At 50.1% G+C, this 129,411-nt stretch overlaps 1 protein-coding gene across 1 annotated transcript; it reads left to right on the forward strand.

Annotated features, from left to right (window-relative positions):
• The first annotated feature begins 24,239 nt into the window (after positions 1-24,239).
• FA2H (fatty acid 2-hydroxylase) lies at positions 24,240-99,269 on the forward strand. The gene is made up of 7 exons (XM_073307081.2): positions 24,240-24,563; positions 61,771-61,863; positions 84,836-84,978; positions 86,091-86,197; positions 89,984-90,156; positions 91,301-91,553; positions 95,789-99,269. The coding sequence occupies exons 1-7, from the start codon at positions 24,297-24,299 to the stop codon at positions 95,866-95,868; spliced, it is 1,116 nt and encodes a 371-aa protein (XP_073163182.1). The 5' UTR covers positions 24,240-24,296; the 3' UTR covers positions 95,869-99,269.
• The last annotated feature ends 30,142 nt before the right edge of the window (positions 99,270-129,411 follow it).

Here is a 129,411-nt window from a genome sequence, read left to right on the forward strand (position 1 = left end):
TCCATGTTGACTGTTCCGGATCACCTTCCTCTCCTCCAAGTGCTTCAAAATGGATTCCTTGAGGACCTGCTCCATGATTTTGCCGGGGACTGAAGTGAAGGTGACCGGTCTGTAGTTCCCCGGGTTCTCTTTCTTCCCTTTTTAAAATATGGGCACTATATTTGCCTCTTTCCAATCGTCTGGGACATCTGCTGATTGCCACGAGTTTTCAAAGATAACGGCCAATGGCTCTGCAGTCACATCAGCCAACTCCCTCAACACCCTTGGATGCATTAGATCTGGAACCATGGACTTGTGCACCTCCAACTTTTCTAAATATCCTTAACCTGTTCTTTCACCACTGAGGGCTGCTCACCTCCTCCCCATACTGTGTTGCCCAGTGCAGCAGTCTGGGAGCTGACCTTGTCTGTGAAGACCGAGGCAAAAAAAGCATTGAGTACTTCAGCTTTTTCCACATCCTCTGTTACTAGGTTGCCTCCCCCATTCATTAAGGGTCCCACACTTTCCCTGACCTTTTTCTTGTTGCTAACATACCTGTAGAAACCCTTCTATAGAAACCCTGGAAAAGGGGATGAATTAATCCCCAAAATGAAAACTAAATATTTTCTTGTTTTGCTTTCATTTGTTTTCCAAATGAATGGAACTTGGGAACCAGATTTTATTTCAATGGTACCTAATCCCAGAGCGATGACACAGTTTAGAGCAGAGTATCTGAAATCTCCTTTACGTACACTGGTATGCTGGAGCCTGGCCCATAGCACAGTGACTTCTGGGGAAAGATATAGGAAACACTATGGGACAATATTCTCTGTGGTGCTATCTCTCGCAATTTTATCACTCATCTCAAGATATTTGGTGGGGTTTTTTCTCAAAGCCCCAGATCCTGGAGTCAAGTTATTTTCTCAAACCATCAGCTTTCCTTTTTAAAGAGTGAATTTCTAGCCTGGCTGGTTGCAGAGAAAAGCTTGACAACATGAAGCTAGTGCAGAGGTCCCCAAACTGTGGGGTGCGCTCCCCTAGAGGAGGGAGAGGAGGAATCTTATGAGGGCACAGCAGGGCCCAGGCCAGCCCCCACGTGGGGTGGGGAAGGAGTGCCACCCAGCCCCTTCCCACAAAAAGCTTTGCTCCAGTTCCACCTGCAGCTGGGGCTGGGAGCAGGAGTAGAGCTGCACCTGGCTGTGGACCTGGCTGCTGGCCCCCACTGCAGCCCAGCTGCAGCTCCGCTCCTGCCCCCAGTCTTGGCCTCTGGTTGTGGCTCCAGTCCTGCTCCCAGCCCCAGCCCCACCCCCAGCTGTGGCCCCAGCCTTGGCCCCCTTACCCCCATCCGTGCCCTCTCCCCCAAAGCCCCAGCCCTGGGAGGGTGCGGGGGCAGGGGCATGGATGGGGTAAGGGGGGGCATGATCCTCAAAATTTGGGGACCACTGAGCTAGTGCAACCCCAAGGCTCAGAAACTAAAAGGCAAAGAACCAACATTTAAAAAAAAGTAATGCATTTTATGATTTATGGGGAGGAAGGGCCTGAGCCTTGATTTGTGACTGCTCGGGGTGGGCAGTACCAGAAGAGATACAGGAAATATGGTCAGGCAGGACTCAGACATTTTGTGATGTGGACACTGGCACTTCCATCCTTGGGTTCCCAGCAGCTCTTTGGCTGCAGCTTCCAATATGAAGCTCCCTGACCTGCTTCTCTGATGTCATGTGACCAGGGGTGAGAATTCATTTCCTTTCTTTCATTTTAGTCCAGAAGCCTCAACTGCCTTCAGCTCGTGTTTTGTGTGATCTGCCTTTGGCCCAGTTCAGCCCTGCCCTGCACAATGTGCTCGTTTGTGTGGGTACAACATGGTCCTGCTCCGAAGCAGTAGCTCTGTGCAGTCACAGGGCAGTGGGGCAGATGGCTGCATGAGCCAGCAGAACTGGCCCTGTTATTCTCTTCATTGGGCTCTCCGCTGTGCCCAGCTCTGTTGGGGATTGGCTGTGGCGAAGGGCTCCTTCCATGCGGGCTGTTCTGTGGGCTGGGCCAGGCTGACTTCCTCCCGCAGGTTCTTTGCCGCTTTGTGTCTTGCTGGAGTCCACTTCCAACCCATGTCATGTGACCATGGTGCAGAAACCAGGAGCAAGCCACTTTCTTCTAAAAAGAAAGGAGGACGTGTGGCACCATAGGGACTAACACATTTATTAGAGTATAAGCTTTCGTGGGCTACAGCCCACTTCACCAGATGCATTGGATGGAACGTATAATAAGATAGCTGTAGCCCACGAAAGCTCATGCTCTAATAAATGTGTTCGTCTCTATGGTGCCACACGTCCTCCTGTTTTTTTTTTTGCAAATACAGACTAACACGGCTGCTACTCTGAAATCACTTTCTTCTAACACTGAACAAGAAACTTTAATGGGACCAGGAAAGCAGAGTCCTCCCTAAAGCTACTCCACCCGTTTCTCTCTGCTTCCCTATGGCATCCCAGATCCCTCCTGTTACGGATTTAAAGCAAAAGTCCACAAAACCTCACAATTCATCCGTTCTCACCGCTGCACCCCTCAGCCATAATCTCTGACAGCAAACATGCCATAACGCTGAGTGATTATGGACAGTAGGACTTTACGTCTTCAAACGGCGTTACAAAGATAAATGAACGTATCCTCCCCATCTGAGTAAATGAACATGGTTGCCATGTAACCAATGGCAAAACTGATCTTCCCAACACTCATCTGAGTAAACAAACAGTGTCTCCAGTTAGCGGTTGGTGAAACTGAGGCAGAGGTGAAATGCCTTGGCTAAGGCAATATAGTAAGCTTGTGTCGGAGTCAGGGATTGCTGGCTGGTAGTTAGTCCCAGTCTGTACCCTCCACACAACACCACTTCTCCTCTGTGACACAGTCAACCCAATTCCATGTCCTGTGCAATTCAACACAGAGCTGTAGCCAAGTGCTACCGAGAGGCTTGCTGCAGAACTAACAAAATGTAGAATCCTACCCTGCAACCTGCAAGGTGTGTGTGTGTTGTGTGCTTGTACTTCCACATGGTTGCGTGGTGAAGGCAGCTGGGCAATAGCTGTTGGTTTGTGCACACTGGTATTCCCAGCTGCATTCCTTGGTCATGCAGGGACGAATTCTCATGTTCCTGGCACCTGGGGACAACAGGTCACTGATGGTTTCATGCCACCTCTCCACCTCCCCAAATCTGGAGGTTGTCAAGGGACCAGTGGGGCGCAGGGCTGTTGTGACTTGTACTGCCAGATAACACCCCCTAAGGGGCTGTTCGGTCACCCAGGGTCTCTGGCTTGTATTGCTGTCTTCCCCTGGCCCTCTCACCTCTGCATGCCCCCTGCAAGCACAGGTGGCCCGCAGCTGCCTGCACCAGTAGTGAAAGAGGCCTCCTGATACGGTGTCCCTCAGCCTCTATTAATTCTGCCTGAAATTTAGAACCATGTCTGGAAGTTTAAAAGAAATGACAGAGGGTGGAGCCTTTGCCCGGCGTTCAAATGCAGTGTCCTTCTTAAGAACATAACGTAAGAATGGGAGTGCTGGGTCAGACCAAAGGTCCATCTACAATCCACAGTGATTCGCAGGGCTGCCCAGAGAGTTCGCGGGGCCTGGGGCAAAGCAATTTCGGGGGGGCCCTTCCATAAAAAAAGTTAGTTATGCCACCCCAAGCGGTGAAGAAAAAAAAAAAGAAAAACCCAAGTCATGCTGCTGAAGAAAGAAGAGGACAGGAGGGCCCGCCACCAAATTGCTGCAGACTGAAGCAGAGCGATTGAGCTGCCACCGAAGTGCTGCTGATGAGGAAGAGAGGGACTGAAAAACCCGCCACAGAATTGCAGCCGAAATTACCCCCGCCCTGTCTGCGGGGCCCGGGGCAAATTGCCCCGCTTGCGGCCCCCCCTCACCCCCCCCCCGGGCAGCCCTGATGATTCCAAGATCTTTCTTGAGTGGTAATAGCTAATTTAGGCCCCATCATTATATATATATAATTTGGGATTATGTTTTCCAGTGTGCATTATTTTGCATTTATCCACATTGAATTTCATCTGCCATTTTGTTGTCCAGTCATCCAGTTTTGTGAGATCCCTTTGTAACTCTTCACAGTTTCCTTTGGACTTAACTATCTTGAGTAGTTTTGTATGATCTGCAAATTTTGCCACCTCACTGTTTACCCCTTTCTCCAGATCATTTCTGAATATGTTGAATAGGACTGGTCCCAGTACAGAGCCCTGGGGGGCACCACTATTTACCTCTCTCCATTCTGAAAACTGACCATTTATTCCTACCCTTTGTTTCCTATCTTTAAACCAGTTACCAATCCATAAGAGAACCTTCCCTCTTATCCCATGACTGCTTACTTTGCTTAAGCACCTTTGGTGAGGGACCTTGTCAAAGGCTTTCTGAAAATCTAAATACACTGTATCCACTGGATCCCCCTTGTCCACATACTTGTTGACCCCCTCAAAGAATTCTAGTAGATTGGTGAAGCATGATTTCCCTTTACCAATACCATCTTGACTATTCACCAACAAATTATGTTCATCTATGTGTCTGACCATTTTGTTCTTATACTATAGTTTCAACCAGTTTGCCTGGTACTGAAGTCAGGCTTACCAGCCTGTAATTGCCGAGTCACCTCTGGAGCCCTTTTTAAAAATTGGCATCACATTAGCTATCCTCCAGTCATCTGGTACAGAAGCTGATTTAAATGATAGGTTACAAACTAATTAGTAGTTCTGCAATTTCACATCTGAGTTCCTTCACAACCCTTGGGTGATACCATCTGGTCCTGGTGACTTATTACTGTTTAGTTTATCAATTTGTTCCAGAATCTCCTCTAATGACAGCTCAATCTGGGACAGTTCCTCAGATTTGTCACCTAAAAAGAATGGCTCAGGTTTGGGAATTTCCCTCACATCCTCAGCCATGAAAACTGATGCAAAGTATTCATTTAGTTTCTCCACAATGGCCTTATCATCCTTGAAAAGAAAAGGAGTACTTGTGGCACCTTAGAGACTAACCAATTTATTTGAGCATAAGCTTTCGTGAGCGACAGCTCAAATATGCTTATGCTCAAATAAATTGGTTAGTCTCTAAGGTGCCACAAGTACTCCTTTTCTTTTTGCGAATACAGACTAACACGGCTGTTACTCTGAAACTTATCATCCTTGAGCACTCCTTTAGCATTTTGATCATCCAGTGATCCCACTGGTTGTTTAGCAGGCTTCCAGCTTCTAAGATACTTACAAAATTTTTTTGGTATTCCTTTTTGAGTCTTTGGCTAGCTGTTCTTGAAATTCTTTTTTGGCCTTCCTAATTATATTTTTACTCTTCATTTTGCCAGAGTTTATGCTCCTTTATGTTTTCCTCACTAGGATTTAACTTCCACTTTTTAAAGGATGCCTTTTTGCCACTCAATGCTTTTCTTACTTTGTTGTTTAGCCACAGTGGCACTTTTTTGGTTCTCTTACTATGTTTTTTAATTTGGGGTGTACATTTAAGTTCAGCCTCTATTATGGTGTCTTTAACAAGTTTCCATGCAGCTTGCAGGGATTTCACTTTTGGCGCTGTACCTTTGAATTTCTGGATCTTTGTCCCAGAGCTTAAGATGGTCTTTTAGATGTCCTGGGCCCAGGCCACGGAGCACTTTGAAGATAAGGACCAAGACCTTGAGCTTGATTAGACATTCTGTGGGATGCCAGTGCAGAGAGTGAAGGAGAGGTGCAATGGGCTCATGGTGCCTGTGTTGCTGAGGAGATGCACTGCAGTGTTTTGTAGTACTTGGAGTTTCCTAAGCACTGAAAGTTTAATGGCCAGGTAGATCGCATCGCTGTCATCCAGCTCATAGGTGAAAAAGGCGTGAAGAACTGAGGCCAGGTCATTGTCCGCCAGGATGGGATTGGCGTCTCCTAGCCAACTGGAGATGGTGGAAGGGGTTACTTGCAGACACTGGTGTGTGAGAACTCACTGTTAGCAAGGAAACGAAGAGGGCACCTCAAGTACAGACTGAACTGGCCAAGTGTGAACCTTCACCATGGCTGTGAGCTCATGCCCCTGGCATACACCAGAGCCGACCAGTGGGTTGCTCTAATTTACAGCCACTTTACCCAGATTACATATGGGCCTAGCCATCACCCGGAATCTCTCATGCCATGTGCTATGGAGGTGTCCCCTCCCATTCCTGCGTGCCTCTTCCTGCCCCCTCTGCTGGGGCTTGCAAGAGCTGCAATGCTGGGCTGATCATATCAGCCCTACACTGCTTCTGCCCTGGGGGGACTCTTCCCCACCCCCTTTCAGACCCTGTCTAAGGTGGAGAGAATCCCTTCCCTGCAACCTCTCTCTGGGCCACATTTGGGGGCTCTCTGCCCTGCCCTGCTGAGGCTCAGAGCTATTTTTAAATCATATTTCTGCCCTCACAGTCCAAACCAGCTGCACTATTTTTGCTCAGAACTTGCAGAAGACTTTTTCCCTGAGGCAGAAACCAGCCCTTGGAGAGATGAGATGGGTGTGGTAACCCACAAGCTGGAAATACGAGTCCAATCGGTGTGACTGTAACCTCCCTGAGACGGGAAACTGGTTTTAACCAGCCAATTGCCCTTTCAAAAAAGAGAGAAGAAAAATGCAATTGAGCTGTGCCAGGAACTGGCCCAGTGACAATCCTCAGGCTTGGCTGGAAGACACCAGGCCCCATCCCTGGAAAACTCCCTGGGGAAGAAACAGGTTGTGGGTAGATCAAAGCCCTTAGCCCTCCGTTCCTCTGTGTTAACCCCCCCAGTGCACCAGGCATAGGTGCCAACTCCGTGAGCACCCATGGAAAAACATTAGCGCATGCTTAGCACCCACCAGCAGCCAAGCTCCCCCCTCAGTGCCTCCCGTTCGCCCCGGCCCTGCTAATCAACCCTTCCCCCTCCCTCCCAACACCTCCTCCCACCACGGATCAGCTGTTCTAAGGCATGCAGGAGGCGCTGGTAGGGGGGAGGAGGAGGAGGAGTGGGGATGGGGCGCACTCAGGGGAGAGGGTGGAATGAGGTGGGGTGGGGGCAGGAAGAGGCAGGGCAGGGGTGGAGTGGGGTGCAGGGCAGGGGCAGGGCAGGGGTGAGAAGAGCAGGGGGAGGGCTTTGGGGAAGGGGTGGAGTGAGGGCTCGAGCACCTCCCAGGTAGAGAGGAAGTCAGCGCCTATGGCACCGGGTTTTCCCCGGATGCCTTCCACCAAAATGATTGCACTCCCTAGAATTACTGAGACCTTATCTTTGGGGTTGTGAGCACCTGCAGCTCCCACTGAAGACTGGATCTTGTGAGTGCTCTGCGGACATACAGTGGGACTTGTGCTCCTAAGTACCTTAGACTCTTCAGAAAACCCCACCCGTGATACAGACACAAATAACCAGTTGCTTATCCTACCGTTCCACCATAGCTGGCCACTTCCATCCCCTCTATAATGGGTGAAAGGAAGAGGGGAGATTAAAGCCAACCTCCCGGTCCCAGGTGAACAGGAGTGTCTGGCCTGAACTACATTTAAAAAGTAAGTTAATGCAGCTACTCACACCCCAGAGCTCTGTCATCCTAACACCCAGTGTAGACACAGCTGAGTTGATGGGCAAATGCTTCCGTTGCTGTAGCTGCTGTTGCTTGGGGGAGATGGTCTTCCTACAGTGATGGCAAGAACCCTTCCACCACTATAGTGAGTACACTGCAGGGTTACGGTGGCCTAGCGACGGTGCCATAGCTGTGCTGCTATAGTGTAGTCATGGCTGGAGCCATTCTGGCTTGAAACCTGGGTACGACACACGGTTTCGCAACGAGAACTGTGTCAGCAGATTTCACCCTTCGGTGTCTTTGCTCTTTTATATGCCTCGGCAACAATTTATTTCTTAGCATCCTGGATCCATTTGATTTCCAACCCTTTGCTCCAGGAGTCCTTGACACAACTAACTATAGACACAGTGAATCAAGAGAGAGCCCAGCAGCCCATGGAACCCCACAAAACTGCCTCCTCCATCAAAACTCTTCTGTCTCACAGACAGCAGCCCCCTCCCCAAGCCAAAGCAAACAGAGAGGCCTTGCAGCACTCTCTGAGATGCAACAAACCTGGGCTACTTAGGTGAGGAGCTGGGACACCAGAAGGGGAGGGCTCTGAGTCGCTACAGGGAATTATTTCCCAGCTGTCTGGCTGGTGAGGCTTGCCCACATGCTCAGGGTCTAACTGATCACCATATTTGGGATCAGGAAAGAATTTTTCACTGGGACAGATTGGCTGAGACCCTGAGGGAGGGGGTTGCCCTCCTTTTCAGCATGGGGCACAGGTCACTTGTGCAGCATTGTATTGTATTGTTAAGTGAGTTGGGTTAAATGTCTTAATAACTGTTGTGACTTCCACCCCGCATTTAAGATAGCTGTTGGAGACCGCTAAACAGCTCCACCTAAGACAAAGGTGGAATGCAAGCCCACCAGTAATTTGGACCCCCCAGGGTGCCATAGTCAGGGAGGGGCGCCGTCTAAGTGTTGCAAGCTGGTAGGCCTTGTCTGACAGAGGATGAGTGTGGGCGAGCCCGGGACCTGATTTGTCATCAGGTTAGTACCATGAGATCCACCACCCAGATCTCTGATGCTTGAGCTGATGGAATAACTTTTAGCAGTAGTAGGTTGTCACCCTCTGTGTGGACCAGCACTAGAGGGGGATGGGGCACACATTTTGCCAGTGGTTTTCACAGGTGTTTGCTGACAGCAGGGGAAGGATGAGACTCAGGAATCCTGGGTTCTATTCCAGGTTCTGACGGGACTGTACGCTATCAGTTACAAACCCTTCTGCCCCTATCTCCCAGAAGTCTGACCCATTTTGTCCCTGCCTCCTCTAACCTGTCCTTGGCAAGTCTTCTCCCCCAACCCCATACCTCCACATAGCTCTTTGTCCCAGTCTCCCCACACACCCTGGGACTCTTGTCCCAGTCTCCCTACTCACCATTCCCACAGGCCTGGCTCCTCATTCCAGTCAGAGTGCTTCTTCTTTCTCCTCCACATGGCCTTGGAACCGGCAGGAGGCGAGGGGGAGTGTGAGCACAGAAGAGACAGTGTCAGCTCTTAGTTCCTGTGCCCAACAGCGGGGACAAGCAATTTCAGGAAAAGTCCTGCTCAGCCCCTGCATCTCAGGGCTGGAGCATGCTCAGAGTAGATGGAATCGTCAGAGAATTTAGGTGCCAGACTCTGACAAGTCTCTACGAAGCATGTGCAAAATGAGCTTTTCAGAGGCTCGTGACTTGGCCAAATTTCATTGAATATCTTGTGTTATGAGACCCTGGGACAAAGTGCTGTGGCCTAGTACTCTGATCATTGTAGCTGTCATAAATATAAAGGGAAGGGTAAACACCTTTAAATCCCTCCTGGCCAGAGGAAAAATCCTCTCACCTGTAAAGGGTTAAGAAGCTAAGATAACCTCACTGGCACCTGACCAAAATGACCAATGAGGAGACAAGATACTTTCAAAGCTGGGTGGGGGAAACAAAGGGTCTCTCTGCCTGTGTGATGTTTTTGCCGGGACCAGAGCAGGCATGCAGGTCAGAACTCCTGTAAAGGGCTAATAAGCAATCTAGTTAGATATGCATTAGATTCTGTTTTGTTTAAATGGCTGATAAAATAAGCTGTGCTGAATGGAATGTATATTCCTGTTTTTGTGTCTTTTTGTAACTTAAGGTTTTGCCTAGAGGGATTCTCTATGTTTTGAATCTGATTACCCTGTAAGGTATTTACCATCCTGATTTTACAGAGGTGATTCTTTTACTTTTTCTTTAATTAAAATTCTTCTTTTAAGAACCTGAATGCTTTTTCATTGTTCTTAAGATCCAAGGGTTTGGGTCTGTGTTCACCTATGCAAATTGGTGAGGATTTTTATCAAGCCTTCCCCAGGAAACGGGGTGTAGGGCTTGGAGGGATTTTGGGGGGAAAGACTTTTCCAAGTGGGCTCTTTCCCTGTTATTTTTGTTAGACACTTGGTGGTGGCAGCAATAAGGTCCAGGGACAAAAGGTAAAATAGTTTGTACCTTGGGGAAGTTTTAACTTAAGCTGGTAAAGATAAGCTTAGGGGATTTTTCATGGAGGTCCCCACATCTGTGCCCTAGAGTTCAGAGTGGGGAAGAAACCTTGACAGTAGCCTCATTTGTTTTCCCCAGAGATGGTTGGTTGAGGAACTAGGGAGGAATTAGCTAATCAGATGGGGAAGCTGGGTGAGGTAAGGAACAAACAGGCCCATTAGCTTGAAAAAAGGCAGGAAGGAAGTGTTAGAGGGGAGGGGGAAGAGGACAGGACAAGGCAGGGTTAGGCTAGGCTAGCTCGGCTCAGACAGAAGGAGATTCCCAAGGAAGGGAGATTTCCTCTCAGGGCTTTGATGAACAGTGGCTGAAGACAATAAAAAGGATCACTTGACGATTACTTGTTCTATTCATTCCCTCTGGGGCACCTGGCATTGGCCACAGTTGGAAGACAGTATATTGGGCTAAATGGAACTTTGGTCTGACCCAGTATGGCTGTGCTTATGCCCTAAATAGGGTCATAGATAGTAGAATTGTTGTGTTACACTGTGCAGGTGTTAGTGGAGGGGCCATGACTAAATTCTGTGGAGTGGACACTAAAAGAAGAGAGTCTGAGCAGTTTCTGTCAACCAGTTCCCCTTTATCTGCTAATTTACTGACACATTCAAAGAAATTTACAAGAATAGTGCGATGCATTTTACTTGGTAGAAACTACGCTGGTTAGACCATGTTGGATGATGATCTTCCAGGTCATAGAATCATAGAATATCAGGGTTGGAAGGGACCTCAGGAGGTCATCTAGTCCAACCCCCTGCTCAAAGCAGGACCAATCTGACCTTAAAAACTTCTAAGGAAGGTTTCAGAGTAACAGCCGTGTTAGTCTGTATTCGCAAAAAGAAAAGGAGTACTTGTGGCACCTTAGAGACTAACCAATTTATTTGAGCATAAGCTTTCGTGAGCTACAGCTCACTTCATCGGATGCATACTGTGGAAAGTGTAGCAGATCTTATTATATACACACAAATCATGAAAAAATACCTCCTCCCATCCCACGCTCCTGCTGGTAATAGCTTATCTAAAGTAATCACTCTCCTTACAATGTGTATGATAATCAAGTTGGGCCATTTCCAGCACAAATCCAGGGTTTAACAAGAACGTCTTGTGGGGGGGGGGCGGGGAGGAAACAAGGGGAAATAGGCTACCTTGCATAATGACTAAGCCACTCCCAGTCTCTATTCAAGCCTAAGTTAATTGTATCCAATTTGCAAATGAATAATGGTCTCAAGTTGCAGTGGGGGAGGTTTAGGTTGGATATTAGGAAAACCTTTTTCACTAGGAGGGTGGTGAAACACTGGAATGTGTTACCTAGGGAGGTGGTGGAATCTCCTTCTCTTGAAGTTTTTAAGATCAGGCTTGACAAAGCCCTGGCTGGGATGATTTAGTTGGGGTTGGTCCTGCTTTGAGCAGGGGGTTGGACTAGATGACCTCCTGAGATCCCTTCCAACTCTGATATTCTATGATTCTATGACTGCCCCCCTCAGAACCTGCAACCCATCAACCCCCCCCCCCGCTTCTTGTCCCCTGATCACCTCCTGAGACCCCCCACACTAACTGCCCCCCAGGACCTCACCCCCTACCCAACTTGCCCCACTCCCTGTCCCCTGACTGCCCCGACCCCATCCACCACTACCCCGACAGACCCGTGGAACTCCCTCGCCTATCCAACCCATCTCCGTTCCCCATCCCCTGACCGCCGCCCCAGAACTTCAGCCCCCTCCTACCGCTCCCTGCCCCTTATCCAACCCCTCCTCCCAGCCCCCTTACCATGCTGCTCAGGGCAGTGTGTCTGGATGTCGTGCGGCCCGCTGGAGCTCACAGCCCCACCCCCTTACCATGTCGCTCAACGTGGCAGGAGCTGCTGAGTGGCCCAGAGAGCTGGTGCCGGCAGTGTGGCACGCTGAGGCTCTGCGAGAGGGGGGAATCATAGAATCATAGAATATCAGGGTTGGAAGGGACCCCTGAAGGTCATCTAGTCCAACCCCCTGCTCGAAGCAGGACCAATTCCCAGTTAAATCATCCCAGCCAGGGCTTTGTCAAGCCTGACCTTAAAAACCTCTAAGGAAGGAGATTCTACCACCTCCCTAGGTAACGCATTCCAGTGTTTCACCACCCTCTTAGTGAAAAAGTTTTTCCTAATATCCAATCTAAACCTCCCCCACTGCAACTTGAGACCATTACTTCTCGTTCTGTCATCTGCTACCATTGAGAACAGTCTAGAGCCATCCTCTTTGGAACCCCCTTTCAGGTAGTTGAAAGCAGCTATCAAATCCCCCCTCATTCTTCTCTTCTGCAGGCTAAACAATCCCAGTTCCCTCAGCCTCTCCTCATAAGTCATGTGTTCTAGACCCCTAATCATTTTTGTTGCCCTTCGCTGGACTCTCTCCAATTTATCCACATCCTTCTTGTAGTGTGGAGCCCAAAACTGGACACAGTACTCCAGATGAGGCCTCACCAATGTCGAATAGAGGGGAACGATCATGTCCCTCGATCTGCTCGCTATGCCCCTACTTATACATCCCAAAATGCCATTGGCCTTCTTGGCAACAAGGGCACACTGCTGACTCATATCCAGCTTCTTGTCCACTGTAACCCCTAGGTCCTTTTCTGCAGAACTGCTGCCGAGCCATTCGGTCCCTAGTCTGTAGCGGTGCATTGGATTCTTCCATCCTAAGTGCAGGACCCTGCACTTATCCTTATTGAACCTCATCAGATTTCTTTTGGCCCAATCCTCCAATTTGTCTAGGTCCTTCTGTATCCTATCCCTGCCCTCCAGCGTATCTACCACTCCTCCCAGTTTAGTATCATCCGCAAACTTGCTGAGGGTGCAATCCACACCATCCTCCAGATCATTTATGAAGATATTGAACAAAACCGGCCCCAGGACCGATCCCTGGGGCACTCCACTTGACACCGGCTGCCAACTAGACATGGAGCCATTGATCACTACCCGTTGAGCCCGACAATCTAGCCAGCTTTCTACCCACCTTATAGTGCATTCATCCAGCCCATACTTCCTTAACTTGCTGACAAGAATACTGTGGGAGACCGTGTCAAAAGCTTTGCTAAAGTCAAGAAACAATACATCCACTGCTTTCCCTTCATCCACAGAACCAGTAATCTCATCATAAAAGGCGATTAGATTAGTCAGGCATGACCTTCCCTTGGTGAATCCATGCTGGCTGTTCCTGATCACTTTCCTCTCATGCAAGTGCATCAGGATTGATTCTTTGAGGACCTGCTCCATGATTTTTCCAGGGACTGAGGTGAGGCTGACTGGCCTGTAGTTCCCAGGATCCTCCTTCTTCCCTTTTTTAAAGATTGGCACTACATTAGCCTTTTTCCAGTCATCCGGGACTTCCCCCGTTCGCCACGAGTTTTCAAAGATAATGGCCAATGGCTCTGCAATCACAGCCGCCAATTCCTTCAGCACTCTCGGATGCAACTCGTCCGGCCCCATGGACTTGTGTACGTCCAGCTTTTCTAAATAGTCCCTAACCACCTCTATCTCCACCGAGGGCTGGCCATCTCTTCCCCATTTTGTGATGCCCAGCGCAGCAGTCTGGGAGCTGACCTTGTTAGTGAAAACAGAGGCAAAAAAAGCATTGAGTACATTAGGTTTTTCCACATCCTCTGTCACTAGGTTGCCTCCCTCATTCAGTAAGGGGCCCACACTTTCCTTGGCTTTCTTCTTGTTGCCAACATACCTGAAGAAACCCTTCTTGTTACTCTTAACATCTCTTGCTAGCTGCAGCTCCAGGTGCGATTTGGCCCTCCTGATATCATTCCTACATGCCCGAGCAATATTTTTATACTCTTCCCTGGTCATATGTCCAACCTTCCACTTCTTGTAAGCTTCTTTTTTATGTTTAAGATCCGCTAGGATTTCACCATTAAGCCAAGGTGGTCGCCTGCCATATTTACTATTCTTTCGACTCATCGGGATGGTTTGTCCCTGTAACCTCAACAGGGATTCCTTGAAATACAGCCAGCTCTCCTGGACTCCTTTCCCCTTCAAGTTAGTCCCCCAGGGGATCCTGGCCATCCGTTCCCTGAGGGAGTCGAAGTCTGCTTTCCTGAAGTCCAGGGTCTGTATCCTGCTGCTTACCTTTCTTCCCTGCGTCAGGATCCTGAACTCAACCAACTCATGGTCACTGCCTCCCCGGCCGGGAGCTCAGGGAGCCATAACAATTTTGAACAACCGGTTCTAAAACTGCTTCAAAATTTAACAACTGGTTCACGCGAACCGGCTCCAGCTCACCACTGGGTATCACCTGACGTGCTGAGATACCACTGAGCCAGCCTGTTATGCCAGATTGGGCACCCTCTTTACCTGTTTTGCTCAGCTAGGCTATTAAGCCTCTTCCAGCCAAACACACAGGTGGGGCCACACCCAGCTGCACAGAGAGACAGAGATCCACTCTGGAAAGATTCAGCCTTAGGGGCTTGCCCCAACATTCTGATTCCCACTCCCTTTAAGGGGTACAAACCCAAAAGTTTTATGAAATTTTCCCCCTAACCTCAGCGTGGAGGGAGATATGCGCAACTTCTTCCACCCCACCCCCAGTTAGAACTTGCATAAACTGGGTTTCATTATAAAAAAGAAATAAGTTTATTAACTACAAAAGTGAATTTTAAGTGAATATCAGAGATAACAGACAGAACAAAGCAGATTTCTGAGAAAATAAAACAAAGTACGCAAGCTAAGCTCAATATACTTAAGAAACAGGATACAAAACGCAATTTCTTACCCTAAATGTTATTTTAGGCAGCTTGCAAAGTTTCTGTGGTTCAGAGTTCCAGTTATATTTCTTTTCAGACTGGACTCCTGTCTCAGTTTGGACTCCCCCTCCCTGACCCGCTGCCTTCCCTTCAGGTGGCTTTAGCAGTCTTTCTTCTTGGGCAGACAGGCCTATGGAGAGGAGGAGGAGACCCATTGCCTTCCTCCCTGCCCTTAAATAGGATTTACATAAAGCGGGAATCCTTTGTTTCCCAAACTTGACCCCCCTGCCCTTACAGTGGAAAGTTACAAGAAGTTCCAGATAATGTTTTAGGGCATGGCTACACTGGAAACTTCAAAGCGCTGTCACGGGAACGCTCCCATGGCAGCGCTTTGAAGTGCGAGTGTGGTCGCGCACAAACGCCGGGAGAGAGCTCTCCCAGAGCTCCTGGTAATCCACCTCCGCGAGGGGATTAGCTCCCAGCACTCGGAGCCTGTCTACACTAGTGCTTTAAAGCGCTCAGACTGCTGCACCCCTGAGCCAGCAAGTTAGAGAGCTATAAAATGCAAGTGTAGCCAAGCCCTTAGTATCAGGTGACAAGACCACTTAACTCTGTAGGATCACAGCATCCATAAGCCAGTGGCAGTATGGAGCATCCGCAGGAAGGGCCGAGCTTTTCACAGTCCATTGTCCTTACTGATGGGCCTTCCGCCCTGTCTGGCTTTTCCATTGTGGCACCTGAAGTGGTAGAAGTGGGCGTCACCCAAAGTAGCATAGTTGAAATACAGATACACAGTCAATAGTCCTAACTTCAGATACAGAAATGATACCAGCATACAAATTGGATAATCACATTCAGTAAATCATAACCTTTCTAATGATACCTTACAAGACCCATCTTGCATAAAGTACACCTCAGTTATACCATATTCATATCATAAGCATATTTTTCACAAAGAATATGGAGTGAAACGTCACACCACCCCTTCCACTCAACTAAATGTGCCCTTGCTAAGATCCCCCTTCTCCTAGCAACGTCCAGTGGCCTCTCTCTTTGTCTCATCCTCTTTGCCTCTCCCCTGGCTTGCTGCCCTGAGTACAATCCCATCTGAAACCCTGGGTACGTCCTTGGGCAGCCAGGGCCTCCCACCACTTGCAGCTCCACGGCGACACTTCATGTGTAGTGCACTAGCTCGATCAGTGCTAGCACACGTACATCGGCGCAAGCTGGAAATGACACCCACAGTCGCAGTGCAGATGCGAGCTGAGGTAGCATTCTGGTGGCTCACCAGCTGCTCAGTCTCGGCACACTGAAAGCTAAGCTCCCTCTTCTGCCAAAGCTATTTCTCCTTCTCATTACTGCCAGTGGCACCCCTTTCCCTCCTGCCATCCAAGCACGCCACCCTGGTGTCCCAGTCCCGTTTTCTCTCTTCGCCCCACGTATTCCTGGTGTCACCAAATCCTGTTGCTTCTTTCTCTAAGCTCTGCTTTTGTCTCCATTGCTATAGCAATGGCCCTTGTCCATGTCCCACCTTTGCTCTTTGGCTTCCCTGATTCTGACCTCTTCCTCCTTCAGCCCATCCAGGGTGCAACTGCTGAGCTCAGTTTCCTTTCCCACTGCTTCCACCTCATCACTCCCCTATTTGAATCACTTTGCTGACTACTCATTGCCTTCTGCATCTAGTTCAGACTGCTGGTCCTCATGGCCAAGACTGTACACAACTCCATTTGTGACTCTCTGGCCTTGTCACCACTGGTGGAGGCGTGTAGGGTATATGTATCTTCATGCATCGCTGCAGTAAAAACTGACTGCAGCCATACTTTGGTGTGTAGCCACACGCTGCAGTGAAAGGCTCTGGCAGCAGGGAGGCAGCGGGACACAACACTGTGAAAAATAGCAGTGTAAATACGGGAGGCATCCCTTGGGTATGTAGAGAGCTGTGTAGGGTATCTACCCTAAGGTTCTGGGGTGTCTTTCTTCACTGAAGCCATGCCTCTCCATGTACCACTGTATTTACATCCATGCTTGGGAGGGCATGCAGTCTGTGTTCTCTGCTCGTAGCTGTAAGGCTATGTCTACGCTTGCACGTGGCCCTGGGTACTTGTCCTGTACTGATAGCACAGGCACCCCACACCCAACGCGTCCACCTGTGCTGTGCACGTACACCCACCGTGTACCCACGTACACCCACCGTGTACACCCACCGTGTACCCACGTACACCCACCGTGTACACCCACGTATACCCACCGTGTACACCCACCGTGTACCCACGTACACCCACCGTGTACACCCACCGTGTACCCACGTACACCCACCGTGTACACCCACCGTGTACCCACTGTGTACACCCACCGTGTACACCCACCGTGTACCCACTGTGTACACCCACCGTGTACCCACGTACACCCACCGTGTACCCACCGTGTACACCCACCGTGTACACCCACCGTGTACCCACCGTGTACACCCACCGTGTACACCCACCGTGTACCCACCGTGTACACCCACCGTGTACACCCACCGTGTACCCGTGTACACCCACCGTGTACACCCACCGTGTACACCCACGTACACCCACCGTGTACACCCACGTATACCCACCGTGTACACCCACCGTGTACCCACGTACACCCACTGTGTACACCCACCGTGTACACCCACCGTGTACACGTGTACACCCACCGTGTACACCCACCGTGTACCCACTGTGTACACCCACCGTGTACATGCTGCCCCTTTTTGGTATGCGATACTAATGCTACCATTTCCGGGGAAGTATCCCAGAATTCAGTGCAGCACAGGAGACACTCTTGGTTCTGCCTTGCTGTGTGTTGCTGTGTGTGTTGGTATCATAAGCCGCCCTCACACATACAGTGATGACAGATCCTGCTCCTCTCTTCCATGTGCCAAACTGGGCGGTGTCAGAGGGTTTCCGTTGATCCTCTCCCCTGGTTCTTGTCACACAGACAGAAAGCAGAAGACCAGAAGTCTGAAGTGCAGGCAATGCGATGTTTATTGGGGTTAGTTCCAAGCAAACATATTCATAGCTCTAAACACCGGCAGAGTCTATTTCCTAGTGTTCCATTCCCAGCTCTGATGCTGCAGAGCGATTACCCCGTGTCCCCCTTCCCAGCTCTGACGCCACAGAGCCTTGCCTGTGTCTCTGTTCCCCCTTCCCTATGCCCACCTCCTCCTTCTTAGCAGGCGCAAATATACCTGCAGAGCACACTCCTACTCACACCCCTTACAACTTATGGTCATGTTCCATTTTGGAGGGTTGTGAGTTGGGGTCTTTGTCCCACCTTTTTTGTACCGCATGGGAGGCGTAAGGAGTGAGGTTGTGCTCTGGCCAAGGCCAGGCCTTTCTTTGGCTTTTAGTGTTTCTTATGCCTCCCCCCATTCCCCCTTGCCCCTCCTAACTGGTTGCTTGACCTTGGCTTGAGAAAGAAGCCAGACAGCCTTTCAGTGTATGCTCATATATTACACTCCCATCAGCCATGTAACACTTTAACACTTTGCTCTATCCCTTATCTCTTCCCATTTTACTAAAAGCCCCATCTGGTTGTGGGAAATGCAACACATGGTGTCTTTGTTCATTGTTCTTCACACATATTGGTATAAGATACAAGAGTATTAAAAAGTCAAACACAAAATTGTGTATCAGGTTGACAAACAAGCCTATATACTAACAGGCGGAAGACTTGGAGCAAGTTCCTGACAATGTGGTTCTGCTCCTGCTCACAGGACAAATGTTCATGGTGCAGTACCGGATACTGGATGGAATATTTGAGACACTGAAGACGGCTGACCGAGAGGGTGAATGAAGATCCAGTGGGCTCGCATGGAACAGATGTGTTGAATACTGCTGGGATTGCAAAGGTATGTCCTTGGTGTTACCCACACACTCTAGGGCACCCACCTTTCCCTTCCGTGGGCTCAGGGTGTATCCTGGTTAATTTACACACTCCCACCCTTTCCCAGTTCTTACAGCTCTGTGCAAAAAGAATCTAACCTTACCCAGTTCCTAGGACTCAGGACATAACCTGATTAATTTAAGTATGCCACCTTACCCAGTTCCTAGGACTCAGGGCATAAGCTGGTTAATTTAATATGCCCCCTAACCCAGTTCCTAGGGCTCAGGGTGTAACCTGTTGATCATTGTAGCCGTGGAGATATGTTTGCAGGTTTTGCATCTGTTATTCTGGCAGGGTCTGGTGCAGCTTTGAGTTGGTGTGTCCTGGTCTGTGGGGATCTTGCTTCTGATGAGGAGCTTGGAGAGGCTGGGGGGTTGTCTGAAGGCGAGAAGAGGGGGTTCCGGAAAGATTTCTTCCCAGATGGAGTTCTGATTGAGTATGAGTTGTAGTTTGATGATACCCTGTGGGGTTTCCATTGTGGGGTGCTAGATGACAGATAGGGGTGTGGAAATGTTTTTGTTACATGTTAACAGCTCTGTTTAAGGGTGCTTTTTGGTGAGCACCAATCTTTGGTAAAGTACCTGAAAACAGGTCAGTAAGGTTTGGGAAGGGCTTCGCACATTCCTTCTTCCCACCCCTTTCTACCGCCAGTGCCCACAGCACTTCCAAGATTGCAAACAATGAATGCTTGTTGAGGATGGAGGAAGAGAGGCAGGGGTGACAGATTCTTCATGGCTCTTACCCTGACCTGGCTCTGGTTTCTGGCCTGACCTGAGGGTGGGGGCCGAAGACCCACAGTCAGGCCATGGGAAGAGCCGCCCAGGCAGCTGTGGGGAGCTGCAGACCTTCCACCTGTTCTGGACTGGGGTCCGGGGGGCAAGGACATGGATTGCTCTTGGTCCTCCCACCCCGGGCAGGAGGAGGGTCTGTGGCTCCCCACAGCTGCCCAGGCTCCCTGGACCAGGCTCCAGCTTCTGGCCTGGCTAAGGGGTGGGGCCTCGGAGGGAAGAGGGGGAGCAGGGGGCCAGGCCCATGGCAAAAAGTGGAGGTACGAGGCCCATCCACTTTTGAAAGTGGAAGGGGCATGGCCCCTTGGCCCCCCTGTTCCAGTGCCCCGATGAGGAGTTGTTAAAGCACAGCTCAGGGTCAGATATCTGCATTCTGCACTATACATTTTTTTACTTTTGTTTCCTTTCTCTATGTTGTCACTTGCATTGTTTACAAAGGCATGAAGACGTACATGTACATGTCACTTTTGCTCTGCATTCTGCTGCTGTGGACCGCAATAGATATTTACAAACTTAGCTCATCGTCATGAACCACGGTTTTGTTGTTGATTTTTTTTTTTAAGATTGGGAATGGCTGGGGGGTGCGGGAAGGAAAAAAGGATGTGGAAGAGAGAGAGAATTCATTGCATTTGTATGGCATCGGACAGTTACAGAAATCACTGTCATAAGCTGTAAATCCTGCCAGCCCATTCAAACCATGTGGCAAACATCCCATTGATCGCACTCACAATTTAAATGACCAGTAACTTTTATTTAAAGGGAATCATGGGGGACAGAACTAGAACAGTTCAACAGGAACTGGAAATAAACAAAAAATGAGTCAAATACCCTGTGAAATGTACAAACATTCACGTCTGTGGACCCAGCTCCTTGCCCTTCCCCTTCCCCTCGACCTGGCCGGGGGGAATGGCTGTGGAATATTGTGGGGGAGGGGGACAAGTGGGAATTGTCAGCTGCGTGGAGTTTGAGGGCCAGACACAGGCTGGGTTGCACAGGGACTGGCTTGGGCTCACTGTTCCCCTCCTGCATGCTCTGGGGGGGTCCCCTGCAAGGGTTTTCAGGAGCTGGTCAAGGATGCTGCACTGGGCATCTAGCAGGCTCCTCCCTGGCACAGAGAGCAGGGTTTGAGCCACTGGCTCAACAGCAGCATGGGCAGCAGCTGGTGCTGGAGGAGAAGGAGGAGGAGCAGCAGAAGGAGGAAAAGAAGGAGAAGGTATGTGTTCCCCGAGAGGAGCCAGGGCTATGGCGCCAGGCTGGACCTGAAAGCATTCAGCCACCAGCTGCCCTAGTGACTGCCTGAGAGCATGACTTATTCCGTTCAGTACGCAGCACTGCAGCACGTGGACATTTGTCTCAGAAGCAGGAGAAAAGCCACAGCATCATGGACTTGCTCCACATCTTCCACCCAGTTTGGCAGATGGGAGAGAGGAGTGGGACCTGCCATTGTCAAATGTGTGAAGGCAGCATGCAGTACCAGCAACACGCAGGAAGGCGATTCCTAGAGTGTCTCCCCGTGGAAATGCTAGAACTAACATCACGTACCAAGGAGGGGCAGTGTGGAGGCAGACATAAGTATGTACACAGCATGTACCAATGCCCAGCATGGCATTTTGGACTCTCTGTGCAAGTGTGAGGTACATCTGTTAGCAGTACACATAAGAATATAAACATAAGAACATAAGCACAGCCATACTGGTCCATCCAGCCCAGTGTTCTGTCTTCTGACAGTGGCTGATGCCAGGTGCCCTAGAGGGAATGAACAAAACAAAGCACTTTATTGAGTGATCCAACCTGTTTCATCCAGCCCCAGCTTCTAGCAATCAGAGGTTTGGGAACACCTAGAGCATGGGGTTATGTCCCTGACTATCTCAGCTAATAGCCATGGATGGCTCTATCCTCCATGAACTTAGCTAATTCTTTTGAAGCTAGTTACACTTTTAACGTTTACAACATCCCCTGGCAATGAGTTCCACAGCCTGACTGTGCGATGTGGGAAGAAGTTCTTCCTTATGTTTGTTCTAAACCTGCTGCCTGTTAATTTCATTGGGTGACCCCTGGTTCATGTGTGAAGTGAAGGGGTAAATAACACTTCCCTATTCACTTTCTCTTCCCCATTCATGATTTTATAGACCTCTATCATATCCCCCTTAGTCATCTCTTTTCCAACCTGAACAGTCCCAGTCTTATTAAACTCTTCTCACATGGAAGCTGATCCATCCCCCTCATCATTTTTGTTGCCCTTCTCTGTACTTTTTTCCATTATATCTTTTTTGAGACAGAGTGACCAGAACTGTACGCAGTATTCAACATATGGGCATACCAGGGATTTATATAGTGACGTGATATTTTCTGTCTAATGGTTCCTAACAGTCTGTTAGCTTTTTAGACTGCCACTGCACTTTAAGCAGATGTTTTCAGAGAATTATACATGATGACTCCAAGATCTCTTTCCTGAGTGGTAACAGTTAATTTAGACTCCATCATTTTGTACGAACAGTTGAGATGTTTTCCAATGTGCATTACTTTGCATTTGTCAACAATGAATTTCATCTGCTATTTTGTTGCTCAGTGACCCAGTTTTGTGAGATCCCTTTGTAACTCTTTGCCACTGCACTGTTGGGTTGTTGTTGTTGGCTTTTTTGGGTGCCACCTCACCTTTTTCCTGATCATTTATGAATATGTTAAACCTCATTGGTCCCAATACTGATCCCTGGGGGACCCCGCTATTTACCTTTCTCCCCTGTGAAAACTGACCATTTATTTCCTATCTTTTAAAACATGAAAGGACTTCCCCTCTTATCCCATGGTGGCTTACTTTGCTTAAAAGCCTTTGGTGGAGAACAAAAACATGAGGACATGCACAACTAGCCATAGCCCCCTATCCCCCTCTCTTCCCCATAACCTTCCTGCCTAACCACTCCTTTCCTCATCTTCTCCTCATTCCATTCCTCTGGTCTTCTCCTGTGCTGTCCCATAGGCCTGGGTCTGTCCCCCTCTCCTTGTTCACTGAGCAGCCAGTGTTTCCTTATTCTGCACATGCTAATTTTCCAATGCTAATTTTTCAGAGAAAGGTACTTCAGTCACAAAGATATTTATCAGCACAGTAAAGTAACTAATAGGAAATCTGTGTCACACAGAGTTTCATGTTCTTCTCTTTGGGGGAAAGCACAACCCCACCTCACCCGTGTCCCAGTATCCCCTTCCCTTTTTTGTGTGCCTCTGTGCTCCAAACTCTTCCTCGCACCATTATCATCTATTATCCATGCTATGGCTCTTTGTGGCTTGCCCCCACCCTATGTATTATTTCTCATACACTAGGGGAACAATGACTCCTACCTCTGACCAGCCCATGACACCAGGCTTCACTGTCCACTTGTTACATTTTCCAACAAGCACCCTTGTGCTGTGTCCCATACTGCCCCTTATGTGTGGGAGGTGCTCTCTGCAATCATCTGCCAAGCTCCCACACTGTGCTCCTTCAAATCCCTCCTTAAAACTCCCCTTGGCTGGGATGCTGCTCACAAAAAGCTTGACAAGGGTGAGGCAGCTGGTGTGCAGGCTGTGTTTGTTTGTACAGCACCTAGCACAACAGGGTCATGGTCCCTGACTGGGCTCCTGCATACTACCACAATACAAACAATTGATAATAATGAAAATGGCCCAGATCTTTGTGTCAGGCTCAGTGCAGGACCCAAGGGAGGAGAAGGTGGATTTACACTATCATTGCTTTCCCCTGATACCCCAGGCCAAGCTTACCAAGGTCCAGTTCAGCTACCATCATAAGCAGCCTCAGGGCTGCTCTAATTTATGGCTGTCTGCAACAGCCCCCATTATGGAAGCTGGGGATTGTCTGAATGCAACCTCTTCTGGCCATGCTTCATCCCCAAAACACCCCCTGTACTGGGGTCCCCTGAGCATCCTCAGCCAGATTCTCAGGCAAGGTTTCATGCTGCTTTGGGCCCCCAAAGCAGTGCAAAGGGGCCAAGGATCAGGCCCATTGTATTCTCAACCTAGCTGTAGCTAACCTGCACTTTGGGGCGGGCCCTGGGTACCTTGCCAATGTGGTTTCCTGGAAGGTGACACACACAGTTATAAACCAAGCCGCTTTTTGTGGATTGTTATGGGTTATTAGTAATAATTACCCATTACAGTTAATAATTAGCCCTATTTAGTGAATAGGGCTAATTATTAACTATAATGGGTTACTAATAACAGTCACGTGTTCCCTTTCTAGGTCTCCAAAACCTCCGCAAAGTGGCTTCACACCCTCTTCTGGGTGTCCAACCCCCCTCGCGGCAGCTCTCCTGTCCTCTGTGGGTGGGGCATCTTGTCCATAACCCAGGCGAGGGAAGCAGCGTGTGTCTCGGGAGGAGCGCGCCGGACTGGCAGGCAGGAGAGCTGGGCTTTGTGCCCTGTTCCCTGCCGGGTGACCTAGGGCAAGCCACAGCCCCCACTCCGTGCCTCAGTTTCCCCCCTGTAAAATGGGGCTACCGTTCCTGCCCACCTGTCTGACGTGCTCTGCCGGTAGAGGGGGCCGGGCGTTGTCAATAACACTCAGCTGCACCCAGCACCTGGGTCCCCCCCTTCCTCCGGCCGCCCCCGGGAGAGGCGGGTCTGGCTCTGGGCCCCGCCCGCCGCCCCAGCCACCAATCAGAGCCCCGCGCGCCTGCTGAATATCCATGAGGCGCCGCTTGGGGGCGTGGCGGCGCTCATGCCTATGCATGAGATGGAAATGAGCAGGTGCCGGGCTGGCGACTGCGGGTGGCCGAGGAGCGGAGCTGGAGCGGCCCGACCCGACCCGACCCGACCCGCCATGGCCCCGCCGCCCCGCGCCTACAGCCCGGCCGAGCTGCGGCAGCGCTGCGCCCAGGGCGCCTGCCTGGTGCTGCGGGGCCGCCGCCTCTACGACCTCAGCGGCTTCGTGCGGCTGCACCCGGGCGGCGAGCAGCTGCTGCGGGAGCGGGCGGGCGGGGACGTGAGCGCCGCGCTGGACGGGCCGCCGCACCGGCACTCCCGCAACGCGCGCCGCTGGCTGGAGCAGTACTACCTGGGCGAGCTGCGCCCGGCGCCCGCCCCGCAGGTACCGGCCCCGCAGCCTGCGCCCGTCCCTGCCCCGCAGCCTGCGCCCGTCCCTGCCCCGCAGCCTGCGCCCGTCCCGGCCCCGCAGCCTGCGCCCGTCCCGGCCCCGCAGCCTGCGCCCGTCCCGGCCCCGCAGCCTGCGCCCGTCCCGGCCCCGCAGCCTGCGCCCGTCCCTGCCCCGCAGCCTGCGCCCCCCCTGCCCCGCAGCCTGCGCCCGTCCCGGCCCCGCAGCCTGCGCCCGTCCCGGCCCGGCGCGCCCCCCCGCGCAGCCTGCGCCCGTCCTTGTCCTCTGCGCCCGGCGCGCCCCGCTCTTCTTCCCCGGCGCGCTTCCCCGTCCCTGCGCCCCCCCCCCGCCTGCACCTGTCCCTGCCCGGCGCGCCCTGTCCCTGCCCCCTGCGCCCCCCCCCCCGCCTGCGCCCGTCCCTGCCCCCCCCATCCCTGCGCCGTCTTTGTCGTCTGCGCCCGGCGCCCCCCCCCCGTAGCCTGCCCCTGTCCCTGCCCGGCACCCTCCCCCCCCCGCAGCCTGCACCTGTCCCTGCCCTCTGTACGCCCCCCCGCCTGCACCTGTCCCTGCCCCCCATCCCTGCCCCCTGCGCCCCCCCTCCGCAGCCTGCACCCGTCCTTGCCCTCTGCGCCCCCCCCCGCCGTCCTTGTCGTCTGTGCCGGGCGCACCCCGCTGTTCTTGCCCGGCGCGCCCCCCCGTCCCCTCCCCCGCAGCCTGCCCCTATCCCTGCCTGGCACCCTCCCCCCCCCCACAGCCTGCCCCTGCGCCCCCCCCCGTAGCCTGCCCCTATCCCTGCCCGGCACCCTCCCCCCCACAGCCTGCTCTCTGCGCCCCCCCCCCCCCCGCAGCCTGCACCTGTCCCTGCCCTCTGTGTCCCCCTGCCATCCTTGCCCTCTGTGCCCATCCCTGCCCAGCACGCCCTGCCCCCTGCGCCCCCCCGTCCCTGCACCCCCCCCAGCCTGCCCCCTCTCCCTGCCCGGCATGCCCCGCCCCTGCGCCCCCTGGCCGTTCTTGCCCTCTGCACCCCCCCATCCCTACACCCCCCCCAGCCTGCCCTCCCCCCAGCCTGCACCCGTCCCCACAGCTCCCCCCCATCCGGCATGCCCTGCGTCCCCCCGTAGCCCCTGCCCGCCCCGTCCCAGCATGCCTGCCCCATCCCGGCTTGCCCCCCCTCCTCCCCGCACCCCCTCCCCACGCCCCGTCCCCACCCTCTGTGCTCCCCCCGAGCCTGCTCCCATCCCTGTGCCAGTCCCTGTACCCTGTCCCTGCCCTCTGCAACCCCCCAGCTTGCACCTGTCCCTATCCCTGTCCCTGTCCTCGCCCTTTGCACTCCGGTCCCTCAGGCCCCTGTCCTCGCCCTCTGCACCCTGGGCCCTGCTCCCTTCCCTGCCCCTCTGTGCCCCATCCCTGCATTGCACACACCTCCCCAGTTTGCACCCATCCCTGTGCCCCGTTCTCACCCTCTGCACCCTGGTCCCTCAGGCCCCATCCTCACCCTCTGCACCCTGTGTCCAGCTCCCTCCCCCCCCCCCGTGCCCTGTCCTGGTCCCCCTGTCCCCGTCCCATACCTGCATTGCATGCACACCCCCAGCCTGCACCCATCCCTGTGCCCCGTCCCTGCCTCCTACACCCCAGTCCCATCTCTGCACCATGGGCCCCGCTTCCTTCCCTGCTTCTCTGTGTCCTGTCTCTGCCCCCAGTTCCACCTGTCCCCGTCCTCTGTGCCCCATCCCAGCATTGTGTACACCCCCAGCCTGCACCCATCCCTGTACCCTGTCCCTGTCCTCTACTCCCTGGTACCCTGGGCTCCACTCCCTTCCCTGCCCCTCTGTGCCCTACCCCTACAGTGCACACCCCCTACCCCTTACATCCATCCCTATCCCTGCCCTCTGCACCCTGGCTTCTCCCTGGGCTCCCTTCCCTGCCCCTTTTCCCTCTACACTCTGCATCCATCCCTGACCTCTGCACCCCGGTCCCCCAGACCCCTGTCTCTGCTGTCTGCAACCTGGCCCCTCCCTGGGCCCCCCTCCCTTTCCTATTCCTGCAGTGCATACCCCTACCCCCTGCATCTATCCCTAGGCCCCTGCCTCTGCAACCTGGCCGCTCCCTCAGTCCCCCTCCCTTCTCCTTTGCCCCCTATTCCTGCAGTGCACACCCGACCCCCTTCACCTGTCACCTACGTGCCCCCCTTTCACTTCCATGCTGGCTTATTGCTCATCTTCTGAACTTCAGCACTACCCCTCTACCCCCATCCTCTTCCCCTCTGTTCTTACTGGGATGTGGAAATATGGGGTGGGGGAGAGAGTAACAACACAAGGTTTGTGGTTCACTAGCCCCACCTTAGCTCACAGCAAATCCCTTTTGCAATCTCTGCTCAGTTCTGAAGTGTTGCGTTGGTGGGGATACTCCCAGAGGTAGAGCAGTTGTTCCTGGATGCCAGGGAAGGAAGATCAGTGGCAGGGCACAAATCCCAGCAGGAGGTGCCTAGAGGTGGGCTGCATTGTATACATCCCCCTCAAGCCTCCCCCCATCCAAACTTCAGAGAATGTCACCACTAAGAATGAAATAATTGTTTCCTTTAGGCTAAACTGAGGGTTTAAAATTTCAAAATTGTTCGCAGAAGTGGGAGGAAAAATGCTTCATTTCTTCATGCAGAGATCCTGGTTCTCAATTAATTAATTCCGTTCTCAGATAGCCTGTGTGCGGCTTTGAAAGGCTTCATTTCTGTGCACGGGCTAAAGGGGCGGAGGCGGGAGGGGTGGTTAACAGCTGATGCGAGAGCAAATGCTACACTCCCGTCACTGCATGGCACTGCCCTCCCTGCTCAATGCTACGCTGTCAATGATTGTACAGGAACAGTGAGCTAGTCTCGTGAGCTCGCACCCAGCCTCTGTCATAAAGCTGTGTACTGACGCACCAGAACTTCAGCAGTAAAAATTGGTCAGGTCTGAGAAATTACCAGACTTCCTCTGAAGGCGAAGAGCAATGTTTTTGTAAAAGTATTTTTGAAGAAAATCCATTCAACTGGTTTTGAGTAACTAGTCTCTCAAATAATTACCCTGATTTTTAAATCTTGATTCCTGTCTGTTTCCTGGTTTCTTATCCCCTCCAGAGGGAAAAGGCTGGTTACTAGAGCTAAATTCAGGTTTTCTTACAAGTACTTTATTTGCTAAAAAATACAGTTGCAGCTGACCACGAAGATCAATGACGGGGTGCTCACCAGGGGTATGACACACCAGGTTCAAACCCTTGCTCTGGAACAGAGCCAAAACAAAATCTTCTGATTTAATCACACTGAATTTTTATTTGGTTTGACTGAATTGATTTTTTTTTAAAAATTCTCTACTGGCACTGGACCAAAACATCAGCTGTTCACCAAGCTCTGTTTGTTGTTGTCCCTGCAAACTTTCCCTAAAGTTAAATCCCCTTCAATTCATGTGCCAGCTGGATTTAAAGAAAAGTTTTGCTTAATCCTCACTGTTCACAATAGTGGCAATAGATCGGGCCCAACCCTGCTGCTAATGCCAACTCTGTACTATGTGTTGCTCACTTCCATTAGCAGGCATGGGATGTGATGGGCATCTTCCCAACATGGGAGTCACTGCCCAAAAGCTTTACACTTCAAAAAGACAACAGGCAGAGATGGAGGGTAGGGGAGAGCAGGGGACCAGAGACAGGTAAGCTGGCCGGGTGATGACAGGCTACATGTTGATGAAATACAGCTTGAATGTGTAATCATGTTAAACTACATATTGGACTAGCTTAGAGCCCTGCTGTTATCCCTGTAGGAGCCGTGATAGAAATGGGTGTTCAGGAGGGGATAGTAGCTGTACCACCTGACTCAGGAAACATGTCTGGGACGTGGCGTGGTGACCTGGGCTGGAGCAGCAGAACAGAGTCACACTGAGACTGGCAGTATTGGGATCGCAGCAGGGATGGAGGTGCTAAATAGGGAAGATCGTGGCCAAGAAATGCAATTTTAGCAGTGTTTTGTATCAAGTGTTGGAGGCAACATAAAGTAGGGAGTCGGAGAAGAGTCTGCAGTAATCACAGCTGGATACTTGGGTCCTGGCTCAGAGTTCCTGCCGTGGGAATAGAAAGAAAGCTGGATCTTAGCTGTATGGCAGAAGAGGCAGCAGGGTTCAGACAGGTAGGGCAAAGGAGAGGGAGGAGTCAAAGCGCACTTGCGCCATATGCACCAGGTTGTTGGGAAGGCCTGCGTGCTGCCTGCCGTTACAGTGAAGGGGGTGCTCAAGGTGGGGGGAAGAGGTTTGGGAGAGAAGGTTAGGAGTTCTGTTGTAGCCAGGGCATGGTTGCATTGGGAGGGAAAGCAGCCACAGGGCATTGAGGTTAAAGTGTCTGGGGGGGTTGCAAAGACTGTAGATGTGGTGCCTTTAGAAGACTTACTTTGATTTCCCCCTTGTAACTTGGGGTAGTGATCCTTGTGCTTACATATTTGTAGGTTTGAGTCTCACTGGCAACTAGACTGTGCTTGAAATGAGGATTAAATGGAGGAAGTACTTGGCTTGAGATGAAAAGATCCAAAAATGGCTCCTTGAAATTTCAAGCGTTTAATACTACTAGTGTCCCTCTGTCTACACAACGAAACCACATTGTGCCACAACATTGGTGCGGTAGGTAACTTTGGAGGCTGACTCAAATGCAGGCCAGCTTTCTAGGGCAGGGATAGAAAAATGGTTAAGGAATTATCGTTATTTGAAAACTAGGCTTGGTTCACTCCCTCTGAAGCTGCTGGAGAGAGATCTTATGGCAACAGAAGATTTTCCACCATCCACCTCTGAACCAGCTAAAGAAACTTCTCAAATGTACAGTAAATGCCAGCAGCTGGTAGCAGCGCTAGTTGTAAATCAAGCCAATCAGAGAAACGTAAGGCTGGAAGGGACCGTGAGAGTTCATCTAGTCCGACCCACCCCTCCACCCCAGCTGCGGCAGGGTCAAGAATGCTTAAATGCTTATTCTCCCTTGTAAATGTGCTTGAATGTTACAGCTGGAGAAGCCGTACGTCACCACACAGCTTTGTTAGCCACCCCTTTCAGACAAGGCACAAAGCCTCTCGAGTCAAGAGCCAGGGTCTTAATGCTTGCTTACTTTGACTCTTACTTTTAGTCTCTCCTCCCCCTCCCCACGCGCCTTTGCCAATGTTGGAGTGAAGGCGGGCTGTTCTGTGCGTGCATGGTAGCTGTACAGTGAAATGGCATATCAGGCAGTGCTCCCAAGGAGTCCTCATTAGCTTGGCCAGCAATGCTCACATCTTCAATTTAAAGAGCCAGCGACCCGTCCAATGCTTGTTTAAAACTTAAACCCCAAGCAACATGCTCTCAGAAGCCAGTTGTGGGTGAGATGTGAGGGTAGTTACCCAGTGCATCTCTCACCAAACTCAAGCACTTGGAAGCAAGGCAGCAGCTACCTAAGGAGGCTATAAATAGTGTGTCCATATAACGGACATGTACAGTATTCTTATCCAGTACAAAGAGCTCCTAAGTCATGTGACAAAGTTCCTCCTCTGCCTTGGTGGGTCCTGCACTTATTGGTGGATTTGCTTGCCTCAGAGATTCATGGCAGCCCTCAGCTTGGCCACTTTTGCTAGTGGCTCAAACCTGCCGTTCATTCAGCTACCCTCATCACTGGCCAGCATGGGGAAAAAGGAAGAACAACAATCCTGCCGATCCACCATGTGGGTTGGGGAACAGCCCAGAGACCTTCCCCTCTGGGGGAACCCACAGTCCAGGTCAACTCCTCCTGTGTCTGATCAGGAGTTGAGAGGTTTGGGGGGAACCCAGGCCCACCCACTACTCTGGGTTCCAGCCCAGGGCACTGTGGATTGCAGCTGTCTAGAGTGCCTCCTGGAACAGCTGCACGGCAGTTACAACTCCCTGGGCTACTTCCCCATGGCCTCCTCCCAACCCCTTCTTTATCCTCACCACAGATCTTCCTCCTGGTGTCAGATAATGCTTGTACACCTCAGTCCTCCAGCAGTCCGCCTTCTCACACACACCACCAACTCAAGTGAGCTCCTTTTTAAACCCAGGTGCCCTGATTACCCAGTCTGCCCTAATTGATTCTAGCAGCTTCTTAATTGGCTCCAGGTGTCCTCATTAGCCTGCCTGCCTGAATTTGTTCCAGCAAGTTCCTTCTGTTTCAAAAACTGCCTGTTACCTTACCCAGGGAAAATGGACCTGCTTAATCTGGGACTAATCTATCTCAAAGGGCAGCAGCTCGGGGGCTTGCGTGTGGGTGGCCGTCCACAGATCAGTCAAAATGCAGACTCCAGTGGCTCTCCTTGCTTCCGCTGCTGTTCCAGGGCTCTGGCAAGGCTGGTTTCCATATCTGACTGAGCAGGCCTGAGACTCGGACTGTGCGGCTCTCTGGTGTTTCCCATCTGCAGCCGGCTCACCGGGCGTTCCAAACGAGCCCTAGCTCCAGGGATATTGATGCTAAGTTCGTTGGTGCGGGTGCTGCCACGGGGGTGGACTGGTTCAGGAGCAGGTTTTGGAACAGTGTTTGGCAGCTGATCATCGGCCATGCCAGGAATCCCCTCTCAAGCAGCAGCTCTTCTCCTACGCCATCCTGGGCTCTGCCCTGTCCGAGGCCATGGGACTCTTCTGTTTGATGGTGGCACTCCTCATCCTGTTTCCTCTGTGACCGCCTCTGGGCCAACCCATGGCTTCCATCACTCTGTGCCCTCTCCGGTTTGAGTCTGCCTCCTTCACCAGAGCGTTCCACATTTATACTTAGACAAAAGCTTTTCTCCTGAAAAAACTAAAACAAAACACTCTCCTGTAGCCACCTGGCCTGACCCTGTCACAGTCATCACAAGACCGATGTGGGGAGGGGGGGCCTTTAACCTCTGCAATTCCTGAGACTAGGGAGCTGGCTCCTTCCCCTAATGCCTTCACCCCAGTGGGGAAAGTAGCAGTCCAATTCACTTCCCACTGCTGGTCATGTCCATCCGTCTCCCTCCCTGGCTCCTTAACTACTCCCCTGCAGAGAGGGTGCTTGCCACTGCCATCCAGGGATGTGGAGGTGTAGAAAAGAGCCAACACAACGGGCCAAGGGAGCGGAAGATGAGGGCTCTCTCTTCTGCTCCTCCTGCAGGTCACCCAGTAGTGGTTCCACTCACTGCTGGCCTGGGGCTCTGTCCGCTTGCTGGCTGATTTCTGATCTCCTGTCTCCTGCTTTCAGATAAACAGAGGCCGGGGTTCTAATCCAAGTAGGTCATTCCAAGGGTCTTCTCTCTGGAGTGTGGAGGGGCTCCCTTGTTGTAAGCTGCCCTGTTTGGGGACACTTGCCAGAGACCCCCTTAGCACTCTGCACCCCCTTCACAGCAGCTAATATCAGCTGGAATCTTGCTGCCTACCCCTGGAAGTGATCTAGCCGGAACTGGTGGCAGGTCTTTCATAACCAAGGCTTCCTCCCTTTCCTTTGGACTGTTCTCCCTTGGGGAGGGTGCCAGAGCCAACGTTTAGTGACCTGCAGGCCATGGGGTGCAAGGTTTCTGTTTGGCTAATTTGTTTTGTTTTGTTTTTGCTTTCTTGGCTTAGTTTAGCCCTTGTGTTTCAGCATGGAGCAGCGAGGGCTGTGCACCAGCTGTCTCTCAGGGACGGCTTTGTAAATCGTCTGAATTTTGGTATCATAGGGCTCCTGTTAGCATTTTTGAAACAAAATTCTTCAGTCTTCCAAATCCTTGAAAGAGCAAATGGTCCCCAGTTCGGAGACTCTTCTCCTTTCTCCCATGCCACTCCCCTTCCAGCCCCCTCCCCCGTGCTCCCAACGAGCTAGCCAGACAAGCAAGTTCCTGTTCTGCAGCCTGTTCTGGAGGGGAATGCCGTTCAGATTTAATAATTTTATTAAGATGATGTTAAAATAAAAAAGGTACAAAGTTTAAGTGTAGAAGCTTCTGTTTATCAGGGAATAAGGTACAGATTATCAAGGGGTGCAGAATTCGGTTTAGGATCGGATGGCATAAGGAAAACATAATCTGTAATAGCCCCGATTGGGGCTAAAAGGTTAATGGGTCAAAGTACAGACATGGAGACACGAGGGTATGTTCATACAATGGCTCTGTTCAGGTGTGGAGTAGAATGAGTGATATGATGATGAGGATGGATTTACCCTCCTTTGGTGAGATTTAATATTCAGGTTTCAGAGTAACAGCCGTGTTAGTCTGTATTCGCAAAAAGAAAAGGAGGACTTGTGGCACCTTAGAGACTAACCAATTTATTTGAGCATGAGCTTTCGTGAGCTACAGCTCACTTCATCGGATGCATCGATGAAACTTATGAAGCTTATGCTCAAATAAATTGGTTGTCTCTAAGGTGCCACAAGTCCTCCTTTTCATTTAATGTTCAGTGAGTTTATGGTTCCAGTCAAGAGCCGAGGAAAGCAGACCGTGGAGGGAGATCAGACATAACCTGGCACTAGACAAACTCTCTATCTGGCATCTGCTGATTTAAGTAACAAGTGACTTGCTTGCTGCACGCATGCCCTCAGACTTGGATTTGCTTTGCCTGGGCCAGAAAGGATTTAAATCCCATTCTAATGGCACAGCAAACACTTGTCGCCCAGAGTCCCTGTTAAGAGGACATGTCCCACTTGCCTTCACTGACTGCTTGTGTGTGTGTGATGGTGGTGTAGCCGTGTGAGTCCCAGGATATTGGCAATACAAGGTGGATGAGGTAAGAGCTTTGATTGGACCAGGTAATAGCTTTTATTCTCTCACTGACAGGAGTTGAAAAGAGATTACCTCATCCACCTCCTCTCGTTTTTTCCATCTGTAAATGACCCTGTCCTTGTGCAGACACCGCAGCTGTTTGGGCTTTAGGGGAGGCTCATCTCCACCTGCGACGTGGCCTGCGGGTCGCACTCTGAGCATTTGGGGTGGGTGCACGCTGCCCATGCTGGGATGGCCGCGGCAGCGCTGTGAAGCGGGTCGTGTAGAGATGCTTTATCGCTGGGGGAGTGCTCTCCTGGCAATTTAAACCCCCACCCCGAATGAGGGGCGGTTGCCCCATTGCTGGGAGTGTAGCTCCTGGGGACAGTCTCTCTGCTGGCGCTTTTGAGCACCAAAACGTTGGTCGCTCGGGGGGTGTTTTTCACAAAAGTTTTAGCCGTGAAGGTGGCAGTGCAGACACAGCCTAAGTCTGTCTTTTTAAGGCCCCCATGACCTCATGGCGTGTCTTCAGTTTGCCCCCAAGCAGAGGCAAATCCTTCTCGCATAAGTCTGGATTCTACCGTAGACTTAGACACCAGTTCTGATCTCGGTGATGCTGGGGGGGTTACTGCTCTGCTCTGTTCTGTGAGGGAGCTTTGCTCTTGTTTCCCAAGGGTGGGAATGCCTGGTGTACTCAAAGGATGCTCAGGCAGCCCACAGCTCTGTGAAATGGGACCTGCATGATTTCCAATAAGCACCTTCCAAATGGTTCCAGTGGAAGAACAAGCCTGCAATTTAGGCTTATCTCCTATTGCCACAATCCTGTGCTAAGGACACCCTATGCAGCTAAAAGAAATTTGTCATGTCTCTGGGTGATTCAGTCTCCCCTGGATCATTGGAATGTAGGCTCTAGGTCAGCTCACTGGACGTCTAGGAGGGTTGGTGTGTATGGCTGAAGACTGGACAGGCAGGAGACACATCCTGGAGAGGGAGGATTTTGAGGAATGCTGCATAGAACTTGGATGAATCTAATGCTGGTTTCTCCAGTCTCTGTTAATGGCTTGAACCTGTTTGACCACATTCTGGCCCTGTGTTTCTTATAAAGATAAGGTCTTTGACAGCAAAGAGGCTGGAGGACTGGGTGTGCACTTGGAACTGGGGTTTGCTGCCTCTCACAGCTCTTGCAGGCAGAATTAGTTAACAGTAGTTCTGAAATGCAGGCAGAAGCCCCCTAGAATGTATGCTGATTTGTTCACTTGAACTTGCAGAGTGGCTAGCTCTGGGATTGATTCTAACGATCCCAGATAGTCATGTTATCCAGTTCTGCAATTGCCACTATATCGCATTGACTGGAGGTTAAGAGGCATTCTGCTTTTTTTCACTAGCAAGTCCTTAGAGAGTCTTTGAGTTCTGATTACCAGATGCACTGCAGGCACTTCTTGGTGAAGTGGTAGAGCCTGAACCAGGAGCCTGAACTGTATAGAAGATTCTCTAAAATCCACCGCCTGGCTGATGCAAGAACTGGAGTCCAGAGCTATAAAATAGGGCATTTATAAACAAGGCATAAAGTTGGGCCCCCATCCAACAAGTCCAAAATTTTGCACAGAAATTGAGTATGGGGATGTTAAATAGTGCTGTATTTACTCAACTTTCTTGGGCATGAATGATGTTGGAAACATAGCTTACATCACTCAGTTCTAATGGGATTTTCCAAATGGAGGTGGGTGCTCATATACCATCGAAATGCATTGGGAGTTGGGTGTCTTGGAATCTCCCTGTCTAAAGTGACTGACTTTTGTAGGCTTAAGTGGTCTAGTTCTCTCTGCCTTGTATGCGACTCAAGGGTCTCTGAGCAGCGGCCTGCGTGAATGTTGTTGTTTGGCTACTGCATGTTCTAATCAGGGTTCCCGATTCCCTAATTTTTAGTTGCTGTTTTCAGAGTTGGTGTCCCATGTGTGCCACCCTTTTGGGGTTAAAGCGTTTCCCATGTCCCAGCTTCCAGGGAGCACTTCTGGGGCTTGGGCTTCCAGGTATTTGAGTGCCTCAGGCAGGCATGTCCATTTCTGCTCATGCTTCTGTGGGTCCTGAGTATGTGTCCTCCAGACAGCCGCTCCCTGGCACATATCCTGGGATGAATCAATAAACCCAATTATCTGAAATAAAACATCACTAGTTTTGCAATCAGAACAGAAAGAAATCAAAGCTAAGTGGGATAATTATAATCTAGTCTCTAGTCTGGGTAACAGCCTTGCTAGATTGGGGGGAAGAAATCATATAATTGAGTCTCTGATTTAGGGAAAATACACTTTGATCAAGGCATCACTGGTGGTATGCTGCTGTGTCAGTAAAAAGCCCCTGTACCATCACATTCCTTGGCTTGGCATGGGTAGGGGTGAACTGCCTGCATCCTCCCTTACAAAAGAAGATCTCATGTTCAATTCAGAAGTGCTGTAAATATCATGATGCTTTTTGTTGCTGATTGAACTTATTCTTATTCTTCTTCATCTCCTCACAAAGGCACCAAATGTTTAATGACACTTCTAATTAACATATGTTGCTTTAATGTCCTGTGGCCTCCTGGACGGCTGAAGAGGACAAGAGCTTTAAGGACTCTACTAGTCTTCTGTCTTCCTTCTATCTTGTGGTGCAGGGGAAGAACCCATCTGGGGACAGGGAAGCAAGGTTCTGTTAGGGCTGGGGCCTGACATTCTCAGGGTACAAATCTCACTTATGCTCTAGTTTATCCAATCCATGATCTCTCGCAAGCACAGGTAACTAATAAAGGGTGCATTGTGATGAGGATTGGGTAGCAGCGTCCCCTTATCTTGAGTTTGGTATTTTACTTCTTGAATCCCACCCCTCAAGACTGGTTATCTTAAACCATGAGTGTCGCAAGCCAGCCACAGCTCAGCTACCTACAGAACCGGCTCCTGGGGTCGAGGGCAGGGTAGGAAGTGAAGTGAAGTGGTAGAAGCCAAGAGTGTGAATTTACTCTTATAGGGCTCCTAATATCACCAGAGGGAAACTGAAACAATGGAAAGGTTTGAGCTGCAGAGAGAGCTCTTCCTCATTAATAACAACAATAATTTCTTATATACAGTTATATTGTAGTAGTGTTGGTCCCAGGATATGAGAGAAGGTGGGTGAGGTAATAACTTTTATTGGACCAACTTCTGTTGTTGAGAGGGATGAAGGCCTGGCCTATGTTACAGAGTCAGGTTGCCATAAGTGCCTTGCATCAACCTAGATGTGGAAATTTCTTCACTTAAATTTGGCTCCCACCAACATAAATACCTCTCTACGCTAATTTAGTAACACACCTCCCCATACGGCTTAGTCACGGTCGATGTAATTAGGTCAACGCCCTGTCAGTGTAGACCCTAAACGTGAACAATGGTTCACGTTGACTGTTACTGGCTCTCGGGAGCTGTCCCACAATGCCCCACATTGACAATACAATCAATAGAAGTGCTCCTGGTGATGATGCAGACACAAGGAGCCAAGCGTGCGCGCAGAAGCAATTTAATAACTGTGCTTGGCTGTATGTCGACGTAATAGTGTAGAGATGGCCAAGTTTCTGAGTTTACAAAGCTCTTCTTCAGGTCTGGGAAACTAAGGCCATATCTACATTAGCGAACTCCCAGGGGCACAGCTGTATTGATGCTGTAAGATCGTTCGTGTAGCTGCTCTATGCAACTGAGGGGAGATCTCCCACTGACGTAATAAAACCACCTAAATGAGAGGTGATAGCTGTGCACACGAGTGCTTATGCCAGCCACAGTGACATACCTGCACCATTGCAGCTGCGCTGTGGTAGTGTGTCTGATGAAGACGCTTTAAGCCCCCCCCCCCCCCCCCGGGGGGAGGGTTCTCCTGTCGACTTAATTACTCCACCTCTGCGAGAGGCAATAGCTATGTCAGCAAGAGAAGCTCTCAGGTCAGCATAGCACTGTCCACACCAGTGCTTAGGTCAGTGTAATTTATGTCACTCGGGTGGGGATTATTCACATCCCATAGCAACGTAAATTATACCAAAGTAAGTGGTAGTGTAGACAAGCCCCGAGTTATTTTCCCAGACCTGAAGAGCTCTGTGTAAGATCTGAAGCTTGTCTCTCACCAACAGAAGTTGGTCCAGTACAAGAGATTCCCTCACCCACCTTGTCTTTCTTATGTAGCGCTTTTCATCAGTAGAGTCACAATCTTGCAATGCATTTATCCTTTGAGGTAGGGAAGCAGTGTTATTCTCATCTTAGAGATGAGAAACTGAAGCCCAGAGAGGCTAAGTGACTTGCCCAAGGTCATGTGGATGGGAATCTGGGAGGCAGTGACCATGAGTTGGTTGAGTTCAGGATCCTGACACAGGGAAGAAAGGTAAGCAGCAGGATACGGACCCTGGACTTCAGAAAAGCAGACTTCGACTCCCTCAGGGAACGGATGGCCAGGATCCCCTGGGGGACTAACTTGAAGGGGAAAGGAGTCCAGGAGAGCTGGCTGTATTTCAAGGAATCCCTGTTGAGGTTACAGGGACAAACCATCCCGATGAGTCGAAAGAATAGTAAATATGGCAGGCGACCACCTTGGCTTAATGGTGAAATCCTAGCGGATCTTAAACATAAAAAAGAAGTTTACAAGAAGTGGAAGGTTGGACAGATGACCAGGGAAGAGTATAAAAATATTGCTTGGGCATGTAGGAATGATATCAGGAGGGCCAAATCGCACCTGGAGCTGCAGCTAGCAAGAGATGTCAAGAGTAACAAGAAGGGTTTCTTCAGGTATGTTGGCAACAAGAAGAAAGCCAAGGAAAGTGTGGGCCCCTTACTGAATGAGGGAGGCAACCTAGTGACAGAGGATGTGGAAAAAGCTAATGTACTCAATGCTTTTTTTTGCCTCTGTCCTCACTAACAAGGTCAGCTCCCAGACTGCTGCGCTGGGCATCACAAAATGGGGAAGAGATGGCCAGCCCTCTGTGGAGATAGAGGTGGTTAGGGACTATTTAGAAAAGCTGGACGTGCACAAGTCCATGGGGCCGGACGAGTTGCATCCGAGAGTGCTGAAGGAATTGGCGGCTGTGATTGCAGAGCCATTGGCCATTATCTTTGAAAACTCGTGGCGAACGGGGGAAGTCCCGGATGACTGGAAAAAGGCTAATGTAGTGCCAATCTTTAAAAAAGGGAAGAAGGAGGATCCAGGGAACTACAGGCCAGTCAGCCTCACCTCAGTCCCCGGAAAAATCATGGAGCAGGTCCTCAAAGAATCAATCCTGAAGCACTTGCATGAGAGGAAAGTGATCAGGAACAGCCAGCATGGATTCACCAAGGGAAGGTCATGCCTGACTAATCTAATTGCCTTTTATGATGAGATTACTGGTTCTGTGGATGAAGGGAAAGCAGTGGATGTATTGTTTCTTGACTTTAGCAAAGCTTTTGACACAGTCTCCCACAGTATTCTTGTCAGCAAGTTAAGGAAGTATGGGCTGGATGAATGCTCTATAAGGTGGGTAGAAAGCTGGCTAGATTGTCGGGCTCAACAGGTAGTGATCAATGGCTCCATGTCTAGTTGGCAGCCGGTATCAAGTGGTGTGCCCCAAGGGTCGGTCCTGGGGCCGGTTTTGTTCAATATCTTCATAAATGATCTGGAGGATGGTGTGGATTGCACTCTCAGCAAATTTGCGGATGATACTAAACTGGGAGGAGTGGTAGATACGCTGGAGGGGAGGGATAGGATACAGAAGGACCTAGACAAATTGGAGGATTGGGCCAAAAGAAATCTGATGAGGTTCAATAAGGATAAGTGCAGGGTCCTGCACTTAGGACTGAAAAATCCAATGCACTGCTACAGACTAGGGACCGAATGGCTAGGCAGCAGTTCTGCGGAAAAGGACCTAGGGGTGACAGTGGACGAGAAGCTGGATATGAGTCCGCAGTGTGCCCTTGTTGCCAAGAAGGCCAATGGCATTTTGGGATGTATTGAGGGACGTGATCATTCCCTTCTATTCGACTTTGGTGAGGCCTCATCTGGAGTACTATGTCCAGTTTTGGGCCCCACACTACAAGAAGGATGTGGATAAATTGGAAAGAGTCCAGCGAAGGGCAACAAAAATGATTAGGGGACTGAAACACATGACTTATGAGGAGAGGCTGAGGGAACTGGGATTGTTTAGCCTGCAGAAGAGAAGAATGAGGGGGGATTTGATAGCTGCTTTCAACTACCTGAAAGGGGGTTCCAAAGAGGATGGCTCTAGACTGTTCTCAATGGTAGCAGATGACAGAACGAGGAGTAATGGTCTCAAGTTGCGGTGGGGGAGGTTTAGATTGGATATTAGGAAAAACTTTTTCACTAAGAGGGTGGTGAAACACTGGAATGCGTTACCTAGGGAGGTGGTAGAATCTCCTTCCTTAGAGGTTTTTAAGGTCAAGCTTGACAAAGCCCTGGCTGGGATGATTTAACTGGGAATTGGTCCTGCTTCGAGCAGGGGGTTGGACTAGATGACCTTCAGGGGTCCCTTCCAACCCTGATATTCTATGATTCTATGTAGGAAGTCCATGGCAGAGCAGGAAGCTGAACCTGGGTTTTCCCACCACCATTGGCCCATCCTTCTCTTCTTACGTAAGAGCTGACTACAAAACAGCTATGGCAGGACCTTACTAACAACTGGCAAACCAGCCAACAGTTATTAAATAAACCAAATAAAGCAAGGACAATGAATCAGGCTGGTTTATTTTTTGACAGCTGCAATTCAATTGGCCTGTGTGTTTGTAGGATGTTTGAGATCAGAGCCTCAGTCGTGACGTTGATGCCGTAAAATTTTACGGCATCGAGCGTACCATGCACTAATACTTCATTCTGGGAAGTTAGACAAGGCTGAGAATAATTTGAGCCCTCACTACAGCACTCTTAGAACTGAGTGGTGGGGAGATGCCCTCAGTTTGCATAAGTGAGCAGATGAGCTAGATTCTATGGTATTTGGGTCCTAACTCCACAAATAGATTTCAGGAGCTCAACTTCTTTGAAAACCAAAGCTATGTCTGTACAATTGGCCTCTGGAAGCTCCTGGCAGAGGGTGGTCTTTTCTCCCCTTTCCTCCCCCTCCCCCCCCGCCTCTTGCTTTTAAGTAGCAGAAGCTTGTCAGACATTTTGATTTGGGTTATGTTTTTTGTTTTGTTTTAATTCCAGTTCCTGATATCTCTTCTCTAAACCTTACCCTCAAAAATTTAAATAAATCAAACCAAACTAACATGATGTGTGTGAACCTTCACTCTGCTTGTGTGTGATGTTTGTTCAGATTACAAGCTCTTTGGGCCAGTGACTGTCTATCACTGCTTGTGCAGTGCCTACCCTGATCTTTATCTTGGTTGGCGTTAACATAATAAACAATGATAAATCGTGCGTAGCGATCACATTTGCTAGTGGGTGGGACTTTATCTGCGTAGTCCTGCCCTGGTCTGATTGGGACTAACCATAGGCATCATGTGAATGCAATTTATAATCCTTCAGAAAGGACTGTTCCAGGTGCAACAGGAAATGGCTCTCCCCTTGCAAGGTCTGGATGAAGACGACATTGGCTGTGTTTCCTTGTTTCAGTTTTGTGGGGTTTTCTTTTCGCAGGAACATGAGACCTCACTTGGTGGCCATGTGTGTTGTCATGATGAGGCTGGAGCAATGTTGCCTTCACTCATGCAAGTAGTGCGTGGATGTAGCTAATATGCTGGCTATGCACGTCATGAGCATGTTTATGTTGACTTTCATTATCTAATACTCCCTTGTGGGGGTCAGAGATGATAGAAAGTCTGGGGGCAAATCATAAAACTTTCCATCTACCTTAATGACTCAAATTACAGGAGGGCTGCAGTGAGCTCTAGGCCAGTGGTTCTCAACTTTTTTTCATTTGCGGACCCTTAAAAAAAAAAAAAGTCAACTGGAGGTGTGGACCTCTTTGGACATCTATTGTCTGTATATAGAGTCAAATTCTGTTCAGTTTTCAGTCTGTCTTTTGTGGATCCCTTAGTCATAAGCTGCGGACCGCCAGTGGCTGAGAACCACTGCTCTAGGACACGCATGAGCATGTGAAATCACAGCTGCGATGGAAGCTGCCTTGCACCCTTTGCTCGAGTGGGTGTTGCTGTCCATGGCCCACCATCCTCTGGCTCAGCCGGCACTCCCGAGTTTTCACTCTCTTCTCCAGTCATCTTTTTTCTGTTCTCTGCCCACCGAACCTCGAATAGGGAGAGAAAGTCACAACGTCTGCAGGTCTGATTTTTGAGTCAGCGCACTAGCACCTTTGGCCTCGGTGAAGTTGTTATTGATTTGATCAGAGCCAGCTTCCTACATCGTTCAAACAAGCTCTCTCTGGCTAAGCAAACTCGGAGAGCAGGATGCCTCCCAAACCCCTTCTTGGAGCAGATTATGATATTGATGACACGGGGCACGATGCTCATAAATCAAACATGCCTCAGATTATTTTGTGTCTTTGTCTTGAATTGCTGTTCACTTCTTGTAAAGCTTCACCTGTGTTTGTGGAGTACCAGAATAGAAATGGAATACCAGCCCCGAAGAGCTTTCAGTTTACATTAATGGAGAGGAGACGGTGACCCAGATGGGACAGGGTTATTGGAGGCTGATAAGATTGTGGTTATTGGGAAGACTTGTGGCGGTGGTCTTAAGTAACATAGAGGGCGTCTGTTTCTAAGCATGTGTTTAAGGAAATCAAAATCGGAGCTTCCATGGGGGTATTGGCGACTCATGGAAAACTAGTTCTTAAATTAGGTAGCTTTTTCACTCTGTAGTTCTCTTTTCATCATTCATTAGGGCAGTGATACTGCTGCGACTGAGACTCGTGCGCCACAAGTGGCTCTTTAATGTGTCTCCTGTGGCTCTTTGCAGCACACGATATTAAAACACTGATTTAATTTATTAACCAATCAGAAGGCTTTTACTGTGTTATTAACCAATTGTAGTTGATGAAATAATACTTGGTCAGTCATTTTGCTGAGAGAATAGTTACATACACACACACACACACACCCCTTGTATGTGTATATATACATACACACACAAAATATTTCCCTGGGCATACTATGACACTATGAATCTATAGCACTGTAGTAAATGAGACCATGAATTCACACTCCTGTAGCTCTTCTGGGTAATGTAGATTGGTAATTCAGCTCCTGAACCACTGGGGTCTGAGCATCACCCATTATTTCACAGCTCATCCACTCCTGCTGCTCTACGCAGTTGTTGAAAACCACAATCCTCCACTGAGCCTTGTTCCTGGCTGCCATGGAAATAATCATGCAATTGCGTCTGAGACGTGCAGATTCCATCTGCACCATAGCAGGGTGATGGATCCCCGTGCTGGGAAGCAGTTATATTGCCTCAGTGGCTTTATGTCACTCCACAGCTTGCTGCCTCTGTCCAGTTTCAGGTGGTGTTGGAGGGCTGGACCGGTGCTGGGGCCTCTGGGCATGAGTGCCCCAGTTAACACTGGAGCCCCCTGTGCTAGCTCCACACAGACCCATCAGGAGCTTTGAAGAATTTACAATCTGAGGGTCCAGGCCCTTGCCCCTCTTGTTTCCCTTCTCCTCTCATTCCTTCTCGCAACCTCTGGGTCCTTTCTCCTAAAAGAACCCCCTTCTCTCATTCACTGTTCCTGAAGGGAGACTTCCCTGACCCCACTTCCCCACAGGGCCTGCATGTGCTCTCTTTTCTCTCTGACTCCGCTTCCTTCTCTCCTTCAGTCTGACTTCCACCATCTTGGCACTGCTGAAACCAGTGACCTTGCCAAGGGCAATGACCAGCAATGCGTGGCCAAAGCAAAGGGTCTCCTCAGTCCCTCCTTTTGGGGGTCCCATGCCCTCTTCTAGCCCCGTCTCTCTGGATGTCCCTAAGAGTTCAGTCCTTGATCCCCTGCTCATCAATCTGTGTTCTTTCCTTCAACAGCCTCGTCATCTGTCCCCTTCTTAATTCTGCTGTATTTACGGCCCTGCCTTCTATGCTTGGAACAGCCTCCCTCTGCCCAGCCTCCAAGCACCTGCTGTCTTGGCATTCAGGATCATTCCATATTTGCCCAATCTCCCATGGCCAATAGACCAAGGAGATCTGCTACTACCACCCTCCTTCCTCAGCCTCTGAATTATCTGCATTGCATTTTTCTGTCTTTGCTGTGGCAGGTCCCTGGCCTGAGGCACTTTAGACTCTTTTGTGAGGGACTGTGCATCCCTATGATGCCAATTAGTTTAACATTAATGCTGGAGAATTAATGAACAAACTTTAGCTCTTGCCTCATATTGAGCATCTCCATGACTAATGTATTCCCCTAGCTTTGGGAGGTATGGGCAGACCATCTTAGCCTCAGACTTCTGTTCCCTTTTTATTAGAGTTGGAAAAGGGCAGAGAAAGGCAACAAAATGATGAGGGGTGTTTGGAACAGCTTCCACATGAGGAGAGCCATGTGGTGTTTAGATGTTGCTTGTAATGATTAGAATTGGGATCACTGGCTGAGAGTCTGAAAGGACAGAAAACAGGAAGGAGGGGGAGGAGTTGAGAGGTTGGGAGAAAGCTACAGCAGGTGCAGGCAGCAGAAGCTTGGTACAGAGGTTTCCACTTTGAAAATAAAGTCCTGTTGAAGCTTGTTAGTACCTTGCCTCGTTGCTACAACATTTTGGCGACGAGGGTGGGATCTTCTGCCTCTGAACCCACCTACGCCCTTTCTGCAAAGCCCAGGTGAGCCTCCAATTGCTTTTACTACCTGGATCCATATGTTTGAGACTTATCTGCTTGCAATCAGTGCTACAGAGATTTCTGAAGTAAGAAAGCGTGCTCTGGTAATCCACTGCCTTGGAGCAGAAGGACAGCGTATATTTTACACTTTTCCCCTTGCAGATGATAAATGAGACTGCACTCACTGCATTAAAGGAATTTTTTATGCCAAAAGTGAATGTAGTAGCTAATCGCTGCAGATTTTGCCAGCATGAGCAGAAACCAGGGGAAACTATAATGAAATATATTGCTTCCTTGAGGAGTCTGATTGTAATTTGTGACTTTGGGAATATGGCAGATGAGATGATTAGAGACCAGCTCATTGAGAAAACAACCATGCTTCATGTAAGAGAACACTTACTTCTAGAGCCACAATTTACACTAGAAAAAGCAATAACCATTGCTACTCAGAGTGAGTCAGCTACAGCGGAAGCCAAAACAATGAGCCTGGATACAGGAGGCATCGTCCAGGCTGTGACTCCTTTGCAGAAAAGTTCACTACCACTGCAGACATACAATTGCAAGAGGAAAACTAATGAAAAACCACTGAATCAGCAAATTCAAAATACAGTAAAAGCATGTTTTCGCTGTGGATCCCCACAACACCTTGCAAGCTACACAGGATGTCCAGCAAAAGTAGCTCACTGCAATCATTGCAAAAAGATTGGACATTTTGCTAAAGTATGCGACAGTTCAGTCAATGTAGCCAGTTCAATTAACAGGTGCATGCAGTTACAATACCAGATGTTACTGTGCTGAGCATGGACAAAATCACTACTGCACATATTCCAGAACAGATAAAGTGCACTGTAAACGTTTCCGCCGTACCCTCAGGCAAACCACACTCTATCCAGCTAATGTTGGACACTGGCTCAGTGGTATCTATACTACCTGATTCCATCTATCTGCATTACTTTAAAGATGTGCCTCTTACTGAACCCAAACTTCACTTGATGTGCTATTTGAAAAACCATATTCCAGTACATGGCTGCCTGCCGGTAATAGTTACTTTTGGTGATTGCTGTGTAACTGCAGAGTTCTACATTGTCCACAAAGGCACTCCTATCCTTGGCAGAGATTTATTGGCTGCTTTAAATCTCAGAGTAGTTAGTGGATGAATTGATCTTCCTCAGCAAAGCACTCTTGCGGTACACACACCAGTTTCAGCTGGGACCCAGCACCAGGTTGAAGAGAAACTCCACTGTGCTTATGGGTTTCCACATAAAGTTAAAATGCGGAATAATGTGATGCCTGTACGACAGAAGTTACGGCGCTTACCCTTTTCAGTCAGGGAAGCTGTTTCAGAGGAACTTAGAAAACTTCTTCAAAAGGTCATTATTGAAGAGATCGACTCCTCGGAATGGGTTTCACCTACAGTAGTGACACAGAAGAAGGGTGGAGGCATTTGCCTTTGTGTGGACTTTAAGGGAGCCAAATAAAGCTTTTGTGATTGACAGCCATCCTCTTCCTCACCTAGAAGAAGTATTTGCAGAACTCCGTGGAGCAAAGGTGTTTTTTTTCTACTCTTGATTTGCAGAGCGCAACCACCAGGTTATGTTGCATGAAGATAGCAGAGACCTCACAGCATTTATTACACATGAGGGACTATTTCATTTTAAATGTGTTCCATAGGGTCTCGCATCTGCCCCAAGTGCCTTTCAAAAAATGTCATTGATTCTGAAGAATCAACACGGAGTTCAGTGCTATCTGGATATTATCATGTTTTGAAATACTTCTAAGGAGCATGACAATAACCTGCTGTCTGTACTAAACTGCATCAGCACAACAGGCCTCCAGCTCAATAGGTCCAAATGCAAATTTAGACACACTGATCTCTCATTTCTGGGGCATACAATTTCACAGGCTGGACTAAAACCTGATCCAGATCATATCCTGGCAATTTCAAATGCTCCTCCTCCAACAGATTTGCAAACCTTACATTCCTTCTTGGGTCTTACCTCCTGGTATGCAAAATTCATTCCCATTTATGCTTCTGTCATTGAACCGTTACGGGAATTACTACGGAGAAGTTCAACCTTAGTGTGGACAACGGATCATAGGATATCAGGGTTGGAAGGGACCTCAGGAGGTCATCTAGTCCAACCCCCTGCTCAAAGCAGGACCAATCCCCAAGTTTTTTCTTAAATCCCTAAATGGCTCCCTCAAGGATTGAACTCACAACCCTGAGTTTAGCAGGCCAATGTTCAAACCACTGAGCTATCCCTCCCCCACATAAGCTAGTTTCGAAACGGTGAAATACTTGATTGTACATAGTCCAGTACTTGCACTATTCAGTCCTGCATTGCCCACAATTGTAACTACTGATGCTTCTGATTATGGACTTGGGGCTGTTCTCACACAACTGCATGAGGACAACACCGAGAGGATGGTCGCATTTGCTTCAAGGACGCTAAGTAATGCTGAGAGAATATTCTACAGTCGAAAAAAGAGCTTGTGTCTGGGCTACTGAAAAATGGAGAACTTGTGGGGGCCACACGTTCAAGTTGCGCACAGACCACAGCCCTTTGACAACGTTGCTCACCATGAAAGGACTGGGAAGAGCAGGATACCGTATTGCTAGAAGGTCTGGAAGACTACTCTCTTTCAATTATGAACTGGAATATAAGCCTGGAAACCAAAATGTGGTTGCTGATTGCCTTTCCCGCCTGCCTTTGCCTTCACCAGATGGTCCACCGGAGGATGACGTTGTCGTGGTGCACTTATTACAAGCGCTCTCACTGCAGTTACAAGGGAACAATTTCAAGCTGCTTGTTCAGCATGTCCAGTTCAACAAAAACTATGAGAATTTCTGACAAAGGTGGCCCAGTCACCCTAAAAACCTTGACCTAGTTTTGCTGCCTTATTTTAGAGTTCATCCCGAACTTTCTTTGTTTGCAAAAAGAAAAGGAGTCCTTGTGGCACCTTAGAGACTAACAAATTTATTTGGGCAAAAGCTTTCGTGAGCTACAGCTCACTACATCGGATGAAGTGGGTAACATTCTTGGTAAAGAGGTTTCCACTTTGAAAATAAAGTCCTGTTGAAGCTTGTTAGTACCTTACCTGGTTGATACAACAAGCCTGGGACTGGTCAGCTCAGAAATGAGACAACTAAGTGGGGAGCTGATAGAGGTCTCTAAAATCATGACTTGTGTGGAGACTCTGAGTAGGGAGGTGTTGTTTAGCCCTTCATGTAACACCTAACATGTAACACTAGGGGTCACCTAACAAAATTAGTAGGCAGCAGGATTAAGACAAAAGAAAGTGCCTCTTCACACAATGTATGGTCAACATGTGAAATTTGTTGCCTGGGGATGTTGTGAAGGCCAAAAGTATAACTGGGTTCAAAGAAGAACTAGGTGAGTTCGTGGAGGATAGGTCTGTCAGGGACACAACCCCGTGTTCTGGATGTCCCTGAATTTCTGACTTCCAAAAGCTAAGGCTTGGATTGTTATCGAACAGAACCCATCATCAGCCTGGATGCATGTCCCCTGGGATGGTGGTTGAAGCACCAAGGGACATGTGAATCTTTAGACATCTGGCACGTAATTATCGTGCAATGCCAGCTACAGCAGTGCCATGCAAATACCTGTTCTCGCTTTCAGATATATTTGAAAATGTAGAAACATCCAAAATAAATTTCAATTTCTATTGTTTAACAGTGCAAACTGAGTTAATCGCGTGAGTTAACTGCGATTAATTGACAGCCCTAGTTCCCTGGTCTGGATTATTGGCCAAATAGGGGCCTCAAACTTCTGGAAGAGGAAACTTAAATCTAATGCAAAAAATTTTCATTCATTCTTTAAGCACAGGGGTTGGGGAGAAAGGGATGCTTGGTCAGCAAGTGGCTAGATTCTTCTGATGCTTGATTCTAGTATTGCTCATGTGTGGAGTGAATGGGTTTTATTCTGAAGATATTTTGTATGTTCCTGTTCCTCTTCCCCACCCTCTGTCTTCTAAATAGCTGCTTCTTGGCTCCCCACGCTCCATACAGCTTGTGCTAACTACTCAAAGTCAGAGGAGTTTCTTTAATTCCGCATGGGGCCACTCTGTATTCCAAATTCTGAGCAGAGAAAGAGGACAGCAGTATGATTGCTCAGAGCTCAAGTATGAAACTGCAGAAAAACCTGAGAGTCTCTGGATTAAGTTTAAAAAAGTGCGCAAAAAGGGTGATGTCGTGGTGGGAATCTACTATAGACCACCAGACCAGGGGGATGAGGTGGACGAGGCTTTCTTCCGGCAACTCGCAGAAGTTACTAGATCGCAGGCCCTGGTTCTCATGGGAGACTTCAATCACCCTGATATCTGCTGGGAGAGCAATACAGCGGTGCACAGACAATCCAGGACGTTTTTGGAAAATGTAGGGGACAATTTCCTGGTGCAAGTGCTGGAGGAACCAACTAAGGCCAGAGCTCATCTTGACCTGCTGCTCACAAACCGGGAAGAATTAGTAGGGGAAGCAACAGTGGATGGGAACCTGAGAGGCAGTGACCATGAGATGGTCGAGTTCAGGATCCTGACACAGGGAAGAAAGGAGAGCAGCAGACTACAGACCCTGGACTTCAGGAAAGCAGACTTTGACTCCCTCAGGGAACTGATGGGCAGGATCCCCTGGGAGAATAACATGAGGGGGAAAGGAGTCCAGGAGAGCTGGCTGTATTTTAGAGAATCCTTATTGAGGTTACAGGGACAAACCATCCCGATGTGTAGAAAGAATAGTAAATATAGCAGGCGACCAGCTTGGCTTCACAGTGAAATCCTTGCTGATCTTAAATACAAAAAAGAAGCTTACAAGAAGTGGAAGATTGGACAAATGACCAGGGATGAGTATAAAAATATTGCTTGGGCTTAAAGGAGTGAAATCAGGAAGGCGATATCACACGTGGGGTTGCAGCTAGCAAGAGATGCTGTAGTGGCTGGATGAGCAGTCTACTGCAGCAGTTCCTGGGCTTGATTTGCCACTGTAACTGAATTGATTGAATTACACCAGCGCAGAACTGGATTAATGTACTGGAGCCTCAGGCCCCTTGTTTGTAACTAGAGTTTAGCTTGTTGACTGCTGGACAATGGACCAACTGAAGGCTGCCTCCTACTTTATTGCTCATTCCAACTGAAGGCGTGGGGCTGGCTTCTGGAAATACAGTCTAATCAGTCTTGGGACTGGAGTTGCCTTTGTGTTTTTTAAGATGGCGTGTTTGTGGCTGGGAGGAATTGGTGTGACCACGCCCACTAAATCTGAGCATCTGATCTGAAGCAGTGTTTGGCAGCTCTGTGTGGGCATCCATCTGGGCTTACAAATATCAGCCATGCAAGCGTGTCAGAGGAGGGAGGAATGGAGACTGCATCCGCAGGGAGGATGCCGAAGGAGAAACTAAGTGACTTTCCAGCTTCTCTATGTCAGTGTTGCACATATGAGTTTGGTTGGGTGCAAACAAACTGCAGGATGGAGAGGGGGCAGCATGGAGTTCTTGCCAGGCTGGGGGTCAGAACTCTAGGGCTCCCCTCTGGTGTGAGAAGTAGGAGTCTCTAACTCAGGGGTGGGCGAACTATGGCCCATGGGCCATATCCAGCCTGTCAGGGCTTTGCATCCGGCCTGCGGGATTGCCGCCTGTGGTCTGGCAGGCCCTGCACCGCTCTCAGAAGCGGCCGGCACCATGGCCCTGGGGCCCCGGGGGGGGGGGGTGCCGCAGAGGGCTCTGTATGTTGCCCTTGCCTCCAGGCACTGCCCCCTGCAGCTCCCATTGGCCGGAAATGGGGAACCGCGGCCAATGAGTTTTGGGGGAGGTACCTGGAGGTGTGGCAAGGGCAGCACGTGGAGCCCTGTGGGGGGCCCCCCCAGGGGCCTTGCAGGGACGTGATACCAGCCGCTTCCCGGAGTGGTGCGGGGCCAGGGCAGGCAGGCAGGGAGCCTGCCCTGGCCCTGGTGCACGCCTCTGCCACCCTGGAGCCACTTTAGGTAAGCGGCACCAGGCTGGAGCCTGACCCCCTCCTGCACTCCAACCCCCCATCCTGAGCCCCCCGCTGCACCCTGTGCACCCCAACCCCTTTCCTTGAGCTCCCTCCCACCGTCTGCACCCCTTCTCTGCCCCAATCCATTGCTCTGAGCCCGTTCCCGCACCCCTCCTGCACCCCACACTCCCTCCTGTACCCCAACCACCTGCCCCTTCCCTGCATACAATTTCCCAACACAGATGTGGCCCTCGGCCCAAAGAGTTTGCCCACCCCTGCGCTAACTCTTCTCAGCCAGTTCAGTTCTGTCCTGTCCCTGTCTACTCTAGAGTGTGCGACAGTACAACTCGACCCCCTTACCTGGTGGGCCATCCTCTCTCGGGGCTAGTTGCTCCCGTGAACACGGAAGGGACAGCATGAAGGCTACTGAGGATGTGATTGTGTCTTAACACAATCTGCTACTAGCAGAAGCCTTTCCAGACACCCTCTGCACATATTAAATGGAGAAATCCTCAAAACACATGGCCTCTGGAAGCCCATCCGTGTTACAAGCATTTCAGTGTGTGGTGGATTCATCTGTGTGAGGGGCTCCTGTCCTGCTCTGTGCTGCGTCCGCCTGCTGGCCCCGGTAGTGCCTTTTTGTCTGAATGATTGTCTAGTCATCTCTGCTCCCTCAGGGTAGGGGACGAGACCTAGTCCCGCTCCGTGGTGTTCACAGCGTGACACATGCTCTGTCGGTGCACCACAAATACACCTACCTACCCTTGACGGCTGCGTGGGCCCTCAGTTAATGTCCATTTCCCGAGCCCAGTAAAATATTAGGGAAGATTTTAATCTGAATCCCGAAGGGAAGGGGGCTCTAGGAAGTCTGGCTCCGCTTGTAGTACTGGGGAAATACTCTGCCCTTCCTTCCTATACCAAAGCACCCAGTAACTTCAGAATGCTCGACAATGCACGTGGTATCAGGCTGGAACAACCTTGGAGGCTGGAGGCTGCTAGCCCTAGAATGGGTACTGCATGGATAGTGGACCGGCAAGCATCTCGGGCGCTCTACCTCTGCTAGTGCATCATAAATCTGACCTGGAGGGGGCATATCTAGATGTCCCAAGGGAATTCAGTTGTTTTGACGCAGTCACTCTACTGACAGGCGGTCAGCAAGGCTAGTGAAGATGGCTTTTGTGCTGTGATTATAGCAGTCTTCTCAATGAAATCTCTTTAATGCAGGCCCATGTATGCCCTAGTCATGGCGTGGGACCCCACTGGGCTGGGCACACAAACACTGAACACACAGATTGTCCCACTATTCGTCAATGCAGGCCGGTGCGGCATTTGAATGAGTCACCTAGCAAAGAGAAGCTCTTGATCCCATTGTCAGCACCTCATCACTTCTCTTAGGTTTTTTTTTCCTCCCCCCCCTTGCATCCTTCCATCTCTGGCTTGTCTGTTGGAAGCGGTTACTGAGTTGGGAAAGTGAAACAGAAAAAGCCAGTAGAAGCTTCACAGGTTACCATGGACTAGCCCTTATCAGGTGCTGGCTCTTTGCAATAAAGCTGTGATAATGATAGACTGAGCCTTGCACCCTGAGCAGTGCATACCTCTGAGGAAAATCTACCCCAGATGAGAAGCTGTGAAAGGTGCAACGTTCTGTCATGAAGAACCAGGCTTCACGCATTTTTTAACATGTTCTGCTTTTGTGTTTTCTCTCTCCTCAGGAGGGAAGGGAGTAGTGGGAAAACATGTGCAATTGTTCAATAACCTTATCTAGCAGGCATTGTTCTTTGCTGCTGTTTAATGATCTTTGTGACGCTTGTTTGTAGTAATGGTAATCAATGCAACTGCCCAAATTCAGCACCATAGTAGAGGCTGCCTCCCTTTAAATCTAAAAAGCTCTAACTAGCTAGTTTGGCAGGGAAAATGTCAACAGCAGATATCTCTGGGTGTGTGCTGCTTTGGATTTCTTTTGTTCTACTTAGGTTAATCACTTCATAGGCCAGAGCAGCCTAGTGGAATGTGATACCCAAGGGAGTAAAACGCTGCTTGAGAGTACATGCATACTTCTTATGCGTGCCTGGCTTGCAAAAATCAGACACCGTGTAGTGTTTCCTTCTGGAAATGGTTGGTTTCCCAACATGCAACTAGCAGTATCTGAAGTATTTCATTCATAGAATAGCTAATGTGACGCCAATTTTTAAAAAGGGTTCCAGAAGTGATCCTAGCAATTACAGGCCTGTAAGCCTGACTTCAGTACCGGGCAAACTGGTTGAAACTATAATAAAGAACAATATTGTCAGATATATATAGATGAACATAATTTGTTGACAGGTTTCAGAGTAACAGCCATGTTAGTCTGTATTCGCAAAAAGAAAAGGAGTACTTGTGGCACCTTAGAGACTAACCAATTTATTTGAGCATGAGCTTTCGTGAGCTACAACATGGTTTTAGTAAAGGGAAATCATACCTCACCAATCTACGAGAATTCTTTGAGGGGATCAACAAGCATGTGGACCAAGGGGATCCTGTGGATATAGTGTACTTAAATTTTTAGAGAGCCTTTGACAAGGTCCCTCACCAAAGGCTCTTAAGCAAAGTAAGCTGCCATGGGATAAGAGGGAAGGTGCTCTCATGCATTGGTAGCTGGTTAAAAGATAGGAAACAAAGGGTAGGAATAAATGGTCAGTTCTCAGAATGAAAAGAGGTCAATAGTGGTGTCCCCCAGGCATCTGTTCTGGGACCAGTCCTATTCAACATATTCATAAATGATCTGGAGAAAGGGGTAAACAGGGAGGTGGCAAAATGTGCAGATGATCCAAAATTACTAAAGATAGTTAAGACCCAGGCAGACTGCAGAGAGCTACAAAAGGATCTCTCAAAACTGGGTGACTGGGCAACAAAATGGCAGATGAAACTTAATGTTGATAAATGCAAAGTAATGCACATTGGAAAGTATAATCCCAACTATACATATAAAATTATGGGGTCTAAATTAGCTATTATCACTCAAAAAAGAGATCTTGGAGTCATTGTGGATAGTTCTCTGAAAACATCCACTCAATATGCAGCGGCAGTCAAAAAAGCGAACAGAAGGCTGGGAATAATTAAGAAAGGGATAGATAATATGACAGAAAATATCATGTTGCCTCTATAAAAATCCATGGTACGCCCACATCTTGAATACTGCATGCAGATGTGGTCGCCCCATCTCAAAAAAGATATATTGGACTTGGAAAAGTTTCAGAAAAGGGAAAGAAAAATGATTAGGGGTATGGAACAGCTGCCATATGGGGGGAGATTAATAAGACTGGGACTTTTCAGCTTGCAAAAGAGAGGGCTAAGGGGACATATGATTGAGGTCCATAAAATCATGACTGGTGTAGAGAAGGAAGTGGTGTCTCTCTCTTTTTTTTTTTTTACTACTTTTCAGAACACAAGAACTAGGGGTTACCAAATGAAATTAATAGGCAGCAGGAGGGAGCCTCCTAGTGTGTCTGACTCTGAGGAAGCAAGGAGACGCTTGCACTGCCCAGGGCTCAAGGTCACCTGAATAACTAGACTAGGGGTGAGCAAACTATGCCCCACGGGCCGGATCCAGCCCGCGGGATTGCCACCCTTGTGGAGCTGCAGGCCCCACTCTGCTCTGGGAAGCAGCCAGCACCATGTCCCTGCAGCCCCTGGGGGAGGGGGGACCCACTCCATGCATCTGAAGAAGTGGGGTTTAACCCACGAAAGCTTATGCCCAAATAAATCTGTTAGCCTTTAAGGTGCCACCACCGGCTGCCTCCTTGTTGCAGCGGCTGAATCACTGCAGAGTCTGTTAGCATCACAGAACAGCTGAGTCTCCACTGCGACACTAGCTCCGGTGTTGTCAGCACGGGAGTGTCGCCCCATGCGCCCTGGAGCCAGCTGGCCTGCCAGGCTAAAGCACCGCTGAACTCGCGCTGAGGGGTTCCGTGTGTTGGCAGGAGTCAGGGTAGGGGCCACGCTTGCTATAGCTCGAGTGAACGTTGCAGTGAAGACGAGCCCTTAGTTAAATGGAAAGCGCCCTTACTGAAGCAGGGTTTGCACCCGGAGGTGGAAGTTCTCTGTTCACTGCTTGAGCAGCAGCAGTGTAAGCTGCAGAGGTGATGTTTTGTCTTGATGCCGCTGGCGGGGGACAGCAATCGCACTGGGGACTTTTAAGCAGACCCACATCTGCTGGGAAGTGGGTTGACTTGACCATTCGATGGCAATGCCTTTGGACTGAGGTGCGCAAGTGGCCTAGAGGTGATGGCCTCTACATCCCATTGCCTGCCCCAAGCCATCCTGTTCCTAGAGGCAAATGAGCATATGCAGGTACTGATATAGCAGACGTCCTGACGGAGGTCTGCCTACGGAGGAGGTGGTGATTGTTGTACATCAAGGTCCTAAACGTGCAGCTGGGTTTGGATCCTTACATGAAAAGAAGTGAAGCTATCGACGGTCCTCTGCAGATCCGAGAAAGGCTCTCAGACGCTCGCGTAGGAAGTGTCTGCCTCACTGTGTCATAAATGCAGCTCACCACTGTTCTCCATACTCTCCCCATGCTTGATTCCGAAAACTCCTCCAGCCCTGATGAAGACCTATTGTGGGGGCTCGAGCTGTGTCAGAACAGTGACTGTGACCTTGTTTCTCATAGCCATGATGGTGCAGGCAGGGCCATTCCTTGGTCTGCCCTCGCTCGGGGAAGCACTAGTACGTTCCTCCATACTTGGGAGTGCATTGGATCCTGGACATTTAGCCGCGGAGGGTTTTGTAAACTCCTGTTTGAACCCTTTCCCACAAAAGAGACCTTTGCTGCTTGCCATGATGCAGAGATGAGGTGACATGACCAGCCACCTATCAGAGCTAGGATCCTCGCCTTGTTCCAGAGTTCCTGCAACCGAGAAGGGTGTTGGCTAGCAAAGAAGGATGTCCAACCTGCTGAAGTGTCCCATGTTAGTGAGCACTCTGGTGAGCTCTCCTTCTGTTGGATGGATCCTTTGCAGTAGCCCAATAACTATAGGGCTTGTGATCCATGTATGCCCATGGATAATCCAGAGTCCATTGAGTTACTGTCTTGCACTGAGAAGAATCACAGGAACAAAGAATGATGCATTATTACAGTCCAAGCTGTATTACTTGAGCACTCATTCACATTTTCAAGTACAGTTGCTTTAGCTGTTTGCTTTCTACAGACATTGGAATGAACAAGTTCACTGGGAATGCTGCCTGAAATGCCAAATTTTCACCAGTTAGTGTATTTCAGTCAAACAAACATACCACAGACAAATCAAAACAGCCCATAAGCAATGTTCCCTCTAATTTTTGACAGGCTGTGTGCACAAAAAATTTCTTCTGTGCAAATTTTTGTTCACGCAGTGTTTTGCCATGTGTGCAGGGTTTAGGATCTGTGTGCACGCTCACAGCTTAGAGGGAACAGTGCCCGTAAGTTAAAGGCACAGAGCAAAGACTTCACAAGCAGCTCATGGGCAGAGATTGGCATAAAACAACTGGAATACCTCAAAAAACCCAAACCTCTAGAACTTCGGATCTGTTCACAGGCCTGGAGGGAAGCTGGGGATGGAGTCTTAGTTGTTGCGAAGTGTGTGCATAGCTACTTAGAGCAGGGGTAGAGGAGATGATAGCAATCCCTCTGCACCAGACTGCACGATGGCTTGCGCCATTGAGTCTGGTGCAGCTGCGGCACTGGAGGAAAAACATTTAGACTTTTCCTAGCCAAGGAAGCTGACTGTGAAGTCCAGGTTGGGGATCTTCCCAGGGCATAACATCCACCTTAGCCTGAGCCTGGAAACTTGCCATGTGGGGCCATGGTCTCATGGGACTGACAGAAGGGTGAGAATCTTGGATCTTACTTGATTCATATTCAGATAACGCGCGCGCACAGGGCCTTGCAGAAGAGACGGGGAGGAGGTACAGGATGGGGCATTGAGCAGGGATTGCTGGTGGAGGAGCATCTGTCGGGCTTTGATAGATGGGTAGACACCCTGCGTGGGAGGACAAACTGCAGCGCCTCTCTCTCGCTGGGCTGAGGAATCTGAATTCATGAAGTGGGCTGGGTGTTTCTGCTTTGACTTCTTGATAACTTGCGCTGTGATAACGCTGCCAGATGGTACCAGGGTGCAAACATGCCCTCCGTGCAGTATGTGCGATAAAAGAGGCTGCTAACGCGTCTCTCTAACCTTGGCACACGTGTGCCCTTCTAGCACCCTTTAACTTGCTTTCTAATGGCACCTCTTGTGTTTAAAGTTTCTGCTCGTAAAAGGGATGTTTTACTGAATGTTTCTAAACCAGAGCCGATGCGTCATTAAATTCTCACCTTTCCCACCACCCCCATCAAATCCCGGGTGCATGTGGGTGTCATGCCACCCTCCACTCTGCCCTCGAACTTTCTGAGCAGGCAGGTGACCGTCAAACATCCTGTTCTCTGAGCATTGTTGAGAGCAGCAGCCTGTATGTTCCATTTCCAGCTAGCAGGGAACAACACTTTGCGAGCACCTGCATCATGGGCGGCAGGAATCACAGGCCAGGGGAGGCTGAGCCTCCCCAAACAGCCCTGCATGGCCCTGCCCATGCTCCACCCCCAGAGCCTCTCCTGCTTCCCGCTGGTGCTCTTCCCTCATGGCCAGCCTGCGGTGCAGGACTCCAGGTGGCTGGGGCCAGTGCTCGCATCTCCCACTTGGGGCTGGGTGTCGCTGGGGACTGCGCCACCCTCCTGGTGCTCTGGGGCTGGGGGCACGAGGAGCTGCGCTGCCTGCCTGGCCAGCACTCCGGGCCTGGAGGCGTTGAGGCGGCGGGGCCGGCAGCTGCGGTGGGGGGCGGGGGAGCAGAAGGGGCAGGAGCTAGGAGCTGGCAGTTCATGCACCTCCCATGATCTGCGTTTATAATACTTGGCCTTGTGGAGGGCCGTAACGTTGTCACAGCCCTCGTTCAGGAGTGGTGGACCCTCTAACTTAGGGTGGGGTAGTGTGCAATGTTTGACGAGTGTCTTTCTCTTAAATAGTGGCAGTGGAGCTGGTTCAGCCTGGTGCCTGCCTGGTTTCCAGCCTGGGGGAAGGTGATTTACTGCAGCTGGGAGCAGAGTGGGGAGGGGATTGGGAGCGTCCAGCATCCTGCTGCATGAATTGCCAAGCAGAACAAAAGCACGATTCGCACACTCTTCCCTTCCCAACCCTTTCCTAAATGCTGAGCAAGAGTTTAGTTAGAGGCTTTCTTCCGCATGGAAGCATTGGCTTCTGCAATTAAATGTTTCTGCATTTTGCTCCTAGCTATGTTTGGCTAGAAATAGGCCTTTCTGGCATTAATGCTCAATGGGTGGGGTGGGAACACTAGCGTGTAGGTTGTCACTGTTTACTGTAACCATCGTGTCATCACTGAGCTGGCAGGGTTTAGATAACAGGGAAACACTCTGGCACCCTCTGTCAGTTTCTTGGGACTAGTGCTCCCACCATTGGGCCAGTAGCAATGGTGGGAAACTTTAGGAGAAAGGACAATGAATGCAGGAGGAATTAAATCCTTCAGTTTTAATCAGGTGCAAGGCCTCTCTGCCTTCTCCCTTGTGGAGAACCTTGTAATGGATCCATAGGCACTGACTTCCCCTCTTTCCTGTGGGTGCTTGAACCCCCTCGCCCCCACTCCGCCCCTCCTCTTCCCAGCCCTTCCCCAAAGTCCCTGCCCCAACTTCTCCCCCCCCCGCCAATATTCCAACTCCTTCCCCAAATCCCTGCCCCGCTTCTTCTCCACCTCTTCCCCTGAGCACGTCACATTCCCACTCCTTCCCCACCCCGGAGTGTGCTAATGCTGCCAAACATCTGTTTGGCGGCAGCCAGGCAGGAAATGCTGGGAGATGGGTGGAGAAGCGGGGATGCAGTGCACTCGAGAGGAGGTGGGGCAGGGGCTGAGGGGGAGCTTGGCTGCCGGTGGGTACAGAGCACCCACAAATTGTTCCAAATGGGTGCTCCAGCCCTGGACCACCCATGGAGTCAGCACCTATGAATGGATCTATTCTAGAGCATGGCAAAGGTAATGTTTATTAAACTAATCATGCCTCTACTAGGTCTATACTAGGAGCTGGACTTTCTTCTTTGGTCAAAATGATATATATATATATATATATATATATATATATATATATATATATATATATATATATATATATATATATATATATATATATATAAAATAAAATAAAATCATAAATTTATTATATAAACAAATGGAAGAAAGGGGAAGTTGATAGTAATGAATATAAATTAGAAGCTAGGAACTGCAGACTATTGATAGGGGAAGCAAAGGGACACAAGGAGAAATCTATTTCCTGCAGAGTTAAGGATAATGAGGAGATTTTTAAAGTATATTAAGAACAAAAATAATCCTAACAATGGAATTGGTACATCACTAGATGGAAATGGTAGAATGATCAATAATACAGAGAAGGGAGAAATGTTCAATAAATATTTCTATTCTGTATTTGGGAAATAAACATATGTCATAACGTATGCTAATACTCTTTCCATTCCACTAGTATCTCGAGGATGTTAAACAGCAGCTGCTAAGGCTAGACACTTTTAAATCAGCAGACACAGATAACTTGCATCCAAGAGTTTTGAAAGAGCTAGCTAAGGAACTGATGGGGCCATTAATGTTAATTATTCCCCCCCCCCCTCCGAATAACTCTTGAAAACTGGGAATTTCCAGAAGAGTGGAAGAAAGCTATTGTTGTGCCAATATTTAAAAAGGATAAACAGGATTACCCAAGTAATTATAGGCCTGTCAGTCTGACCCCAATCCCAGACAACATAATGGAGCTACTGACATGGGACTTGATTAATCAAGACTTAAAGGAGGGTAATATAATTAATGCCAGTCAACATAAATAGATTAAAAGCTGGAAAACTGAGAGGTCTCAAAATGTAACCTTAAACAGGGAGTCATCATCAAACAGTTGTGTTTCTAGTGGGATCCTGCAGGGATTGGTTCTCGGCCCTATTCTGCTTAACAACTTTTATTAATTGGCTTTATCTTCACTGATAAAGTTTGCAGATGACCCCAAAATTGGGAGAGTGGTAAATAATGAAAAGGACAAATCACTGAGAGAGAGTGATCTGGATTGCTTGGTAAACTGGGTACAAGTAAACAATATGCATGTTAATACAGCTAAATGTAAATGTATACATCTAGGAATGAAGAATGTAGGCCATGCTTACAGGATGTGGGGGACTCTATCCTGGGAAGCAGTGATTCTGAAAAAGATTTGGGGGTCATGGTGGATAATCAGCTGAACATGAACTTCCAGTGTGATACTGTGGCCAAAAGGACTAATGCAATCCTGGGATACATATCCAGGGGAAAGTTGAGTCGGAGTAAAGAGGTTATTTTTCTCTGTATTTGGCATAGGTGGAGGAAGCTCATGCTCATGAAAGCACTGGCTCTAGGCAAGCACTAAGAATAGCTTTTGATGTAGATAGCTGTTATGGGCTTCTCAAGGATTCTGACAACTATGTCCAGTGCCCTGATTTATTTTTGGAACTGACTTGTTTCCCAAGTTGGGACTCAACTCATATCTCTGTGGGAGTGAAGGCTACTCTACTGGCCTACATCTACATAATTTAACTGCCGCATTCCCTTTCCTTCCCCCTCCACCTCCAGGACCGTATACGTGAGGAGGACTCTTCCTTGGAGACATCTGGGTGGGTTTGCTGACTCTAAAACTTGCTCCAAGGCTGGAGGAAGAATTCACAGGCTAAAGCTCTTCTGCTAAGATGTAGTTAGTTGCAAACAAATGGTGTGTGCTGGGGGATTGGGGGTGTATGTGGAATAATGTAAAATAACTCTGAATTTCCTGTGTGAGTATAATATAAATATAAAGTTTAAGATTACGCTTCAAATACTATGGAGTGGGGAGGAGTTCTACCTCAAAAGTCTCTGTCTTACTACTGTCTGTGCAACTTTTGTATTGAGTAAAGCCAAATCCTGCGTTTTGGCACGGGGTTAGACTAGATGACCCTTGCGGTCCCTTCTAACCCTATGACTGTATGATTTTAAGTCTTTGACAAGCATAGCAGTTAGTTGGTACCCCTATAACAGTCTCCAGATGGGCGGCTTGGCCATGAATCTTGTACACGTTGCAAAGTAGACAGTTATTAAAGGCCTTAGTCTGTGGCCATCACACAGTGGTTTATGTAACGGTTTATGTGTGGGGATATACAGAGCGTCCTTGGTCTCCCTGGAAGCCTAGCTGGCAGGGTCTGAGAGTGATTATGGATGGCCTTCCTATTTGTATTGGAAGATGGCTAGCTCACTCTTGAATCATGATAAAATCCCAATTGGTGCATTGCTTCCACTCTTGGGTGTGAGGAGTGCTAGAGGGCTTTCCCCTCACCCCCTCCCCCGGTTCTTGTCACACAGACAAAGCAGAAGTCCAAAGTGCAGGCACTGCGATGTTTGTTGGGGTAAGCTTCAAGCAAGCATCTTCATAGATTTACATGCCGCAGAGTCTGTTTCCTAGTGTTTTGTTCCCAGCTCTGATGCCGCAGAGCATTTCCCCTGGGTCCCCCTTCCCAGCTGTGACACTGCAGAGCCTTGCCGTGTCCCACCTCCCCATTCCCACCTTCTCCTTCTTAGCAGGTCCAAATATACCTGCAGGGCACGCCCCTAGTTACTGCTTGAAAGGTGTCCTCAGGGTAGCCACCTTGGTCACTTGGTATCTAGCTTGCAATGCTGAGAGTGAACTGATGGCCTAGTTAGTAGAAATTAAAGCTGGCTGGGAACTCTTTGATTAAATGCTGTTTCATCGGAAAATACTGTTTTAGTTGAAACCAAAAATTTTGTGGGAATGGGTCAGTTTCAAGAAATTTCCTATTTCAGAAGCTCATTGCAGGGAGAGTTCTGAAATTGTTGAAACATCCCATTTTGTTTTCTAAATGACAAATTCAGTTAGGTTTCAAAATTAAGTGTTTTTTGAACTAAACTGATGGTAAAGACAAAAGTCAAAATTGAAACCCATAATTTGATTGACCCGATCCAAAAATGGTTTGGATTTTTGGGGTGTGAAAATTGAGGGGTTTTTTGACTCTTCATTCCAATTTTGGGCTGGAATTTTTTTTTTCGAATCGGATGTTTGAAGGACAAAAAAACTGTTTCCCAAGCAGGTTTAGTAGAAATGTTTTTTCTCTGGACAATACGATTGCACGTCAAGATTTTTAAAAAATGGAAAGTGATGCTCGTTGGTGCTCTGATAATGGTGTGCCTGGGACACCACATGCCGCCAAGCATCAGGATTTAATCTGTGAGCGCTAATTCCACACACACAGGTCATGGCTAAGATTTTTCAAAAATGACACTAGTGATTTTTGGTGGTCCAACGTTTGAGCAGCCTTAATGGGACTTATTTTCAGAAAATACAGAGCACCCACTCTCTGAAGTTTGGGACAGCCTCTTTAAGGTTTCTCAAGTTAGACACTAAAAATATGGAGGTGCCCAAAATCTTGGCCCACGTGAATACAGTTGCAGGAAAAAACATTATCAGAACTCAATGACTTCTGTGTAAAGCCTGTATGTATGTATATAACTGACATGATTGTGAGGGGTTAGTGGTGTTTTGCCATTTGTCATGTACCAAAGAACAAAGATTCTAGACTTCTGACAGCATAAAACTAGTGCTTCCCTGATGCATATGAAATCTGCTGCGGGAACTTAGTAAAAATCCTGACTAGCTGCTTAATATGTGGGTCTTAGCTATACGCCTCAGGTTTTATTGCTGCCGGACTAAATTCAAGTGATGTCTTATGGATTTAATTGTTTCTTGTTCTTCTCTAGAGCCTTCTCGAGACAGAGAAACCAGTAAATTCCACAGCTCGAACAATGAACCATAGGATGGATCCTAGATGTAAAACAGTAGATCCAGATAAGGTAAGGAGCCGGTTGTATAGTATTTGCAGAAGCATGTTGGCTTCTCGAACACTGTTACTTTGTTCAAATGATCTCCAGAAGCTAACATGTTTGATCACTCTTCTCTGTGTCTGAAAATGGAAATCTTCCTTCAAACCTGTAAGGAACACAGTCCAAATCCAGATCAGGAGCAGAGATGTTCCAAATAAACACAAGGTAGGACAAGAATGGAGTTTTGCACAGATCATCTAGATCCTGCAGGAACGAAGCTGGATTGGAGTCACAGCATCTCCATTAGAAGGGCTAGCGTGAGAACCATGGGCACGGGTGAGGGTTATGCCCATAGCGGGATACCACACAGTACCATTGCTGGTTCTGACATTCTGTGAACGTAATTAGCATGCTTATCAAAAGTATTAAAGACTGACGTCTTTTTCCTCCAGACCAGCCACAAAAGCTTCCCCTGTGCTGCCCTAGCAACGTGCCATGCCACCATCTCTTGGAGTGAGGAGGGCATGCATTTTCCAAGCCCATTCAAACCAAGGCCTCTCTGAGAAGTGCACACTAGCAAAGGGGCGCTACGCGTTGGCGATCCACACACTAGCTTCTGTAGGCCACCAAATAGGCAATGAATGATAATCACTAGCTGCCTGGGCTGCATTTGAGCTGCTGACCTAGGGTAAAAGGCTCTGTACCCCCTTCTGCCTCTTCTTCCCCTCCTCAACATCCAAATATGCTTCTTTTGTCACAGTGGTAAATCCAGATTAATTGGAAGAGTGCTCCAGTATCCCAAGTGCAGTCCTGGAGGTCCTAGTGTACCCTCGCATGTTCTGCGTGCTCACGAATTGTCCACATGTGACTGTGTGAAGGAGAGCTTTCTTCACTGTTGTGCAGCTCCATGCCGTTGTGCCATAATAGAGCAGCCGACTGGGCAGCAAACACCACTCTGGGATATGTAAACAGTGGCGGCATTGTACGTAAACGACAGAAAATTATTGTAGGACTAGAAGAGAATATAGTGATGGCCCAAATGGAATCCAGGATACTGTTCTAGTCCTCTTATTACAAGGGCAGCTGGAGTGCAACAGAGACTGACTTCCATAAGAAGGTTATGGAAAAACTGCATCTGGTGGGAGAAGAGGAGGCTGTGAGGGTTCCTCGTAGAAACAGAGCTGTGAAGGGCAGGATGGACTGATAATACAAGGTGATATTTTAGTGTCCAGACAGCAAGAGTCATGGCTTGGTACTTCGTTTTGTTCAATCCTCAATACCCAACTGATGCTATTTCCATGTTTTTTGTTGTACACATGAATTAGCCATTGTCTCCTGATCCACTACCTCTTAGAAGGAAATTTCTAAGTTGTTGCATTTCAGAAATGGCCTTTTCCTTTCAAAAGAACCTTGGAACTCCATAAAATGCTTTGGCTTCCATAGGCTCTGTGTTGCCAACCCCCGGGCATTCAAAAATTATGATTCAGGTCCCCCAAATTCATGAGCTCCAGATAACCTGCAGATAACTATGTAAGTTATGTGTAGGGCAGCTGGGGAGGCTTAGCCCAAGTTTCATCCTGAGCTCCTGCAGTGGTGAGTTCAGAGCCAAGAATGCTTGGCCCAGGTGCTGCTGGCTGCAGCGTCCTTGTTCATTGCGGCATTCTAGAGGGTCTTGAAGCAGTGGTGGTCCATTTAGGTATCCAGCAGACTAGCCCATTGAGGGCTTTGAAGATGACCTTGAACTGGATCAAATATGAATGAAGGTCCAGGGTAGTGTGAGGGAGCTCTGGTGTGACTTGTTCTCATTTACCTGTCCTACTTGGATGTACTGCCATGTTTTGAAACTGCCTGCAGTGTCTGTGTGACTTCCCCTACCCCACTGAGGTCGGGCTTTGCCCATGAGGAGTGGGCACACAATGGATCAGTTGGAGGTGGAAAGAGGCCTTCCTGGACACTTCTGCAGTTTGTGCCTCTAGACACAGCGCAGAGCCAAGAATGACACTGCACCTTCCTGATGTTCTACAGACATACTGAGGTCCTAGTGTTTGCGGGATCTTCTGCTTGTCCTCTGTCCACCAGTATCGCCCTGTTCCTGTCTGAGCTGAGTTTGAGTTGACTGCTTATGTACTGCATTCCCTGTTGCCAGCCCTCATCTCGGACTGACACTTGAACTTGCTAAGAATAAGCCTCTCACCACGATGGACATTGTGGGTTGGTCCTGATGTTCGGTAAGAGAACTGCTAGTGTGCAAGAGATTGAATGGATACAATGACCTTGCTAGGACAGGAGTTCTGTGATTAGCAGATGCACATGTAGATCCACAGCTGGCCGCCCTGCACGTGGGACAAGATTTACTTTCCTTTGCAGTGTACAAACTGCTACAGATGTTAGGCACTAGGCTTGCCCGGCCTGTGTAGTGCTCTCCAGTAGCTCTGTCCATCTTGGATGCTGGAGCCTGGGTAGAACTGCTGGGGAATGCTGGCCAGGATGCTATTCCCCTTTGACGTGTACCTTTTTTTGATCTTCAGCTTTTACCCTTCAAGCATAGAAAACGCCTCTTAAAATGCAGTGTGCCCCTCCTTCTGTACCATGCTCCAGCGTCACCGCTGGATATGAACGTAAGTCATTGCACAAGGTGTGAACCCGTGACTGACTGCCTGGACTCAGGCAAGCAAGTTATACACTGATATGGTTGTTCTCTCGGTGATGTATGTAGTTAGCGTGTAAGAGGCTTTTCCCTCCTCCACACCCATCCACTCCAGAGAGTCAGCATGCTACAATTCTGATAAGGCACTTTCGGCAGGAGGTGGGAGGAGGCCTGCCCATCTTTGATCCTTTCCCAAGCACTTTCTTCCCTGGTTTAACTGGAGGTGACTTTCTGGTGGCAGAAGCAGGATTGCAGTTCATTGCTGTTTCCAGACTGCTTGAGATTTGCCAGGCAGCAGCTGCTGTGTGTCTTGTTTATCTTGAGAAGGCACTATCTGAAATTTACATGAATGAGTCAACTTGCCCACCCCCAGCCGATGGGGCTGCTTATGCTTTGTCACCTAGGTGTGGCTAAATAATGCAGCAGGAGTGATTAGCAGGAGGTGGTTTCTTTGGCAGCAGCCTTGCATCTCCCTGTGTGCAGTTTCCCTGCACGCTAACTCTGGGCATCCACAATGAGACCCGTGTTGCAGAGCCAGGCTGTGTCACTTCTAACTAAGAATATGGCTCAGCCTCTGGCTCCTTTGAACCCCAGCCTAAGCAACACTTCCACCAAAACCCCAATCCTCCCCTCCCTGCCTCCCGCTCTGGAGCAGAGCTCAGACTCCGATCTGCCCTTGGCCATCTCCCATGCAGAGGGGCAGCCACAGGGGAGCAGACTTCACGTTTGGAGTGGAGGTGCAGTCTTGTTTGTCCAGAGTCGCTCTGATGCATGGAACTGTCCACTGCCTAGGTCAGTGGCTCTCAATTGTTCCAGACTACTGTACTCCTTTCAGGAGTCCGATTCATAGAATATCAGGGTTGGAAGGGACCTCAGGAGGTCATCTAGTCCAACCCCCTGCTCAAAGCAGGACCAATCCCCAATTTTTGCCCCATATCCCTAAATGGGCCCCTCAAGGATTGAACTCGCAGCCCTAGGTTTAGCAGGCCAAAGCTCAAACCACTGAGCTATCCCTCCTAAACCTACAAAAGTGTCACAGCACATTAGTACTGACAAATTGCTTCTTCCCATTCTTACCATATAATTATAAAATAAATATTGTACTTACATTTCAGTGAATTGTATATAAAAGCAGTATAAACAAGTCATCCACATGAAATTTTAGTTTGTACTGACTTCACTAGTGCTTTTTATGTAGCCTATTGTAAAACCAGGCAAATATCTCAGAGTTAATGTACCCGGCTGGAAGACCTCTGCGTACCCCCAAGGGTATGCGTACCCCTGGTTGAGAACCATTGCCTTAGGTCAGTAGTTCTCAAACTTTTATACTGGTGACCCCTTTCACATAGCAAGCCTCTGAGTGTGACCCCCCCTCCCCTTAATAAATTAAAAACACTTTTTAATATATTTAACACTATTATAAATGTTGGTGGCAAAGCGGGGTTTGGGGTGGAGGCTGACAGCTCGTGACCCCCCATGTAATAACCTCTCGACTCCCTCAGGGGTCCTGACCCCCCAGTTTGAGAACCCCAGCCCTAGGTCATACAATGTGTTAGGCAACAGAGGTGCATTTGCATCAAGTTGAACACCCACGATAGTCATTACGGCTCTTACCAGATCAGTTCCACCCTCAGGCGTTAAGCATCACACCTTGGCAAAACCCTGCTCCCTGTGGAGGCCACTCCTTGCAGCACTATCAGATATGCAATAACAAAAAAAAGAAGGGCTGAAGAGTGGGGAAGTGAATGATGATTTCAGTCCCCTCCTCCATGGTCTTGCAAGCTTGCTCCCAGCCTTATCGGTGTTTCACAGCTGTTCCGACTGTCATCCTTCGGTGTGTACATAAAGGGAGTCAAAGTGCAATCTGACTTCTCTAAGCTGAAAAGTGATTTAAAACCAGCTCCTTTGCTCCAAGATGAAGGTGCTGAATTTATTCCTAGGTGCTCTGCTCTGCAAAGCTGAGGCTGTTTGAAAATGAGGGTCACTAGCGTAAGGGTGTGGAATAGAGCAGTGCTTTTCTAGAAAACATGCCCACGCCCAGGAGATCAAAGCTAGGGCTTTACCCTCCGCTGTCCAAATGGTGTGGACTTGAAAAGTAAAGGTTCCCCTGATACCCAAAGCTGTGTCCACATCCAGTGAGAGTGACCTAGTGTGGAGGGAAGCATCTAGATATGTTAAATTCTGGGTAATCTACCTTGGCAGCATAGGCGCCAATTCCATGGGTGCTTTGGGTCTGGAGCACCCAAGGAGGAAAAATTGGTGGGTGCTCTGCACCCATGGGCAGCTCCCCGCCCCCCCGGCCTAGCTCACCTCCACTCTGCCTCCACTCTTGAGCGCGCCTTCCCCATTTCTCCTCCCAGTGCTTGCCGCCGCAAAACAAGCTGTGGGAGGGAGTGGGGAGTAGCGGAAACGCGGCGTGCTCAGGGGAGGAGGCGGGGCTAGGGTGGGGATTTGGGGAAGGAGCCCAATAGGGGCAGGGAGAGGGCAGAGTTGGAGTGGGGACTTTGGCGGAGTAGTTGCAATGGGGCAGGCGGGGGCGGGACAGGGGTGGAGTCGGGGCCGGGGGTAAGGGGACGTGAGCATCCAGCGGCGCCAGGAGAAGTTGGCAGCTATGCTTGGCAGTTTGGCCACAAATCCAGCTGCGGGGACACAGGTGCCATTTTATACTGTACAGCCGTGATTTGGGCAGGCGCACACTTCTAACCAGAGAAATCAATACGGCTGTCCAGCATTTAAGACCCTTGCAGATGCAAGGAGTCTCACCAGAGTGGGGTTAAACTGGCTGCATAATAACTTGTCAGACGTACTTAGGTGTTTGGGCAAGGTGCCCGCAGCAGGTGGAGTGGGAGGACAGGGCGTGAGTAGGGTGTAGTCCTTTTGGCAGTTGGCTAAAGGTGTGTGTGGGGCGGGGGGTGTACGTGTACTCATACAAACTGCTTGGTGTTTAAAGCTCAGCCTCTAGTTCTTTCGGAGAAAGAAAGGACACGTGTTCTCTCTCCCCGTCTCCAAGAGAACTGAAAACAGACCACAAAGAAATGGCATAACTTGCTTGAGAAAGTGTGCCTAGTCTTGCAGGGCTGCGCTATATCAATGCAGGGTTGCTGTCCTGGGGTGTGGAGCCATGTACTCCTGCAGTCGGTGCAGATACTCTCTGGGAGCAGGCAGTAGGCACTTCATAACGAGTGGTGCCGCAGTGCAATGCATCGTTAGCTAGGTTACTGGCCCATAGCCCTTCCTGAGCTGTAAGCCCTGGAAATGGATTTCTCCAGTGGCTCTGGAAGTCTGAGTGCTCCTAACTTGACAGAAAGGTTGGCAGTAAACAAGAGGCTGATATTGCTCTTATAGATTCATAAATATTTAGGTCAGAAGGGACCATTATGATCATCTAGTCTGAACTCCTGCACAACGCAGGCCACAGAATTTCACCCACCACTCCTACAAAACACCTCTCACCTATGTCTGTGCTATTGAAGTCCTCAAATCGTGGTTTAAAGACTTCAAGGAGCAGAGAATCCTCCAGCAAGTGACCCGTGACCCATGCTACAGAGGAAGGCAAAAAACCTCCAGGGCCTCTTCCAATCTGCCCTGGAGGAAAATTCCTTCCCGACCCCAAATATGGTGATCAGCTAAACCCTGAGCATATGGGCAAGATTCATCAGCCAGATACTACAGAAGATTCTTTCCTGGGTAACTCAGATCCCACCCCATCTAATATCCCATCACAGGCCTATTTGCCATGAATATTTAATTACCAAAACCAAGTTATCCCATCATACCACCTCCTCCATAAACTTATCAAGTTTAATCTTAAAGCCAGATAGATCTTTTGCCCCCACTGCTTCCCTTGGAAGGTTGTTCCAAAACTTCACTCCTCTGATAGTTAGAAACCTTCGTCTAATTTCTAGTCTAAATTTCCTGGTGGCTGGTTTATATCCATTTGTTCTTGTGTCCACATTGGTACTGAGCTTAAATAATTCCTCTCCCTCTCCAGTATTTATCCCTCTGATATATTTAGAGAGAGCAATCATATCTCTCCTCAACCTTCTTTTAGTTAGGCTAAACAAGCCAAGCTCCTTGAGTCTCCTTTCATAAGACAAGTTTTCCATTCCTCGGATCATCCTAGTAGCCCTTCTCTGTACCTGTTCCAGTTTGAATTCATCCTTCTTAAACGTGGGAGACCAGAACTGCACACAGTATTCCAGGTGAGGTCTCACCAGGGCCTTGTATAACAGTACTAAAACCTCCTTATCTCTACTGGAAATACCTCTCCTGATGCATCCCAAGACCGCATTAGCTTTTTTCACGGCCGTATCACATTGGCGGCTCATAGTCATCCTATGATCAACCAATACTCCAAGGTCCTTCTCCTCCTCCATTACTTCTAATTGATGCATCCCTAGCTTATAACTAAAATTCTTGTTGTTAATCCCTAAATGCGTGACCTTACACTTCTCACTATTAAATTTCATCCTATTACTATTACTCCAGTTTACAAGGTCATCCAGATCTTCCTGTAGGATATCCCTGTCCTTCTCTAAATTGGCAATACCTCCCAGCTTTGTATCATCCTCAAACTTTATGAGCACATTCCCGCTTTTTGTGCCGAGGTCAGTAATAAAAAGATTGGTCCCAAAACCGATCCTTGAGGAACTCCACTGGTAACCTCCCTCCAGCCTGACAGTTCACCTTTCAGTAGGACCCGTTGTAGTCTCCCCTTTAACCAATTCCTTATCCACCTTCCAATTTTCCTACTGATCCCCATCGTATCCAATTTAACTAATAATTCCCCATGTGGCACGGTATCAAACGCCTTACTGAAATCTAGGTAAGTTAGATCCACTGTGTTTCCTTTGTCTAAAAAATCTGTTACTTTCTCAAAGAAGGAGATCAGGTTGGTTTGGCACGATCTACCTTTTGTAAAACCATGTTTTGTATTTTGTCCCAATTACCATTGACCTCAATGTCCTTAACTACCTTCTCCTTCAAAATTTTTTCCAAGACCTTGCATACTATAGATGTCAAACTAACAGGCCTATAGTTACCCAGATCACTTTTTTTCCCTTTCTTAAAAATAGGAACTAGGTTAGCAATTCTCCAATCATACGGTACAACCCCTGAGTTTACAGATTCATTAAAATTCTTGCTAATGGGCTTGCAATTTCATGTGCCAATTCCTTTAATATTCTTGGATGAAGATTATCTGGGCCCCCTGATTTATTCCCATTAAGCTGTTTGAGGTTTCTCTTCTACCTCAGATATGGTAATATTTACCTCCATATCCTCATTCCCATTTGTCCTGCTACCATTATCCCTAATATCCTCTTTAGTCTTATTAAAGACTGAGGCAAAGTATTTGTTTAAATATTGGGCCATGCCTAGATTATCCTTGACCTCCACTCCATCCTCGGTGTTTAGCAGCCCATGTCTTCTTTCTTTGTTTTCTTCTTATTTATATGGCTATAGAACCTTTTACTATTGGTTTTAATTCCCCTTGCAAGGTCCAGCTCTACTTGACTTTTAGCCTGTCTCACTTTATCCCTACATGTTCTGACCTCAATAAGGTAGCTTTCCTTGCTGATCCCTCCCTTCTTCCACTCCCTGTATGCTTTCTGCTTCTTCTTAATCACCTCTCTGAGATGCTTGCTCATCCAGCTTGGTCTACAACTCCTGCCTATGAATTTTTTCCCCTTTCTTGGGATGCAGGCTTCTGATAACTTCTGCAGCTTTGATTTAAAATAATCCCAGGCCTCCTCTACCTTTAGATCCATAAATTCTTCAGTCCAATCCACTTCCCTAACTAATTTCCTTAATTTTTGAAAGTCAGCCCTTTTGAAATCGAAAACCCTAGTTGCAGATTTATTTTTGTTAATCCTTCCGTTCAGTTTGAACTGAATTAGCTCATGATCACTTGGGCCAAGATTATCCCCCACAACCATTTCTTCTAGGAGGTCCTCACTACTCACCAAAACCAAATCTAAAATGGCATCCCCTCTAGTCGGTTCAGCAACTAATTGCTGAAGGAATCCATCAGCTATCGCATCTAGGCAAATCTGAGCCCTGTTATTATTACTAGCACTCGTCCTCCAGTCTATATCTGCGAAGTTAAAGTCTCCCATGATCATGCAGTTTCCATTTGTATTTACTTCATTAAAAACATTAAAAAGGACTCTATCCATATCCAGATTAGATCCCGGCGGTCTATAGCACGCCCCAAGCACTATCCCAGGGGAGGCTCTAATATTTTTCTTCCCCAATGTAATTTTTGCCCAGACGGACTCTGTCTTATCCATTCCATCGCTTCTTATTTCTTTACATTCAACCTCCTCATTGATCTACAATGCTACTCCACCACCTTTGCCTTTATTTCTGTCTTTCCTAAACAGCACAGACCCCTCAATACCTGCAGCCCAGTCGTGACGACTATTCCACCCTGTTTCCGTTCTCCCTAGAATATCTGGTTTCATTTCCAGCACCAGTAGCTCTAGTTCCTCCATTTTGTTACCCGGCTCCGCGCACTGGGGTACAAACATCTTCATTTTTGCTGTTTGGCCTCGCTCACGTTCTGTACCCGATTAGGCCCGGTCATTCTACAGCCAGTAGAACCTATTAGACTGGTATCTACACTGCCCTTCCTCCTACCCACGGCTGTATCCTCTCTTACTTCGTTTTCTTTCCTCTCAATGCTAAAATCCGGCGTGGAGATTACCTGGACATCTCCCAACCATCTCCCCCAAATTCCTAGTTTAAAGCTCTCTTAATCAGTTGTGCCAGCCTCCATCCGAGAAGTCTATTTCCTTCCCTACTCAGATGAAGTCTATCCTGAGAGAACTGTCCTCTCTCCATGAATGCCTCCCAGTGGCCATACATCCCAAAGCCCTCCTTAGAGCACCACTGCCTGAGCCATCTGTTGATAGTCATAATCTTGTCACACCTTTGTTGTGCTTCTCTAGGAACAGGCAGAATCCCGCTAAAGATCACCTGAGCCTCGATTTTCCTTACACGTCTTCCCTAGCCTAGCATAGTCTCCCTTAATACTTTCCAGCGAGAATCTAGCCGTATCATTTGTTCCCACATGAAGGATAATTAGGGGATTCTTTCCTGCTCCCTTTAGAATCCTTTTCAACCTCAGGTCTACATCCCGTATCTTAGCACCTGGAAGACAGCACACCCTCCTATTCTCCGGATCAGCTCTGGTTACAGTCCTGTCTATTCTTCTCAGTAAAGAGTCCCCAATCACATAGACCTGCCTTTTCCTGGTGATGGTGCTATTCTCCAGTCTATCTACTGTTCCCTCTGGCTGCAAGTTCTTTCCATTCCTGTTCTCCCTTGTAATTCTCTTCAATCCATCCTGTATCCTCCTGGGGCTCATATTTGGTGTTGTTTGGAAGAGGACTGGCTGAATGACCCAAAAGCTCCTTTCCAGCCCTCCCACCTAAGAAACCTTTGGCTGCGTCCTCCCCCATAGGACGCAAGGGTTGTCCTAGGCAGGATCCTGATACACAAACATCTCTCCAAAGTAGATCTCCCCCAGTGTGCCTGGAGCCAAAAGGGGTGAAAGGCTGAGTAGGAGCCCATAGCCTCACACCCCTGGATGGTTCATTATTGGAGTGAGATGCTGCTGCCCCAGACAGCTAGTGAGAGGCAGTTCAAGCTCCTTAATGGATAAGACCCCATTGTCCACACTCCCCTGTAGACTGGTGGCTGTGTTTTTTAATGTGTCTGTGGGTATCCAGAATTGCACATATTCCAGTGCGTCCTGGCTAAACCAATATCTCTTTGCGCCCCTGCAGAGAGCCAGGAGGCACCTGAGGCCTGGAAAATCAGTCTGGAACACACTCGCGTATGAACTGTTTGCGTAGTAGCTCTCAAACTTTTGTATTGGTGACTCCTTTCACATAGCAAGTCTGGGTGCAACCCCCCATATAAATTAAAAACACTTTTTTATATATTTAACACCATTATAAATGCTGGAGGCAAACCACGTTTGGGGTGGAGGTTGACAGCTTGCGACCCCCCATGTAATAACCTTGTGACCCCCTGAAGGGTACCAACCCCCAGTGTGAGAACCCTAACTCCAGAATCCTGCCAGACCTGCCTCATTTGTCTCCCCCCTTTACAAGGAGATGCTTGCTCTCCTCCTTTGAGCCTCCCTCACTGTTCCAGACTCCAGTTCCCTGTCATGTGGCCAGTCCCTCTCCCCTGCTCAGCCTGCCAACGTGCAACAGTCTGTTTCCAGCTAGACGCACGCCCTTACCATAACCAGGGCTGGGCAAGTAGATTTTGCTCAATATGCAGGTTACATCCCTCAGCTTCAGATGTCCCCTCATGATATATGGTTCTCAAACGTCCTTATTAACGGAGCTGGGGGAAGGCAGGGTTACATCTCCACCCCCACACAAACAATTTGACCTCACTAGCTGTTTGGGCTCTGAACTGTGAGTAACACGCAGCTTCCCAGAATGGATCCTTTGCAGCGATGAAGCAGATGTGCTATGAGGCAGGGTGATATACCTGACCATGGTGGGAGACTCCAGAGGCCTGCAAGTGCTTTGAATAGGAAGAGCTGGAAGTGCAAAGTCTAATCATGGTGTCTGGCTGCTTTTAAAAGCCATCTGGGAGTGAATGGCTGTGGAGAGGAAATTCCCTTCGCCAGGGAAGGAAGGTGGTAAATGCAGAACGTTCCCTTCGGCCACTTACGCTCGGGCCACAAACATGGCTGGGAGTGACGCTGCAGACATAGAGCTGGTTCCAATTTGTCCGAAGCAGCCAGACTTAAAGCAGCTGGTGCAAATTGGATCTAGTCCGTGAGAGCTCCTAGGGCCCATCCTGCGGGCAGAGCTTGCAGCCTTCCCTCTCCCCATCCTGGCACTATTCTCTACCTGGGAAGCCATTCGTCCTCTCCTCTTCTGTGTCATTCCTGGCATATCTCTGTACAGCTTCTGACAACTCATCCCCACCTTTCCCTAGGGAACTTCAGCTGCGGGGTGGGCCAGCTTTCTCCTTCCCTGGGACCTTCAGGGGAGAGAAGGGTGTGGCTGAGGGGAGGCACTTAACCCACCCACACTGCCTGGAGCAAAGCAGCCTGGACAGTGTTTGAAATGTGGCTGAACCAGATTGCGGTTGCAAAGTGATTCTGGGGAGGAGCAGATGAGACAGCTAGACGCTTCCTGGTGTAGTCGCTGCCTTAAGCCCCAAGGAAATATTGCTGGTCTGGAAGACACAATGTCTGGGCATTTTAGCACTGCCTGTCGCTCTGGGGAGGAACGGGCTCCCCTACTGGAGTGGGAGGACTGCAGGGAGAAGCCAGGGTGGGACAGAAAGGAGCGGGCCCAGCTCTTGTATTTCATGAATGAACTCATCTACGTTAGGGGGAAGGGTTTGATGACTTTGTTCTTAAAACTTTTAAATGTGAAAGATTATAAATGATGAAACCTCCCTTACCTAAATAAGGGCAGTATCAGCCAGGTGTGATCACTTCATTTATTAGCTGAGCTCTAATGTTCTGCCCAGTTTCATAGAATCATAGAATATCAGGGTTGGAAGGGACCTCAGGAGGTCATCTAGTCCAACCCCCTGCTCAAAGCAGGACCAATCCCCAATTAAATCATCCCAGCCAGGGCTTTGTCAAGCCTGACCTTAAAAACTTCTAAGGAAGGAGATTCCACCACCTCCCTAGGTAACGCATTCCAGTGTTTCACCACCCTCCTAGTGAAAAAGGTTTTCCTAATATCCAATCTAAACCTCCCCCACTGCAATTTGAGACCATTACTCCTTGTCATGTCCTCTTCTACCACTGAGAATAGTCTAGAACCATCCTCTCTGGAACCACCTCTCAGGTAGTTGAAAGCAGCTATCAAATCCCCCCTCATTCTTCTCTTCTGCAGACTAAACAATCCCAGCTCCCTCAGCCTCTCCTCATAAGTCATGTGTTCCAGACCCCTCATCATTTTTGTTGCCCTTCGCTGGACTCTCTCCAATTTATCCACATCCTTCTTGTAGTGTGGGGCCCAAAACTGGACACAGTACTCCAGATGAGGCCTCACCAATGTCAAATAGAGGGGGACGATCACGTCCCTTGATCTGCTCGCTATGCCCCTACTTATACATCCCAAAATGCCATTGGACTTCTTGGCAACAAGGGCACACTGCTGACTCATATCCAGCTTCTCGTCCACTGTCACCCTGAGGTCCTTTTCCACAGAACTGCTGCCTAGCCATTCGGTCCCTAGTCTGTAGCTGTGCATTGGATTCCTCCGTCCTAAGTGCAGGACCCTGCACTTATCCTTATTGAACCTCATCAGATTTCTTTTGGCCCAATCCTCCAATTTGTCTAGGTCCCTCTGTATCCTATCCCTCCCCTCCAGCATATCTACCACTCCTCCCAGTTTAGTATCATCCGCAAATTTGCTGAGAGTGCAATCTACACCATCCTCCAGATCATTTATGAAGATATTGAACAAAACCGGCCCCAGGACCGACCCCTGGGGCACTCCACTTGACACCGGCTGCCAACTAGACATGGAGCCATTGATCACTACCCGTTGAGCCCGACAATCTAGCCAACTTTCTACCCACCTTATAGTGCATTCATCCAGCCCATACTTCTTTAACTTGCTGACAAGTGGGAGACCATGTCAAAAGCTTTGCTAATGTCAAGAAACAATACATCCACTGCTTTCCCTTCATCCACAGAACCAGTAATCTCATCATAGAAGGCGATTAGATTAGTCAGGCATGACCTTCCCTTGGTGAATCCATGCTGACTGTTCCTGATCACTTTCCTCTCATGTAAGTGCTTCAGGATTGATTCTTTGAGGACCTGCTCCATGATTTTTCTGGGGACTGAGGTGAGGCTGACTGGCCTGTAGTTCCCAGGATCCTCCTCCTTCCCTTTTTTAAAGATTGGCACTACATTAGCCTTTTTCCAGTCACCCGGGACTTCCCCCGTTCGCCACGAGTTTTCAAAGATAATGGCCAATGGCTCTGCAATCACAGCCGCCAATTCCTTTAGCACTCTCAGATGCAACTCGTCCAGCCCCATGGACTTGTGTACGTCCAGCTTTTCTAAATAGTCCCTAACCACCTCTTTCTCCACAGAGGGCTGGCCATCTATTCTCCATGTTGTGATGCCCAGCGCAGCAGTCTGGGAGCTGACCTTATTAGTGAAGACAGAGGCAAAAAAAGCATTGAGTACATTAGCTTTTTCCACATCCTCTGTCACTAATGTTTGGCCCATTCTCCCCTGGGTTGGAGTGCCAGGGCCCTGACTGTGTAGACTGGTGTGCTGGTTGCTTTGCTGGTGATAGATTCCAAGTCCAGAAAGGACTATTATGATCATGTACCCTGATCTCCTGTATAGCACGGGCCAGAGACCCACCCCAAAGTCATTCCTAGGCAGAGTCATTCCTAGAAAAACCTCCCGTCTTGATTTAACAATTGTCAGTGATAGAGAATCCACCATGACCCCTAGTAAATTGTTCCAGTGGTTAATTGCTCTTCCTTAAAAATGTACACCTTGTTTCCAGTCTGAATTTGTCTAGCTTCAACTCCCAGCCATTGGATTTGGGGGAAGAGGGGGGAATCAAAGCTCCAAGGGCTAAGCCTCACAGCCCAGCTCCACAGCTTGTACACAGAGAGCAACCCAGAGCTGGCCCAAACGCGCCACTCACCACGTCCCGCTGCCTCCCAGCACGGAGCCTGCAGCTTTTTCCCTCCAAAACTCCCATTAGCTGCCTCTGGTCACCGCTCCAGAAGGGACTGGTTCCATGGAAACCACTCTCTGGGGTGTGAACTTCCACAGCCTGATAGGATCAGAAACCCCCTAAATATTGGGCTCAAGTGACTGGCCAGCCTCTGTCTCGCTGCAGGCAAGGGAATATGAGTGCATGATTGGAATTGCCTGTCGCAGTCGCGTGACAGACAGCCTCGAGCAGAGACTGCTTGTGGACATAGGAAGTCCCCTACAAGCTTCCCTTACTCTCTGCAAGAGCATGAGGGCTGCATGCATTTCCACTCTCTGCTTGCACTGAGGAGACAAGATCGTGTTGGCAGACTGCTCTGCTAGGGTCTGCAGGTGTCTAGAACTGAGTGCTTTTTTTAAAGCAAATTGCATGTTCTCTCCCTTATTTGCTGGGCTGATGCTTGCTTGTAAACACTTGTCCCGGGTGGCAGGAACTCTGGAGCAAGAACGGTGTCGGGAACATCAAACTTTTCCGCTAGTGTCTGATCTACTACCTAGGCATGCAGCTGTGGATGAGGGGACCATGAGGCAGAAGTTACCAAGAGAATTATATAGCTGTCCTATGGCTCTGGCCTCCCCTTGCATCTCCTTTCTCCTTCCTGTTTCATTGCACTCTGGCCCATGGAATCCTCACCTCCCATCAGCCAGCACCCTTCTCCATCCACAGTCACGCTGCTCCACCATCTGCCTCCTCTGCGCTGAGCTCTTGTGTGGGCCTCCCCACATCTCTTGCCTACACCATCCCACTGGCTGCTCCCCAAGCACTGCTGTCAGAGGCAGGGGCTGGAGGAAATCAAATTGGTGCTCAAATTTGACTGGGGCAACAATGGCAGTTATGCTGAGACTGTGTGAACCTCTCTGTGGCCAGGGTTATGGGAGGGAAATTGTCCCTATTTGATTAACAAGTGTCCCTGACTTGCTTCCGAGATCTGGCAGCTAACACATGCTGCACCGCGCTGCCAAGTGACTATGTACAAATGAGTCTAGGGGCCAGGAAGAGGAGTTCTGGACATGAACTCCGTGGACTGGTCTTGTGCAGATGGGCCTTTCCCATCCTCCTGTTCTTGTAGGTTTCACCTACTGGGACTGGGAGGGATGGGGGAGGTAGAGAGTGATTTCCTCTGTGGCCAGGCCCTTTGACAACTACAATACATGAAGCTGTTGTCACTGTAGCATGAGTGAAGCCTCCTGTGTTGGCAAGTTAGAATCCTAGAATATCAGGGTTGGAAGGGACCTCAGGAGGTCATCTAGTCCAACCCCCTGCTCAAAGCAGGACCAACCCCAACTACATCGTCCCAGCCAGGGCTTTGTCAAGCCTGACCTTAAAAACCTCCAAGGATGGAGATTCCACCATCTCCCTAGGTAACGCATTCCAGTGTTTCACCACCCTCCTGGTGAAATAGTGTTTCCTGATATCAAACCTAGACCTCCCCCACTGCAACTTGAGACCATTACTCCTTGTTCGGTCATCTGCCACCACTGAGAACAGCCAAACTCCATCCTCTTTGGAACCTCCCTTCAGGTAATTGAAGGCTGCTATCAAATCCTCTCTCACTCTTCTCTTCTGCAGACTAAATAACCCCAGTTCCCTCAGTCTCTCCTCGTAAGTCATGTGTCCCAGCCCCCTAATAATTTTCATTGCTCTCTGCTGGACTCTCTCCAATTTGTCCACATCCCTTCTGTAGTGGGGGAACCAAAACTGGATGCAATACTCCAGGTGTGGCCTCACCAGTGCCGAATAGAGAGGAATAATCACTTTCCTCTATCTGCTGACAATGCTCCCACTAATACAGCCAAGTATACCATTGGCCTTCTTGGCAATGAGGGCACACTGCTGATTCATATCCAGCTTCTTATCCACTGTAATCCCTAGGTCCTTTTCTGCAGAACTGCTGCCTAGCCAGTCGGTCCCCAGCCTGTAGCGGTGCATGGGATTCTTCCTTCATAAGTGCAGGACTCTGCACTTGTCCTTGTTGAACCTCATCCGATTTCTTTTGGCCCAATCCTCCAATTTATTCAGGTCCCTCTGATTCCTATCCCTACCCTCCTACCACTCCTCCCAGTTTAGTATCCTCTTCAAACTTGCTAAGGGTGCAATCCACACCATCCTCCAGATCATTAATGAGGATATTGAAGAAAACCGGCTCGAGGCCTGACCCTTAGGGCACTCCACTTGATACCAGCCGTCAACTAGACATGGAGCCATTGATCAATACTCGTTAAGCCCGATGATCTAGCCAGCTTTCTATCTACCTTATAGTCCATTCGTCTAGCCCATTCTTCTTTAATTTGCTGGAAAGAATATTGTGGGAGACCATATCAAAAGCTTTGCTAAAGTCAAGGAATAACATGTCCACTGCTTTCCCCTCATTCACAGAGCCAGTGTAGTGTGTAGCCTCTTGCTGTTTTGTCACCAAAAGGCAGTTTTTGGCAACAAAACTTGCCAGTGTAGACAAGCCCTGAGTTACTGAAATCTTCACATCTTTAAGTCAAGACTTCAAGTTACAGAGAATCCACCATTTGCACTAGTTTAAACCTGCAGGTGACACGTGCCCCACACTGCAGAGGAAGGCAAAAAAAACCCCAGGGTCTTTGCCAATCTGACCAGGGGAAAATTCCTTATCAACACCAAATATGGCTATCCATTCGACCCTGAGCATGTGGGCAAGACCCACCAACCAGACACCTGGGAAAGAATTCTTTAGTAACCCAGAGCCTGCCCTATCTAGTGCCCTGTCTCTAGCTGTTGGGGACTTTTGCTACAGGCAGTCACCTATGGGCCACATACCATTGTAGGTGGTCTCATCGCACCATCCCCACCATAAACTTATCAAGCTCAGTCTTGAAGCCAGTTAGGGTTTTTTTGCCCTCACTGCTCCCCTTGGGAGGCTGCTTCAGAACTTCACTCCTCTGATGGTTAAAAACCTTCATCTAATTTCAAGCTTAAACTTGTTGATGGAACTTGTTCTTGTGTCCACATTGACGCTTAACTTAGATAACTCCCCTCCCTCCTTGGTATTTGTATATGTGATGTATTTATAGAGAGTGATCCTATCTCCCCTCAGCCTTCATTTGGTGAGGCTAAACAAGCCAAGCTCTTTGACTCGCCTCTTACAAGGTAGGTTTATCATTCCTCGATCACCATCCTCTGCACCTGTTCCAGTCTGAATTCATCTTTCTTAAACTTGGGAGACCAGAACACCACGCGATATTCCAGATGCTTGTGTAATGGCAATAACACTTCCCTGTCTCTGAGGGAAAGAAAAAAAGTGAGGCCTGTGGAGTTCTGGAAGGCAGGGTTTGTGCTACCAGAGGCTGGGGACAAAGCTGTCTCATGCTGAGGGCAGGTGCTGGCGAGATGCCTCCCAACCATGGGTGGTGGGTGAACGTGCCCTTGGGGGAGGCTAGCCCCGGGCCCCTCCCCGTCTGCACAAGGCCCCGCCCCATCTGTCCCCCTCCACCACTGGAGCACCCCCTCACCTGTCCCCAGCCCCAGAGCTCCAGGTGGTGTGCCCCCAGAGCACCAGGCAGCACAGCTCCAGCACTGGGAGGACGGGTGGCACGGCATGTCTCCAGCCTGGGGGTCTTGTGTGCACCGCAGCTCTTGCCAACAGAAGGGAACAGCAGGCAGGAGGAGGCCTGGGGATGGAGCGTAAGCAGGGCCACACCAGGCTGTTTGGGGGAGCACAGACTTCTCCAGCCTACAATATCTGCCGCCTATGCTCACAACCCAGGGCGCCCTGGGGAGTGGCACAGGCAGGCACTGTAATGAGCTGGTATGTGACACTACAGTCCATCAGATAAGCCAAATGACTCATAACATGGCTTGGATGCCATGTTGTCATAGCGACACTCTGACTTCCTTGAGCAATGCCTAGCCAAGTAGCTGGGCCGGAGCAGAATCTGTCCTGAGGCATGGGAGGGATAAAGGAGGAAGCGATATTTATCTCCCTAGATTGACTCGCCTTTCACACAGTCAGTACCATGAGTCATGGTCAGCAGCCAGGCGGCTTCATTAACCAGCTCTCTTCAGCAGGCAGAAACGGGTGCTGGCAGCTCGACTCTTCCTCTCCTGAGAGTCCCAAAGTTACCTCTACTCCACATGCTCTTTTACTGGCTACTGGTGTGTCTCAGAAAGGGAGCCTGTCGCTCACACGGAGGGAAGCGAATCCCATGGCACTTGCTTCTGGCATGTGTAACCTTTTTTTGCGCCCTTCAGTTTGGGCGACACAGTTATAGCTACAGTTCGGGGAACAAACCCTGTCCCTTCAGCAAATGTGCTGGGAGCTCTTTGCAGTCAAGAAACTACAAACTCTAGGGAATGCTGTAAGCTCCTTCTCCTTGGGGTCCCGGAAGGCCAATCTAATGGTCACTAGAAGAGGTTCTTTCAAGTTGTGCTGGCTGCTGACTGCTTCAAGTGTCTCTAAAATGAAACATCTCAGGCTGCTCTTGGCACCTTTGCTGACAGTTTGTTTCCTTGCCCTGTCAGGGTTTGGATGCCTGGAAATGTGCTCCAGCCCCTAGTGATCCAGCAGCTTTCACCTTGAGCCTGTGGAAAGCGCCTGAGGCATTGCTGTGTTTGCACATGAGCACCGCAGGTTATCTGGCTCACCCTGCTGTTTGTGGGAGAGAGGGTTAGCATCGTGGTTGGCTTCGCTGACGTGCAGGGGGCCTCCACCACCTCCCACCTGGCACCATCAAGCCACCTGTGCTTCCTTGCCCTGACCCAAATACCACAAAGGATAACAGAATTGGCTAACGCATGAAACTGCTGCTGGCTTTGGGTGGGACCGTGTGCTACTGGGCTGCCATCTAGAAACACCCTGCAGCTGTGAGATGCATTAGTCCCACAGAAGAAACCGCTGCACGCTTGCACTGCCTAATCAAGCTGCCCCAACTAGATATGGGCATCTCAGGGTGACCCAGGCAGAGCCCTCCGGCCTAGCCAGACATATGGAGTGTGTCTGTGCACAAGGACGTTGCTCTGGGCATGCTGCCTGCACCTTGTCCGTGTCAGTGGAGCAGGATGTGGAGGGGCCACTGTGCAACCGTGGGAGGGACTGGATGGAAGGACTCATTTGGGCAGCCCTGGAACCCTGTGCGTATAGCACACCTGGCAGCTCTGAGCTAAGGTGTGCCTGGAGCGGGTGTGTGCCAGGCTTCCCAGCTCCTAGAGCCGGAAAAGGAGGCTCCAATGTCAGAGCCACTGGCCCCTTCTGAGGCTGCTGCTCTGGAAGCAAACCTGCAAACTTGACTTGCAGCATCTCTGGGCGCATCTATACTGCCCAAAACCCCACCGCAGCCAGTCTGAGCCCAGGTCAGCTGCTGCGGGCTCTTGCTACAGGTCTAAAAAGAGCAGCGTAGCCGTTCCCACTCAGGCTCTGAAACCCAGCGAGGTGGGTGGGACTTAGAGCCCGAGCGGGAGCAGCTCTGCTGCTATTTTTAGCCCGATAGCATGAGCCCCAGGCAGATGACCTGGGATCTAAGACTCACTGCAACTGGGATGGGTTTGGTTTTGTTTTTTGCCACGTAGACATGCCCTTTGACTGCACAGATTGCATCTCTGCAACCCCGCTGCGTGTACCAAGGCAGAGCTCTTCAGTCCGGTTTTGTTCAATATCTTCATAAATGACCTGGAGGATGGTGTGGATTGCACCCTCAGCAAGTTTGCAAATGACACTAAAGTGGGAGGAGAGGTAGATACGATGGAGGGTAGGGATAGGCTACAGAGGGCCCTAGACAAATCGGAGGATTGGGCCAAAAGAAATCTGATGAGGTTCAACAAGGACAAGTGCAGAGTCCTGCACTTAAGATGGAAGAATCTCATGCACTGCTACAGACTAGGGACTGAATGCTTCGGCAGCAGTTCTGCAGAAAAGGACCTAGGGGTTACAGTGCACGAGAAGCTGGATATGAGTCAACAGTGTGCCCTTGTTGCCAAGAAGGCCAATGGCATTTTGGGATGTATAAGTAGGGGCATAGCGAGCAGATCGAGGGACGTGATCGTTCACCTCTATTCGACATTGGTGAGGCCTCATCTGGAGTACAGTGTCCAGATTTGGGCCCCACACTACAAGAAGGATGTGGAAAAATTGGAAAGAGTCCAGCGGAGGTCAACAAAAATGATGAGGGGACTGGAACACATGAGTTATGAGGAGAGGCTGAGGGAACTGGGATTGTTTAGTCTGCAGAAGAGAAGAATGAGGGGGGATTTGATAGCTGCTTTCAACTACCTGAAAGGGGGTTCCATAGAGGATGGATCTAGACTGTTCTCAGTGGTAGCAGATGACAGAACAAGGAGTAATGGTCTCAAGTTACAGTGGTGGAGGTTTAGATTGGATATTAGGAAAAACTTTTTCACTAGGAGAGTGGTGAAACACTGGAATGCGTTACCTAGGGAGGTGGTGGAATCTCCTTCCTTCGAAGTTTTTAAGGTGAGGCTTGACAAAGCCCTGGCTGGGATGATTTAGTTGGGGATTGGTCCTGCTTTGAGCAGGGGGTTGGACTAGATGACCTCCTGAGGTCCCTTCCAACCCTGATATTCTATGATTCTATGTGAAGGGGTACTTCCTCGACTGTGCCCAGGCAGGCAGGGTCTGGATATGCAGCCAGTGGGCCGCCTGCCATCGTGAAGCAGCTGCAGTCTTGTTTGTCAGATCTCCTGGAATTCCAATTTGTGGTCTATATTAGCGCCCAGGGTACAGAAATGCCTCTGCAGGGGGCATGGATGGCTTCAAGGGCCCAGGGGTTTCCTTGCCGTCTCAGGCTGCTCAGACTATGCCATGCGGAGAGAGTTTCTCAGACACAGTCGGATTTTTCTGCACTAACGTGTTTCTTTCTCTGGCTCTCAGTGCTGTGGTAGAGCACACCCAGGGCTGCCTGAGTGACTCCACTATGGCTGTTACAGTCTCTTCACCCAGGACGTAAAATATCACTACTCCCCTTTCTGCCTCTTGTCCCTGCTGTGCTCCATTCCTCACCCACTGGAGCTCACACTCCAGCTGTCCTTTCAGTAATTGTTCATCTGGAGTCACCAATTGGTGCAATACCTCCCGAACGTGTCCCTCGCCTGCTCTTGGTAAGCACCAAATATCTTTGCAAAGGGGGAATGAAGACATTGCAGAGTAAGCTGCTCTCGTGTGTGGCAGCCTGGAATGGCTGGTCCACCCCGTTCCCACATGTCTCCTGCTCACTTCCGGTGCAGCACTAGGATGGCATGATGGACAGCAGGAGGTGGCAGGTGCTGCAGTGTCATCTCTGAGCGAAAGCACAGCACAGCTCGCTTAGGAGAGCGTAAACCAGGGTGTAATCATTCCTGTGAGATCCGGGCATTCAAACAGTTCGGAGGATTATGGTGTGCAGCACCTCCTGGCACAGAGAATCAGCAAGGGAACCTGAGCAGCCCCAGCCCCAGCGATCTAGCCACGATACCTTGGTCTCCTGTACTCACTGCCTGTGATAAAGCAAGGGTGAGGGCGTTTGTAAGTGCTCAGCCTCCAGTGAGCTCTGGCTCCACTGACTTCAGGGAAAGCAACATCAGGCCAGCACAGAGCACTTCTGATCATCCCCACCCTAAATTGTCTTCCCTGTCCCCCACCCAGCTGCCAAACCTCCTCCTCCCCCTGTCCCACCAGCGACTCCTGCAGTGAAGCTCTCAGTTGTCACTTTCATATTCAATTTTAAAAGCTGGCACCAACTGCCACAGAACTTTCATCCTTCTGCACAAACCCCCAAGGGCTGCAGAGGGCTTTGCTGCATAATTTAGGGGGCCGGCTTGCCACAGGGATCTGCCTGTCTGATCACAGTGCGAGGGAGGGAGTGTATGTGTCTCTCATATATCTCAGTGCAGGTAAACACAGTGTCTTACAAAAAACTCTCTGGACACTTCCATACTTCTAATGCTAGGGAGAAAAAAATTCTGGCCCACAGAGGAGCTCAAATAATAACATGAGTATTAAAGTGAGCAGCACTCACCATTTCCAATACTGAGAGCTGATTGTAATTCTGTGCTGCCATCGTTTAGCCAGCAGTACGATATCTCTCCTGCACCCTCTGGGCTTACGAACCCCCTAGTCTTTCCCTCTGCAGCCACTGGGGGTTTGTGCAGAGGGATGAAAGTTCTGTGGTAGTTCGGTGGCAGCTTTTAAAATCAAATATGAAAGTGACCCCTGGGTTACCAACAATTGAGAGCTTCACTGCAGGAGTCGCTGGTGGGGCAGGGGGAGTAGGGGCAAGAGAGAGGTCCTTTCTTCCCACCTAACTCTAATAGATTCAGCTCCTTGAACCAAACAGCTCAGTCTATGATGGACATACAATGTTACCGTTTTTAATTTTTGCATAGCCGGTCAGCTCCCCGGCCTGGGGAAGTGTCCTAGCTCATATTAATGTAGCAATCTTAACCTTGAGCCTGGGTAAAGTCCCTTAGGTGTTGCTCTGTATAGGGGAGAAGTTCTTGGATGCAGGTTGAATAAGCTGTCTGGCTCACCCTGATGTTCCATGGGAGATATGGACATCACCCAGTAATACTCAGTAAGGGATTGTGCTAGGTGAGGAATGTAAAATGGCTTAGCGACTTGGTTCTAAAGGTTCTTGCCCCCTGTTCTCTGCTCCCCTAGGATCTCGTGGACTGGTACAAACCATTGCTCTGGCAGGTGGGCCATTTGGGGGAGAAATATGATGAGTGGGTGCATCAGCCTGTGGACCGGCCAATTCGCTTGTTCCACTCGGATTTCATAGAGTCCCTCTCTAAAACAGCATGGTAAGTGTCGCCTGAGGGAGGCTTGCAGCAGGTCTGGCCTTGTCTGACCCTCCCCCAGGGCTTGTGCTTCTTGGCACCTCCAAGACCAGAATCTCAATACAGACGTTCATTGTGCGACCATGTCCCCAGGGAAAGGGGAGGGAAGCTGGGCCTGTTGGATACACAGGGAGCTCCTGGGGTCCGACAGGGAAAGCCAGCTCAGTGCAGTGACTCCACAATGGGCCGAGCTCAGATAATAAGACACATCCCATCTGGGAGCTTCTTGGAGCATCCAGGTGTTGCTGGAGCCCTCGCGCTCTCTACTCTGTCACCTACTATCCTCCAGTCAATATTGTGTCCAGTGACCATGGTGAGATTTGCTCCCGCATCCCTCAGTGCCCCTCAGGAGATGAAGCGAAGGGGAGCAGCTGCAAAGCAATGAGAAGTGCTTCCTCGACAGCATTCCTAGGATGGGAAGCAAGAGACGTGGACACTGAGCCTGAGTCTCTGCTGTAGTTGTGCACAGCCCAAGCCACTGGGCTGACTCCCCTGCAAAGCAGCCTCTGGTACCAGGGCCTGCTCCTTTAGGATGTAGGATGGCTGCCACCTAAAGCTCTTCTCCCAAATAGTTTGAATTGGGTCTCCTCCTCCCTCTCTCTGTTGAGCCTGAGCAGGAGGTGAGGGCCTATGAAGTGTAGAGCAGCTAGAAGGCTGGTTTTGGGGCCACTGGTACAGCTGCCCAAATATCTCCCGAAGCACGTGCCCTGTTTGGAATAGCTAAGGGCTAGTCTGCACTAGATACACCACAGTGGCCCAGCTGCTCTGATGCAGCGCGTCTGGGGAGGACGCTTGATGCTGATGGGAGAGAGCTCTCCTGCTGGCGCAAGAACTCCACTCCCAGGAGAGGCAGTAGCTACGTCTGCAGGAGAAGCTCTCCTGCCGACATAGCACTATCCACACTGGCGCTTAGTTCAGTGTAAATTACGTTACTCAGGGGGGCGGCTTGTTCCCATTCCTGAGTGACATACGTTCTACCAATACCAGTGGTAGTGTGCACAAGCCCTAAGTTTGCCATAGAGCATGGAGAAGGCTTGTGAATTTGCTCAAACGAATTCCTCTCTTCCACCCCCTAGGTACATCGTTATCATGGTGTGGATCCCCGTGGTGCTGTATCTCAGCTGGTTCTGCTACACATCTCTTGCGCAGGGAACTACCAGACTCTTCTCGTCATTCACAACAGGTACTCAACTCCAGCGCGTTTCCACCTGTCCCTGTCTAATCCGGGTCCCTTAAGCCGATTGCACTCACCTGCATCCTGGCAGCCCTGCTTTCCTGATGGGAGTCGCTAGCATGTACTTTGGCACAAGCTATCCCACTAGCATGAAGGGGCCAAATCTGTGCGTGTGCAGGGCCATGGGGATGGGGGGCTGGCTGGCTTGCTTTCCACCATCCCACCACACTGGTGCATGTTTGAAGCTACAATTAGTTGCATGGAACAGTAGCAAATTAACCCTTTTTGTCAAGTACAGCTTTTGAAATAACATCCGGTCTCCTTTAAACCCAGTCACAGCCATGGTTGCCTGCATCCATCCCACGCTCTGGGCTAAGTGTTACAGCTGGTGAGCAGCACCAGATCACTGGCTTGCTGCAGAAGTCCGGTTGCTGGGGGCTGTGGTCTGGGGCAGCTGTAATCCATCCATCACGGTGGTGCTTTTGGGCAAGGCATATAAGAGGAAGAAAATATTGTACCAGTCCAGTGACTTGTGCCAAGTGCGCAACGCTTCTCTGTCGTCTGTCCAGCCCCCAAAGCTTCCTACCGAGCGCAAGCCCATGGGCTGCAGCACTGGAGCCAGATTCGGCTCCTGTGGTGCTTCACTCCAGACACACCCGGCAGGCCTGCATTATCCAGCTCCCTATGGCCGGATCCTGAGCAAAGATGCAAGCCATTTCCTCTTTGGCCCACTTTACTAGAACTCCTTGTCTAGCCCTTCCGGGTGCCTCTACACAGTAGGGGGAGATGTAATTCCAGGTTGGGGAAACACTCACGCGCTAACTCTGCTGGAGCTACCATGCTGAAAATAGCAGCAGGCACCCAAGTAGAGTCCCGTCTGACCCTGTAAATAGTGGCGTCTCTGTAACTTGAAGTCTTGGTTATTTTTAGTAAAAGTCACAGACAGATCACGGGTAATATGCAAAAGTTCACAGAGCCCATGACTGTCCATGACTTTACTAAAAATAACTGGGGGACAAGGCTAGGTAGGGGGGAGGAATGGAGCCCCGTGGGGGGGACTGACAGGCCAAGCCTCCCTCCCACCACGCCATAGCAAGGGGTACAGCCCCAGTTCCAGCAGGGGACGCAGCCGGGGGGGGGGGGGGGAACAGCCACCGCTCTGGAGCTGGCTGCAGCTGCAGGATGGGTGCACGGCTCCAGCTGCAGCCCCCACCAAGCCCAGAATGGTGTGGGGCTGCAGCTCCTGGCGGAAGCCGTGGGACTGGGGCTGCAGGGTCCTGGTTCTAGCCAACCCCAGTTGCAGGGCATGGGTGTGCGCCTCCGCCTCCTGAAGTCCTAGAAGTCCCAGAGGTCCGGTTAAGTCACAGAATCCATGACTGCCGTGATCGCCATGATTAAATCGTAGCCTTATTCCTAGTAGGAACTGGAGACAAGCTCCTGGGAGGAGTTTGCAACAATTCCAGCGTGGACACTGTCTAGTTATCTTTACAAGGAAAAAGGCAAGAAATTCAGCTGCATAAAAGCTGAGATTCCACTTTTTTGGGGTCCCACAAATCAAGGGGACCCACAACTATGGCGCTTTGGGGGCTGCAGAGACCATCTCCAGTGGCCTTTAACCTGCTGTGGGGCATGCTGCTCGCAACTCATCCCTGCCCACTTCTGCAGCTGAATAGAAGCAAAAGAAACAGCCAGCGCTGTAAGTCTGCAGCCCTGCTCGGTTGTTCGACAAGCCCATCCGCAGTGCTGCTGGTGCTGGACAAGCCTCGCACAGTGCGTGGCTTGTTTGTGTGAAATCCCCCACTGGCCACCCTCCTGCCAGCAACAATTGCAGCTAGACCATGTTGCCGCCTTTGTTTCCAATGTGCTGTTTTCCTCCCTGAGCTGCATTCCTTTGGAGATGCTACTTGGTACCAGCGTGGGCTGTGGCCAGGGGCGGGTGAACAGCAGGGGGAGGCTGGAGGGGGCGCTCCTCCTCCTCCTCTTGGCAGGCTGACCTGGTGTCATATGGCCATGCCCCACCAGAGCCTGCCGTGGTGGCACGGGTACAACTCAGTGAGCTGGAGGGGGCGCTGCATTTGGAGAAGATCATTGGCAAATGCTGTTAGCTGGGGTCTTAAAGGGACCCCTTCAGCTTGGAATCGAGGGGGGTTTGGGGGTTTTTTGTTTTTTTTTAAAAGCTAGTCAAAAGTAGCTTGAAGTGCTGCCTCTGTGCCCCACCTCCAGCCGGCCTTTGCGCCTTTGTTATGAACAATCGCGTTTATGGCAGCAGTGCCCAAGGGCCAGCTAAGAACAGGCCCTCGCTGTGCCAGGTGCTGTACAAACACAGTAGCAGACAGTCTCTGCCCTGCTGCGCTTACAGCCGAAATAGACCAGGCGGATGCGGGTGGGGGAAGGGCTAGAACACATGAGCAGCGTGAAGAGTGCGATGGCAGCCTAGAGCAGGGTAATGCCATCATTGTTATTATTTTAGGGGCTGGGGGATCAGCTAAATGGAAAGAGCAGGGACAGGGCAAGAGCCAGAGCCTGAGAAGGGCAGATGTGAAATGAAGCTGTGGTGAAAAGACCATGAGGCAGGGAACAGCTTGGCGCAAACAGCCAGTGACGCAGGGCTCAGGAAGTCCAGTCAAACCTGTAGCTAGATCGCCGCCTGTTGAGAGGATCCAAGTGCCCTGCATTAGGAGCCAGCCAGGAGGGCAGCAGCAGCTCTTGCCAAGGCTTTGTGACGCGACGCAGACTTCCTCATGTGTGTGTGTTGGTGCCCCCCGCCCGCTGCAGTGTTAGCTCTGCTGTGCTCTCAGCGGGGCTAGGGAGAGCACCGCTACGCATTCGCAGAGTCACCTGGGCAACCGGTTTGTTCTGGGTTGAGGCTTTCTCCCCTTCTTCCCCCCCTCGCCCCCAAAGCTAATTGTGAGTCTTCTGTGCTGTTGGCTGAGGCCTGATCTGTGACAGGTCGTCCTGTCCGTGAGGAGGGGCTTGTCTCCGTCCGTGAGGAGGGGCTTGTCTCACGCCCATTTTAAAGATCTGAAGTGTCCGACCAGTAGTAGTCGGATTCCTGGCCTCAGCTGGTAGCAAGTTGAACAGTCTGTGTCGGTGGGCGGGGGTTACCTTGTTCCTTTTTCAGTAAGAACTGCTGTCTGCAGGAAGCATCCCCTAGGGCACGGGGCTGGGGGGCACCGTGGGGGCATACTCCAGGCTGAGACTGAGGGCTGCGTGTGTCACTAGAAGTACGAACTACAGCAGCATTTAGTGGGGAAGTGGGTAGGTACCGCAAGGCCCGAGTGCTAGGGACTCTCACTATAATCCAGTGAACATTGGGGGGGCAGGGGGTACGAGGGAAGAGATGGGGTGTGCTGGCAGAGTCTGGAGAGAGGAGGAGATGCGGAAGGAATGGAGATCACTGAAAGCATCTGAGCCCCAGGGACAGGGCGGGTGGACATGGTCAGTGCTGCTCAAGGGGAGGAGGAGAATCTTGACCACAGCATTTGGAGGGTGGAGAACTGAGAAACCAGAGGTGTTTGCAGTGGCCAAGTCAAGAAATGACCCATGGCCATGAAGCAGGCTTTAGCAGTAAGGCTAGCTTATTGCCGGAACAGAGCCTGGCTGGCAGGGGAGAGGAGAGGAGAGGAGACTCCTGGCTCTCCAAGAGGGTCTGGATGGATATGTCTGAAGCTGCTAAAGGGGAAATACAATACATCTGGGAAGTACAAAGTAAATGTGACGTGATCCCCTATCTTGCTTGCTAGCAGTGGTAGTGATGCATGGTTGCTGATAGCTGCATGTCTCCTTGTCATGTAGAGTATTCCATCCCTGTGCACAAGTACTTCTTCCCATTCATCTTCGTGCTGGGAATGTGTCTGTGGTCCTTAGTAGAGTATCTCATCCATCGGTTTCTCTTCCACATGAAGCCTCCTGCTAGTAACTATTATCTCATCACACTGCATTTCTTGTTGCACGGCCAGCATCACAAGGTGAGTAGTGCTCACCCCTGCTTGCAATGTAGGGAGTGGCACAACGGATCTCTGGAGATAACAGGCTCGGGCATGGGAATTGTGGAGCCTAGTCATGCATGTCAGTGACTCGTGTCCTCTCTCTGCTTAGAAAAGGAGCACCGCCCAGTGCTATTACACTTGCCCAGAGCAACGGTTTTGCCACGAAAGCTAAAATTCAAGGTCTGACTGACATTGCGGAGCCATGCTTAGACACGCACAGGGCCAGCTCCAGTGGCAACCTGCCAGTCTCTTGGCACGTGGCATTTCAAGCCATATGCAGCAGGACTCCAGATGTAGGGGCGTTTGCCTGGAGTTTCTCAATGGTGACTGGAAACGCTTTAGCACCTGTGAAGCCTGCAGACACAGGGTTGTTTCTCAATGACTCAAAGCAGGGTGAGGCGCCATGTCCCTTCTAAGACAGTAGATGCTTTAGCCCTAGTGATGGGGAAATGCGGAAGCCTTGAGTCTTGTCGGATAACTAGAAGTTGGGCGAGTTGATTTGTGATTTAATATCCCAAATCCATGAATGCAGTGCCAGCTCCTTGGCTGGTGGAAATCAACGTCACTCGATTGAACTCCAAGGAGCCATGCCAGTCTGCACCAGGTAGGGGTCTGACCAAGTTGAGACTTAGATGGTTAAAAGTAGCTTTTAACAAACTTACCCTTCTGTGGGCACCTGAGCTGCCTTGGCAACCTCTAGCTTTGTTAGTGGTGGGAATGGTGGCAGAGTAGCTTTAGAAGAGGCCACTGCTGCAGCTAGAAGAACCCTAACCCCCTGAAAGGTGGAGGGGCCAAGATCCAAATCAGCTTCCCCTGGGAGCTGGCCAGCGTAGCCAATCTACCGCCCCTGCACCTGCAACAGGCGCTAGTAGATGCTTCTGACGCTGCTCGGAAGCTCCCTCATGATGCCTTAAACACAGCTCCTTTGACCGGTGAGGGGCTCCACCGTAGCTGGTTGTAGACCACAGGAGCAGAGGCAGATGTGTTTGTAGCTTCTGATCTGATGCTAATTGTTCATATTGCCCCCTCTCTCTCTGGGTCACTTGAACCAGGAGAGTATCCCACCTGGATTCCTTAAACGCGCTAGGAACTCACCCTGCCCATTGTGCTCCTCTGCTTACAGTCTCCATTCGACAGCTCCCGTCTGGTCTTCCCTCCCGTGCCTGCATCGCTGGTGATTGGGTTTTTCTACACTCTCTTGCGTCTGCTCCTACCTGAAGCAGTTGGCATTTCTGTGTTCGTTGGCGGGCTGTTTGGTTACGTCGTCTACGACATGACTCATTACTACCTGCACTATGGCTCGCCAAAGAAAGGCACCTACCTGTATGGACTGAAGGCTTATCATGTGAAGCACCACTTCGAACACCAAAAATCAGGTACCTGCCCCTTTCCCCTCCTTCCCGCTGTGCCTCGGAACAGACACGCGGCCAGCGAACACCACTGACCCCCGGGGAGCCTGAGACCACGTGGCTGAGCCAAGGTCAGACTGTGCTCGTTAGGTCTGCATCATCCATGCCTTGGGGCTGGGGATGGCATGTCTCTGAACCATTGTTCATCTCCTAACCCCCCCCAGTCTTTGCTCTTCTCCCTTGAGTCAACTGGAGCTCCACGCCTGTGTGCGTAAACCTCCTGGAGACTTAAAACTGGCCCCACGCTTTTAATCACAGGGGCCTAACTTTCAGTACCCAAAGCCACATTTAGGCAAAGAAAAACGTGGCCTGATCCTCACAGATTCTGAGCCCTGGCAGCCCCTACTGGGGTCAAGAAAAGCTGCAAGTTCTCAGCAACCACTTATTGTGGTGCCTAAATGTGGCCGTGGGTACCTGAAGTTAGGCACATCTGATTAAAAGCATGGGCCCCGTTTTGAGTTTCCAGGAGATTTACACATGCAGTGGAGAAGTTGAATCGGACTCAGTGGAGGCGTTCCAGACTGGTGGTTATGGCACAGACACATATACCACACCCCAACATGGGTTTGCAAATGGTGGTGGTACGTTCTCTTGTCAGTCCGTTTTCCTCCAGTTACTGTCTGATGTGTGAAGAAAACGTGGGATGCTTTTTCCCCCTCTTGATTCACGTTAATCAGGGCTGAAATCAAGCTCAGGAAATTCCAGTACATATGGCTGACTCTACTGAGCCTTAACTCTGCCCCATGTGTATGTGCCTTGAAATAGTCTTAATACTGCACAGTATATGAGCACATGGTTAAAAATTAAGACAAGTTGTGTACTTGAGTCGTAAAACTTACTTTGATTTATTAAATGTGCAGTTTTAATACTCTACAATTACATACAAACATATATAAAAAATGAATTTGAATCAGTTGCAAACAGATGCTTCCTAGTCTACCAAGAATCCTATTTCAGAGCTTTTTACATTTGAAACAAACCTTAGCTACTCCCTTGTGTGTGCAGACATAGGTAACAGGGCCTGTGCACAGATGCACACGTGTACCTGAAGTTGTAGAAAGTGTCCTTGTTACCAGAGCCCTAGTATGCGAGGTGAAGTTGAGCTTGTGTGATTCTATTGGTGTAAGAGGGCGGAGTTAAAGTGGTGCATTCAGCCGTGACTTCTGCACTTGGGAGGATTTTAAGCCTGTAAATGAAGCTATGGTCATGTAGAGGCTGGGTGGATTTCAATAATGTTCCTCTTTGTTAGAAATTAAGCCATCTAGTCAGCTGCAGCTCTGCAAGGGCTTGGCAGGTATGTGGATGGGAAAATCTAGGTGCTGAGAAGTGTGTCCAAAGGTTTTAAGAAGTAGGTGCTGCTTTCTGAATTGGCACTAAAATGCAGCAGTGCTAAGGGCACTCTCCCACTGGGCTTGTAGCCTTTCTGATGGGGTATAATGCAAGTCCTGACTGCTTCTGGTAATTAAAGCGCCTGTTTAAATGTTAGGCAGGGGTCAGGGTGTTGGCCCCAACGACCGGTTAAAATAGCCCTTTGGGTGACTAGTCTGTCATGCTAAATTTCCACCTGTAACTTCGCTTGGGTTTTTGTAGAGTTCACTTCCTGCTAAACTGCTGTGTGAATCAGCTGCTGCACTCTTCCGCAGAGGTGGCTGCATTTCAGTGGTGGGAGAAGGACCCAATCCTCTAACAAATTTTTGTTAAAGCTCTGAGGTTACGTCTCCTCTGAGCACTCTTTATAGGGATGTCGAGTACATACACTGCATGCCCCACTCGTCCACGCACAAAGAGCAATGTAGATGCTGCCGGTGCCGGAGCCGGAGCCTTTCCTCGCTGCCTCCCCCATGCCAAAGCCTTTCACTGACCCATGTAGCTACACGCCGCAGTGACAAACAAGATGCATCCACGCTGTGGTGTGAAGCTACATATGTCCCATGTGCTGCGGCCGCTGGTGGTGTGCACTGTAGATGTAGCCTGCCACTGTTTCAATTAGGGTGAAAGGTTCTTATAGAAATTAAAGCTCAGATGTAGCCTGCAGCATGGAGTATGAGGCTTATATCCTCGGGCATTGCCTAGCCAGCATTATCTGACCAGCCCTGGGCTCTCTGCATCTTCCTCTTCCATTAGCCAGTGAGGATGCGCTACCCGAGCTGCCTGCAGGATATGCAGATAGAGAGGCACATCCCTACTGCCTCATGCTGGGGGAAAGGTCAGGGTCCAGGGTACCCCTTTCTGCTTCTCCAGTGATCCTTGGCCCAGGAGCGCAGCAGTTATCTCCATTTTCCAGATGGGGAAACTGAGGCACACTGGGATTAAATGATTTTCCCAAGGCTACACTGTCCCCACAGTACAGGCACCCTAAAACCATGCTGCTCATGCCGTGCGCTGCGGCGGGGCCGAGGTCTCCAGACAGGCAGGAGAAAAGTGCTGTACATAGGGTAGCTGATGCCGTCCTGACGGCAGGACATTGGCTGCAAACGCTCCCCTCCCACAGGCAGCTGGCCCCTGCGCTCCTCCCCTCTCCTGAGGCCGTGGGTTCTCTGATCCATGCAGCGCTCGCGGTCGGGGGCTGTTTCTAGAGGAGACCTGGGTTGTTCAGGTTGGCAAGGGTTGGCTGTGTTAGTGGTGACCTGTTTGGGGCCCAGAGGGAGGGAGGTGGTCCCTCCTCTGCTTCTCATTCCATGGCTGCTTTTAGTCACCAATGTGCTTAAAAACCCTCCAGCTTTCCCCAGGAACTCCTGCAATTCACTGGAAACGCTCTGCCTCTCCTGCTGTCCAAGCAGAGCCCCAAAGGCCAGTGCTGGGTTTTAAAAAAACTCCCTTGCATCTTACCAGTGTCTCTTTCAAATGGAATGAATTCCATAAATCAAAGGTATTCCTCCCCATTAGCAAGGCCTTAGTCCCCTTACAGCCCTCGCTCCACTGGGAGCGGTGGGGAGCGTGGAGGCCCAGCCCTGTACACTAGTCCAGTGCAGAATATTCATTGGGTATTGTGGGTAACCATGGCACAGAAGATGCAGTGGCATGAACCCTGACGCCGGCTAGCAACCCACACACATACGCAGGATCCCCAGTGGGCTCATGGGCCTGGAGCATGGGAGGATCTGAACTAAATTTAATATTAATCTTCAAATGCAAAATGAGCAAACACTCTGGATGGTGCCCCAGCGCTCTGCCGTGTTCAGCAAAGCAGCAATGATTCTTGGAGCAGCACTCAACAGCACTCAGACATGCCTGCATTTGGTGGGGGGACTAGTGCTCATGCAGCTTTCTGAGCCATGGCTCCTTCTCCCACCACTGAAATGCAACCACCTCTGAGGGAGAGTGCAGCAGCTGATGCACACAGCAGTTTAGGCAGGAAGTGAACACTACAAAACCCAGTTGAAGATACGGATGGAAATTTAGCATGACAGACTGGTGCAGAGCACTTGTTGCCACAGCTTCCCTGACTGTCGATACTGAATATCTAGTTGGGGGGAGGGCGGGAGATGCAGCCGATTTCATAATGTTTTCCCTCCCTCCGCCTGAGCCAGGAAAACCCCTTCCAAACAGGAGCCACCACATACAGTGCCTGTGCCAGGTAACCGTTCTCTGGGAATGCACAGGGACCTGGCACCAGCGTGGGCAGCTCACCCTTGCTCCTGGGAGTTGGCAGTGTGAGGGAAATGTCCCCGAGATGCTGTGTCAGAGAAGGCTCAGACTGACAGCTGCTCCTAGGCAGCTCACACTTGGGGGCTGAGGCGCGCAGGCCTGACTCCCCTCCCATCGCCTTGGCGGCCCAGCACTTCGGTTGTTACTTGCCTCAGAATCCGCTGGTGGCTGCAGTTAGTCTAAATTCACCTCTGAGGAGCCGCGGCATTCCACCCAGAATGCACCTGGCCTGGGGTCACCATACACTGACCCAGGTGTCTGTGCTCCCTGGGCGTCTCCGCTCTCACTGACTGAGGCGGGGTGGGCAGGGGTCCTAATGCGACAATTCCTAGTTCAGCCCCAGCGGGACCTTGGGCGAGTTCCTAACTCTATCCTGTGCCTCCCTGGCTCTACAATGGGGACCCTTCCCCACCACTCGGGCTCCATTAATGACAGTGAGGTGCTCAGACAAGAAATGACGAGGGCCATATAAGACAGGTCAGGTGACTCTTTTTTGAATGCCAGTTCACACAGCCTCTCTCTCTTCTCTCTCCTCTCCCGCCTCTTCCCCCAAGGCTTTGGCATCACTAGTAAATTTTGGGACCGTCCATTTAAAACACTAATCCCGGAGGAAACCTTTGAGGAAGAGGATTAACATCCATGGCTCCCCCGCTTGGCATCTGGCTCCCATGTCCCTGGTGCATCACGCTGCCACCTCCCTTTCCACCAGCCGCAGGACGTCGGGAGGGCGCCCACCTTTGTAGAACTGAATGACTGGGAGTAAAAGCCCCTTGACCGCAGAGGGAGAAGACTGCCCTGTGTTGCTGGCTTTTGTCGCTTCAACCTCACGGCACTCTGCCTGGCTCCTGGGAGGTAAAGGCAGGTATTTGTCCCAAGAGGGATCTGCACAGCGTTCTCTAATGATGCTTGAAAGGTTGTCACACCACTCAGTGTGGAGGAGCAACTTTGTGTTTTTGCAGTGAGTCTGCCAGGAGACAAGTGGCTGCTGTGTAAACGCTCTGGGTTTCTTTTGCTCTGAGCTCGTCAGCAAGGAGGGAGGGAGGAGTGGGGACAAGAACTAACTGCCAAGCCAAGAGATGCATCTAAACTATCCCAGCAACCTGCCTTGTAAACACCAGAGCAGGCTGCAGCCAGGGAGACTTCGGATCCCATCATGCACTGCACTCAACATCAGACTGTCCTGGCCCAGTGCTGACCTGGCTCTGGTCAAGGGGAAGCATTGCATGCTGGGACCTGTATTCTCTATGGGCGGCATCTCCCCATTACAGGTGGGAAAGTGGAGTCTGGGCCTTAGGGGAAGACTTGGCAGGCAGGCACACGCAGCCCAGCTGTTGGCACTGGAGTGAGGGGATGGACGCTTCAGCTCTCCAAATGCCAGGGGCTGGCCCCACCGCTGAGGGCTTGTTAATTCAAAGTAAAGCATGACAATACACTGAGGAGGGGGTGGGGCTGCAGCTTCACTGCCTGCTCTGCAATCGGGGCCGGTGGGAGGTGTGCTGCCATTTGTTCCCCAGTGCACTGGCCGTGCAGTCAAAATCCCGCCTGCCCAGCACACACGTGCATTGGGTACAAAGCTTTTGGCTTTGGTGCCACATGGCAAAATCGTGCCTGCGACACCCTCCCACCTTGGAACCAGCCAGTCCATCGTCCCCCTGCTCTCCACCGTGTGCCAAAGCACCAGGAGATCCAGCCTCTTCCTGGGGGGTTGCCTGCCCTCCGGAGGGCAGAGTATCCCAGCTCGCTGCACTGCCAGTCTGACACATCTCCTGCATTGGTGTCCGAGTGGAGAGGGGCCCATGGCTGGAGGCTCTCTGGACATGGTGGCCAGCGGGAGAGGAATTGCAGTAATGATACTCCGGCTTCTGCCCCAGCTCAGGTCCCTTCCCTCTGTCTGTCGGGTTTGTTGGGGCAGGGTAGGATGTTCCTTCTCCCTGCCCCAACTCAAATCCTTGTAACAGCCAAAGTGACAGCTGTCCAGGCCAGCCCCGCTAGAAGCTAGGAGTCCTTGAGCCCAGGGGAGGAGGAGGGTGCTGCAGTGAATGGCCGCCCTAGGGCCTGCTGGGAGCAGAACCCCCTCCTTTCCCATCTGACCTCCCCAACTGGGGGGCCATGTGCTTTCCTCTGGGGCTCCAGAATGGCGGTGTCCTTTCTGGCTGGATGGGGTGTTTGGAATATGGATGCCGGTGACACCAGGAGCTGCTGGGGGCCCCTCTGAACCCGGCTGAGCTCTTGGGCCACCGCACGGCCTGTGGAGCCGGAACTGCCCTTCCAGCTCCGTCCGGGCTGGGCAGCGCCTGCTGTCTCTTGCCTCCATTAGCCCTGTCCTTTCTGCCCGGTGGCTGGCACTGGCAGCTGAGCACAGACACAGAGCGAGTGACCCCTGGGTGGGGTGCTGGGACTCCCCAATGGGCGCTCAGTGCTGTGGCATGCCTTTGGGCTGTTGGCTCCCTCGTAGAAGAGGAAAGCAGTGCTGCTGTCTTTAACTTTCCTCTCCGCTTTCCCCTTGGCTCTCAGCTCCACGCCTTTACCTGTCCCCTCCGGTAAGGCGGGAAGAGAGGGGTGAGGGAAATGAGAAGGGGCTTGTACGGCTCGGTCATTTGGCCAAAAAGCAAGTGATGGAGCCGGCAGCCTTTGCCTGGGCTCTCCTGGCCCCTGGGTCCTACCCCAAGACGGTTGCTCTGCATCTGCTGCTCAGCACAGATCCCTTGTGCTGCTGGCTGGTTCAGAAGCATCTGGCTTAGTCCCTGCTCTTTGTGGGAGCCAGATGTTACAGGAGCAGAGGTGCCGTCTGTGTTCTCTGTGAGTGCCACCTCTGCCCAGTCCCGTCCTGGAGACACATGACAGCGGGCGAGTGTGCAGAGTTCCAGGAGAAGTCTTGCTCCCCTTAGAACTAGCTTAACGTCTGGTGCTGGGGCCAGTGGGCTGGGGGGCCCCTGAGAACTCTGCCTTTCTCACAGTGGGCCAGACTGTCCACAGCTGACTTGCCAAGATAGGGGATTCTTAGATCCCCAGGCTTTCCTTCCCCTCCCCCATGGTGGGCCACTGATACACGGGTGGAATCTGCTGCACAGCATGCCCTGATAGATGAAGTGCCAAACATGCGCCCGCCTCAGGCTTCCTGCCCTCCCTGTTCCTGGGGCTGCTGCAGGCATTCCCACTCTGCTTTTTGCTCCTCCTCGGCTGGCCGTGTTCTCTAGCTCTCCCTCTGCCTTGCTGGCCTAGCAGTCTCCTGCTGCTCTCTGGGTCCCCTTGCCATGTGTCTCCTTCCCAAATTCGGCACCTTGCTCCACAGCTCGGGGAAAGAGCACCCAGCCGCCAGAGCATCCAAAGTGCAGCTAGCTGCCTCCAAAGCGTCCTCGCCCCCAGGAGACCGCACTGACTGCTAGACAGTGTTCATATGGCGTCCAATACCCCCCCTCCCCCCCAGCTTGGTGGGAGGAATCCAGGACGTTAATGTTAAGCATCATGCAGTGTTCATGACCTTGATGTTAAATAAGCTCCTAGAGTCTGGAAGCTGCTGCTAATGTGCTTGCCAAACCTTCAATAGACTAACCCCTGGTGGGAGCCTCTCTCATTTTCATATGACTGCTCTTGTATTGCAAACTAGGCTGTGCCCTGGTACTGCTTTCCCCACTCCAAGATCTGAGGCATGTAGCACTTGTGACTCTGACCAGATCACTTCAGAGGGGGCTTTTTTCAAGTCACCCCCACCCCACCAGCTGGGATCTGGGGGGATCCCAGCTGGGGCGGGAGGGAGTTGCTCAGGGAGCCCAGCTGAGCCAGCGGTAAAGGTTTTGCAGGTTTGTGTCTTGCCTTCTTCTAAGCCAGTGTACAATATCTTTTTTGCCAGATTTATCCTGTTAATGTTTTTTGTAGACATTGGCTACTTGAAACTTAAACTCCAATGAATATAGTTGCTAAGAGGCCTCTTACTTTTGATGATCCTATGACTTGCTTTTCCCTAATGTCTACTGCTGACATTTAAAGGTTTGAAATAGTTATCCATAAAACTGTAGACATGACATAATTGTAAATAAACTGTATATTTTGAAAAAAATGTTTAAAAAGTGTGTGGATGTGTGACTTCTTGGAGGGCAACTAGACTGGTTTACCTTAACAAGAGACCACACCCAAGCCTGAAGCCCCATGATGTCACATCTACCTGTGGTTCCTAGGTACCAGTGCTGGTGCGTGGTTTCAGATGTCTCCAAGCAGGCAGTTCTAGAAGGAATTTCCCTGGAATCTTTTCCCACTTCACCATCCTCCATCCCCGTCCCCTGAGACAAGGCAAAGTGCTCAGCCGTGGCACCTGCAGAGCAGCAGCTCTTAGCAAAGCTGGGGGAACTGAATGTCCTTCAGACTTCTAGGCATCCCCGTTGGCCATGAATGGGGTGGGAGTACATAGGTTTTCCCTGGACTTGTGCCAATCACTGGGGGAGATGGGGAGCAACCATGAGTCAGCCTGCATCGGCACTGGAGAGACATACCCACACTAGCGCTAAGAATGAAGGGTAGCGGTGGTGGCGTGAGCAGCAGGAGGGTGAACCGCCCCAAGTGCGATCCTGTGTGAAACCCTGGGTCCATCTGTGGGGGGGTCTCGCCCGTGTAACTGCTGACCACAGCCCAGCAAACTGGCTGGCAGGGGCTACCTGCACTTCAGCATGGTGGTGGATTTGGGGTTGGAGGGAGAATTACTGGTTTGGCCTCTAGCGTTCAGGCTATAATGTCTTGTAATAGCCGCCAGGGGTAGCCCATGCTGGTTAACAGGATGGCCCTAGGGCAAGGGCGTGCTGCTGTCTAACTAGGGCAGAGGGATGAAATGGAAGCAAACCCATCCTATGGTGAGGCGTACAGGGCAACAGCCCATGGCCCCTCACCCATGCAGTGAGTTCAGCAGCTGACCTGCCCGCAGCCCAGCCTTCTCCTTCCTGCCCACCAGGTGCAGTGGGCCCGTGCCCCTGCCATGGCTGAGCCGAGGCAGCTGGCATGGCTGAAAGCCTGCTCCTGACTCAGCAGCTAGGTGCACCATGAGCTCTGCTGACCCCTGTGGTTGCCTCCCCCTAACTAAAGAAGCTGGCTGCAGCTTATTTCTCACCTTGGACACAGGGCTTTTGTGTGCTGGACGTGGGGGTAGCTGCAGATTCTCCATCCTGTGGGGTCTTCGCAGCAAGGCCTTTCTAAAGGGTATGCTCTATTTTGACCCCAGGCAACTGGACTGGACGCAGCGGTTACTGGGTGAATGATGGAGAGATGCTGCAGGAGGGACCCGCTTTTCTGACCTGGAAATCTACCAACCCAGGCAGAAGGTGGGGATAGCGGTGCAACAGTGTGTGTGTGTGTGGGGGGGTCCTATTATTTAAAGAGTCTGCAAAACTAGTGAGCGGGCAAGAGTGAGAAGGAGCAGGAAAAGCCATGGCAAGGTTCTGTTTTGTTTTATTCACACTTGGTACCGTCCAGGGGCCAGGCAAGCGCTGAGCAGTCGGAATCTAACAGAAAGGGGAGTTGGCAGCTCGACATACAGAGACTCTGCCGCTGCTCAGTGGAGTGAGTAGGTCGGGGCCGGAGCCAATGCTGGAACCCAGAGGTCCTGCTGGCCCATCTCTCTTGCTCTAGCCAATAGCCAGCATTGCACCCCCAGGTCCCAGTCTCAACCACTAGCTCATTCTCCCGGGTCGGTGCTGTGTGTTAACTTAGACACGAGTGTGCCTTCAAACACAGGCCAGAGTCAGTGTATCAGGTCTGACGGGGGGAAGGGCAGCAGCACCCCCTCTCTGGCTGCAGGTTGCCCCCAGAACAGACTGTGCCCTTGGGAGACATGGTGTGTTAGTGCCACCCTGTGCCCACCTGCTGTAACTACAATCTTAGGGGTGTATTCAAAGCTAAGGTCCGAAGTGCCTTTGGGCACCTGGAACACAGACTCCACCCTGCATCCAGCCCAGCACTGATCGCAAGAGAGGCCCTTTCCAGCCGCTATCAGCACCCTGTGATACCTGAGGGGGCAAGTCTGCTTCCACCCACAGGAACACTCACAGGAGGGGTATTTACACCACACGCTAACAGGGATAAATCCTAGTGTAACCCTTCTGCCCGTCAGCGTTGGCAGCAACAAGGGCCGGGTTCAGTATCTAGGGGGTCCATTCCAATAACACAATGCAAACCGGCTCGAGCCCCCACCCAGTGACCTGGGACAAATACATACCACCCCCGCTGGGCGCCTCCAAGAGGCGATACTTCCCCTCTCGCAAGCACAGAGTCTGAGTGTAGCAAAAGCCTTTTCATAACAGAGAGAGACAATGTGGTATTATGTTGGGGAAACACCACCAACCGGATTCATAACACAGCCCATGAGCAAAAAAAAACCACCCCAAGCAAATCGGGGCATGTCCTTTCCCTTTGGTTCTTGAGTCCAGCAACCCCAAATCACCCAAAGTCCCAAAAGTCCAATGACGCAAAAGTCTCTGTCCCTGGTCAGGGCAGCCCCAGAGTTCAAAAGTTTATCTGCAGAGCTTTACCTGCCAACCTGAGTGGAAATGGGACGGGGGTAAGAGGCACCTTACATGAGCTGAAGCTGACCGCCCCACAGCTCCATAGGCCTTCGCTCCGCTCCGCCAGCCGCCCCACGAACTCCTTCACTCAGCTTCACTCAGCTCCGCGGCCCACAAGCAGCTCCTGCCGTCCACAAACTCCACGTCGAACTGCTTCATCAGCCTGTCCACAAGGCGCTCCAGCCGTCCTGCAAACTGCTCCCCAATATCTCTTCAGGCTCCCCCACTACTTAACACAACACTCAGTGATTTCAGCTCTTTGGTGAATTCAGCTTGTAGCAGGGGAGCCCCAGTGCTGGTGCACCATTAGCCCACAGTGAATTCAGCTCAGCAGCCTGTAACTAGACTTCTAATGGAATCAAAATCAGCTCTGTTATTCTACAGTGGAGAGAGGAGGAAGTGCAATTAGCATGTAACACCCTCACCAAGGGGTCCATGCCACCAAGTATTAATACTTGTCCCCAGCCTCTCTCAATTCACAGAGTTTTGGAACCCATGACCCTTGCCTAGCGAGTGCTGCTTAGTTGATGGTGAGTCCCTCCAGCATAACAAAAGGCCACGTACAGTTCCAAGCACAGTTCCCATAGTCAGGGTAATAACAATTTATTCTTCCTGCCCCAATAACAGAGACACTGGGGATCCCACAGCAGCCAAAGTGACCATTTGGGCAGCTATGGCCTCATTCTAGGCGGGGTGGGTGTGCCTATGCAAATGAGATCAGCCCCTGAAGTTCTTTTCCACAACTTGCCACACCTCACCACCAGATGTCAGGGTGCAGCTCATCCTGACACTGCTTACACTAGAATCAAGGCAAGCAGCATTGATTCTGTACTGGGGCCACAGGGCTGACCTATTTTGACATGGAAAACCAGAAGGGTGCTGGGGGAGGGGAAAAAACCATCATCAAGAGCACATGTTAATGGCAATACACACTCTGACAGACCTGCTGCCACACAGGGCCAGAGGGACCCAAAGGCTGGTCCCTCTCTGGGCCCCCATGCAGTACAGGTGTTAGCAGTGCCACTACATCCCTGCTCAGTCTCTCACCATAAAATCACAGAATATCAGGGTTGGAAGGGACCTCAGGAGGTCATCTAGTCCAACCCCTGCTCAAAGCAGGACCGATCCCCAACTAAATCATCCCAGCCAGGGCTTTGTCAAGCCTGACCTTAAAAACTTCTAAGGATGGAGATTCCACCACCTCCCTAAGTAACACATTCCAGTGTTTCACCACCCTCCTAGTGAAATAGTGCCACCACTGAGAACAGCCAAGCTCCATCCTCTTTGGAATCCCGCTTCAGGTAGTTGAAGGCTGCTATCAAATCCTGCCTCGCTCTTCTCTTCCGCAGACTAAATAACCCCAGTTCCCTCAGCCTCTCCTCGTAAGTCATGTGTCCCAGCCCCCTAATAATTTTCTTTGCTCTCTGCTGGACTCTCCCCAATTTGTCCACATCCCTTCTGTAGTGGGGGGACCAAAACTGGATGCAACACTCCAGGTGTGGCCTCACCAGTGCTGAACAGAGGGGAATAATCACTTCCCTCGATCTGCTGGCAATGCTCCTATTCAAACAGCCCATTATACCTTTGGCCTTCTTGGCAACAAGGGCACTCTGTTGACTCATATCCAGCTTCTGATCCACTGTAATCCAGGTCCTTTTCTTCAGAACTGCTGCTTAGTCAGTCTGTCCCCAGCCTGTAGCAGTGCATGGGAGTCTTCCTTCATAGAATCATAAAATATCAGGGCTGGAAGGGACCTTGGGAGATCATCTAGTCCAACCCCTGCTCAAAGCAGGACCGATCCCCAACTAAATCATCCCAGCCAGGGCTTTGTCAAGCTTGACCTTAAAAACCTCTAAGGAAGGAGATTCCACCACCTCACAAGGTAACCCATTCCAGTGCTTCATCACCCTCCTTGTGAAAAAGTTTTTCCTACTATCCAACCTAAACCTCCCCCACTGCAACTTGAGACCATTACTCCTTGTTTGGTCATCTGCCGCCACTGAGAACAGCCAAACTCCATCCTCTTTGGAACCTCCCTTCAGGTAATTGAAGGCTGCTATCAAATCCTCTCTCACTCTTCTCTTCTGCAGACTAGTTCCCAGTTCCCCCAGCCTCTCCTCGTAAGACATGTGCCCCAGCCCCCTAATCATTTTCGTTGTCCAATTTGCCCACATCCCTTCTGTAGTGTGCGGCCCAAAACTGGACACAGTACTCCAGATGAGGCCTCACCAATGCCGAATAGAGAGGAACGATCACCTCCCTCGAACTGCTAGCAATACTCCTATTTATACAGTCCAAAATGCTGTGAGCCTTCTTGGCAACAAGGGCACACTGTTGACTCATATCCAACTTCTTGTCCACTGTAACCCCTTGGTCCTTTTCTGCAGAACTGCTGCCTAGCCACTCGGTCCCTAGTCTGTAGCAGTGCATGGGATTCTTCCGTCCTAAGTGCAGGACTCTGCACTTGTCCTTGTTGAACCTCATCAGATTTCTTTTGGCCCAATCCTCTAATTTGTCTAGGGCCCTCTGTATCCTATCCCTACCCTCCAGCGTATGTACCTCTCCTCCCACTTTAGTGTCATCTGCAAACTTGCTGAGGGTGCAATCCACACCATCCTCCAGATCATTAATAAAGATGTTGAACAAAACCAGCCCCAGGACCAAGCCCTGGGGCACTCCACTTGATACCGGCTGCCAGCTAGACATGGAGCCATTGATCACTACCCGTTGAGCCCGATGATCTAGCCAGCTTTCTATCCACCTTTTAGTCCACTCATCCAATCCATACTCTTTTAACTTGCTGGAAAGAATAGTGTGGGAGGCCGTATCAAAAGCTTTCCTAAAGTCAAGATAGATCACATCCACCACTTTCCCCATATCCACAGAGTCAGTTATCTCATCACAGAAGACAATAAGGTTGATCAGGCATGACTTGCCCTTGGTGAATCCATGCTGACCCTGATCACCTTCCTCTCCTCCAAGTGCTTCAAAATGGATTCCTTGAGGACCTGCTCCATGATTTTGCTCAGGACTGAAATGAGGCTGACCAGTCTGTAGTTCCCCGGGTTCTATATTTTTCCCTTTTTTAAAGATGGGCACTATATTTGCCTTTTTCCAATCTCCCCGCATCACCACAAATTTTCAAAGATAATGGCCAATGGCTCTGCACTCACATCAGCCAACTCCCTCAGCACCCTTGGATGCATTAGATCTGGACCCATGGACTTGTGCACATCCAGTTTTTCTAAATAGTTCTTAACCTGTTCTTTCACCACTGAGGGCTGCTCACCTACTCCCCATGCTGTGTTGCCCAGGGCAGCAGTCTGGGAGCTGCCCTTGTCTGTGAAGACTGAGGCAAAAAAAGCATTGAGTACTTCAGCTTTTTCCACATCATCTGTCACTATGTTGCCTCCCCCATTCAGTAACAGTCCCACACTTTCCCTGACCACCTTCTTGTTGCTAACATATCTGTAGAAACCCTTCTTGTTACCCTTCACATCCCTTGCTTGCTGCAACTCCAATTGTGCCTTGGCCTTCTCTGGATTAAGTTTAGAAGTGTGAGCAACAAAGGTGATGTCGTGGTCGGAGTCACCGGATCAGGGGGATGAGGTGGACGAGGCTTTCTTCCGGCAACTAACGGAAGTTACTAGATTGCAGGCCCTGGTTCTCATGGGAGACTTCAATCACTCTGATATCTGCTGGGAGAGCAATACAGCGGTGCACAGACAATCCAGGAAGTTTTTCGAAAGTGTAGGGGACAGTTTCCTGCTGCAAGTGCTGGAGGAACCAACTAGGGGCAGAGCTCTTCTTGACCTGCTGCTCACAAACCAGGAAGCAACAGTGGATGGGAACCTGAGAGGCAGTGACCTGGCTGGGATGATTTAACTGGGAATTGGTCCTGCTTCGAGCAGGGGGTTGGACTAGATGACCTTCAGGGGTCCCTTCCAACCCTGATATTCTATGATTCTATGAGATGGTCGACTTCAGGATCCTGACACAAGAAAGAAAGGAGAGCAGCAGAATACGGACCCTGGACTTCAGAAAAGCAGACTTTGACTCCCTCATGGAACTGATGGGCAGGATCCCCTGTGAGAATAACATGAGTGGGAAAGGAGTCCAGGAGAGCTGGCTGTATTGTAAAGAATCCTTATTGAGGTTTCAGGGACAAACCATCCCAATGTGTAGAAAGAACAGTAAATATGGCAGGCGACCAGCTTGGCTTAACAGTGTAATCCTTGCTGATCTTAAAGACAAAAAAGAAGCTTACAAGAAGTGGAAGATTGGACTAATGACCAGGGAGGAGTATAAAAATATTGCTCAGGCATGCAGGAGTGAAATCAGAAAGGCCAAATCACACCTGGAGTTGCAGCTAGCAAGGGATGTTAAGAGTAACAAGAAGGGTTTCTTCAGGTATGCTAGCAACAAGAAGAAAGTCAAGGAAAGTGCGGGCTCCTTACTGAATGAGGGAGGCAACCTAATGACAGAGGATGTGGAAAAAACTAATGTACTCAATGCTTTTTTTGCCTCTGTCTTCAGGAACAAGGTCAGCTCCCAGACTACTGCACTGGGCAGCACAGCATGGGGAGGAGGTGACCAGCCCTCTGTGGAGAAAGAAGTAGTTCGGGACTATTTAGAAAAGCTGGACGTGCACAAGTCCATGGGGCTGGATGCGCTGCATCCGAGAGTGCTAAAGGAGTTGGTGGATGTGATTGCAGAGCCATTGGCCATTATCTTTGAAAACTCATGGTGATTGGGAGAGGTCCCGGATGACTGGAAACAGGCTAATGTAGTACCCATCTTTAAAAAAGGGAAGAAGAAGGATCCTGGGAACTACAGGCCAGTCAGCCTCACCTCAGTCCCTGGAAAAATCATGGAGCAGGTCCTCAAGAAATCAATTCTGAAGTACTTAGAGGAGAGGAAAGTGATCAGGAACAGTCAGAAAGCAATTAGATTAGTCAGGCATGACTTGCCCTTGGTGAATCCATGCTGTGATGAAATAACTGGCTCTGTGGATGAGGGGAAAGCAGTGGACGTGTTGTTTCTTGACTTTAGCAAAGCTTTTTACACGGTCTCCCACAGTATTCTTGTCAGCAAGTTAAGGAAGTATGGGCTGGATGAATGCACTATAAGGTGGGTAGAAAGCTGGCTAGATTGTCGGGCTCAATGGGTAGTGATCAATGGCTCCATGTCTAGTTGGCAGCCGGTGTCAAGTGGAGTGCCCCAAGGGTCGGTCCTGGGGCCGGTTTTGTTCAATATCTTCATAAATGATCTGGAGGATGGTGTGGATTGCACTCTCAGCAAATTTGCAGATGATACTAAACTGGGAGGAGTGGTAGATACGCTGGAGGGGAGGGATAGGATACAGAGGGACCTAGACAAATTGGAGGATTGGGCCAAAAGAAATCTGATGAGGTTCAATAAGGATAAGTGCAGAGTCCTGCACTTAGGATGGAAGAATCCAATGCACCGCTACAGACTAGGGACCGAATGGCTAGGCAGCAGTTCTGCGGAAAAGGACCTAGGGGTGACAGTGGACGAGAAGCTGGATATGAGTCAGCAGTGTGCCCTTGTTGCCAAGAAGGCCAATGGCATTTTGGGATGTATAAGTAGGGGCATAGCGAGCAGATCGAGGGACGTGATCGTTCCCCTCTATTCGACATTGGTGAGGCCTCATCTGGAGTACTATGTCCAGTTTTGGGCCCCACACTACAAGAAGGATGTGGATAAATTGGAGAGAGTCCAGCGAAGGGCAACAAAAATGATTAGGGGTCTAGAACACATGACTTATGAGGAGAGGCTGAGGGAGCTGGGATTGTTTAGCCTGCAGAAGAGAAGAATGAGGGGGGATTTGATAGCTGCTTTCAACTACCTGAAAGGGGGTTCCAAAGAGGATGGCTCTAGACTGTTCTCAATGGTAGCAGATGACAGAACGAGGAGTAATGGTCTCAAGTTGCAGTGGGGGAGGTTTAGATTGGATATTAGGAAAAACTTTTTCACTAAGAGGGTGGTGAAACACTGGAATGCGTTACCTAGGGAGGTGGTAGAATCTCCTTCCTTAGAGGTTTTTAAGGTCAGGCTTGACAAAGCCCTGGCTGGGATGATTTAACTGGGAATTGGTCCTGCTTCGAGCAGGGGGTTGGACTAGATGACCTTCAGGGGTCCCTTCCAACCCTGATATTCTATGATTCTATGATTCTCTGTGGCTGGCGCCTGATAGGGGACTAAAATCAATTGTGCAATTGACCGTCCACGCGGGAGCGACTGCGGAAGATGGGTCCACACCTGAACCTTAATAACGCCGGTGTAATGGGTGTCAATGACCCCTGGGATGACAAAAAAACCCTGTTTCCCAGCGTGTGAGCGAGGGAGAACCAGCCCCACAAATCCGGCAGGGAGAGGTCCCATCACCTGTGTAGGTATGACGCAAACCTCCCCCGGTAACTGAAAATCAGCGTCCTCCTGCATAATCAAATCAAGCCCTGCACTTCCGGCAGTCACCGCCCTCAAGGAGTCTATGGATTTTAAGGCAGAGGAACAGTTGTCTGAGTGGGGAACACCCCCGTTTGGCCCTGGGTTCGGGGAGGACCCGTTGTGCGGTTTCCCGACCCGCTACGACACTGATTAGCCCAGTGATAGCCCTTCCGACACTTGGGGCACTTCTTTGAGGGGTGGGCGGGCGCTGTCGATGAGCAGCACTCCCGCTGAAAGTGACCCTCCTTACCACAGCGATAACAACGCTTCCCCTCCTTCCCGCTTTTCCGCAGGGCAGCGGCCAGAACCCCAGCTTTATGTGCTTGTGTGCCGATGTTTTGGCACGCCCGCAACATGTCTGACAACTCTAGAATGCCAGCGGCTTGTGCCGCCTGGAGAGCATGGCGGCAATCCTCGTTCGCATTTTCAACCGCCATTTTTAACAGAATCTCCTGAGCTGCCGCAGGGTTATCCACCTGTCGGAGGATAGCCTCCTGCAATCTGTTGGTAAAATCCATAAAGGACTCTGATGCACCCTGATGGATACTGGCAAAGCTTTTGGTAGGCTTGCCTGAATCCGGGACCTTCCGGAAAGCATGCTGGGCGCAGGCAGAAATAATGGGGAAGAAGGCCTGCTGGAGTTGAGACTGCATCTGAACGGTAGCAAACGGGCCCTCCCCTGCTAACTGCTCATAAGTGACACCTTGCGCTATATATACCTGGGCTTGGCGTTCCGCCATCTGCCGACACTCACTAAGCCAAATAACATACTGACTGGGTGTCAGCATCATGCGCAACAGCGCCTTCCAATCTTCAGGGACCAGGGTGTACCCAGTACCTAGCCCTTCAAGGAGACCACGTACATATGTGCTAGTGAGGCCGAACTCGCAAATCACTTTCTTTACCTCTCTGATCACCGAGTAAGGCAAACTGACCCAGTTTGCAAGCTGGTTGCCCCGGCCATCATCCTGCCAGGTCACCGGGAAAACGGAGACCAGATCAGCTAATTCCTCTGCTGTAAGATCTGGGCGAGTCTTCGCTGCGTGAACCATTTGTTGCACCATCGAAAGCCCCTGAGCAGATGCGGATGACCCCCCAGGGGGCCCCGGAGCATGGGCCCCCACAGCGGGACAGTGACCACTCACCAGTTCCAGAGGGGAAGACAAAGGAGGCAGTGGTAATTGAGGCACTGGGGGCGAAGCAGGGGGAGGGATGGCTGCAGGAGCGGATGGGGGTGGCGAGATCGGCATCCCCTCTGTTGGCGTGGGAGAGGGTCTTTCCGAGGTGACACGCTGTGTCGCATCACCAGGAGGAGGGATGGCTGCAGGAGCGGACGGGGGTGGTGAGATCACCAGCCTCTCTATTGGTGCGAGGGAGGGCCTTTCCGAGGCAACACGCTGTATCGCGTCGCGGCAGAGGTGCCAGGCATGTAAAGCCTGCACAGGCGCCCAAGGCTCTTTGTGCAATGTCTGGCCCAACCGCTCCCAGTCCGCTAACTTAAGGGTTCCGGCTTCAGGGTACCACGGGCATTGGGCACTCACCTCCTGTAGCAGGAGAGCGAGTTCTCGAGTGGGGCAGTCGTGCTGAGCCTTACACAGCAAATACTGTAGTTCATTGCGGTGTTGCACTTGCAAAGCAGAGAGGGAGCTTCCCATACTTACCATGACGAAAAATACTCACCGGGATCCGCGAAGCGGATGAGTGACGCGTCTGAAACCCTTGCCGGGCGAGGTGAGTGCTGAGGGCCCCACGTTTGGGCACCAATTGTTGCAGTTCAAATACAAGACAGAACAAGGCTTTAAGCAAGCAAGCAGGCTGGTCTGCCGACGGGCTGGTCCCCTGTCAGCTTTCCACCCTCTCTTTTATTTTTTCTCTCCCCCCACGCAATACATACTCCAACAGATAAAAGGAATACACTGGCTTTGTTTAATATTCTTATTTACCAATATCTATCTACCGCATTCCTTGCTCTCGGGCCTTGAGCCCAGTCCTGGGAGGCTTCCCACGGTTCATGTCATCTGGGCGAGATTCCAAAGTTCATGCCCTTGAGAGGAGCGGTGTGTGCACTGCTCCTACACAACACTCTGGGTGTGCCCTAAATGTTGCCAAGTGCATGAACCTTGCATGAATGCTACAGTCAACAAAAATGATTAGGGGACTGGAACACATGACTTATGAGGAGAGGCTGAGGGAACTGGGATTGTTTAGTCTGCAGAAGAGAAGAATGAGGGGGGATTTGATAGCTGCTTTCAACTACCTGAAAGGGGGTTCCAAAGGGGATGGATCTAGACTGTTCTCAGTGGTAGCTGATGACAGAACAAGGAGTAATGGTCTCAAGTTGCAGTGGGGGAGTGTCAAGGTTCCTCCCCCACTCTGAACTCTAGGGTACAGATGTAGGACCTGCATGAAAACCTCCTAAGCTTACTTTCACCAGCTAAGGTTAAAACTTCCCCAAGGTACAAATTAATTTTATCCTTTGTCCCTGGATCTCCACTGCCACCACCAAACTCTGACTGGGTTTACTGGGAAAAGTAGTTTGGACACATCTTTCCCCCCAAAATCCTCCCAACCCTTGCACCCCACTTCCTGGGGAAGGTTTGGTAAAAATCCTCACCAATTTGCATAGGTGACCACAGACCCAAACCCTTGGATCTGAGAACAATGAAAAAGCATTCAGTTTTCTTACAAGAAGACTTTTAATAGAAATAGAAGTAAAGAAATCACCTCTGTAAAGTCAGGATGGTAGATACCTTACAGGGTAATTAGGTTCAAAACATAGAGAATCCCTCTAGGCAAAACCTTAAGTTACAAAAAGGACACACAGACAGGAATAGTCATTCTATTCAGCACAGTTCTTTTCTCAGCCATTTAAAGAAATCATAATCTAACACCTACCTAGCTAGATTACTTACTAAAGTTCTAAGACTCCATTCCTGGTCTATCCCCGGCAAAAGCAGCATGCAGACAGACACAGACCCTTTGTTTCTCTCCCTCCTCCCAGCTTTTGAAAGTATCTTGTCTCCTCATTGGTCATTTTGGTCAGGTGCCAGTGAGGTTACCTTTAGCTTCTTAACCCTTTACAGGTGAGAGGATTTTTCCTCTGGCCAGGAGGGATTTTAAAGGGGTTTACCTTTCCCTTTATATTTATGACAGGGAGGTTGAGGTTGGATATTAGGAAAACGTTTTTCACTAGGAGGGTGATGAAACACTGGAATGCATTACCTAGGGAGGTGGTGGAATCTCCTTCCTTAGAAGTTTTTAAGGTCAGGCTTGACAAAGCCCTGGCTGGGATGATTTAGTTGGGGATTGGTCCTGCTTTGAGCAGGGGGTTGGACTAGATACCTCCTGAGGTCCCTTCCAACCCTGATATTCTATGATTCTATGAATGGAGAAAAGAGCCAGGGCCAGCCCACAGGGAGCAGCTTACTCCTCAGAGGATGCTCCCCAGCATGAGTGGGGCCAGGGCTGAGCACACATCTCCACCCACACCATCCTGCCAGCTGCCACTCGCCTCCCATAAGTGTTTGGTTTGCTGCCTGGTGTGGCTATGCTGCAGGGGCCTGCTCCACCGCCAGCCCCCAACCCTGATTCCCCCTGATGGTGCCATCTACCCTGGGCTCTGCCTCCCTGAGGCACCAGGCCTGGGGCATCTTCACTTGGTCTAACCACTGAGCTTGTTACTCTGCTGGTGTGTGTCCCAGGGCATGAGACTACCCATGGAGAACATGATCCCAGCCGCCTGGGGGTCGGCACTGGTGGGGAGATGAGGAGTGGGTCCCCCCAGGGGTAGCTGAGGTTCCAACAGGCCAGTAGAAGCCCTCACCCCTCGGGGGGGGGTGCACAAGGCTGCCCTGTTCTGAAGCTAGGGTTGCCAACTTTCTACTCACACAAAACCAAACACGTTTGCCCTGCTCTGCCTTCCTCTGAGACTCCACCCATGCCATGCCCCTTCTCTGAGACCCCGCCCCCGCTCACTCCATACCCCACCTCCCTCTGTCACTCACTCTCCTCACCTTCACCCCCACTTGCTCATTTTCATCAGGCTGGCTCAGGGGCTGGGGTGCAGGAGGGGGGTGAGGGCTCTGGCTGGGGGTGAGGGCTCTGGGGTGGGCACAGAAATGAGGAGTTCAGGGTGAGGGTGGGGGCTCCAGGCTGAGGCAGTGAGTTGGGATGTGAGAGTGAGTGAGGGCTCTGGCTGGGAGTGCAGGCTCTGGTGTAGGGCAGGGGATGAGTTATTTGGGGTGCAGGAGGGGGCTCCAGACTGGGGCTGAGGAGTTCAGAATCATAGAATCATAGAATATCAGGGTTGGAAGGGACCTCAGGAGGTCATCTAGTCCAACCCCCTGCTCAAAGCAGGACCAATCCCCAATTAAATCATCCCAGCCAGGGCTTTGTCAAACCTGACCTTAAAAACTTCTAAGGAAGGAGATTCTACCACCTCCCTAGGTAATGCATTCCAGTGTTTCACCACCCTCCTAGTGAAGAAGTTTTTCCTAATATCCAACCTAAACCTCCCCCACTGCAACTTGAGACCATTACTCCTTGTCATGTCCTCTTCTACCACTGAGAATAGTCTAGTACCATCCTCTCTGGAACCACCTCTCAGATAGTTGAAAGCAGCTATCAAATCCCCCCTCGTTCTTCTCTTCTGCAGACTAAACAATCCCAGTTCCCGCAGCCTCTCCTCATAAGTCATCTGTTCCAGACCCCTAATAATTTTTGTTGCCCTTCACTGGACTCTCTCCAATTTATCCACATCCTTCTTGTAGTGTGGGGCCCAAAACTGGACACAGTACTCCAGATGAGGCCTCACCAATGTCAAATAGAGGGGGACGATCACGTCCCTCGATCTGCTTGCTATGCCCCTACTTATACATCCCAAAATGCCATTGGCCTTCTTGGCAACAAGGGCACACTGCTGACTCATATCCAGCTTCTCGTCCACTGTCACCCCTAGGTCCTTTTCCGCAGAACTGCTGCCTAGCCATTCGGTCCCTAGTCTGTAGCTGTGCATTGGGTTCTTCCGTCCTAAGTGCAGGACCCTGCACTTATCCTTATTGAACCTCATCAGATTTCTTTTGGCCCAATCCTCCAATTTGTCTAGGTCCTTCTGTATCCTATCCCTGCCCTCCAGCGTATCAACCACTCCTCCCAGTTTAGTATCATCCGCAAATTTGCTGAGAGTGCAATCCACACCATCCTCCAGATCATTTATGAAGATATTGAAAAATACCGGCCCCAGGACCGACCCCTGGGGCACTCCACTTGATTCCAGCTGCCAACTAGACATGGAGCCATTGATCACTACCCGTTGAGCCCGACAATCTAGCCAACTTTCTACCCACCTTATAGTGCATTCATCCAGCCCATACTTCTTTAACTTGCTGACAAGAATATTGTGGGAGACCATGTCAAAAGCTTTGCTAAAGTCAAGAAACAATACATCCACTCCTTTCCCTTCATCCACAGAACCAGTAATCTCATCATAGAAGGCGATTAGATTAGTCAGGCATGACCTTCCCTTGGTGAATCCATGCTGACTGTTCCTGATCACTTTCCTCTCATGTAAGTGCTTCAGGATTGATTCTTTGAGGACCTGCTCCATGATTTTTCCGGGGGCTGAGGTGAGGCTGACTGGCCTGTAGTTCCCAGGATCCTCCTTCTTCCCTTTTTTAAAGATTGGCACTACATTAGCCTTTTTCCAGTCATCCAGGACTTCCCCGGTTCGCCACGAGTTTTCAAAGATAATGGCCAATGGCTCTGCAATCACAGCCACCAATTCCTTCAGCACTCTCGGATGCAACTCGTCCGGCCCCATGGACTTGTGCGTGTCCAGCTTTTCTAAATAGTCCCTAACCACCTCTTTCTCCACAGAGGGCTGGCCATCTACTCCCCATGTTGTGATGCCCAGCGCAGCAGTCTGGGAGCTGTCCTTGTTCATGAAGACAGAGGCAAAAAAAGCATTGAGCACATTAGCTTTTTCCACATCCTCTGTCACTAGGTTGCCTCCCTCATTCAGTAAGGGGCCCACACTTTCCTTGGCTTTCTTCTTGTTGCCAACATACCTGAAGAAACCCTTCTTGTTACTCTTGACATCTCTTGCTAGCTGCAGCTCCAGGTGCGATTTGGTCCTCCTGATTTCATTCCTACATGCCCTAGCAATATTTTTATACTCTTCCCTGGTCATATGTCCAAGCTTCCACTTCTTGTGAGCTTCTTTTTTATGTTTAAGATCCGCTAGGATTTCACTGTTAAACCAAGCTGGTCGCCTGCCATATTTACTATTCTTTCGACTCATTGGGATGGTTTGTCCCTGTAACCTCAACAGGGATTCCTTGAAATACAGCCAGCTCTCCTAGACTCCTTTCCCCTTCATGTTAGTCCCCCAGGGGATCCTCCCCATCCATTCCCTGAGGGAGTCGAAGTCTGCTTTCCTGAAGTCCAGGGTCCGTATCCTGCTGCTTACCTTTCTTCCCTGTGTCAGGATCCTGAACTCAACCAACTCATGGTCACTGCCTCCCAGATTCCCATCCACTTTTGCTTCCCTCACTAATTCTTCCCTGTTTATGAGAAGCAGGTCAAGAAAAGCTCCCCCCCTAGTTGGCTCGTCTAGCACTTGCACCAGGAAATTGTCCCCTACACTTTCCAAAAACTTCCTGGATTGTCTATGCACCGCTGTATTGCTCTCCCAGCAGATATCAGGAAGATTAAAGTCACCCATGAGAACCAGGGTGTGTGATCTAGTAGCTTCTGCGAGTTGCCGGAAGAAAGCCTCATCCACCTCATCCCCCTGGTCCAGTGGTCTATAGCAGACTCCCACCACTACATCACCCTTGTTGCTCACTCTTCTAAACTTAATCCAGAGACACTCAGGTTTTTCTGCAGTTTCGTACCGGAGCTCTGAGCAGTCATACTGCTCCCTTACATACAGTGCTACTCTCCCCACCTTTTCTGCCCTGCCTGTCGTTCCTGAACAGCTTATAACCATCCATGACAGTAGTCCAGTCATATGGGTTATCCCACCAAGTCTCTGTTATTCCAATCACAGCAAAATTCCTTGACATCACCAGGACCTCCAGTTCTCCCTACTTGTTTCCAAGGCTTTGTGCATTCGTATATAAGCACTTGAGATAACCTGCTGATTGCCCCTCATTCTCAGTATGAGGCAGGAGCCCTCCCCTCCCAGACGTTCCTGCCTGTGCTTCCACCCGGTATCCCGCTTTCCCACTTACCTCAGGGCTTTGGTCTCCTTCCCCCGGTGAACCTAGTTTAAAGCCCTCCTCACTAGGTTAGCCAGCCTGCTCGCAAAGATGCTCTTCCCTCTCTTCGTAAGATGGAGTCCGTCTCTGCCCAGCACTCCTCCTTCATGGAACACCATCCCATGGTCAAAGAATCCAAAGCCTTCTCTTCGACACCACCTGCGTAGCCATTCATTGTCTTCCACGATTCGACGGTCCCTGCCCCGGCCTTTTCCTTCCACGGGGAGGATGGACGAGAACACCACTTGCGCCTCAAACTCCTTTATCCTTCTTCCCAGAGCCACGTTGTCTGCAGTGATCCGCTCAAGGTCATTCTTGGCAGTATCATTGGTGCCCACGTGGAGAAGCAGGAAGGGGTAGCGATCCGAGGGCTTGATGAGTCTCGGCAGTCTCTCCGTCACATTGCGAATCTTAGCCCCTGGCAAGCAGCAGACTTCTCGGTTTTCCCGGTCAGGGCGGCAGATAGATGACTCAGTCCCCCGAAGGAGAGAGTCCCCGACCACCACCACCCGCCTCCTTCTCTTGAGAGTGGTGGTCGTGGAACCCCCCCCCATCTCAGGACAGTGCATGCCTTCCAACCAGCGGAGTCTCCTTCTGCTTTCTCCCTGCAGACATATCATCTGGTCCACTCTCCGCAAAGGTACCTGTGGAGAGAACATGAAAGCGGTTAGTTACTTGTGTCCACGTTGCTGGAACCCAGACATTCCCCCTTCTTCTTCTGGAGGTCAGAAGAAGGGGTCTTCCGGAGTGTGGGAGGGGGCTCTGGGCTGGGGATGCTGGCTCTGGGATGAGGCTGGGGATGAGGGGCTTAGGGTGCAGGAGGGTGCTCTGGGCTGGGATTGAGGGATTTGGAGGGTGGGAGGGGGATCAGGTGTGGGGCAGGGGGTTGGGGTATGGAAGGGGATCAGGGAGTGCAGGTTCCGGGCAGCTCCCAGAAACAGCGGCATGTTTCCCCCTACGGCTCCTACGTGAAGGCACAGCCAGGTGGCTCTACCCACTGCCCCATCTTCAGGTGCCACCCCACAGCTCCCATTGGAGCACAGAAGCTAGCAGCAGGGAGCCTGCTAGGCCCACACAGTCAACGGCCCGGTCAGTCACTCGGTCACCCTATTTGAGGCACCTGCTGCTGGGGGCACTGTGGGGGTCAGGGTCCCCCACCCACTGGCCAGCACTTGGGCAGGAAGTGAAAGGAAACTCTTACTAAAAAACAAACGGCATTAAACATCCTGAAGGTTTTCATAGTGAAGGTTTTCTTAGGTGCATGTACATGAATGCAAGAAGCCTGGGAAACAAGCAGAAGTCCTGGTACAATCAAGGAACTATGATGTGATTGGAATAACAGAAACTTGGTGGGGCAGTTCACATGACTGGAGCACTGTCATGGATGGGTATAAACTGTTCAGGAAGGACAGGTATGGGAGGAAAGGTGGAGGAGTTGCATTGTATGTAAGAGATTGCTTTGATTGCTCAGAGATCCAGCCCTGGTTTACACTAGGACTTTAGGTCGAATTTAGCAGCATTAAATCGATGTAAACCTGCACCCATCCACACGATGAAGTCCTTTATTTCGACTTAAAGGGCTCTTAAAATCGATTTCCTTACTCCACCCCTGACAAGTGGATTAGTGCTTAAATCGGCCTTGCCGGCTCGAATTTGGGGTACTGTGGACACAATTCGACGGTATTGGCCTCCAGGAGCTGTCCCTGAGTGCTCCATTGTGACCGCTCTGGACAGCACTCTGAACTCAGATGCACTGGCCAGGTAGACAGGAAAAGAACCGCGAACTTTTGAATCTCATTTCCTGTTTGGCCAGCGTGGCAAGCTGCAGGTGACCATGCAGAGCTCATCAGCAGAGGTGACCATGATGGAGTCCCAGAATCGCAAAAGAGCTCCAGCATGGACCGAACGGGAGGAATGGGATCTGATCGCTGTTTGGGGAGAGGAATCCGTGCTATCAGAACTCCGTTCCAGTTTTTGAAATGCCAAAACCTTTGTCAAAATCTCCCAGGGCATGAAGGACAGAGGACAGGGACCCGAAGCAGTGCTGCGTGAAACTTAAGGAGCTGAGGCAAGCCTACCAGAAAACCAGAGAGGCGAACGGCCGCTCTGGGTCAGAGCCCCAAACATGCCGCTTCTATGATGACTGCATGGCTGCATGCCATTTTAGGGGGTTCAGCCACCACTACCCCAGCTGTGTTGTTTGACTCTTTCAATGGAGATGGAGGCAATACAGAAGCAGGTTTTGGGGACAAAGAAGATGATGATGAGGAGGAGGAGGTTGTAGATAGCTCACAGCAAACAAGCGGAGAAACCGGTTTTCCCGACAGCCAGGAACTGTTCCTCACCCTGGACCTGGAGCCAGTACCCCCCAAACGCACCCAAGGCTGCCTCCTGGACCCAGCAGGCGGAGAAGGGACCTCTGGTGAGTGTACCTTTTAAAATACTATACATGGTTTAAAAGCAAGCATGTGAAAGGATTACTTTGCCCTGGCATTCGCGGTTCTCCTGGATGTACTCCCAAAGCCTTTGCAAAAGGTTTCTGGGGAGGGCAGCCTTATTGTGTCCTTCATGGTAGGACACTTTACCACTCCAGGCCAGTAACACGTACTCGGGAATCATTGTACAACAAAGCATTGCAGTGTATGTTTGCTGGCGTTCAAACAACATCCGTTCTTTATCTCTCTGTGTTATCCTCAGGAGAGTGAGATATAATTCATGGTCACCTGGTTGAAATAGAGTGCTTTTCTTCAGGGGACACTCAGAGGAGCCCATTCCTGCTGGGCTGTTTGCCTGTGGCTAAACAGAAATGTTCCCCGCTATTAGCCACAGGGAGGGGGGAAGGTTGAGGGGGTAGCCACGAGGTGGGGGGAGGCAAAATGCGACCTTGTAACGAAAGCACATGTGCTATGTATGTAATGTTAACAGCAAGGTTTACCCTGAAAGAGTGTAGCCACTGTTTTATAAAATGTGTCTTTTTAAATACCGCTGTCCCTTTTTTTTTCTCCACCAGCTGCATGTGTTTCAATGATCACAGGATCTTCTCCTTCCCAGAGGCTAGTGAAGCTTAGAAAGAAAAAAAAACGCACTCGCGATGAAATGTTCTCCGAGCTCATGCTGTCCTCCCACACTGACAGAGCACAGACGAATGCGTGGAGGCAAATAATGTCAGAGTGCAGGAAAGCACAAAATGACGGGGAGGAGAAGTGGCGGGCTGAAGAGAGTAAGTGGCGGGCTGAAGACAGGGCTGAAGCTCAAATGTGGCGGCAGCATGATGAGAGGAGGCAGGATTCAATGCTGAGGCTGCTGCAGGACCAAACCAGTATGCTCCAGTGTATGGTTGAGCTGCAGCAAAGGCAGCTGGAGCACAGACCGCCGCTACAGCCCCTGTGTAACCAACCACCCTCCTCCCCAAGTTCCATTGCCTCCACACCCAGACGCCCAAGAACGCGGTGGGGGGGGCCTCCGGCCAACCAGCCACTCCGCCACAGAGGATTGCCCAAAAAAAAGAAGGCTGTCATTCAATAAATTTTAAAGTTGTAAACTTTTAAAGTGCTGTGTGGCATTTTCCTTCCCTCCTCCACCACCTCTCCTGGGCTACCTTGGTAGTCATCCCCCTATTTGTGTGATGAATGAATAAAGAATGCATGAATGTGAAGCAACAATGACTTTATTGCCTCTGCAAGCGTTGATTGAAGGGAGGAGGGGCGGGTGGTTAGCTTACAGGGAAGTAGAGTGAACCAAGGGGCGGGGGGTTTCATCAAGGAGAAACAAACAGAACTTTCACACCGTAGCCTGGCCAGTCATGAAACTGGTTTTCAAAGCTTCTCTGCTGTGTACCGCACCCTCCTGTGCTCTTCTAACCGCCCTGGTGTCTGGCTGCGCGTAGCCAGCAGCCAGGCGATTTGCCTCAACCTCCCACCCCGCCATAAACGTCTCCCCCTTACTCTTACAGATATTGTGGAGCGCACAGCAAGCAGTAATAACAGTGGGAATATTGGTTTCGCTGAGGTCTAAGCGAGTCTGTAAACTGCGCCAGCGCGCCTTTAAACGTCCAAATGCACATTCTACCACCATTCTGCACTTGCTCAGCCTGTAGTTGAGCAGCTCCTGACTACTGTCCAGGCTGCCTGTGTACGGCTTCATGAGCCATGGCATTAAGGGGTAGGCTGGGTCCCCAAGGATACATATAGGCATTTCAACATCCCCAACAGTTATTTTCTGGTCTGGGAATAAAGTCCCTTCCTGCAGCTTTTGAAACAGACCAGAGTTCCTGAAGATGCGAGCGTCATGTACCTTTCCCGGCCATCCCACGTTGATGTTGGTGAAACGTCCCTTGTGATCCACCAGTGCTTGCAGCACTATCGAAAAGTACCCCTTGCGGTTTATGTACTCGGCGGCTTGGTGCTCCGGTGCCAAGATAGGGATATGATTCCGTCTATAGCCCCACCACAGTTAGGGAATCCCATTGCAGCAAAGCCATCCACTATGACCTGCACATTTCCCAGGGTCACTACCCTTGATATCAGCAGATCTTTGATTGCGTTGGCTACTTGCATCCCAGCAGCACCCACAGTAGATTTGCCCACTCCAAATTGATTCCCAACTGACCGGTAGCTGTCTGGCGTTGCAAGCTTCCACAGGGCTATCGCCACTCGCTTCTCAACTGTGAGGGCTGCTCTCATCTTGGTATTCATGCGCCTCAGAGCAGGGGAAAGCAAGTCACAAAGTTCCATGAAAGTGCCCTTACGCATGCGAAAGTTTCGCAGCCACTGGGAATCGTCCCAGACCTGCAACACTATGCGGTCCCACCAATCTGTGCTTGTTTCCCGAGCACAGAATCGGCATTCCACAGCATGAACCTGCCCCATTAGCACCATGATGCATGCACTGGCAGGGCCCATGCTTTCAGAGAAATCTGTGTCCATGTTCTGATCACTCACGTGACCGCGCTGACGTCGCCTCCTCGCCCGGTATCGCTTTGCCAGGTTCTGGTGCTGCATATACTGCTGGATAATGCAGTGTGGTGTTTAATGTGCTCCTAATTGCCAAAGTGAGCTGAGCGGCCTCCATGCTTGCCTTGGTATGGCGTCCGCACAGAAAAAAGGCGCGGAACGATTGTCTGCCATTGCTCTGACGGAGGGAGGGGCAACTGACGACACGGCTTACAGGGTTGGCTTCAGGGAGCTAAAATCAACAAAGGGGGTGTCTTTACATCAAGGAGTATTTCAGGCAGGACTTCACGGAGGGTTCCAATAAGAAATGGTGCCCCTAAGTTATTGTTCTTATTGGAACAAGGAGGTTAGCCTGGCCTCTGATTGATACATGGCTAGATTTACCTCGCTGCACCTTCTCTGTGAGTGACTACAGTGTGACCTAGAGGAATGAGTCCCCTAGACAGGGGAGGAGGCAAATGAGTACAAAACAAATCTGGTCTATTTCTTGTTTTGATCCACTCCATCTATCTTTTACATCTTTGGCTGGCAGCAGACAGTGCAGAAGGACTGCATGCCATCCACATCTCATGGCTGCTCGGCAGAAGATAGTACAGTACGACTGCTAGCCATCCTCATCTCTTGCCTGCCCGGCAGAAGATGGTACAGTACGACTGCTAGCAATCCGTATCGCCTGCCTGCTCACCATAAGACGGTTCAATAGGACTGACTGCAGGACTAAAGAGAATGACCTGGTCAAATCACTCCAAATTTAGTCCCTGCGCCCATGTCTGTCCAGGCGCTCCCAGCCGACGTGGCCAGGAGCACCTCAGACACGACGAGGACGGCTACCAGTCGTACTACACCATCTGCTGCCAGAAGGCAATGGGTTGCTGCTACTGTGTAGCAATGCCATATCACATCTGCCAGCACCCAGGAGACATAGGGTGACGGTTACCTGAGTGGGCTCCATGCTTGCCGTGGTATGGCATCTGCACAGGTATCTCAGGAAAAAAGGCGCGAAACGATTGTCTGCCCTTGCTTTCACAAAGGGAGGGAGGGAGGAAAGGGGGGCCCGACGATATGTACCCAGAACCACCCGCAACAATGTTTTAGCCCCATCAGAGCAATACAGACTCTGTTCCCTCCCCACTCTGAACTCGAGGGTACAGATGTGGGGACCCACATGAAAGACCCCCTAAGCTTATTTCTACCAGCTTAGGTTAAAAACTTCCCCTAGGCACAAATCCTTCCCTGTCCTTGGATGGCTACTGCTGCCACTGCCAAGTGAGTTAGACAAAGATTTAGGAAAAGGACCACTTGGAGTTTCTGTTCCCTAAAATATCCCCCCAAGCCCCTTCACACCCTTTCCTGGGGAGGCTTGAGAATAATACTCCAACCAAATAGGGAAACCAGATTCTTAAAAAACAGAACTTTATTATAAAGAAAAAAAAGTAAAAGAAGCACCTCTGTAAAATCAGATTTGAAAGTATCTTCTTTCCCCATTGGCCCTTTTGGTCAGGTGCCAACCAGCTTATCTGAGCTTCTTAACCCCTTACAGGTAAGGAGCCCAATTTGTTCTTGACAAATCTATGCCTACTGTTATTTATCACCTTATTATCTTTTAGGTGTTTTCAAATTGATTGCTTAATTATTTGCTTCATTGTCTTTCCAGGGTCAGAAGTTAAGCTGACTGTTCTGTTATTCTCTGGGTTGTCCTTATTTCCCTTTTTATAGATGGGCACTATATTTGCCCTTTCCCAATCTTCTGGAATGTCTCCCGTCTTCCATGACTTTTCAAAGATAATTGCTAATGGCTCAGATATCTCCTCAGTCAGCTCCTTGAGTATTCTAGGCTGCATTTCATCAGGCCCTACTGATTTGAAGACATCTAACTTGTCTAAGGGCTTAGCTACACTTGCGAGTTAGAGTGCATTAAATCAGCCCTGGGCACCCTAACTCATGATGCATCCACACTAGCAAGGCACGTAGAGTGCCCGGAATCTGCGGCTGGAGCGCTCCTGGTGATCCACCTCGATGAGAAGAATAAAGCTTGATGCACCCCGGCTGGAGCACCACAGCACCAGTGTGGACGCCCTGGTCTATTAATGCGCTCTGATCAGCCTCCACAAGTATCCCACAATGCCTGTTCTAGTCACTCTGGTCATCACTTTGAACTCTACTGCCCTGCCCTCAGGTGACCAGCCATCAGACCCGCCCTTCAAATTCTCTGGGAATTTTGAAAATCCCCTTCCTATTTGCTCAGCAAGGTGTGGAGTGCTCTCAGTGAATCTTTCCAGGTGACTATGCCTCCACGCACCAGGTGATCCCCAGTATGGATGGTGAGGTGCTGGACCTCATCAGTGTTTAAGGGGAAGAAGCTGTCCAGTCCCAGCTGGGCTCCAGCTGTAGGAATTACGATTCATTCGGGCAGATATCAAGAGTCATGCTGGAAAGGGGCCATGATGTGATGCACTACAGTGCAGGGTTAAAGTGAAGGAGCTGCGGAATGCCTACCACGAACTGCCACTCCGGTGCTGCCCCCACGACCTGCCGTTTCTACAAAGAGCTGGATGCAATACGTGAGGGCGACCCCACCTCCACTTCGAAGACCACCATGGACACTTCACAGCCCAGTGCAACAAGGTGGGAGGAGGAGGAAAGTGGGCACAAGGGTGCTGAGGCGGAAGAAGACACCCCAGCATCCCTAGATGCATGCAGCCAGGAGCTGTTCTCAAGCCAGGAGGAAGGGAACCAGTCACAGCACCCGGTGCTTGGGGAAGAACAAACACCAAAGGAGGTGCCCAGTAAGCAGCTTTTATTTTGGGAAGGACGTTGTTTGGTGCAGGCTTTTGGGGTGAGGAGGGTTAGGGCTGCATTCATGCCTAGATGCGGAATAGGGCATTGATGTGCTCTCTCACATCGCGGTAATCAGCCTCAGTGATCTCTTCAAAGGTCTCAGCCAGCACTTGGGCAATGCGCTTGCACAGGTTTCTCGGGAGAGCCACTGTGGTCCTGTCCCTGTCAGGCTAACTTGTCCACACCACTGTGCCATGAGGGGCGGGGGGACCATTGCTGCACACAGGCAAGCTGCATATGGGCCAGGGTGGAAGCCACATGGCAGTAGAAGACCCTCCCTTGCTTCCCTGGTCACCCTCAGCAGCAAAATATCTTCCAGGACAGACTCCTGTGGAAAATGTGGGGACAGTGTTCAGCATAAGGGCCCTCTGCCGCTGTTGGCTCTCCCCAAGGCACAGAACCCCAGAGGACAGTACAGCCGTGAAACAATCAGTCACACTTGACCCTGTGCTTACTCACCATTTTGGGGCTCCTGTGGGTTATGTGCTCCTGTGGGTTATGTGCTAGTGTGTAGACTGTGCTTGCCCTTAAGTACGGGGGAATCATTGCTCTGTCTAGTGTGAACAATGCTGCCTGTGTTAAGTGTTGCATTTTGGCTTTACAGCTGCAACCTTGAGATCCCAGTCGTCCTTGTTATCAATGGCTGAAAGACTCCAAAGAATCAGGAAGCGGCCACGTAGAAGCAAAGAGGATATGCTGCATGAAGTAATGCAGCAGTCCCTTAATGAAAATCAAAAAGCGCAGGAGTGGCGGAAGAGTGAAAGGAGGGTCCGCCAGCAGAATGCAGATTGCCAGCACCAAAGCACGGAGCAGCTGCTAAGCATCATGGAGCGCCAAGTGGACTCGATACAGGTGCTCATAGCAATGCAGGCGGAGCACTTCCACCCCACCCCCCACAGCCCTTGTCCCAAAACTCTTTCCCTTGTGCCCCCATGTCACCTCCAACCCACTTTCCCCAACATCCGGGTTCTTACCACCACCAGCTGCCTCCAACACCTGTAGCTTCACCACCCAGCCCTGCAAACTGTGACCGTTACTCACTGCACTCAACCCTCATCACCATGCATTTTAGCCAGCCAGAAGTGCAGCACTTATTGCACAGCACTCCAGACAGGAAGGCTGAGTATAACAACAGGACATACACAAATGTGTGATTGTACTGTTCCCCATCCCACCCCCTTGCCCTTTGTGTTTCCAAAGCAGTTTCTTTTCAATAAATGCATTTTTTGGCTTTGAAAACATTCTTTATTATTGCATAATGTAAAAGATACCTTAGCCCAGGAAAGCAACAGACACTGCAAGTCAGTGTATCATACGTAGCAAACACAGATTCCTACTAACATTGGAACCACTGCACTTCATTCCCGTGCAGGGCACCAAACATTACTGGTGGCTTTCAGCCTCAAATTGTTCCCTCAAGGCATCCCTAACCCTTGCAGCCCCTCTGATAACCCTGCTCTCTGGCTGTTCAAATTCAGCCTCCAGGTGTTGAACCTCCGAGGTCCATGCCTGAGTGAATCTTTCACTCTTCCCTTCACAAATGTTATGGAGGGTACAGCACATGGATACAACCTTGGGGATGTTGTCATCGGTTAGGTCCAGCTTCCCATACAGACAGCGCCAGCGGCCTTTAGACAGTCAAAAGCACACTCCACAGTCATTCTGCACTGACTCAGCCTGTTGTTGAACTTCTCCTTGCTGCTGTCAAGGCTCCCTGTAGGGTTTAATGTGCCATGGCATTAAAAGGTAAGTGGGGTCTCCAAGGATCACAATGGGCATTTCAACTTCCCCTATGGTGATCTTCTGGTCTGGGAAGAAATTCCAGGTTTGCAGCTTCCTGAACAGGCCAGTATTCTGAAAGATGCATGTGTCATGCACCTTTCCAAACCAACCTGCGTTAATGTCAATGAAAAGCCCACGGTGATCCACAAGCACCTGGAGAACCATCCCTTCCGATTTATGTACTCGGAGACTAGGTGGGCTGGTGCCAGAATTGGAATATGCATCCCATCTATCACCCCCACAGTTAGGGAAAACCATTTGTGCAAAGCCAGCCGCAGTGTCACACATGTTACCCAGAGTCATGGTTCTTCTGAGCAGGATGCGATTAACGACCCTGTAAACTTGCATCAACACAATTCCAGTGGTTGACTTTCCCACTCCAAACTGGTTAGCAACTAATCGGTAGCTGTCTGGAGTTGCCAACTTCCAGATCGCAATAGCCACCCGCTTCTCCACTGGCAGGGCAGCACTCAATCTCGCGTCCTTGCGCCGCAGGGTGGGGGCGAGCTCCTCAGACAGTCCCATGAAAGTGGCTTTTCTCATCCGAAAGTTCTGCAGCCACTGCTGGTCATCCCAGACTTGCATGACGATGTGATCCCAACACTCAGTGCTTGTTTCCCAAGCCCAAGAGCGGTGTTCCATGGTGGTGAGCATGTCCGTGAATGCCACAAGCAAACTCATGTCATATGCGTTACTCTAGTCGATATCATCATTGGACTCCTCACTGTCAGTTTGCAGCTTAAGGAGTAACTCAACTGCCAGACGTGACGTGCTGGCAAGACCCATCAGCATATTCCTCAGCACTTCGGGATTCATTCCCACAGAACGAAAGGGAAGACAGAGCACGCAGTACAAAAAAACATTGAAAGATGGCACCAAATGTGGCCAGAAGCACAGGGAATGCTGGAATGCGAAGCGATGCATCACGGGGCGTTGGGACATGACCCAGAATGCCCCGCACTCCCTGCCTCCTTCCCACAAGCCACAGCTCCAGAATGGGAAGAGGTGCTCTGTGGGATAGCTGCCCATAATGCACTGCTCCCAATGCCGTGCAAGTGCAGCAAATGTGGCCACCCCACTGAGCTTGTAGCTGTCAGTGTGGACAGACTGCAGTGCTTTCCCTCTGCGCTCTACAAAGGCGGGTTTAGCTCACAGCGCTCTACATCTACAGGTGTAGCCAGGCCCTAAGTCATTTTTCACTTCTTCTTTCTCTATTTGATATCATGTAATGAGAGGCCTTCCATGGATGCACAGACAACTTGAATTCCTGACTCTTGAGAGCTTGACCTCACAACTGTATAGTTCTTGTGATGAGTTTTTGAACTCTACTCTACAGTGTGTGTGTCCCAGTGGCACCTAAATCCCTATGGGGCCAGGTGCTGCACATTGTTTACAGACACTGAGTCAGATCCTGCCTGGAAGATCCTGCAGTCCAGTTGGATGAGAGACAGACGGAGGGGAGGAGAAAAAGAAAGGATTATCCCCATTTGATAGACTGACTCGTTTAAATCACATGGCGTCTGCAACAGAGCTGGCAGATCTCCGGAGCCATGTGACCTTCCTTTTTGCTGGGAGTGTGTTATGTGATTGTATATGACCATGTGTGTCATACTAAGGCTCGTGCAACAGGAGGAAGAACTCTGGCTGCTGACTTGGACTCACACTGCAGGGCAGTTGCCTAGCAGCTGCCTAGCTGCTCCTTAAATACTTCAGGAGAGGGGTTCCTGTCCTGCCCCCGGCTCCTTGGGTATCTCCAAAAGATGCCTCTTGCAGCAAGCTGTTCTGGGAACATGTTTTTGATGTGTGTGTAACGATGCTGCCCTTGGTGGGAGCCAAGTGAGAGTACCAATTCAGGACAAACTGCTCAGAGCAGGGCAGTCACAGCCCCAGGCTGGGGGTTCCTTTGCACACCAAAGCAAACCAAACCAGCCTGTCACAAGGTGTCACAGGGTTCTTCCCCCTTGTCCCTGCACCCTGCACTTGAGCTGGCAAAAGAAAGGGTCTTAGACACCTCTTGCAGGTGCTTCACAAATGTTTCTTTATTTACAGTGATTGTACAGTCCCAATTCCCCCCCCCCCCCAACACCTCACTGGGTCCTCTGGCCTTTGAGGCTTGTGTCAGCCAGCAGGGATAGAGCCACAACCCTTCGACCTTCCTGCCTGGCTAGCCTCTCCTCACTGAGCTCCTCCCTGGGTTTATATGCCTGCCCAGTCCTCAACCCAGCTGGTTCCACTTGGCTTAGCAGATCACCCTGAGCCTACCCTTGTTAGGGCCTGTAGCTGGGCTCCCTGTAAAGGGTTTCAGCCATGCCCCCAATCACCTTACAGGGAAGCAGGGGGAAGCCCTGCGACACAGCCAAACACAGAAGACTGGTTATGAAAACCAATACCCCAGTAAAAGAAAAAAGGTTCTCCTGATCCCAAGGACCAAGCCCCAGATCCAGGTCAAATGATAACTTAGATCTTACCCAAAATACATGCTTATAGCCAATTCTTATTAAGTAAACTAAAATTTATTAAAAAAAGAAAAGAGAGTGTTGGTTAAAAGATCAATATACAGGCAAATTCAATTCTTGAGGTTCAGATACGTAGCAGAGATGAGTTTGTAGTTGCCAGAAGTCCTTTTAGAAATAGTCCACAGGTTATGGTCCAAAGTTCATATTCAGGGATGACTGGGGATCTCAATCCTTGTGGTTTAAGGTTTCTCCCTCTTGAAACCCAAACAGATCTGAGATGAAGAAGGATCATGTCCCTGGGTTTTTATACATTTCCAGCAGCCTTTTGGCCTGAGAAAACAATAGGTTTCACTTTCCTTCTCCCAAACATCATGGCAATTAGCCCAGGGTAATTTATCCATTAAACAGTTCAGACACCGTTATTACAACCTTCAACAAGACATATAGACAATAATACTATTTTACTCAAGTGTCTTCCTAAATGTTAATACTCCTTTTTTGATCTTTGAATCAAAGCCATGGCAATAGACAAGACTTGCTTGCTTACATCACAAGACCTGAGCAAACAGCTACCCTTCTATCTCTAACAATGCAGGCTTGCATTTCAAAGCTCTATTCATTTACATATCTTCCTAACAGGTCTTCAAAGTTCGGCCATGGGTCAGGTCAGTCTGTGAGTTAATAACTCTTTCTGGCCCTATGTCACCTTTCAATGAGATATAAAAATTTTATTAAGATGATGTTTAAAAAAAGTGAACAGTACAGAGTTTAAGCATAGAAGTTTCTGGTTATCATGGAATAATGCACAGATTATCAAGGGGTGCAAAGTTCAGTTTAAGATCGGGTGGCATAAGGAATACATAAGCTGCAATATCCCTGATTGGGGGTAAAAGGTTGATGGGGCAAAGTACAGACATTGAGCTATGAGGATATGTTGTTCATATAATGGCTACATTCAGGTGTGGAGTATGAGTGGATACTGTTATGATGGATTGACCCTCATTTGGTGAGATTTAACGTTCAGTGAGTTTATGGTTCCAGTTCATATGGTCCAACGGACAAAGTCTTCTCGATCCCTTTCTCAAAGTCAAAGCATGATGTCGCTCTGGCTCACACCTCCTGGTACTCTCAGTGGCCGGTGATGTGTTCGGTTTAGATGTCCCTGGACCATCGGATGAGGCGCCGCATGAGCGGTACCACACACCGATCCTGCACGCACTTGTTTCAGGGGTCCCAGGCTCCCAGGGCTCCGACGATCAGGGCATCTGTCAAGGTTCCTTCCCCACTCTGAACTCTAGGATACAGATGAAAGACCCCCTAAGCTTATTCTTACCAGCTTAGGTTAAAAACTTCCTCAAGGTACAAACTTTACCTTGTCCTTGAACCGTATGCTGCCACCACCAAGCATGTTAAACAAAGCACAGGGAAAGAGCCCACTTGGAGATGTCTTCCCCCAAAATATCCCCCCAAACCCTACACACCCCCTGTCCTGGCGAAGGCTTGATCAAAATCCTCACCAATTTGCATAGATGAACACAAACTCAAACGCTTGGATCTTAAGAACAATGAAAAAGCAATCAGGTTCTTAAAAGAAGAATTTTAATAGAAGTAAAAAAATCACCTCTGTAAAATCAGGATGGTAAATACCTTCCAGGGTAATCAGATTCAAAACATAGAGAATCCCTCTAGGCAAAACCTTAAGTTACAAAAAGACACAAAAGCAGGAATATACATTCCATTCAGCACAGCTTACTCAGCCATTTAAAGAAAACAGAATCTAACGCATATCTAGCTAGATTACTTACTAACTAACAGAAGTTCTGAAACTGCATTCCTGATCTGTTTCCGGCAAAAGCATCAGACAGACAGACAGA

Source organism: Lepidochelys kempii, chromosome 12, assembly GCF_965140285.1.
Source record: "Lepidochelys kempii isolate rLepKem1 chromosome 12, rLepKem1.hap1, whole genome shotgun sequence".
NCBI lineage: Eukaryota > Metazoa > Chordata > Testudines > Cheloniidae > Lepidochelys > Lepidochelys kempii.

What these genes read in the sequence shown, in the direction of transcription:
- FA2H (XM_073307081.2), top strand. Translation starts at nt 24,297, where the DNA reads ATGGCCCCGCCGCCCCGCGCCTACAGCCCGGCCGAGCTGCGGCAGCGC. An exon ending in TCCCTCTCTAAAACAGCATG is followed by an intron (nt 84,979 to 86,090) that starts GTAAGTGTCGCC and finishes TCCACCCCCTAG; the next exon opens with GTACATCGTTATCATGGTGT. An exon ending in TGCACGGCCAGCATCACAAG is followed by an intron (nt 90,157 to 91,300) that starts GTGAGTAGTGCT and finishes CTCTGCTTACAG; the next exon opens with TCTCCATTCGACAGCTCCCG.